We start from the raw sequence: 136,183 nt of genomic DNA on the forward strand, positions 1-136,183 counted from the left end.
ATTTTAAGGACAATCAACTTGGATGTTTAATTCATTTCAACTTAAATGACATTAAACTGACTTTAACAAATGAGTTGAATCTTGTAGAACAAATATTTTTTTGAAAATTGCTTAACTTATTTTGGTGAGTTAAAGCAATGTAAAAACATGTCACAACTTATTGATCATTATCATTTTTTTAGTGTAGATTTTGGTGGCAAAGCGAGTTTAATATATTGCAGTAACTGTTATTGAAATAGTTGTTGTTTCTGCGACAGTAATGCCTCCATCCAATCAACAACTGATATATCGATAGAACAAAAGTCCCTGCCCAACAATTTATTTTTCGATAATCCGTTTCACTCGGATGTATGTCACAATATGGGGGAAAAAAAGTCAGTTTCATCTCAACTTTAACCTTACATTTATCTATTCAATATTGTTTTTCCTAGATGAATGCATTTGAAATAACGAGGGTTAGGGTTTGTCAAATGTGATTGACCTGTAAACTCACATGTGCTAGTATTTGTATCACTGGGTTGGCATAGGAAACGGTAAAAAGCTCATTTCATCGCCATGCATGTCAAGTATTCTAGTGCTTGATGAGAACTTGTTTATTCGCCAGTTCATTAAGATGTGGTGCTCAATATTGATCATGATGGCTTGATTGCGAGGCATGGCACACGGCTCGGGAAACCACCTGGTGGCTTCATTAAAATGTATTTATTCCGTTTTAGGTTCACTTCGGTGTAGGGGAGTCTGAAATGCCGTGGGAGATAGACAGATGGCTGGTGGTCTATTTTGACATGGTATGTTTTGCTACAACAAGCTACAATTGGTGGTTGGTCATATCAGAATTAAGACCACTGAATAGATCTGTGTATTACTTGATAATCCAAACCGATTAGGCTAAATGTGTAAAATTATTTTTTCCCATTGCTATTGTTTTTGTAGTCACACCACCCAGACTCAGGGCTCTGGGCTTCCTTCAGGGCTTACCATCTACATGCAGGTACTCTATGTTGAACATACACTCACCTAAAGGATTATTAGGAACACCATACTAATACTGTGTTTGACCCCCTTTCGCCTTCAGAACTGCCTTAATTCTACGTGGCATTGATTCAACAAGGTGCTGAAAGCATTCTTTAGAAATGTTGGCCCATATTGATAGGATAGCATCTTGCAGTTGATGGAGATTTGTGGGATGCACATCCAGGGCACGAAGCTCCCGTTCCACCACATCCCAAAGATGCTCTATTGGGTTGAGATCTGGTGACTGTGGGGGCCATTTTAGTACAGTGAACTCATTGTCATGTTCAAGAAACCAATTTTAAATGATTTGAGCTTTGTGACATGGTGCATTATCCTGCTGGAAGTAGCCATCAGAGGATGGGTACATGGTGGCCATAAAGGGATGGACATGGTCAGAAACAATGCGCTGGTAGGCCGTGGCATTTAAACAATGCTCAATTGGCACTAAGGGGCCTAAAGTGTGTCAAGAAAACATCCCCCACACCATTACACCACCACCACCACCACCACCAGCCTGCACAGTGGTAACAAGGCATGATGGATCCATGTTCTCATTCTGCTTATGCCAAATTCTGACTCTACCATCTGAATGTCTCAACAGAAATCGAGACTCATCAGACCAGGCTCAAAATTGCTTAATCACCTTTCTTTCCCATTCTGACATTCAGTTTGGAGTTCAGGAGATTGTCTTGACCAGGACCACGCCCCTAAATGCATTGAAGCAACTGCCATGTGATTGGTTGATTAGATAATTGTATTAATGAGAAATTGAACAGGTGTTCCTAATAATCCTTTAGGTGAGTGTACATTTGCTATTTTTATACATAACTTAAAATGATGGAAGTGCACCCTCCAATTGGTTTAACAGCATCATTTTTAAAAGTATTTAGAGGAATGATCCATGTCCTGTAGATACCTTGACAAATTTACTGATTTTGATCTGTCATCTACTAAATGCGTCAAAATAGGATTTCAGATTAAGAGAATAAAAAAAAATAAAAAATTACAAGAATTTTCTACTTGGAATGAATGAGCTAGATTCCTCATTAGCATATTTAGTTGCCATGACAACTGCATGTAGAGAGCACAACCATGAGGACGAGAGTCTGTCCGGAGACACTGACCACACTTTCATCACGTATGGGTCTATAAATGTACAAATTCATCAACAAAACAGAATACATTTGCTCTAGAACAGATTTATAAAACATTTAATTTACATTTTTTAAATTATTATTTTCCAGAGAGAATGAAATAGGAGCTGAGGGTGTGAAGTTGTGCATCAAACTTGGGATCTCTTCACAGAACCAACCACATTCAGGGATATCAATGCTCTTTCTCGCACCGACATCTCCAAAGTCTTCAGAGGTATTTGATAAGAGGCTGGGTTCCATACTTGAACAGAGTAAGTGAAATGGTTACTGTGAACACGCCATGTCCTTCCCACGCATAATGCCACTTTGTAAATTCTGTAAAAGTCTCTTTCAAGACACTGGAGGTTTGGAGCATAGTGACCTGAACCTGACACACTTGAGTCCTAGAAGAAGGCAGACTCGAAAAAAAAGACTAAGTTTGTATACAAGTAAGGCATTGTGGGTTCATTCTCAAGGGGAGAGTGAGGAATTGCTCAGATCTTACAGACAAAACTTCAGTCTAGACTAAACAATCATTTTAAAGAGACTGAACAATAACAACAAATATCAACAAAACTAAAGTCGTTTATATATTTACAAAAGCCTTCCTCAATCTTACAGATTACCTTGAATATATAGAAAGAAAAAGTACAAAGACAACAAAACCAGTTAAATTCGAACACTTAATCAATGGGAAAATAACAGAAGGGGGTTTGTGCGCAGGCTAAATCTTTTACATACAGTCATTGGTGACAAGACAATTTACGCAAAGGTGAAATACCTATATTAAAGAAATAGTTCTCTCAAAAAAGAAAATTCTGAAATCTGTATTTTTTCCTCTACCCTATGGAACACATAAGCAGTCATCTAGCTAAATGTGCAAGCTGCTCTTTTTCATACAATGAAAGTGAAAGGCATGGTTTTCAGTGTAAAACATCTTAAGTTTTAGGCATTCCCACCCAATGCGATCATATGGCTTGAGAAGACTTGCAATATAGTGTACAAGTTGTATGGTGTTGTAAATGTATGGTGCTTTTTTTTTTTTGTCCTTTGGTCCCCATCCACGTACATTGTATTGAAAGAGAACAGCTGAGATATTCTGCTAAACTTCTGCTTTGGTGTCCCACAAAAAGTGTTACAACACAACATGAGGGCGAGTAAATGTTGACAGATTTATCATTGGTAGGTCAACTATCCATTTAAAAATCAAGCATCATGTACAAATATATCTAAGAATATTATTATGTGGCATTAGATCATGGGTAACAGAACATCTGAAAAGATTGGCTGTAGTTCTGTCATTTCATGTAGCTGATGATGTTGAATCTGTGTTGATTACAAACCAGTTCTCTCCTCTGGATAAGTTAACAGAAGACCACAAATTAACAGACTTATCCTCATCTACATCTTGCAACATTGAAGACAGATATAGTGTAAAAAACAACAACAAAAAAAACAGAGGTTAGATTCTTGCCTTACAAACATGGTGGCTCTGTAGTTATTTTTGCAAGTGAATTTTATTTCCACCATGCACACTGCATCTCCACCATGGATATTGTTTTATCAAGCCATTATACAACTATGAAATTCAGAGGATTACCATTTACATTGCCATGGTTCCACTCGATATACCGAGAGGAAAACCAAAGTAGTCAGTGCAGTTTTTGTACACATAGGTTTTCTGAGGCAAATGTTACACATTCATGCCTAGAATCTTCCCAATGTAGCATTTGATTCTGTGAAGCTAGATTCACTTGTCAAGTTCCTGTGGATTTTGGGCCGGACATCCCAGACAATAAATGTGGTCATCCACACCTGAACTTTGCCGGGGGGGTAATCAGAAGGTTCCGAAGATTGAGGTGTTTGTATCCTTGGGGTGTACAAGGGAAAATCTCAATTGCACTTCAACTGACTGCACAATCCCCTCTTTATCTCGAGAAGAACTCCTGCCATCCATCTACCATACTAACCTACAAGTGAATCTGGAAAGTCTGCGTTGTTTTTGCAGGTGACTCTTGGACAGAAATATACACAAATGTATATATCTCCCAACCGTTGCCTTCAGAATCCGCAGTCTGTTAGGGAAGCAGAGGTTGTCGATTGTTTGGATCAATGGAAAAAGCCTAACGCTGCCACCTCAGCACATGGAGATGGTCACGTTAATACCCAGATTGCCGTTGTCTGCAAACAGGTGAGCAATAGAGGTATCAAATACAAGACAGTCACTGTTCATGATGGCTGCCGCTACACCGTCGTGGATTGAGCGCGGCGTGGCCTCCCACGTGAGCCGCCTACGGTTGCCGTTTAACTCGAGGCGGTAGGCAAAGTTCTCCGCTTGCTTTCGCGTGCCAATGAGCAGCACGATTGCAAAGAACTGCTGGTGTCCCTCGTATTTCTCCTGCTTCTCTAGAACCAGCATGAAGTGGTGGCCGAAACACGACTGCATCATGACCCAGTCCACAGCCCCGGGTAGGTTGATATCCGTGGCCAGAAAGACAATGTCCTCGCCCTGTAAGGTGGTAATGGATTTGTGGGCATGCATGAGATGTGGCATGACGGCCTCCAGTGAGCCCTGCCATTTACAGGAGGCCCCCGGGCATGGGCAGGTGTACGGGCGAAACTCACACACTTCTTCATGTTCTGGCTTCTCGCTGTGGTGAAGGGACAGCAGACATCCAGCCGAGGCATACTGTTGGGAAAAAACGAAGAAGAAAAGAGACATTAATAAAAGGCTTCTGGTACAAAACTGAAAGTGAAGAGTGTTTGGATTAGGAGTCCTCGGGTAAGTAATGGGAAAACACTGACAGAGTAGCAGGAAAGGTGAGTGGGAGGCTGAGAAATGGTGAGAGAACAAGAAAAAATTGAGAAAAAGTAGGATAAGGGGATTTCAGGAGGGCAGGTGAAGGACACAGGAGATTATATATAGGTAGGGCAAAGAAGGAACTAGGCCATGTGTCGAGATATTTGAAACGCATCCATAAATTACATAGAGTGATCCGTCTGTTCATGTGTGTACTTGCCATAAAAGCGACGTTGCTACTAATCATGTGTCAAGCTGTGACAACCCTCTCATTCTTTTAATGCACGTGTCCATGCAGTTTGGGGAAATGAGTGGGACGGATTGCGTTGCTTGAAGATGAATAGCACAGCAAGGCTCTCTCTTTGATTATCTCAGGAAGGGAATATCAATGAAGGTCAAATATGAATGTTCCCCCAATCTGCTCACTTTACTAGAAATGTGCACACTGCATAAAACCAACATTTATCTCCCTGAATGGCCTACTGGATTGGACTTGCATCAACAAAAGGTGAAATCCCATGATAACCTGATAAATGCCCCTTTCAGGGAATTTCATCAGCTTAGCAGAGCTGCAGTAAAGACAAGGTATTCAACTCAAATTGTGGGTAAAGGTTTAGATGAGACCATAGACAAAGCAACAAAGAAAGAAAATCCTAGCATGAATGGGCAGGAAAAATGAGCAAACATACTGGTTTTCTGACAAAAAAGCAAGCTCAATTATGTCTAGACAGTGAAGACCTAAGACCAAGTCGAAATCACTAAAAGCACACAAACTAAAATAATTTTTCCCCCCACTAAAAACCATTTTTAAAGCATTATCGGATTCTTTCTTCTGAAAATCCATGTAAACTTTATTAATTACTTTTAAATCCTTGCACCACAGTACAATCGGTTTCTATCAAGTTAGTGCAAGGCTGGAGGTGTGGGCGTTCAGCCCACTCAACGCCCCCCAAGGGTGTGCTTCAATATCTGCCAAATTAATTATTAATCTGAGTGGTAAGTCACTGGCTGCCTAGCAAAAATCAATGAGTGACAGCCGTTATCCAGTGGTCCAGAAGACCCCAGAGGCTGTAACTGCCTTAAAACACTGACATTTATTGTCAAAAGCCGTTAAGAAGCAGCTAGGAGAAAGAATCATTATATCTCCTTCACGTTACACTGGGTTTTCCAAACTGTCTTTCGTTAGGACATGGCCTGTGTCCAAATACCCTCAAATTCATTTAGCTAATCCTTCCTCATTACCCAGCCTTTCTTTTACGAATCAAACAATCTGACTTCTAGGGGTGTTGAAGGTTTATGTGTCCCATCTCTTCCCTCCAAATCAGACAGTTATCCTCTTATCCACCTTTTTAATGAGAGAATGACAGGATTTTGAGCGGTAATCCTAGGGCCGTACGGTGGAGATAAAGCCTTTTTCTGGAGCTTGTTGGAGCTGAGGGTATTGGCGTATCTGGTAAGAAGGAACCATATCAAGTGTTTGTTTAGGGTACACTGTTGAGTGTGTGAGGTTTTATGAGCATGTGTGTATTCAGAACCCTCAGTCATCACTATACCTGAATTCAGCTGTGAACTTCTCAAAACAACCCAGTATATCAGTAACCTCGCATTGATTAGCCTCTAGAAATGAACATTTCAACAACATATTTTAACATCCAAACACCAATATGCCCACAATTCCAAAAATCAATTCCGAAAAAAGGAGGACCAACATATTTGCCACTGGTTTCCTACTCTCATTCACTTTAATTAAAACTTTGAATCTATCACCAGCGTACATTGCTCTAGAGACCTGATAAAATAATAAATGAAGTGCTCTCTTTCTGGTACACCCTTGACGCTGTGCCAATTTAGCCCTGTGGAGACGCACAGACCCTGGGCTAGGAGCTTGGCTACTGAATTATTTACACAATTCCACATTTAAGTTGCAAATTATATCTTGCCACTTTAGCTAAAAGCGGGAAGTCACTGGATATGCTAATTTTGATAGATGACAAGGAATTTTGACAATCTATCGTTTTATAGTGTGTTGATATGAAAGTGTATTTTAAATCAACAAATCAGAACACAAAATGGGCATGTAAAAGTCACTCTTCATATGTTTTTTGTTGGGTTTTAATTTTACCCTAGGATAAAATGCTCAGTTTTCAAAACAATTTTAAGCACATTGTGCTTCAAGTACGGTTAAGCTTCAAGGGTACCTTTCCTTGTACCAAATGACTGATGCCTTTGCCTACAATGTTGACAGTTGGGAAGCACTGGGTAGCCTCATTTCAAGAAACTATTGATGTCTCCCATTCACCTATTCAGAGCAAATGAATGAGAGGCAGGCTTATCTCTCCTCCATTAACAAGCAGGAGGACCTTCAGTTGCCATCACCGAAGTGTCAGTTGAAAGCGAAGGCGTCTCCGCATTCAGATCCCTAGAGACTAAACCCAGGACAGACAAGATGGCATCATCATTACCGTCTCTTTTCCCTTCTCTCTCAAGGACAGGGTGAACGCATGAGACATGGCAAGAGAAAGCGCTCTTTGACCAAGAAAGGCCACCATCATCTTGGTCTCCTCTTATAAGGCACCATGTCATTGTCTCTGCACATGACCTCATCACTCCTGGGGAGCAGCAAGACCCAGCTCATAATTACAATCATCTCTGTGGGGGCCTTCAAATAACCCAATGGAAAGGCACAGAGAAATCGGATTTCTCCTGATCAGTGGCAAGCCGTCGCACCCACTTCAACCACAGCAATGGAAGCCTAGACACTCGGAATCAATAGCAATTCAGTTAAAAGTTTCAAAGCTGAAATCGGCCCAGTGAAAGCCAGAGTAATTAGGTTAAAGGGGGGAGGGGAGTTCTTGCTTCCAGTCTTCTCGCTCGGTTCTTCAATTACATTTAATGTTTTTACGGAGCAATTAGTGTAATGTGTCTATGTGAACATAGTATAATTGGCATTGAGCTGGAAAGAGATGGAAACTGAGCCTTCTGTAATGTAGGACGACATTTAAGTGCGAGACTAAAACAAAAAAATCTACAATTTCGAGAATCAAGTCGTAATGTTTTGAGAATGATTTTATAAAAGGCGTTTTACAAAAAAACCATTGTGATGGTTTTAAGCCTTTTAGCGTTTTTGTGTGTCTTTGAGGCTATTTTTTGTGAATGTCATAAAATTATGAATTTTTATTTCATGTTTTATGACTTTTTTCTTAAAACTTAGCCTAGAGAAAGTATTGTATTACCATTATACTATTATGAGAGTATTTTTAAAGCAATATTTTATTTCTGTAAACGGTGCAACTTTATCCACATAGGCATAGGCGGCTTCATTCCCTATTCCCGTAACATTAATATTTTCCTAAAATTGTCCTTTGGTTTCCTCTACAAGTAAATGCATGGGCTTAATGCCAGCTGTGACAAATGAAAACAGGTAACATAAGTGAGGGGGAAAAACCTATAAAATATTCCTGCAGCAAACAGTAAATGAACAAGTACCATAATACATAATATCTAACAAAAAATATTAATATATTAAACTCTTCACATGCAATACTCACCTTGCTCCCTGGAAGTGGCTTGGTATGACAAACTGGTCGATTTGTGCCCGTGACACAAACACCTCGTTGTCGTGGCCAACCGAGCAGGCACCGCAACTGGGACAAATCCCTCAGGAGAGGGAAACAGGAGGCCGGGCACAACATCACCCCAATACAGCAATACTCCAGTCAAAATGTTTGGAGACCGTTTGCCGTGTCAGACAAAATTACGCTAGCCTAATTCTATCTTCAGTATTCACAAATCAACCTGAAGAAAAGCTGCTCAACATAAACAAGAAAACTGTTTGGGGTCTTCCCATTCACAGGTAGATCAAATCTAAATCTTAAGAATCTTACTATTAATGCAAAAATAAAATGATTTTGAAATTGACTGGAATGAACCTACTGACCCTACTAAGAGTCAGAGGCAAACTGAACACGCTGTACTCACTCACTCAAGCGAAAACAACGTTCCCATGAGTGCATCTGTACAAGTCCAAGTGTGTACGGCAGCACAGAGTAATTATATTCAATGTCTCTCCGTTTACCTCAGATTCTGTTTGTGTTTCCTGAAGGACACTGCCAAAGCACAAGTCTTACGGACCGGTTAGAGCGACGCAGTCCCCTCGTCTGCTGGCTAACACATGCACATAACAACAGTAAAACCAAACAAACAATCTATTGATTCAAAACATACACCATGGACTGCTTTGTCCCCTCACAGGACCAGAAAGAGACCCACGCTGTGATTCAGTAGCCGTACAGAAACTGTCAGTGTCAAAACACCTCAATCCCAATTTAAATTCTGTTCTCATTCCATGCAGACGCAAAAAAACCCCCCCAAAAAAACCACGCTTTTCTCTCAGTTCCCAATTCTGGATTTTCAGGTCAAATCAGTTCTTTGAAAAAGCTCTCAGGATAAGCCACAAAAACATCTACGAACCGCAGCATCCTGTTCAAATCGATCAGCCTCAATGAAAGGCTTTTAAACGCAGTCAGGTGAGATGTTGTACCCGCAGGAAAGCGTCATCCTCTTCTCATATTGTGCAAGATCCTACAGATATAGCTGGCTAAATGACTGCGATCTCTGCAAAACAATCTTTCCTCCTTCCTTCCTTTCTTGTCTCCTCTGTTGTTGCTGCGCTCCGGAGGGTGACAACTCAGCAGAGCTGCGGACGCGGAAAAACATTGTGGACTGCAGCACTGGCAGCACGCTTGCACACGACGGGAGGGGGTGGGGGAGGAGGAGGAGGAGGAGGTGTGTGTGTGTGTGTGTGTGTGTGTGTGGGGGGGGGGGGGGGGTTCTCACCTCCCCATTCCTCCGCTTGTGTTTTTTTCCCTCTCTCATGCCTGTAGCACAGCCATTTGGGGACTTCAAGCAGAACGTAATCTACAGGTCTTTCATGTTAGATTTGGGCTCGTTTATTCCCCTGCGGCACTTTGAAGGGCAGATATAGAAACATGCGTATACACGAGTGAGCAAGCCATAAGGGAAAAAGATGATTATATTTGTGAATATCAACATAAAGATATCTATATTTTTGTTTTTTTATGGTATGAAAGAAGTCTCTAATGCATGCCAAGGCTGAATTTATTTGATCAAAAATACAGTAAATAAATGTAACAAAAATATTACAAAATAAAACTACTTTTTAAAAAAATATATATTTTAAACTAATTTATTCCCGAGATGGCAAAGCTGAATTTTCAGCATCATTACTCCAGTCTTCAGTCTCACATGATCCTTCAGTGGATAACAAAACTCACGGTTCGGATCATATTACGGTTTCGAGTCGCAGATCGGATAATTTTTTCGGATCTGCAAGAAAAAATAAAATGGAGAGGGGGACGACAAGGTCAGTAAAAAATACACTAATAATAAGCATAGATAAATACAACATAACAAAGTTACAAATAAAGTAAGGTCTAAGAGTAGTACCCGGGTACAGAAATGTAATTAGGCCTAAATGTAAAATATCACCATAGTGTTCACTGTATAAATCAAATATGGATTCATTTGCTGTTTTGTTATTTGATTAACATTAATGACAGACAGCAGCAGGTATTTGTAGCCTGCTGTCACTTTAAGACCTAATGCACGGATCCAATACAATGATACACATCCGATTTCTTTCTCAACCGTTTACATTCACTTAAAGGAAGTGTTCACTAAAAAATGAAAATTCTGTCATAATTTACTCAAGTTGTTTCAAACCTGAATGAATTTCTTCTGTTGAAGTCAAGTAAATTATGATAGTTTTTTTTTTTTTTAACGAACTATTCCTTTAAGACATAACCAACTGGGTTTATGAGAATACTTGCCTAGACGGGTATTTTGACATAATTCTGTGTGTATGTATCCATTCAAGTGCAAGGAGACGCGAAAGATGAATAAATTCAGTGTTCACGGCTATACGTACAGATAACAGCGCACGAGAACTGAATCGAGTTCTCTTCTTGCGCTGGAATGGTTTAAAATTGCTTGAATGTGTAAACTGGCCAGACAAAACATGTGCAAATGATGAACTTTCACTCTATGATGGCTAAACTTTGCAATTAATCCGCGAATCCCATGCGTGCCGAACCGTGGGGCCTGATCCGTACGGATCGACTACAATCGGTTTAACCCCCATTCACAAATCATTGTAATATGCTGATTTGCTGCTCAAGATATATTTCTTATTATTATCAAGGTGAAAACAGTTTTTGCTGGGTTTTGTGGAATCTGCTGTGGTGCATTTTTTCCCCCACAATTCTTTGATGGAAAGTATAAAAGTACAGCATTTATTAAGTAACTTTTATAGGAAATTTGGTCCTTTTTAATGCGTCTGGCAGAATAAAAGTATTCAGGTTTGAATCTATATGTTTAGAAGTAGCAAAAAAACAAACAAACACGAATTCAAATTATAAATGGTATTTTTATACATTTTCCAGTCACTAAACGAGTATAAGATTTACATTTAATAATTAAATAGTTTTTTTTTATTAATTTGTTATAATCCTGTAATCATTCCTAATAAAAATCCTGTTATATTTATGAAAAAAAAAAAAAAGTATAAATGCAAATTACGGATCTTATTGTCAATGATTCATTCATGTAAACATTTTTTTAATCACTCTGGTAATGGACATATGTACATAAAATCCACAACCGACCGATAGATCCGGGTCTCATCCTACAATTTTTTTTCTTTTTCGAAAACCGTTAATAATCACAATAATTGTTAATATCAAACTGTCAAAAAAAATTTTTTATGAAATATACTGCAAATAAATTGCCTATCCCTAATCCTGTATGTTCTACATGCGTGTGTGTTTGCCTATAATAAATCAGACCATGCATTGGATTTTCTTTACTCAAGCACAGCTGGCTTGCTGACTATGACTTATTCTCACAGCTACAGCATTTCATATTTTTTCCCCCCATTGTCCATTTCCCTTTTCATCATTCTCTCTCCTTCACGGCCCTCCTTAGGGTTGAGATGCATCAGATGAACCTGGATGCATTCACACATCTGTGCGCCTGGACGTCTGTGGATCTAGCCGTCACTACCGCAGGGTTTATTTACATTCATGCACAAGGAGAGAGACAATCTGTCTCACTGCATTCTACTCATCTTTAGCCTTTTTCACTTTCTGGGTGAGTGCCTTCACACATACACACACACACACACTCACTCACACAAGACTCATACCTCTCGGTTTCCCCGCTTTGGAAAAGGCCGCCTATTTTTAGCCTGACGATGACTGGCAGGACAATCAGGTTGTTACAATTATAGGGCTACACGGGACGGAGGCTGACACTCGCATTCTTATTTCATTACAATGACATGCATGAGCATTTTAGGGTGGGTGGGTGGTAAGAACATCCCAGTATGAGTCATTTCATTTCACAGCAAAAGTATATATCATGATTTGTCTAAATAAATTACAATAAAACACTAAAATCATTTTAAATGCTACAACATGTCACGATTCGATACATATCACTATACCGAACTCACGATACGATATTATTGCGATACTCCAAGACACATGATAAAAGGTTAACACAAAATGTACTGTTGATTAAAATGCTAAATTTGATATTACATTGTGGGTGTAAATGAATAGGCTTGGACTTGGTGCTGGAAACTTAACGCACAGGACAATAGTGACATCAGAATAAAAATATTCATGATTCTGAAGCTGAAAATACATCATTATTTTAAATAAATATGCTTGCACTCTGTCAGATTAGATACAGTGCTGGTCAGAATTATTTTCCCTCTGGGTAAATATGATCAAATATGGCTGTCAAAAAAATAAATCTGCTTTGTTAATCCTTTTGATATTTTATTTTAAAAAATTAGCACAAATCTAACCTTTCATTGAAGTTAAAGAATTGAAAGTGAAAAAATAAAATAAAAAAATAAATCACATTATGAAATAAATGTTTTTCTCCAAAACGCGTTGGGAACAATTATTTGCCCCCTTTTATTAAATACTTAGATAATAACAACTCTGAGTCTTCTCCTATAATGCCTGATTAGTTTGGAGAACACCTGACATGAGACCAGAGAACATTCCTCCTTACAGAATCTCTCCAGATCCAGATCTCAAGATAAGATGGGTTTGGGTCATACAGGGATACAAGTACCCCATGTGTAAAATGAAATACTCTGCTGTATCTTTAATGCTGTGGGCCTAATTTTCTGCCAGAGGTCCTGAATATCTTGTTCAGATACATGGCATCATGGATTCGATCAAATACCAACAGATAAAAAAAAAATCAAAACCTAACAACCTCTGCTAGAAATCTTATGATGGGCCATGTTTGGATCTTCCAACAGGACAGTGATCCAAAAACAAAAATGGGTCACTGAGCACAAAACCAAGCATCTGCAATGGCCATCCCAGTCCCTGACCTGAACCCTATAGAAAATGAGTGGAGAATTACAGGAGAAGACTCAGAGCGGTTACCTTGGAAAAAGGAGGTTGCAAAAAGTATTTAATAACATATAATTCTGCGTCTGTAACAAATAATTGTTCCCAATGTGTTTTGGAGAAAAACATTTATTTCATACTGTGATTTCCCCTCCCCCCCCCCACTTTCAATTGTCTTACTTCAATAAAAGGTAAGTTTTTTTGCTTTAAAAAATATATATATATCAAAAGGATAAACAACGCAGATTTATTTTTTACAGCAATCTTTGATCATATTTCCCAAGGGGGCAAATAATTCTGACCAGCACTGTATATTTAAAATAATGTCGGCCACTTTTTACTGGTAACATCAGACATTTGGCATTATCAGGACCCACAAATATTCCCCCATTGCATTATTATACATAATATTCAACATTAGATATAGCAGTTTAATGTAGTACTGACACTAAAACTTACACAGTAATTTTCATTTTGGGTGAACCATCCACGATACATATTGTCAGTATCCACGATATATATATTGTTGCATTTTTGTATTGCGATATATTGTGACACGATATATTGTTACACCCCTACTACAAGTCAATTCAGGCATCACACCATTATAAATGTACAGTGTGAAAAATGAATATTCATTTTAAGATTTGCTAGTGTGTTTTAAACTATTAACTGTATGTGCGCTGCATAACACAAAGGTAAAAAATTGGGAAATGAGTTTTCACAATTCAACACCCTGGAAGATAAGGTATAAATATATTGTGTTTATCATTTTGAGAAATAGAATACAAATGTTTGCTTAGTGGTGTCAGATTTTTCTGACATTTTTCATCCTATGGAGTGAGGATATAACGTAGCAGACAGCAGGATCAGATTTTTGTTGACATTTAATGCTGACACACGTTATACGCTGTCACACCATACAGTCGTAATGAGCGCGCGCTCACACACACACAGGAGGATGAGTTGGACAAGGTGTACATCTCCAGCTAAAAAAAACTAGTGTTTTCATTTGGACCCCATGATGAGAGATAAAGGATACAGAAAGCACTAAACTTGCCTTGGGTTCTCAAAACCAGGCAATTCAATTAAGCGATGCTGCTCATGGATTTATGGGGCATGACAGATTGACCCGTGATTGCAGTTTAAATTTAATGTTCGCTGAGCTGGGACAGAGACAGATCGTATTGATACTGGTTCAGTACAATAACATAAGTCTTTTTATTTCGCAGGAGCCAGTAATGCGTTTTCACAGTAAGGCAACGTCATGTGTAACTCCAGGAACTGTTCAGCTAATCTATTCAAAGTAGCTTAAATAACCAGCTCTCTCTTAAAGTCCCCCTGTAGTCAATAATTGTATCCCTTAAAACTCATCTTTGATCACCAAAATGACATATTTAAACGTTTTTTCCTTGAAAAAACAAATTCTTCATGCCATAAAATAGCTTGAATATAACTTGCCTCATTTAGTATACACGGTTCTATGAATATGCAAATTAGCCCTGCCTCCACTCACTCACAGCAGCTCAGAGATCCACTTGTTGTCGTGATTGAAGGGAGTTTGTGACGTCAGAAACACCAGCGATTTCAAACCGCGTTTTTGACACCGTCTTTGGTTCACTGCAGTTTAAAAGAGAAAATACTCCGCAATGGTGTTGACTTATGAATTTGTACATGGTTTGTCTTAAAGGGGTGGTTGATTATGATTTCACTTTTCTAACTGTAGTTAGTGTGTAATGTTGCTGTTTGAGCATAAACAACATCTGCAAAGTTACAATGCTCAAAATTCAAAGCAAAGATATTTGCTTTTAAAGAAATTACTGTAAGGACTACAACAAATGGCTGGTAGGGACTACACGACATTCCTCCCGGGTTAGTGACATCACAAACTCTAAAATTTGAATAAACCCCGCCCCCAGAACACGATTTAAAGATTATCATGACAGAAAATGCTAATCAATGACTAGAAGATAACTACACAAAAGCTACATAAATTCATCAACTAACCATTCAGAAATGTCCTGTTGCATTCTACATTTGTCACTTCTTCTTGAGTCTCTCCATCTTTGTCTGACTCCGGTTTGAACATAAAGGCTAAAAGTTTTTGAAATATTCAGTGCATGTCTGTGGGGCTGTTTACACCTGGCCACTTCATGCGTTTTCTCAGATCGGATAGCTATCTGATTTATCAAAACGATTCCATTTACACCTGGTCACATAAATGTGTTTTTGCAAAACGGATATAAATCCGATCTTCAATTCCCGCGCTATAAGCAGATTTAATGGAGTGCACGTCACCGAAAGCAACAGATAAGCGCTGCATTTTATTGATCATCAGCTAATTTCAAAATCAAAGACCGCAATAAGAGAGAGCGGCAACAGCCCTGGTAAGATCATTTCGTTTCTTTACTTTTAATGAAGGTGATTAGTGTGTTAAGTGTCTGCGACTTACTTTCACTTTGATTTGCGATAGTTTGCACGTTGGCTTGATGAAGAGATCGATGCTCAGCTGCTCCTCTGCGGTAATGCGTGTTGCAGTAGCGACGTCATATCTGACTATAACATGACATATAGCCTATAACACGCTCTCACACGTTTATTTTTTAGGATTTTTGGGAGGAGTAAAATTTACATATGTGGTTTCAACAACCAGATGCATTTACACTTGTCCAGTTTCATCTGGAATGCGGCCCAGACCACCTCCTGAAGTGGTTTGAGCGATCGGATTTAAATCCGTCTCGAATGCGTTTCAGAGGGCATTTACACCTGGTCTTTTCACGATCGGATAGCTATCCGATCACAGAAAACGCATGAAGTGGCCAGGTGTAAACAGCCCCTCTGTGAGGTAAAAGGACACAAGCTGTTGAAGCTCTTCGAGCAGCAGCTCATTTGCATTTAAAGCGACAGACACAAAAACGGTGCGTTTTTGCCTATTTTTTTACAGTCTATGGTTTTTGCTCATCCTCAAAAAGTGACAACTTTAACATGCTATATAAAAATATCTGTGTGGTATTTTGAGCTAAAACTTCACATACACACTCTGGAGACATCAGAGACTTATTTTACATCTTGTGAAAAGGGCATTATACCACCCCGTTAAAGCACATTAAAAACACCACAGACATGTAAACGTTAAAAGCTGATTTTCACCACAGTGGGACTTTAAACACCTTCTGAACCACACTAGTGAAATTAAATTAGTGTCGTGCTTTCTACAAGAAAAGATGCATTTATTATCAAGTTAAGTGACATTTCAGACACATCATGGTCTGGCACTTTGTTTATTTTTTCTTCTGCCAATAAAAAAAGATTGTTTGGTAAGAATGCTGCAGACCATTAGAGACCAAACCACAAAAAAGAAATAAAACAAAACCAAAGTACAAAATGAAGCATAAAACAAAACATCAATATATTGTGATTAATGCTCTGTAATTTAAATCTTAACTGATAAACATTATGGGTGTGAATGTTTCAGTTCATTCAGTTCATTTTAAACACTGCACATGCAAAACTTCTCTCTGTGAGGACAAAACCCAGAGTCCCCCCCCCCCCCCCCCCCCCCCCCCCCCCCCCCTAGGTTGGGACAATATTATTTATATCGATATACTATGATGTTGTGAACACATCTGAAAAAATAACACAAGAGTGAGCTTCTGCCGGATAAGTGCATGATCTAAGGGTGTGTGTTCACACTTGGTTTGGTGTGATTGCTCTGTTAGTGTGGCTCATTTGAATAAGTGTGAACGCTGCCATCCGAACCCTGGTGTGCACCAAACAAACAAACTCTGGTGTGGTTCGACTGAAATATGGACGCAACACAGACCATAACGAACATCTAAACAAACCAAAAACACCCTAAACATTTTTTTATTTTTTTTTCTCATCATCATAGTCGTGATCAGTGACCATCACAGTTCGGTACAGGCATCAGAAGCGCCGTCTTCTTGCAGCAGATCTTATGTGTGTGTGTGTGTGTGTGTCTGTGACGAAGGGATTCCTGCCGCTGCTTGACTCCTTTACACATTTTATAAACTCTTTACGAGTTCTCAGCAGGTCAAAATGCCATCATATGTACGCATATACCATGAGCGCATTTATCCCAAAACACAGCATTGGTCTGGACGCTAGTTCCGTCACAAAATAAGGTTGTTGTTTTTTTGTATCTTTAAGTTCGGTCTTAAAAATGACAGTGTGAACGCTAAGTGAACCAGGACTAAATGTATTATTTTCTCCTTTTGCTCCGGACCAAAAGAACCAAGAGAACCGAAACTACAAGTGTGAACACACCCTAAAGCCCAATTTATACGTCTGCGTCGAACTCGCGCCATAGCTACGTCGTTGGCTGCGTGTAGTACGCATAGCCTACGATGTAGCCTGACGCGCACCTCTCCAAAAATTTAACAACGTGTCAATTCTACACAAACCACAAGCGCTGTGATTGGTCTGCTAAAACCCCTCCCTCTCTGGGTAACTGCACGTAAACACAGATAACGACGCAGGTATAAATGCAAGTATAAATTGGGCTTAAGTTATCTTAAACATGAGATGGTCTTTATATTAAGGACTTCAAACAAATCATAAACCTGCATGGCTTTCACCACCGTCAGATGTGCGTGTTGTTTAATGCGTTTGAGATGCGTTTTCTTCAGCGCACATCTTACGGTTGTAAACGTAAGGGAAATATGACTTGAATGCACTCCGCGGAGGCAACAACCCTCCGCTTAGCGACGGGCGGTTCTTTGCCTTTACATTAAAATCATTTAATGCACAGCTAGCCGTAGATTTTCCCGTTTATACTAGGGGTGTGCACGAATATTCGGCTGTAAATGCACTGAATCCATGATAAATCACAAGCACTAACTCGCAGTTAGAACTAAATGCACTGGGTGGCGCTGTGAAGCGTTTTAATAAGTTGTTTGTATTTGATCACAATGTTGTCGTCTGCCTCGCAAAGTTTGGAATTACTTGAAAATGATCTTACAAAACGGAATTACTTTTGATCAAATGAATTAATGAATCCGAGTTATTATATCATCAGCACAATGAGAAATCATTAAAAAAAAACGTCTTTTTAGTTAAACGTCATTTAATTAAATGAATATTCAAATACTCGATTTTTATGAGCACGAATATTTGAATGCAATATTTTTGAAAAATGCTTATCCCTAGTTTATACCATGATCATTTGCTAGCATTAACAAGTTAAGGCTGTTATTGACGTTTGCAATGGAAAATTTAAAGCTGCTGTCCGTAACTTTTTTAAGTTAAAAATAATCCAAAATAATTATATTAAAAAAACCATTCTGCCAGTGGTCAAAACTATCTGCTTGCCATAGCTAGATTCAAAACGGTTAGCTTGTAATAATGATTTTAATTCCAGTGGTACTGGTGGGTTTCCGCGGGAAATTCGAGCATGTCTTTGCGTCATTACGTCATACCCGTACACATAAAGAAGGAGTTTCGGCTAGCCGGCTATACTGCGCGTGACGAGATGTTTAGATGTATAGGCTTTTCTCGCAGCACTTTACATAATTAAACTTATGGCATCCAGAAAGATCCAAACAACAATCATCAGTGTCAACTGGAGATTCAGCAGTTATAAAACCCAAAAGACTTCGTACTTCGGATTTAAGGTGGCTAGAGAAAGAGAAAGAAACCGTCTCATGCGAACACAAGGATTTAAACATCGGCGGGGCTTTTGAAAAGTGCGTGAACTCCGTGTTTTGAAGGGGTTCGAAACGGAAGAAGAGACGGCTTTTTTCTGCTGAACAAGTAAGACATTTCAATAGTTCAATCGTGTAACAGTACGTTTTCTTAATTCACGCAGTTATGGAGTTTCCTTTGTTGTGCCTTTCTCGTTTTGCTATTATGGAGAATATGAATTCTGAACTACACAGGTAACCATAAAACACATTAAATTTAACATTAGTCACGCAATGCTGATGTGATGTTGTTAACATGAACAATTTGAGAACAAAGTAGGCTATAATTTGCACGGTTGCTGTAAATCTCGTTGATTAAATCTAACGAAGCTTATGTCGAATGCTTTTCCCCCCTTAGTTGGTCAGAACAAAAATGGATTTTACTTACTTGTTCAGAAGACATTTTCTTATGAAAATTCTTATGTTGGTCAAACTTTCAAAAAGTGAATCTGTGATTCTGTATGACAGTATCCACACAGCGCGGTGACTGACAGCAGCACTCGCCTCAAAGCACTGTGTTCATCCGCGCTGTTTCATGCCGATTTACAACCCACGTAAAGATGATAATTCCACGAATCACTGCAGTTACAGATTTCGAACAGAGAGATGGCGACAAAGAGGAAAAGCTACGGACTGCAGCTTTAAATGGAAGGGTTAAAATTACAGGTATTTTAGTCAGCTACCACTCGTAAGATCATTATGCAGATTTTTGTTGTGGAAAAAGTCTAAAATAACTCGAGTCACAGAGTTCCAGATGCCAAAACTCAGATTTTACTGGAGACAAAAAAGCCAAGATGCCTTAAGAATATCTGACGTTCAACCTATTAGTACTCGAAATCAAAACAAATGACAAAAGACTAGGGATGCACGATGATATCGGGACAACATCGGTATCGGCCGATAAAAGCTTAAAATGACCATCATCGGCATCGGCCGATATGAATATTTCTGCCGATGAGCCTTGCCGATAGGGTGGCGTGTTTCCTATGCGCACGTGACGCGAACGAAGCATGAGCGCCAGCAACTTAAACTTCCAACTAGGGGTGTGCGTCTCACGGTTTTTGATCGTGGACGATTAAAATGTCTCCACGATCTGCTTTTGAAGAAAAATCATAGTATCGTGCATTCTATCAGTTCAATTCTGGCGCCTTTATCTCAACATACTGTACAACGCGACGTACATTCACATCACATCACATGTAAACGCAGAGGTAGAGTTACACTCACGGTCACGGGACACCGCAATTCACAAAAGTTCATTATTTGCATGTGCGTCAAAGTCTTGCTAGGTAAACATATCATTCACGTGCTGATGCGCTGTTCTAACATCCGCTTTTCTGAGCGCGTTACACCCGACGCTCACAGGAACTAAAAGCCTGATCACAGAGTCTGCATACTGGACTAATCTTTCGAGTCTTATTGGCTGATACTGTCAAATACACACAAGGTTTACATAAACAAAGTTGGTTATGTCTAAAGTGAAAGCAAACAGAGAAAATCTGCTTGTCAGATGCGTGTATATTAGACGCGTCGCGTGCAGTTCTTAAAGAGACAGTATAATATGCTGCCGCTTGTCCTTAAAGAGATACTGCACCCAGAAATAAAAATTCTGTCATTATTTACTCACTCTAATGTTGTTCCAAACCTGTATTCATTTCTTTCTTGTGCTTAAATATACTATGGAAGTCACTGAAGTACAGCAACTGTTTGGTTAGCCACATTCTTCCAAATAACTTTTATAATTTCAACAGAAGAAAGAAACTTGAGAGAGTAAATGATGACAATTTAAATTTTGGGGAGAACGATCTCGTTAATGTTAATAAAACAACAAAACACAAAGAGGAAATCACTCACTGATCTTGACTGAGAACTTTAATAGAAGCTTTAATAAGCTTTTTTTGCACTTAAAAAAAACACACAAATATATCGGTATCGGGCAAAATTAGTCTGAAAATATCGGCATATCGAATATCGGCCAAAATCCTATATCGTGCATCCCTACAAAAGACGATTTTCCACCGCCGGGCCGAATGGTTATATTATAGAAACAATGACATTTTTATATTAGACTATCATTTCAATATATATTAGTACTTCATCCCAATTAGTAGACCAGAACTAACTGCTATAATATACATTTAAGCACATGTATAATATTACAAACATACCCAAACTGAGGGAGAGGCTAGACTGCAGTAGTAATCACTCGCCTTACAACAGGCACCAATTTCTGTCAAAGCTGTACCCCGAAGAGCTCAACAGAGAGGACCACCTGTCAATCAATCAACTGCAGCCCCCCAACACCAAATGCTCAAAAAGCCAAGCGAGACAGTGACGGGATGAGATTGGCAGCCTGCCAGTGTGCGCACACTCCAAAACCATTCCAATTTACATTTCCTGCACACGCACACACAAACGCTAGAGAGAATACCAGCTCTTATTAACGCAGACATGAGCAGAATGTAAAGAGCTGAGGAACGTGGAAATTTTAGGGTCGACAGAGTGTGAAATGTAAATGATGGAGAGACTATGAAGGGAAGGGAGAGAGAGAGAGATAATGAATTAGGAGAAATGGCTTCCCCTCCCTGATTGGAAGCAGCAGTAAATGACTTGGATACTTCCATGTCTGGCATTATACAAATTTATATTCTGCCACAAATCATTTAGTGTCAACACTTTTCACTACGCCGCCTGGCATGGCATATATGCCTGGCTATATTATAAACCACTGATGTGATATCTCAGCGCAATAAAACATTCATCCACAGCAGAACTAAAGGCCATGTAAAACTGCCTACATGTACACATGGGCTGTGTTCGAAATCATACATTATTCCAATAATATAGTCCACGTGAGGGAGTGAAAGAAGGGAGCCAGAAGGGCTGAAGCTTTTGTATAGTTTGTTCTTGCTGTTTAATAATTATTTGAAACTTAGCAAACTGGCAGCTCCAGTAGTAAGATGAAAATATTTATCTTGAGCTCGGTCATGGAAACTAGCATGTATAACCCTTAATTAAACAATTGAATCAATTAAAAAATAATTTATACTTTATATTTACTGTAGGATTTACACTGTAGCCACATTGGACCATTGGTTTGGAAAATGGATGATTCAGTCACAGGGTTGTGTACAGTGATGTTCTGATGAGACACTGGAATTAATTTGCCGCAACTCACAGACAGTGCATTATGGGTATTCTCGAGCCGTTGAGGGTACATCGGTTGTACACTCAATATTGCGGTGCATTGTGGGATTGAATGAGTGAACTCGATAACGTCCACTAAGGTTTCGGACACCACTACAAATAGCTGTTCCCTCAAATAGTGCCCTATTTAAGGCTATAGGGGGTGATTTTTGACACAGCCATGGTGTAACAACAACATTTTACTAAACACAAATCACAGCCATCATCAAAATATCATCAAATGTAATTGATGTTGTAATTAGCCAAAAGATTATGATCAAATGCCTAATATGCAAGACAGCGCCGACCTCCCGAGGCATGGACTCTATAAGACCCTTGAAGGTGTCCTGTGGTCTCTGGCACCAATACGTTAGAAGCAGATCCTTCAAGTCCTTTAGGTTTCGAGGTGGAGCCGCCGTTGATCAAACTTGTTTGTCCAAGCACATCCTACAGATGCTCAATTGGATTGAGATCTGGTGAATTTGGAGAGGGGCAACAGCTTGAACTCTTCATCATACGAGTCATGTGAATCAACCATTCCTGAACAATGTGTGCAGTGTGACAGGTGCTTTATCCTGCTGAAAGAGGCCACTTCCACCAGTGAAAACCATTGTCCTGAAGGGGTGTACCTGGTCTGCAACAATGTTTAGGTAGGTAACACGTCAAATTTACATCCACATGAATGGTAGGACTCACGGTTTCCCAGCAAAATATTGACCAGTGCATCACACTCCCTCAGCCGGCTTGTCGTAGCCCCACAGTACATTCGGGTGCCATCCCTTCCACAGGTAAACGGCGCACACGTAAACGGTCGTCCGTGTGGTGTAAAAGAAAACAGGACTCATCGGACAAGGCGACTCATTTTCCACTGCCTCAAGGTCCAGTTCCAATGCTCACGTGCCCTTTCAATGGTGGACAGGGGTCATCAAATGCATTTTGATTGGTCTGTGGCTACGAAGCCCCATATGCAGCAGAGTGCAATGAACTGTGTGTTGTGACACATTCTTCCCATAACCATCATTAAAATTGTGCCACAGTAGATCTTCTATTGACTGGATAGCCTTCGTTGCCCTCATGCATCGATGAGCCTTGGGCGCCCGACACCCTGTCGTCAGTTTGTGGTTTGTCCCTCCTCAGACCACTATTGGTAAAGTCTCACCACTGCTGACCGGGAGCGACCCACAAGCCTTGACGTTTCAGAGAGATTCTGACCCAGTCGACTTGCCATAACAATTAGGCTCTAGTCAAAGTTCCTTAAGATCTTTATTCCTGCTCATTTCTCAACACGTTGATTACGAGAACTGATTGTTTACTTACCATCTAATCTATCTAGACATTAATAACGACACGCCTGTGACTGGCCATAATGTTTTGTCATCACCATGCGTATATAGGGCTTGACATTGGCGCATTTTTTGAAGGGGCAAGTGAAAGAGCCTGTCACATGATCCTTCAGAAATCATTTTAAATTGATTGATTTGGTCCTTATTAATAATATTTTCTAGCATTGATTAGAATTAATTTCTTTAAAAAAAAACTTAATAAATCGTACAACATTCCACCTCAGCCTGACCACATATTACATGCCATGACAGGAAACCTACAAATCACTGGTTTGAAAATCGGTCTAGTGGCATGTCCAACCATCAATATCTTCTATTCCTCAAATCCTAATTGGGTAGAACAAGGTTAAATTGCACTTTCATTAAATTTGAGCCCCATTGTATGACAAACCGCGGTGTCCCCTCCAGTTTAGCCTCCAGGGAATCATTCAGTTCAGGCACAATAGTCCAAGCTGCCAGTCTCTCATAGAGCTCTCGCTGCTCCAAATGGCCCCTGATTAAAAGGCTCCGTTAAGTGAATGGCCAAGTTACTAAGGAAGCAGCTGGATGGGGACAGAGACGGGCTGTAGAAGAAGGGCTACAAAGAGAAGATGATTGAAACAGAGACAATTGAGCCATCCCATTAATCTCGCCTGACTTCCTTTAACCATATTCACAGAGGAACTGATCTGGGGAGGGAAGATATTAAGCTATATATTTACAAAGAGGATTGGTGGGCCCTCACTTAGCTTATTTAACTCACCCATGGATTTAAGGTAAGTGCTTTAATGGGATGAGGAAAGGTCACCCAGTAAGGGATTGATTATGGCTGGCTTAAGAGCACATTGACTGCGCTATAATGGACATTAAACAAAGCTTAAGCGATGAGGTACGAAGGTTAAACTCAAAATTCAGCAAACCGTCCAAATGCATATTTAACTCTACAGTTTAGAAGCTTTTTTTCAAATTATAAACCATTGTTGAAACCATTTCCAAATGGCAAAAAATCCAATCACAATGTTTGACTTAAAGGGTTCACCCAAAAATAAAAATTCTGCTATTTTTTACGCACCCTCATATTGTTTCAAAACCATATGACTGACTGAATTCTGCTATTATGAAAAAATGTTTCATTCATTTTTCCCACAGAGTGAAAGTCAATTAAGTCCCAAATAACAAAGGTTCCCGACCTCCCTGTTGACTTTTCATTGGATGGAGGGGGGGTTTGGAACAACATGAGATGACATTATTAATTAATTACATTATTAATGTTGTTTTAATAACCTTTTGTCATAATTTAAAGTACACTTATTTTGATGTGACTATCATACTAAAGCACATTAAGAACTAGATTATTATTTTAACTGTAGTGTGTTATTTAGCACTACATTTAAAGTCAATATATTCTTAATTAACAAAATTGCAACTGTCATTACAAATGTGTAAATACAAATTTATGACATAAAAGTTTCAATAGAAATTACACAAGTATATTTTTGTTTACCATAAATACTTTTACATTCGGCAGTACACTTTAACCGTATTTCAACAGACAATAGAAGTAATTATGAAATGACATATACAAAAAATTTACTAAACCACACTCGAGTAAAAAAAAAAAACCACACACTTAAGTTCAACTTGTATTTATCATAAATTTAAACAATGCAATTTCATTTATTTGTAAATGACATGCAATTAGGTGTCCGAAAACTTAAGTATATTCTTATTTCCGTAATAAGTATTCTTTTTAAAACCATGCTTCTTTTTTCACAAAGGTTTCCTTTAAAAGTTGTCACAAAGAGCTCAATTAACCTAGTAACTTTTAAATGATTCATTGCTTTTTGTGTGGATCGTTGTATTCCATTACCCTGTCTGGATTCCACGATGGGAAATTTTCCTTGTGGCCAGTGAGCCATGATCGCTAGAGAGCCACTGGAAGGTTGCGCGCTTCGGGGCAGAATCGTACGCGAGCCAGATGTCGCATCATTAAACAGGCCGAGCAGAATGTGGTCAAGGATCGCTGCGTCCATCATTAATGTGCAGAAGAAGTGAGGAGTGACGCATCAGTGTGCCCACGGGGCAGATACAAAATGCTGCTGACATGGCACCAAAGGTCAATACTGTTTTCCATATGGGCGTCCACACATTGTACAGAGAGAGAGCGGGAGGAAGAAGGAGCGTGGGTGCACTGCATTCCACTGCATCAGATAATCCAATTTGAAGATGGAGCCGAGGATAATATTGCTCAGCGCGTGATGAAAAGCAATTCCGTTCATATAATAAAGAGCTGCACAGAAATGTAACTACTGTGCTAACGGGAATGTGCTATTACTTTGTTCTTCCTAATAAAGTGGAGGAGGTAAATGCCAGAAACAGCAACCACATAACAAAAAACGCTACTAGAACATACGCTAGCTACTGTATAAGGTCTCACAAGACTAACATGGCTGGTTTGGGAAGACCGAAACCAAAAAAAGGGATGATTTTAGCCTATAATTCAGTCATATTTTGTTCCATAGAAATATTTGACAGTAAAGCTTAGAAATTGAGTGTGGGCTGCAGATGAAAATATACTGATATTAACAGCAATAACATTGAAAAGGTGTTTTTATAAAAACTTTCTAAACTATCTTTACTTTGTTACTGTACGACTTAAAGGAGAACTCCGGCGCAAAATGAACCTTTGGTCTAATAAAACATTGGTACCTAGTCAACCGTTCTCTGAGATTTGTTTTCATGATAATCGAATGTAAAGACTTTTATCTCTAAAAACTGTTTAGCGTATAACGCTAGTAATGGGGGCATATAATAAGTAAAAAGAAATCGCTAGTTAATACCACTAACAAGATTCAAAATAGCCCCACACGAACACAGTGACATAATGAGGGTCCCTACATGCAAAACGAAGCATTGAGAACTTTGTAAGTGTACAGACCGTTTAATAAGAAGATATTTTATGAAGACAGTCCACTTCGTGTATACAGACAGGAGCCATCTTTGGAAAACAGTCTCGACTAGTCAAACCACGAACGACGTGCTAAGTGAGCTGAACTGTATGAATGGCGTTCGTGGTTTGATTAGTCGAGACTGTTTTCCAAAGATGGCTCCTGTCTGTATACACGAAGTGGACTGTCTTTATCTTTATCTTCTTATTAAACGGTCTGTACACTTACAAAGTTCTCAACGCTTCGTTTTGCATGTAGGGACCCTCATTATGTCACTGTGTTCGTGTGGGGCTATTTTGAGCCTTGTTAGTGGTATTAACTAGCGATTTCTTTTTACTTATTATATGCCCCCATTACTAGCGTTATACGCTAAACAGTTTTTAGAGATAAAACTCTTTACATTCGATTATCATGAAAACAAATCTCAGAGAACGGTTGACTATGTAACAATGTTTTATTAGACCAAAGGTTCATTTTGCGCCGGAGTTTCTTAATTAGGCCTATCCCTTTCTCCTTTAAAGGGATAGGCCTAATTCACCCAAAAATGAAAATTCTGTCATTAATTACCAAATCCGCAAGACTTTCATTCATCTTCGGCACACAAATTAAGATATTTTGAATGAACTCCGAGAGCTTTCTGTCCCTCCATTGACAGCAACTTTCAAGCCCTAGAAAAGTAAGTAAAGACATCATAAATGTAATACGCGTGAGTGACTCCAGTCGTTTAACTTCAGTTTTATGAAGCGACGAGAGTGCTTTATTTGCGCAAAAAACATAATTTACCACTTTATTTACAAAATATTAATCTCCAACGCCTGTTCATGCAACAATGTCTGCTGTCGCGTTAACACCACACACATGCGTCATGGGGCTGATAATCGAATCATTTTTGTGGTAATAAAAATAGACTTAAGTTAACAACAATAGCCTTTAAAATTACTTAAAATACATAGGCTATATAATAACAATGAGACAATAATAATTAGTTAAAATAGTAGCAAAAGCAAGTAATTGTATAGTTTGAACAACACGGTTAAAAATACAAAATGTAACATACATAATATAAACAATCAACTCCTATACATTATGTATTATAACAAATGTCAACGGCCTGGTGTTGTTTCACTTTACAGCAGATCAAATCCTTGTTTAATATTGGCCAAACACTTAATTCAAATGTCCACTTAATCTTTAATATTTGGCCACTCGTTTACGATAGAAATGCTACAGCCACTGCAATTTCTTGGACAAGAACACGTGGATATCAATACATGCAAACTCGAGCGAGGGGTTAAACTTCAAAATCGTGACGAACTACAGTTCGCATGTTTAGAAACTTTGTTTGTTTTCTCCTGTGTTCAAGGCTTAGGTTTATAAATGATTTATGTTAAAAATCTGGTGAAATGACGCACGCGTTGCGTTCCCAGATGAATGTTATAAGCAATCCAAACTCAGGATATGCAGAGAGAGACTGCACCTGCAATTGCATACTTCCCTACTGTATAGTAGGGCAAAAAACAGTATGTGACAAAAAAAAGCATGTCCGAATTTACAATACTGATAAAAGAGTAAGCAAAAAGTAGACACTTTACTATCCCATGAGGCCACAGGAGAGGATTTATGAATGCCAGTGAAGCGACGCCACTGACATTGGTAGGTCACATCACATGATGTAAGTGTAGGTCAACGACAACATTGCGAAAGTAGAACGTAATACTACACACACATTCAACAAAGCTGCTGAGACACGCTCCATGCATATAAATGATAACAGCGCAACACTTCACTGTGAAACACAAAGCGCGTCAGATTTTGTGCATTTCCAAAGGCACATTATTGGAAACCTAAACAAAAAGCACATGCGGAGACTGAGTTCTTGTGGAGCAGCATTTACTGTGAACGGAGCTGCTTTGAGACGGAAGAAACTCGTAACCTGCACTCATGTAAATAGTGTTGTGCTTGCTTCACTCTAAAACCTGTGGTGCAAATAACGCAAGCACTGTGAAAGGTTTTGCTGCAAACTCTACAGTCATGCTGATATCTCAAGACAGCTTTTCACCTCAAATATCGTCACGTTTTAATATCACACACCCCCTACTAATCACTAGTATGACAAGTGCTGGCCAGTATATATTTATACACAAGTACATTAAATATCAAGTGCTTTTTGTCTTTTATTCATGTAAAATGGAAAAGTAGTACTTAATACTTTTAATTGAGTAATATTTGATTAGGGTATCTGTAGTTTTACTCAAGTATTTGATTTGTGTACTTGAGTAAAATAACAAAACTGTTTAACACTTAGGCCTGGTTTCACAGACGGGGCTTAGATTGAGCCAGCATTAGGCCTTAGTTTAATTAGGACGTTTAAGTAGCTTTTTATAAACGTGCACTAGAAAAAAAACATTACTGGTGTGCATCTCGAGAAAAATATATTTCTGAAATATTTCAGTGCAAGTTGCGTTCATTTACAATAGCTCAAACATGCATTTTAGCCTGGAACTAGACTTGAGCCTTTTCTTGCGAAACTAGGGGGTTAATGTCATCCTTTCACACAAACTGAAGAGCTGCAGGGTCCAAAGTAATTTCACATGCTCATAGCTTAATGTGACCGCAACCAAAGAAACCACTGAATAATCCATACTCATTTTTATGATTTTTTATGATTTCAGTTGTGGCTATGTAATATGACTAATGGATATAATGGTCCAGACAATGTGTGCACTTCAGTGGTGCTGAGAGGTGTTTATATATATCTGCATGCGATATGACAAGTGACAGTGCGGAGAAAATATCCACTGAATCAGCAAGAAGCAGCAGTGAGAATTAGTATTAGTTTGCTCATTACCATGCATTCTTTAAATAGAGCTAAAACGGCTAACTGTGCATTCTTTCTGCTCTTTCCAGAAAATATCGCTGTGCTGTATAATTGTGTAATATTATTCTGTTATTTATGCATATATTATATCATGGCACTTCCAAAAAATGAATAAATGCATATACCCCCACCCTCAAAAAACAGCAATTCCAAATAATAAAATAAAAATAAATTGCAAATCAGTGCAATTCCACTATAGTACGGAGTTGCCAAATGGTCATTGTTCAGTAAAAATATTGCAAGTTAGCTAGAGATCAGTGTTATCCAGATTGGTCTTTTTCTTTTTCTTTTTAACAACTGCAGTTTTAAGGGACTTTGGAAAAGTCCCAGAGAGAAGCGAGGCGTTTACCACTTCTAGGAGATCTGCTTCTAAACAGTTAAACACACTTTTGAAAAAAAGATGTGGGAAGTGTGTCAAGGGCGCAGGTTGATGTTTTAAGGTGCTGTACTGTTTCTTCCAAAATTGTGCCATCAATTGCTTCGAAATCAGACATAGTAATTAGTAACTACTTCCTGAGGTTGCGGTCTGATCTGTCAGACCTCAGCGCAACTCAAGGATGTGCTGATCGCCTTTATGATATTATTGATTTTCTTAGAGGAGGAGGAGGAAGCAAACTCACTGCATTTGCTGTCTCAGAGCATTTCACTGGGAATGTGACTTGAGGTGGGGGGTTTGTTAGTCTCTCTACAGTGGCAAAAAGACATTTAAAAAAAAAAAAGTGCTCACTATTAGAATCTCTGCTAGTGTGAACTTCCTGTGCAGAAACAGGAGGGATTATGGTGCGGGAAATGTCGATAAACAACAATTGTACTTTATCGACCACACGTATTCTTGAAGTATAAAGAGCCATTAAAAGCACTCTGCGTTAACCTTAACGCTTCACTTCGGTCATCCTTTCTGCGTTCGGCCTCCAGACTTTCATTTCTGTCGTTCTTTGCCCTCTGAAGTTCACATGTCGATATGCTGACCGTGTCCCTTCTCAACATCCCTGCAAACACACACATGCAGCTGCAGAGGGGCGAGCGACTTACCCCGTGAGCAACTCATCTGTGAAATTAATTACGGGCTGCTCACATTCATTCCTCCAGTGATATGATGAAGGGGCCGCAGCTCTTACAGTAGGGGGAGGAAACGCGGTGCGCTAAAACGGTCTTTTGATCCACCTCTCACCACAGCTCATGTGTGAAATCTGCACATTTCTCATTAATCCTTCCATTTCTTTACGTAATTGACACTGAGTGCCTGGAGATCTCTGTGCGTGTGTGTGCGTGTGTTTGCATTTTGTATAATAATGCATGTGAAATATTTGTCTATATGTTTTATGATCAGTGGCATGCTTGGGTTTGTGTGCCTATATTTGAGAGAAAAGAAGAAAGAGTTATGCATCCAAAACATGTGCCACAAAAACGATATATGTTTTTTTTTTTTTTTACTATAGTACTAAAACAAATATCACAAAATATCTATATCTGTGTGTAAATAATATAGATAGAGATCAGTATTATCCAGATTGCTCTTTTTCAGGAAGGGGATAACAATATTAAAATTGAATGTGTGTGTGTGTGTACTAATATATATGGTTCAACTTTTGTAAAGGTTTTATAAACATGCTAAACAGTATTTTATATAAAGACATAATTTGCTACTATGTCTTTAATTTTATTTAAATAAAAAAAAAAGTTTATTTAAATTTAAAAGCAAAAACAAAATTAGTTTATATATATTATATGTGATATATATATATATATATATATAAAGACTTTCTCAAGAAATATTTGACAATATTTTAATATTTACTACATTTACATTTTTGGAAGTTTTATATGAATAATTCCCAGTTATTTATAGATTTTATTTACATTTAAAACCAAGAAAACAGACATTTCAATGGACTGACAACCATACATACACACACACACAGATGCCTCATTATAGGGGCCGTTTCAATGGGCCACTAAGCGCAAGCTGTCCGCCATATTGGAGCGGTCCGTAAACGTTCGAGAGCCAGTTGACTGAACGTCTGCAACCGTAGGTAGACGCATGTATGAATAGCGATATATGAAATAAACTAACACAATACAACAAGACATTAAAACGTTAACACAGTAAAAGTAACACAGTAAAAACAGAATTTGAGTTACAAAAACACAAACCAACACATTCTCACCTATGAAAGGTTATCCCATTTCTTCCGGAATTTAAATCCCGACGGTTTCACATCCAGAAGCTGCATGTTGTGGCGACATTGATTTTTACTGTGAGCGACGATACGCTGACCGCTGCGAGATGACAGGAGCGCAGACGTGTCTGAGGCGATGTAGTGTGGCTCCTACGTATGCATATCTATGCCGACAACAGCCAATTGATTTTTACTCGAAGTGGACACTTATAGAACAATACCAAACATATCAAAATGACTAAACGTCAGACTGCCTGATGTTGTCTACATTCTCTAGGGTAAACTATATGGTAATGATGAAGATTTTTGCTAAGAATTATGTGAGAATAAATCTTGTAAAGAAGAATATAAGAAATCAAAACCATGCACCAACTGATTTTCAAGGGCAGCAGAGCCTTTTGTGTCGTGTACATACACAGATGCTTGGACGAGTATTTCACTCAGTGCTGCAATCATTGAGACGCATGCGCAGTGGCCCGGTGTCACCAGTGTTCGCCACACTGTGGTGCTCTCCTATTTAAACAGGGTTTGATGAGGATCAGCACAAACCTCTAATTTGCTTTGCACCCGCCACTATTCATAGTGACATCAGCTTGTTGTGTCTTAACAAACCCGCAGAACAGGCTGAAAATAGATTCACATGGCAAAATAAATGCCCAAGCCTGAGGGGACTAAGTGTATCCATGTCTAATCTGGCTGCGTACATGCCAGCCGGACACAGAGCCTGGCGTGTGAGGAAAGCATCTCATCTCAGTGACATCTCTGAGGAACTGCTCTCTTCCTGCCAGACTCTCTGGGCCGAGCTCCAAACGGACATCCTACATGAGGTGTGCTGCTACTAGGACATCTGACGAGACAGACACTACGACTGAGATCCAAGCCTTCCGTTTCCTTTTCCACTTCTCCCAAAGCGTATGTTTCTTATAAACCGGATAAATCATTTTTAGGAATGTGGAAAAGGGTATCTGCAGGGTTTTTGAAATCAAATTTAAGGCGTTTAAGACCTTTTTTAAGACCTGCACATATACAATGAAAGGGGTAGTTATTAATTACTCACCCTCATGTTGTTCCAAACCTGTAAGACTTTCATTCATCTTCGGAACACAAATTAAGATATTTTAAATGAAATCTGAGAGATTTCAGTCACGCCATCGACAGCAACGCAACTACCAGTTTGTCGCTTCAAGTCTATAAAGAATCTAAACCGAACCTGCTTGACTCGCTCTTGCTGAAGCTCAAACGTGATGCGTAACACGAGAATAAACCTCATTGGTTCCTGCTGAAGCTCAAACGTGATGCGTAACACGAGAATGAACCTCATTGGTTCTTGCAGAAGCTCAAACGTGATGCGTAACGAGAATGAACCTCATTGGTTCTTGCAGAAGCTCAAACGTGATGCGTAACGAGAATGAACCTCATCGGTTCTTGCAGAAGCTCAAACGTGATGCGTAACAAGAATGAACCTCATTGGTTCTTGCAGAAGCTCAAACGTGATGCGTAACAAGAATGAACCTCATCGGTTCTTGCGGAAGCACAAACGTGATGCGGAACACGAGAATGAACCTCATTGGTTCTTGCGGAAGCTCAACGTGATGCGTAACACGAGAATGAACCTCATTGGTTCTTGCGGAAGCTCAAACGTGATGCGTAACACGAGAATGAACCTCATTGGTTCTTGCAGAAGCTCAAACGTGATGCGTAACACGAGAATGAACCTCATTGGTTCTTGCGGAAGCTCAAACGTGATGCGTAACACGAGAATGAACCTCATTGGTTCTTGCGGAAGCTCAAACGTGATGCGTAACAAGAATGAACCTCATTGGTTCTTACAGAAGCTCAAACGTGATGCGTAACAAGAATGAACCTCATTGGTTCTTACAGAAGCTCAAACGTGATGCGTAACAAGAATGAACCTCATTGGTTCTTACAGAAGCTCAAACGTGATGCGTAACACGAGAATGAACCTCATTGGTTCTTGCGAAGCTCAAACGTGATGCGTAACACGAGAATGAACCTCATCGGTTCTTGCGGAAGCTCAAACGTGATGCGGAACACGAGAATGAACCTCATTGGTTCTTGCGGAAGCTCAAACGTGATGCGTAACACGAGAATGAACCTCATTGGTTCTTGCGGAAGCACAAACGTGATGCGTAACGAGAATGAACCTCATTGGTTCTTGCGGAAGCTCAAACGTGATGCGTAACGAGAATGAACCTCATTGGTTCTTGCGGAAGCTCAAACGTGATGCGTAACGAGAATGAACCTCATTGGTTCTTGCGGAAGCTCAAACGTGATGCGTAACGAGAATGAACCTCATTGGTTCTTGCGGAAGCTCAAACGTGATGCGGAACACGAGAATGAACCTCATTGGTTCTTGCGGAAGCTCAAACGTGATGCGTAACACGAGAATGAACCTCATTGGTTCTTGCGGAAGCTCAAACGTGATGCGTAACGAGAATGAACCTCATTGGTTCTTGCGGAAGCTCAAACGTGATGCGTAACACGAGAATGAACCTCATTGGTTCTTGCAGAAGCTCAAACGTGATGCGTAACACGAGAATGAACCTCATTGGTTCTTGCAGAAGCTCAAACGTGATGCGTAACACGAGAATGAACCTCATTGGTTCTTGCAGAAGCTCAAACGTGATGCGTAACACGAGAATGAACCTCATTGGTTCTTGCGGAAGCTCAAACGAAGCAAGTTAAGGTATTAGTTGTGTTAAAGCTTATAGTACTGTTGAACTTGACACAATTTTGTCTCTCCTACTTATTTCTTAGTAAGTGTCAAAGAAGCCAGAGTCTCAAGTGTTGTATGCAATGGTGAGATTCATTGGCTAAAAAAAAGAAAGCAAAGCAAAACACAAAATAAAATAAACAGCGGCCGTATTGACTGCACATTCTACATTTATTTATTTGTCAATTATGCTCAGGATGTTACACGCGCCAAATCCTCCACCATGGCGCCATCGTCCTCTCCTTAGTCTCATCACATGATAAGTGAAATCTGACTCATGCTGCACTGTGCTATGGACCCCAGCAGACACTTTCAGTTTATAAATGTAGCATCTGTTGTCCAATTGAACATAACTATAGAATCAATTCTTAATGCTCATGTGAACGCCATCAGCGTTTATCACAGGTTCGCGTTTAAAGTCTGTTTAGAGAGAGCGGTGTCGTCTTAGCGGCCCCTAAGTTAATAACAAATGATCATTTCGACGGAAGTGAATCAATCAAAACTAACTTTAGCTGGAAAATAACATTATTCAAGAACTGCTATAAAACCAAACTAATCTCTGTTACCTTAAATGATATTTTTATCTCTGTAAAGCTGCTTTGAAACAATCTACATTGTTAAAAGCGCTATATAAATGAGGATGACTTGACTTGAACTACATGGTTTTTATTTCTATAAAAAAAAGCTATATGACAGTGGGGGCAGTGCCGTGGTGGCCAAGTAATGTCATCATCAGTGTATGGCCGAACACCTTGTAAAAACAGTAACACCAACTAGTCTAGTCAATATTTGCTTTGGGCTGAATTAAAAAGAAATTGAATTGCCATATGTGGCGCTTATGGAACAGCAGAAATATAATGGTTACCCCGGCGGTAACCCCTGTATACAAAGCAGCCCCGCTTATTAAAATGACCAATTTTTATTTGTTTTCATTTAGAATAGCATGCATTAATATATAAAACAGTACCTTATTAATTAGCTTGTAGTACCTTATTTTGACTTTACAGTTTTTGAATCGTATTAGTTATACCCAAAAATCGAATATTCTGTCATCATTTACTCACCCTCATGCCGTTCTAAACCTGTATGATTTTTATAAGCCTATGTAGAACACAAAGGAAGCTTCTTTGAGAAATTCTTTAGTGTTTTTTGTTCATAAAAATCAAGCGTTTGGTAACCAAACTCCTCAAAATATCTTCGTTTGTCTTCCGCAGAAGCCAGCCATATAGTTAGTCATACCTCCAAAAGCATCTTAAAGAGGCAAATTCATGAGAAACATTTTTTCTTGACCACTTGAAATAAAAAAAAAGTACTATGGAAAATAATATACTACATAACTTTCAGGTCTCAATGACCTCCACAGTCCAAATATACAATTTATTGACCACAAACTGCGATAAGAATATTTATTATTTATTCCAAGGGCCAAAGAGAGAAATCGATAATAAAATGAATAATTTGCAATAAAAATGCCAGAACGAGTGTTTTCACAACATCCCTCCACAAAAAAAAGAGGTTTGAACAACTGACAAAGCCCTTTGCTGAAACAACAGTGGAGCAAGCTTTACTTTCACCACAAATGTTGAGGCTTACTTTCCTTTACTGATGGCTTGTATCACAGACTCTAAAGACTGCACTACATCAAGTACCAGTCGCCATGTCCTGATTATAGCCACTGTAAGGAGGAAACATTACCCCAGGGAACAAGAGTAGTGATCAACTTTCAACCAGTGATAACATAGAGACTACAACTTTAATGTACTGATGATGTAATCAAGGAGTTTCAGGCCAGTCAACAGAAAACTTTAAGCTCAAACTGCCCAAAAAGCTACAACACACTGCTGCAATGCTGCAATGCTGCAGTGGTACGGGGAAAAAAATGTGATGTGAACTGATCTTGGAGTTTAATATGCTGTATCAAGAGCTAGAAATAATTCAGTGTGAATTCAGATCTTTCTGGTGCAGTTTGATCATCAAATAACAAGCAAAACCACGTCAAGCAAGGTTTTAATAAGACTTCTTATGTGTAAACAAAGCACTTACTCCGGTAATTACCCCAGTGAAATATGACTGATCCTTGTCTGATAATGTAAATTCTAATTCTCCCTTAAAATGTAATCATAAATAATTATTTATTAATAATATAAATAATCACGTACTGTGATTGTGTGCTTTCCATCAGCGGTTTAGAATCAGAACTAGATACGGAATCGCAAATAAATCACCCGTTTGATCCGATTCAGGTGCTCCAGTTTTTCAAAAATCAACAAAATGTTGCTTTTTTTGCGATTCTCCTTAATTTGCCATAATCTTATGAAAGATTAAATGATTGTTATTTTTCTGGGCTGTATGACTACTGTACATCGAAATATAGTAAATGTGATGGAATCTGAATTATAAAAACGAAAATTTTCCACTGAATTCTGGAAATTACACCACAAAATCAGTTATTAGTCAGTCATTTGATGACAAAATCTGCAAAAAGAAAAAGAAAGGAAATTCAGGAAATCTTGGTGGGACTGCTAGGTTTGCAAAAAAGTTTGAAAATGTTTTTGATTCATTTTGGTTAATTTGGACACTTCAGTCAAGCACTGAATTGTATGCAGCGCTTTCTCACCCCGAAATAATAACAGTAAACTTTATAAGACGAAAAAAAAGCACTGGATGAGGCGGAAAACCTGAAAATGTTTTTAATCGTATGCGGTGAGGCATGCAGCTCTTTATTGCGCAAACAGCTTGTAAACGACTCTTTATCGTTATAGACATTAAGTGTCTTTACTTGCAGTACAGACGAGTATGATGGGGGGCCTGTGAAACCATAGTGGACATTGAGTGCACTCATTCAATCCCACAATGCACCACAATAACGAGTGTGCAACTGATATACACTCAACGACTAGAGAATAATGCACTGTCTGTGAGAGTCGTGCGCCAAATAGATTTCCAAGTCAGACCAGAAGATGACGCTTCGAGAATCATCCATCCATCCTTCCATTTTCCAAACCGCTGGTTCAATGTGGCCCCAGCGTAATATCGTACAAGTATAAGTTTATTTTTAACTGATTATTAAATTGTTTAACTAAGGTTCACACAGTTTCCATGACTGAGTTCAAGATAAATCTTTTCATTACAACTGGAGCTGCCAGTTTGCAAAGTTTCAAATGATTATTAAACAGCAAGCAATGCAAAAGTGGCAGCCTTTCTGGCACACTCAGTGTCCGAATTCACTCACTAGTTTTCATTCACTCTCTCAAATGAACTATATTAGTGGACTAATGTATAGGGAATAGTGAATGAGGGCACAGCCTATATGTCCCCCATCTTAAATTTTAAAGCTTAAGTGTAATTTCTGCGCCCCTAGCGTCACCAAACGAAAACACAAAAAAATAACAATGAATGTTCTCACACAGGTTTCCGAAACACTCCCCGCCTCCCTGCTTGTCATTAGTTTAACAAAAAGATAACCCCGCCCCCAAACACACGCCACTGGTTGAGACCATATGTGGTTGAGACAATGTTGATACGTCGGGTTTGGTAGGGATGCTCAAAATATAATTTAGAATTTTAGTGATACGATATCCATTATAGGAACAACTGAATATTAAGCTATAATAAAGAATAGATAAAGTATTTTAACAGACAAAATACACACTTCAGGCGACTGAAAATATGAATGAAGGAGATGCGCTGCATGTTCTTGGCTTGGTGTAATACACCTGTGGCATCTGAGCTTTAGTTACAGGATATGAGCACACTTCCTAAACTCATGGCTGCCCGTGTACCATCATCATACAGTACTGAATGAAACAACCTGGCAGGTAACTGGATAGGTTTTTAAGAAAGTTGTGAATGCATTTCACCAGTGCGTGGGGGTTGTTCTTACCTTACACGGAAACGGTAGGTTAGATGCAACTTTTTCCATTGCCAAGTTCCTTATGCTCGGCGTAAGAGGGCCGCGACAGGTTGGACAACAGCTGAGCTTTTGCCGACACTGGTTACACACCAGATGCCCAGCCTGGCACTGCAATATCGGAGGCAGCACATAGTCGAAACACACCGGGCATTCAAACAACGCTGTCAGTTCGGCTGACTGTCCCGGTAGGGCAACGGCTGGAAGGGTTACAGCGACCGCGGGCACAGTACCAGAGCCCGGGACAGAGCCAGAGACCCCTGCAGCGGCTGTGGCTGCGGCTGTTCCTCCAGAACCTCCATGCTTACTTCCTCCTGCTTTACTAGCTCCGAGTCCCCCAGCCGCACCACCCGTCGAGGACGGACGGCTCATGGCGAGGAGTGTAGATCTCTGATGGTGTAAAACCCAGACGAGTTCAAGCCCGAGAGCCTCACCATGTACTCCTAACTGACGAGAGACTCGGTTCCGAGCAGCCTCCAATCCTCCGCGGATACAACATGGCCGCCATAGTTTGAGAGCGAGTAACGAGACTATTGGATGAAGGAGGTTTGATTGACACTCTTCTAAGCCAATCACAGAGCTGCTCTTGACGTTTACGTAAGAGTCTACGTGACTGGCTAGTGAAGTAAACAGCAAACAGTTGCGCTACGTCTACGGCACTACCGAAGGATGTTTCATCGTTTTATGCAATCAGAAGACTGACGCATTTTAAAAGATTAAAGCTAAATCATTATAACTAAACAGAATGAAAAATCAAATTGAGATATACAGTCTTCCTAAAAAGTTCTTACTGGACTATAAAATAGAAGGAACATATTTTATTAGCTCTATTAAAACCCCCTCCTATCTGGTTCAACAATAACGAAAACAAAATGAACTTCAGTTAACATGCTTGGGATACACATATGCAATATTTGCAATGAGAATATAACAAAAAATACCTTAAAATGAACTCCGCATTATCTGTTTATTTTCAATCGTTCTCAATCTAGAAAAAACACTTCGAAATACATATTTAATAATAGCTATTTTAATGTGCACATACGATTTTGTTTCTATGTAAAAATGTGGTTCCGTTCTCGTTTGCTACCTCTAAATTACATCAGTATAATATACCATAAGCATCATCATCCTGGAGTAACAGCCCTTGTTTAACTAGCTCCCTCTGCTGGCATTTCATTGGTTTCATAAGAACGTTACGTTTTATTTACACCTAATATTGAGTTTAAATTATATAAATAATTAAACTGCCCTTGATTTTTTAAACTGGCTCAGGGTGATCAAGATTTTTTTGCACCATAGTAACTCAATCACTAAATGAAGTCTGTGAAACATAAAACAACTAAACAATTTATCATTTTAATTTGATTTATTTTTTACTTACAAAAATTAACAATAAAAGGTAATATGCAATGGTAATATTCTAAACAAGACAATACTACTGAAAGGCAAATTCAGAGTTATCAAATGCTTATTTACATAATCACTTTTGCTTCAATACTAGTAAGAAACCACAGCAGGTCATAAAGCATCATAGTCATCCTCATCTTCATGCTTCCTCTTAAGAGACGTAGAGTCACTAGATGAATTCTGCGACACCATATTGGTAGTAATGAGGATGTTCTTGGAGCCGATGAGAGAGGGGTTGATGAGGACATTCTGAACCGTGGGAGTAGTAGGAGTAGCTGTGAATGAAAACAAATTAAATTCATAATTCACTACATGTTCTTAAAGCCTGTCAGGTTTTTATTTCTCTCACAGTACCTGTCAAGTCTTTTCTTTTTTTTTTTTAAATGTTTTTGAAAGAAGTCTCTCAGTAATATTGTGAAATATTACAAATTAAAAGAACAGATTTCTACTTGAATATATTTTAAAATGTAATTTATTCCAGGGATGGCAAAGTTGAATTTTCAGAGTCATTACTCCAGTCTTCAGTGTCACACAATTCTTCAGAAACCATTCTAATATGCTGATTTGCTGCTCAAGAAACATTTATTGTTATTATTACTATCAATGCTGAAAACAGTTGTACTGCTGAAAATGTGGAAATGGTCATACTTTTTTCAGGATTCTTTAAAGGGATAGTTCACTTCACTTTGAAATTAATTTTTGGTATGTTTTAGCTTACCTCAAGGGCATCCAAGATGTAGGTGTCTTTGTTTCCGCAGTAGTTTCAATTTTGATATTTTTAGGTCAAACCGTTCTTGTCTGTCAGTCATATAATGCAGGTCTATGGTCACTTCCTCAAAGAGCATGCACAGAGAAGTCCAAATTAAACATGATTTAATGACTCGTAAATGTAAGTACACATTGATGGCCTAATGCCGAGTTCAGACTACACGATTTTCAAAATAATCGGGTCACTGTTGTTTTCACACTGCATGACTATCTGGGGTAACATTCAGTTGCTGCTGTGTTCACACTGCACGATGGATCGGCGACAGGAGGTTTCACACTGCATGACTTTACAAAAGAAAGAATCGCCGACAACTTCTGCCTGGTCCGCAAACTACGTTTCACAACCAAACAAACGCGAGAAGTGATAGGAAATAACGGAAGATCACGCGTGCGTGAGACCGGAGTTCTCGCGCGACACTGAATTTGTTATTAAAAATGATAGCCTACAAATTGTCTGTGCACTGATTTGTAGCGAAAATGAAAAAACAAAACAAAAAAAAAACAGTTTATGCAGGAAATGGTTGGGAAAACGAGGGGAGCAAGACTGTGTTTTGCGAAGAGAGTTGGGAGTAAATAAATAATTTTGCAAATGTCCTGCTGTTGCTGCTGGTCATGCAAATGTTTGTGCTTTGTTTCTGTTTGATATAATTGTAAATATAGTCCTATCTATTAAAATACTGATATTCTGGTCTATAACTCCTCCTCCTCCTCCCTGTATCTTCCTCTCTCATTGGTTGTCGGTCATCGCCGATGTAGTTTTCAGTTAGAACACATTCACACAGCAGGATTGTGAATCGCCTACAGGTCCAGATATTTAGCATGTCAAATATCTCACGGGCGTCGGCGACTCGTCGGCGATTCTCTCAGATCCCGTCTTTGCTCATTCACACTACGTGATTGTCACTCGCGTGAACGAGCACCGATTTGCCTGTGATTTCGGGCATTTGTCGGCGATTTCTCAAAACCTGTCGGCGAGCCAAAATCGGGTCTAAAATCGTGCAGTCTGAACTCGGCATAAGACACGAAACGAGCGGTTTGTGTGAGAAAACGAACAGTATTTATATCGTTTTTAGCTCTTGTAAACAAAGCCACGTCCAAGTGATCTGAGGGCGCCAGCGCTTCGGTCTTTTCCGGAAAGCGCCGGAAGTGATCTCTCGCGCGTGTACGTCACTCATTGTTTACACAGAACAGAGATTGTAGGTAAGACGGCTAATTAAAATGGTACTAATTTGCGCTTATCCGGGATGTTTAAACCGTCGTAAAAAAAAAAAATAAAAAATAATTGTATGAGTGACGTACACGCGCGAGAGATCACTTCCGGCGCTTTCCGGAAAAGACCGAAGCGCTGGCGCCCTCAGATCACTTGGACGTGGCTGTGGTTACAAGAGGTAAAAACGATATAAATACTGTTCGTTTTCTCACACAAACCGCTCGTTTCGTGTCTTAGGCCATCAATGTGTACTTACATTTACGAGTCATTAAATCATGTTTAATTTGGACTTCTCTGTGCATGCTCTTTGAGGAAGTGACCATAGACCTGCATTATATGACTGACAGACAAGAACGGTTTGACCTAAAAATATCAAAATTGAAACTACTGCGGAAACAAAGACACCTTCATCTTGGATGCCCTTGAAGTAAGCTAAAACATACCAAAAATTAATTCCAAAGTAAACTATCCCTTTAATGAATAGAAAGTTCAATGAGCAGCATGTATTTGACATTTCAGTTCTTCATCATCATGAAAGTTTATTATCTGCATGTGTTTTAAAGCCATATCAGTCTATATGGTTTTCTGAGCGCACACATCCGAAGCTCGCGCACAGAAAGCTGGATGTCAGACGGCGTCCTGTGAGAATTAAACTAAGTTCTCTTTCACGTCTTATTGCGCTTAAACTGTTAAATACACACAAGGTTATGTCAAAAACACACAAAGTTCGATTATGTCTGTGAATGTAAACGGCAAGTAAAGAAATCACATGTGTATATTAGATCTGTGTATTAAAGTGACAGCAGCGTAATATACAGTACCTACTACTGTATGCTGTTAATATGAATCATATAACAAAAAGAAAAACTAAATTTCACTCACTGCTCTTGATTAAATAACTACAGTAGCTTTAATAAGGATACATTTCTTACTCTAATATGCTGCTGTTAAATGCTCTGGCGAGGAGATAAACATGGCGGACTGTGTAGTTCACTGAGGGGAGGAGCTAAGCTAACAGGGCAGACTCTGTCACCAGTCATGGGCGGGGCCTAAGCATGTGTGATGTCACAATGGAGCACATTTCTGAACGGCTCGTTTTGAGACACCGTTTCAGATTTATGGGGAAAATAACAAAAAGTGGATGAAATTTTACCACAATAGGGTGATTGTGTACCCACACTACGGACACATTATTCTGTTCAAAAACTTTGAATTTTGTATAATAGGTCCCCTTCATTGATGAATAAAAGTACTTATTTCTCTCTCTTCTTTTTTGTTTTAAATCGTACCACAAATGTTTGAATGGTATCATTGTTTCCACACAAATGTTAATCTGCAAAAACTGTTTTCAAAATGTATAATGATATTAATAATAATGAGAAATCTTTCTTGAGCAGCAAATCAGCATATTAGAATGATTTCTGAAGGATCATGTGACACTGAAGACAGGCGTAATGACGCTGAAAATACAGCTTTGCATCACAGGAATAAATTACATTTTTAATTGTAATAATATTTCACAATATTACTTTTTTTTAACTGTATTGTTTATGAAATGCAGCATTGTGAGCATAAGAGACAAAAAAAAGTAATGTTTCCAAACTTTTGACAGGTACTGTAGCTCAATTAATAGCTTAACTTTTGACCTGCTCACTGATTTGGCACAAAATCATCCACATGGTCCTTAATATACAAGAAGATCATACAAAGAGAACTGCTTGGTCTAAGGTGGAACCTGGTACCTGATTTGACAGAGGCAGCCTGTGAGTTGGGAATCTGAACGGTGAAGCGCTGGCCGGTCAGTGACACAGGTGTTCCCACTTTGGTCCCCACTGTCTGCACTGATGGAGTACCTAAAAAACACAACGGGGATCCTGAAAATTGAGTTTTAGATTTTGCTCGTTCACCAATGAGAACAAAGGAAACCTACTAATAGCTCTTGTGTATTATTGTGCATCTACGAATAACTCAATGAATGTATGCTGGAAATCGTGAGCATGCAAAGTGTCCTGAAAACTCAGTGCCTTTAGATGCTAGAGGTGTTTTAGTTTATACAGAAAGTATTTCGAATAACTGACCAAGAGTTGGCGTGCTTGGCCTACTGGACACTGCTCCCACGCTCAACCGTGGCACTGTTATCCTGCCCGTGGACGAAGACACCTAAACATGCAAATCAGAACCATATCAGACTGTTCATTTCCATTCACTTCTGTTTGTTTCATGTAAAGAACCAGGATTTCACACAGTCTAGAAAAACCTGGATATGAAGAAACCCTAATTTTAAAAGTTACTATTAGGTTTATTATAGTCTAACTAAAAACTAAAACCACAAACAAATATTTTCATGACTTGAAAAAAGAAAAACAACCGAAACTTTACCATATTTTATATATATATATATATATATATATATATATATAGTGCATAAGTGAACACACCCATGCTTAAGTTGACTAAAAAGAGGAATAAAAAAATCATCTTTCGGAAATTGATCTTAATGCCTTAATTTTTTTTTTAGGAAAAATCCAACCTTTAAGGACACCAAGTTTCTTTGTGAATGAATAATGTATCGTAAATAAATAAATGTTCTTCCTTAAAATACAGTGGGCATAAATCAGGAGGACACCCCTATGTTAAATTCCCATAGAGGCAGGCAGATTTTTATTTTTAAAGGCCACTTATTTCATGGATCCAGGATACTATGCCTTTGGAATTAAAATAGCCCATCATCACATACCCTTCACCATACCTAGAGATTGGCATGGTTTTATTTCAGTTAGCCTAATAGCTGATTTGATTTGCATTGAGAGATGATCTTATGGAAACTACCCCATGCCAATCTCTATTCATTTACGATACATTATTCATTCACAAAGAAAGAAAGTGTCCTTAAAGGTTGGATTTTCCCTAATTTTTTTAATTAAGATCAATTTCCGAAAGATGATTTTTTATTCCTCTTTTCAGTCAACTTTAGCATGGGTGTGTTCACTTATTATGTATATGTATATGTATATATATATATATATATATATATATATATATATATATATAAGGGCTGGGCAACGATTAATTGCATCCAAAAAAAAAGTTTGTGTTTACATAATATATGTGTGTGTAGTGTGTATAATTATTTTGTATATATAAATACACACACATGCATGTATATATTTAAGAAATATTTGCATGTATATACTTTATATATATATATTTATACTAGGGGTGTAACGATACACAAACCTGACGGTTCGGTTCGTCCCACGGTTTTGAGGTCTCGGTTCGGTTCGGTTCATTTCGGTGGGGTGGGGGGGTTTAGAAAGCTAAAATTGCTTTTATTTTTTATTAAACAGTGCTTTAATGAACAAATTGTGTCCTTGTCTTTAAATTAATTCAATTACAAGTAAACGTTTCTCAAGGATAACAAAATTATCTGCTAATGCTGTAAACTACAGCCCTTACTTGCACATTACTATAACATTAAAGCTTAACAACAGAGCCTACTTTTAGCCTAATTGATATAATAATAATCAACACTCAAATAACAAATTGTATGAAAACATGTAAACTGCACATAAGGCAATTTTTGCATTAACATGTTTTACTCTAATTTGTTATTGTTATATAATAATTTACACAGTTGCTGTTATTTTCATGACAACTATTTTAAACATACATTAAATAATCAAGATATCATAAACAGGTTAAGTAAAATATAATATATAGGCTAATATATAGCATTTATTTAGTGAAAGAGTTAGCAAACCAGCAAGCTGTGGACACTGAATGACTTGCCTGAGGTTATAAAGCTATGTGAAAAACTAAGCGTTTTATTGACGTATTTCCGCTGTTGAAACACTGATTGAGTGTTTACACGAGTTATGATGCCTTTCAGTAAGTATACTGTATCTTTAAACATACCTTCGGGTGTCCATTCATGTTTATTCTGTAACTGAGGAAGAGATGATCGCGCTCCGCGCTGCCGCATGCATACAGTGATATCTGTCACGCCACATCTAAGAGCGCCAAAACGGCATTTATTGTTTGCATTTCGTGATCAAATAGACATAATTTGAAAGATTACACCTTGCTTATTATCAAAAGTAACAAAACACTGAGCTTATTGCGATTATATGTGGTTAATGGTGGTTAGGCAACAGCCCTGTATTCGTTGTGTACACATAACGCATGAGGTGCAATGAGCCGGGGCTGGGCGGGGCAGCAGGGGGCGGGGCGTGTTCGGTTCGCCATGAGAGTATCGCGATACGTATCGTGGGTGGTGTATCGCGGTTTTTCGGTTCGGTTCAAATATCGTTACACCCCTAATTTATACATAATATTATATATAAACATTTGATATATTAATAACACATTTTTCTTAAATATATACATGCATGTGTGTGTATTTATATATACAAAATAATTATACACACTACACACACATATATTATGTAAACACAAACTTTTATTTTGGATGCGATTAATCACGATTAATCGTTGCCCAGCCCTAATAAATATATATATTAGGGGTGGCACGGTACATGAAAAAACACCCGAACCGTTCGGTTCGCTTGTCTCGGTTCGGAGCGTGTGTGCGTCTTACGGTTCGTGTAGCCTCGTGCCCGTATGTGACCTCAGACGTGTGTTTCCTTTTCACGCGAAATAAGACGTGTGGACATACATATGAGGCTTGTTCAACTTGAACCGGCGCTGCACAGAGCGATCGGTGAATAACATCAAAGTACCGCGAGAGCGACGGCTCCGTGGCTTTTCAACAACTCTCGCGGTACTCTGATGTCATAAACCGATCGCTCTGTGTAGCGCCGGTTCAAGTCGAACACGCCAGTAAAAGTGGAGTATGGAGTGTCGTGTCACGTCACGCGGAGAAATGGCAAGTGGGAGAGATAAGGAAGGCTAATGTGGATGCGCCAGCGTCATATAAGTCCGGTGTGTGGGAACATTTTGGATTTAAAAAAATGTATCCTCACTCTCAGGGAATAGAAGCATTGTTGATACTGTTTTTGTGTTGAGGTTGAACTTATGTTTCACTTTATGATTATGGCCTTTGCTATTGCTATAGCCTAATTATAGTAAATTATGTTTCATGTATTTTGACTTATTTAAAAGACAGAGTTTTAAGAGTTCCTCTCTACACTTAAGTTGGCAGTTTGATAAATGCAAGTTAATTTCAATATTTGTGTGCTAAAAATGCAAAAATGCAAAAATTCCTGTAGAGATAGTGATACACATTCTCCTTTTTTTTGCCAAATAAACGAAAAGCATGTCATCAATATCTTCTCTCTTGCTGTATCAAAATCTTACCTAGCTTTCCTCGGAGATGGTCCCAATAATGTGCTTATAGTCAAGTAAAATTCAGTTTGTGCATGATATAAAAATTTTTTTAATACTGTATCCTAAATTGTGGATAATTAAGCTATATATCATATGCTGAAGTCCATTTCTGGAGTGTTAAATAACAACAAGAACCGTAGAGAACCGAAAACCGTGATACAAACCGAACCGTGGGTTTTGTGAACCGTGCCACCCCTAATATATATATATATATATATATATATATATATATATGTATGAACAAATTCAAAATATGAATAAATAGTATTTCAAAGATTCTAAACTAACGCTGGTTACTTGGAAAGGCCATGTAAATTAATAAAATACCATATGCATTTAAAGAATTAAATCTATATAGTAAGTAAATATATATATACTGTATATATATATATATATATATATCACATTTACCATTTTTCTGTGAATTCCACGTGGAGGTAAAAAAAAAAAAAATCCCCACAGATTTGGCAATGGGTTTTGCAATCATGTGAATTTTTTCGTGTTGGCCAACAAAGTTGCTTGATTTGAAAAGTGACTTCTTTGTAAGCAGTGCTTTCTACACACAGGACCTTTTCCCCGCAAACTTTCACTGAAAATTGTGACTACACTTTTTTAAATTACTTTGGTGAAAAGAGTTGAGATCCCACATTCAGCAATTAGCGTCTAAAAAATTTTGGAAACCTTAAATCATAACAATAATATTTTTTTTTCTTTTTTTTAAATCAACAGAAAATAGATAATCCCATAAATTAAAATACGTTTTGAAAAACAAAACTATGGATTTGAATATTGTCGTGGATAAAAGGTGGGCCTCTGAGCCAAAAAAGTTAGGTACAATTACAGCAGTAATAAATCTCAAATATCCATAGATCACCAAATCCAAAACTTTGACCAGACGGACTAAAACTGTATATTATCACATATCATCTAAAGTAATACCTTTTTCTGCAGGGACTTCAGTCTGTAGTTTGGTGCGGTGAGACAGTAGCGGTCTGGTGGAAGACGTGGACCGGTGTACGGTTTGATCAGGGGCAAAGGGGTTTGGTTCTTCTGCCTTGCAATGTCCAACAGAAACTGAAACCATGGACCAAACAGCACCGTTAATTAATTACCAGAAGTCACATATGAGTTATGAATTAGTCATCAAGAGAGACTTACATCTCGTGGCGGAGGAGACGTGAACGACTGATCCACTCGACACTGGATTGCTAACCTTATGTCATCTGCATCCACACTGGACTTCTTGGCATGGGTGGAATATATTTTTGCATCCTCAATAATAGTGGTTACGTATCCTGTATAAAAACATTAAAATGTTATTGGACGATTTACTAGTACAGAAAGGTTATTGCTGGAGTGCTTTAACATTTTATCTTAATGCATTTAACAATATACTTAAAAGATGGCATGAAGCAGATAGTCTTTTCTTCCGTACATCTGAGTGAAGTGGCTTCTTGAACAAGAAAAAACGTAGGGCGGGACGGGACTAGATTGGATTGTTGTGGTTTGCCATTGCTGTGATGTGATGTCATGTGAGCGACAGGTTGTCCCGCCCTCGCGCCACTAAACACGTCATCAGAGAAGTGATGTCGTTGCGAGTTATTTTGATTAAATATTAAGAGAGCACATGAATTAAAAAAAAGAATGACTTGTTGCATAGATAAATCATTCATAATAAATGTTGCAATGTTCAATGAACAAATAAGCATTGTCAATTTTGATTTCATTAAAGGCATCCTGACTTACTGTATGTAAACTCCAGCATTTGATTGATCACTCTAGGCTCGTACTCCGTGACCCCCATGTCTTTAAGAATCTGCATCATAACCTTTAAAGATAATAATAATAAAATAAGAAAGCAAAAAATGCGAAAGGGAAATATTATGCATGCTTTATTAGCATCAATTCGACGGTTATTTGCAGTCCGTGCACATCTTACTTCACATTTGTAAATAAATCATACATGGAAAACCTTCATATTCCCAAAAAATATGGCAAATAATAACACAACGTGATAGAACCGCGCCAAATTGAAACTCAAACCACTGCATTACAGTCAGTGGACCAGTTAGCGTGCTAACGCATGTATGTCCACAAAGAAGAACAAGTAAGATGAATAAAATGCACTCTTTAATCATGCTGCTTTAATCGCTATTGTTAAATTACAAAGAATGGTGCACAGCACAGTGATAAAACCGTTTCTGATTCATTATTTACCTGTGCATCTTTAGGCACTGTTTTCGGAGACGCCATTTTCACATGAACTCAGCTTCTCCTCCCCTGAAAACTCGGTTCGGTTGTGTTTCAAAACGTACAGAGTCGACTACCTAGACCGCATTTTGGCCACCGGGGCGGTGCCGAAGCAGCGCAGCCACTCGGGATGAAGAAAGGATGAGTGGTGGAGACAAGCAACCAATCACAGAGAGATTCACCCAACTGTGACGCGACAAGTGACTCGAGCAACCAATCAGCAGCGGTTTAGACTGCAAACTGCAACACGTGCCTATATAGTAATAGGACGTCTGAATCATTTCTGCGAATCGGTTCTTTCGAACAGTTCGTTTTAAGCAACTGATTTTAAAAAGATAACGTGGTCTCTGACCTACCGGCGTGACATATTGCAAGCGTTAAACGTTACAATAAAGCTATATTATGTTTTTTTTCGATTAGGTGTTGTTAACGAGAATTTGTACAAATTTAATTTGTCCAAGTTCAATTCGTACATTGCGATTTAACTTATTAAAAGATATTTTGGACCTAATTACAATACGCATTTACATGAAACAATGCTAGCATTTTCCGTGCCAAATATTTTTGCACGTTTTGCACTATAATTAGTTGTAATTCATAAACGTAAACATATTTCCAGTACGTTTCATTCCAGACAAAACCCCCCAGAAACGCTGGAACCGATTCACTCTGACCCGTCAACGAACAGTTCCGACTCTTAAGAACAATTGTTTCCCGATTCATACATCGCCATTTGAGACACAACCACTGACCCTAGTGAAGTCACATCCTCCTCTATATAAACAAAAACACACACACACTAGTTTATTCCAGGCTAGCTAGACACACTAACTTACAGTTCCTCTTCCACCGAATACATCTAACATCTGTCAGACCATTTACTGTAGTTTTCCCTTGTTAACGGGAAAAACATGGCTCGGAAATGATCTAGCTCTGCTGTATTTAGTTAGTGATGTTGAAATCTAAGCTGTTTGTTTTTCTTTCGTTTTACGGTGAACACTGAATATTTTATTTTTGCCCGTGTCCTTGGTTCGAGGTGTCTTGTGATTCGCTGCTTCTTATGTATTTATTCATCAAGTAGTCTTTAACTGTAACGTTAGTATTATTAGGAGTTTTCACTGGCACGTCAGTGTGGATTGCTAACTGAACCATTAGCCACCCAGTTACAGTATTCATCTGTCAGTAAAGTCGCCCTGAAGTCCCGTCAACTAATACACAGGTGAGTGAAAATAATGAGAAGGTCAACAAACCTCTAGTGTGTTTCATATAGACAATATTTTTCTTGATAAACTGAAACTGCGCATTAGCCAAAGCTAGCTTTGATTTCTTCCATTACAACACTTTAAGCATACTGTAACGTTACATTAAAAAGCATTCTATTTATGTCGAAAGTAATATATTTAAATGCTAACTGAACGTAATGTTCTCGGACACATGTTGTATAATAAAAATTTATATGAAATACTCTTTCAATTTAACCAACTGTGCTTTTTGGCATATTTAAGAAGTTTATCTTTATATGTAATTTCGTAATTACTTATATTGTCTTTCAAATGTGATTAAAGTGTACTGCGTGATGTAACGTTACTGACAAGACTTGTTTTGTAAAAACCTTTGTCATTTGTTTAAATTCCTTTATAATTACACATTTGTAATGATGTTGAAATTTACTATATTTAAAATGAACTTTAAATGTAAACTCGAATAATAATCGGATAACATCAAGTACTTTACATGTCAAATGTCCTTTACCATCTTAGTCAACACATCAAAATAAGTACTACATAAACACAGCGAAACATTTAAAATGTACTTCAAAGAAAAATGTTTAATTTGACATTATTGCAAAGTGTACTTTTTAAAGGTGTACTTAGGCGTAATAAGAAACAGTCATGTAAGTTTACTCTCTTTAAGGACACTTAAGTGGCTTTTTATTCATTAATATTATATTACTGCAAGTATTTTTTATTAAATATACCTTCAATATTTGAAGTACACTACAAGTGCACTTTCAAAACAATTAAGCACACTTCATTTTCACAATGGATGTCATGTACATATTTACAGTGTGTGTATATATTTGTCTACACAATGGACCTATGTTTTTTTTCTAGTGTCTTTTTCTACAAACCAAAATAATCATGACTGCCATGCGAGTGGACGCTAAGGTGGTCATGCTGGGCAAGGAGAGTGTAGGTAAAACCAGCCTGGTGGAAAGATACGTACATCGCCGCTTTCTTGTTGGACCTTATCAAAATGTAAGCATGCGTTTGCATAGAAACCTGAAGAAGTAATTCGTTATGGTCATTTGGCCATAGCTAATAAATCTTCGGAGATTGTTTGTTCTCAGTAAAGACATTTTTGTGTAAGATGTACATTTGCCTGAGTATCAGCTCTAATCATGTGTCACATAAACCAGCTGCACAGGTAAAGCCACCTTCCTTCCACTGATGTCAATGATCTGATATGATGTTGCTAGCCTTGACGTGTTCATTTGTTTTCGTCTCATTAAGACTATAGGGGCTGCGTTTGTTGCAAAAGCCCTCAATGTCGGTGACAAAGTGGTTACGCTGGGAATATGGGTAAGTGTTGTTGCTAGGGTCTTCATATACGCTTGTCAACCACTTATTAGTGACTTCATGTGTTTTCTTTCACCTCAGGACACCGCTGGGTCTGAACGTTACGAGGCCATGAGCAGAATCTATTACAGAGGAGCCCGTGCTGCCATCGTCTGCTATGGTATATCCCTCTCTCACAGTTTGACATGGAAAGTTTGCAGGATGTACCAGCTAGTCTAGCAGTCAGGTGACGATGAGCAAGAAAACGGCTCATACTTGCTCACTCTGTGTCTGTTTTACAGTAGTTCCCAGTCCTTCAAGGCAGTTCATGTGTTTGGTTCAAATAAGTTCTAAGTTAATCAGGGCTACTTAAAAGTTTGGGAGAGAAAAAAAAGGCTTAGGGCTGTTAAAATATGTTAATATAACGAAATATGTTCAATTAAATTTTTTTATTATTTTTTTGTTACTATTTTGTTCTTTTTTTGACTGATCTAAAATGTTTTTATACTATTTTATAATCATGTGTGTGAATGTGTGTACTGTGTATATATATATATATATATATATATATACACTCACCGGCCACTTTATTAGGTACACCTGTCCAACTGCTCGTTAACACTTAATTTCTAAGCAGCCAATCACATGGCGGCAACTCAGTGCATTTAGGCATGTAGACATGGTCAAGACAATCTCCTGCAGTTCAAACCGAGCATCAGTATGGGGAAGAAAGTTGATTTGAGTGACTTTGAACGTGGCATGATTGTTGGTGCCAGAAGGGCTGGTCTGAGTATTTCAGAAACTGCTAATCTACTGGGATTTTCACGCACAACCATCTCTAGGGTTTACAGAGAATGGTCCGAAAAAGAAAAAACATCCAGTGAGCGGCAGTTCTGTGGGCGGAAATGCCTTGTTGATGCCAGAGGTCAGAGGAGAATGGCCAGACTGGTTCGAGCTGATAGAAGGGCAACAGTGACTGAAATAACCACTCGTTACAACCGAGGTATGCAGCAAAGCATTTGTGAAGCCACAACACGCACAACCTTGAGGCGGATGGGCTACAACAGCAGAAGACTCCACCGGGTACCACTCATCTCCACTACAAATAGGAAAAAGAGGCTACAAGAGCTCACCAAAATTGAACAGTTGAAGACTGGAAAAATGTTGCCTGGTCTGATGAGTCTCGATTTCTGTTGAGACATTCAGATGTTAGAGTCAGAATTTGGCGTAAACAGAATGAGAACATGGAACCATCATGCCTTGTTACCACTGTGCAGGCTGGTGGTGGTGGTGTAATGGTGTGGGGGATGTATTCCTGGCACACTTTAGGCCCCTTAGTGCCAATTGGGCATCGTTTAAATGCCATGGCCTACCTGAGCATTGTTTCTGACCATGTCCATCCCTTTATGGCCACCATGTACCCATCCTCTGATGGCTACTTCCACCATGTCACAAAGCTCTAATCATTTCAAATTGGTTTCTTGAACATGACAATGAGTTCACTGTACTAAAATGGCCTCCACAGTCACCAGATCTCAACCCAATAGAGCATCTTTGGGATGTGGTGGAACGGGAGATTCGCATCATGGATGTGCAGCCGACAAATCTGCGGCAACTGTGTGATGCCATCATGTCAATATGGACCAAACTCCCTGAGGAATGCTTCCAGCACCTTGTTGAATCTATGCCACGAAGAATTGAGGCAGTTCTGAAGGCAAAAGGGGGTCCAACCCGTTACTAGCATGGGGTACCTAATAAAGTGGCCGGTGAGTGTATAGTACCAATCAAAAGTTTGGAAATATTACTATATTTAATGTTTTTGAAAAAAATCTCTTATGCTTTTCATTAGCCTTTGATCTTTCGGAAATCATTGTAACTTGCTGATTTATTATCAACGTTGGGTACAGTTGTGTGGCTTATTATTTTTAGGAACCTGTGATACTTTTTTCAGGATTCATTTATTAATAAAAGGTTGAAAAGAACAGCATTTATTCAAAATAGAATAACAATATAAATCTTTACTATCACTTTTTTTAATCAATTTAACACATCCTTGCTGAATAAAAGTATTAATTTATTTCAACAAAAAAAAAAGAAAGAGAAAAAATGACTGACCCCAAAGTTTTGAACGGTAGTGTATATTGTTACAAAAGATTTCTATTTTAATTAAATGCTGTTCTTTTTTCACTTTTTATTCACCAAAGTATCCTGAAAAAAAGTATCACAGGTTATAAAAAAATATTAAGCAGCACAACTGTTTCCAACATTGATAATAAATCCGCATATTAGAATGATTTCTGTAAGATCATGTGACACTGAAGACTGGAGTAATGATGCTGATAGAAAACCATTATTTAAAATTGTAATAATATTTCACAACATTTCTGTATGTTTGATCAAATAAACGCAGGCTTGATGAGCGTTTCTCATACATTATACATGAGTTTGTATTTAAAAAGTTTGGGATCTGAGTTTTTTTTATGTTTTTTAAAGAAGCTCAACAAGCCTGCATTTATTTAATAAAAAATACAGTAAAAAAAAAACTAACATTGTGAAATATTATTATGATTTAAAATAACAGATATTTTAAAATGATATTCATTATGTTACAAATGTCAATTTGATGCGTCCTTGTTGAATGAAAAAAAAAATTCCAACTCCAAACTTTCGGTGGTAGTGTACATGGAAATAATCATAGGAAAATGAGTCCCTTGCAAGAGAAAAGTTGGAAAACATTACATTTTTATCTTAAATATGTGGTTGTCTGACTTTTGCACTTAGATCTGACTGACAGCAGCAGTTTTAAAAGGGCCAGGTTCTGGGTGAAGGAGTTACAGAACTGTGAAGAGGTAAAACATACCCACGTCTCACAACAACAGGAACGTCTTAAGATCATTCAGCACTTCATTGACGACGCATTATTTTATTTTCAGCACTGCAAGATATATTTGTGTGGTACCAAGAGTGACCTCATTGAAGCCGACCGAAGTGTGCGGCAAGTAGACTTCCATGATGTTCAAGACTTTGCAGATGGTAAGCATGAATTTAGTTGTTGTTGTTTTTTTCATGCAAAACAATTCGAAAAAAACTAACTTTTCTTTGCAGAAATTGGTGCTCAACATTTCGAGACCTCCAGCAAAACAGGAAAAAATGTTGGTAAGTGATACTTCAGTGTGTCTGCTCTGTCGAGCACTACTTATGTGTAACGTGCTATTACATACCGAGAAGTTTCACTTCTTGATTTCTTTATTCCCGTACAGATGAGGTGTTTCAGAAGGTGGCTGATGATTTCAGTAGCTGTGCTTTAGAGTTCATGCAAGGTGGGAATTTTTTTCCGCAAAATAAATCTTGGAAAAACACATTTATTTTTTTTACACTATACACCTGGTCCTGTGTGCTTCAGGTACACCAGCTTTCATGCTAACAACTGTAGCACTCTGTCAGTTACTTGATGCTTAGCATAGGCATGAAAAAGCACAGAAACTTCACTACAATGACCTTGGTAAACTGCTTGTCTTTGTGGGGAAACAAAGATGCAGCCCACATTCATGATATCTTAATGTGTGTGCAAAGATGTGCAGGCTTTGAAATACCTGCCTTTGAAAAGACTCGTTCACACCAAGAGCGATAACTACATTAGCGTTCACACCAACGAACAATATGTTGAGAATAAACAACTGTTTATTCTAAGCGCGCGCTGCAGGTTTGCCGTAAGCCACTATAAATGCTTGAGCTCTTTAAAGTGAAATGGATTCTGATTGGCTACGTTTACATATGCAACCAAAAATCCGTTAATAATCGGATTGACGGCTCAATCGGACTGAAAATCCTTCATGTAAACGCCTTAGTCGATCGCATTGAGCTCGATCCGAATGAAATTGATTCCTTTTCTAAAAGGTTTATTCCTTTTCTAATCCGATCGAGAGGACATGTAAACACTTGATCGGATTGAAAACCGAAACTGTTGTGCAATGACGTTGAAACAGCGTAATGACGTATGACGCACAGAACTCCTGATGAATAAAGTGTCGTACAGTATAAACGAGTGTCCCGTCATTCTAAAATTCTCCTTTCACTCAGCGTCTGTGAAGTGGAGCAGGACAACGTCCCACCAGTCCTTGTTTCGGACTTGTTTTTGGGCGCAGGGAGAGGCATTTTGGTAACACCTTACTTGAAGGGGTGTGCATAAGACTAACATGACACCTTCATAATCATGACATGACACATGTTATGAATATGAATGAATTTGTATGCATGTTTGTGACAACTGTCATTAAGTGTCATTCGCTCAATTATGAAATGTTTAATGCAAATATGACTTTGTTTGAGATGTCTTTGTTATGACACCTCCTTGACATAAACCAATACATCATAACCTGTCAGTGTCTTTGTCATGACAACTTGACATTACTAAGACAACACAACCTGTCATAAACATGACATAGCAGATTAATTATCAAACTTAAGAAACCACTTAGCTTTATTGGTTAACATTACATTAAACTGTCAGATGGTTGGTTTTGACATTGGCTGTCATGAGGCATTATAACTGTTTAATGACAAATTCAATTTGTACCACTGTAGTTGAGGTCACGAAAAATATTCATGACACAGTTATAATGGCCTTATGACAGCCAATGTCAAAACCAACCACAGGACAGTTTAACTTAATGTCAAGTTGTCATGACAAAGACACTGACAGGTTATGATGTTATGGTTTATGTCAAGGTGTCATAACAAAGACATCTTAAACAATGTCATATTTGCATTCAAATGTCATTATTGAGCGAAAGACACTTAATGACAGTTGTCATAAACATGCATAAACCCTACTTCATATTCATGACATATGTCATGTCATGGTTATGAAGGTGTCATGTCAGTCTTATGTACACCCCTTCAAGTAAAGTGTTACCGGCATTTTTACTGCGTGATAAATATAAGCAACACGGCAAAACGGTTCATATGTTCATTTTCTTCAAATTATGACCAGAAATGGATAAATATTAAGTCTGCTGTTTAAAACAAATAAAGAACCAATGTAGGAGAATGGTTATATGCGCAAACAGAGGGAAACTAAATTTGTGCAGTGTGCACGTCAAAAAATATATATTCCGATTAGTAGCTTGTGACATATAAACGCGCAGATCAATCCGATCACATGTTTAGCGCTCATGTAAAGATTCAGATTCATCAATCGGAATCAATTCAGTCCCGATTGAAACAAAAGTTGTGCATGTAAACATAGTGTTTTCATAGTTAATTAGCTGGAAAAAAATTGATTCCAACGATATCCTCTAATAGTTATTGTCCCTGGTGTGAACGGGCCTTAATAGTTATTTTATAACAGATTCTTATGTACACCAATGTTCAATTTTCTACATTATCGATTAAACGCATTTTGCTTTGAGTGATACTGCAATTTCCAAAGCTTTTGATGCATCAAATTCTGAATGCATTTAGTAATATTTTATTTACGAATTCCATTAAAGCAAGTAAATAATAATAGGAATAGAATTGCTCAAATAATGTGATATTGTCTATTTTTTATTTTATTTATTGATTTGGTATTGTGTCCTCACAGAAGAGAAGGGGGTGAATCTCGAGCAAAAGAAGGACTCTTATTTTGACAACTGCTGCCATAACTGACCTATCACAGGAAAAACTGCTGTATCATATGATCTATTCTGGGATGACTGGAGGCTCTCTGTCTTTTACACTCCTCAAAGCATCCGCTGGAGTGTTTTGCTTTTTCTTTTCTTTTTGTTGCTGTGCAGTATGTTGAGATTGGGCTTTTGAAAACGAAGACGGTGAAGGATTCTTCCTTTTCTTGTGTTCAAGCAATGAACAATTTTTTTCTTTGTCAGGAACACTTTGTGGACCTGAGAATATTGACTGAAGCAAATATCAACAGTGCATGGCAATCCATTTTACCAAAAAAGAAAAAGACACCAAGCAAGCTTTAGGGACAGATGCCATCGCATGGAGATGATCGTTGCCAATTTTCACAAACTATGCCTTGAGTGATTCATCACTTTTTATCATTTAAAGTGTCTCCATTTTATAGATCTTTCGAGGATCGTAATGTTTACACCCTTCATTTGTCACGCTGTACCGATGTATGAACAGTTTTGTTGAAGCTATTTGCAAGTTGCAGTTTTCACAGATCTGAAACCAGTTCAAACATTTTCTCACGATAAAGGTTTGGATGTTCATTGGGTGGGAAATCACAGAGTAAAAGGCAGTTTCCCATTATTATGTTCTTGGATCATAATGATGCTGTCAAAATAGTAAAGGCTAATAACTATAACTATGGTCACTTGGACATTATAATATCACGGTGAATTTGATATCTGGAAATATTACTGTTTGAAGATCAAGCCCAAAGTTTCCTGCATCATGTTGGCCATTATTTGCAGTCGACTGATTGACTTAATAGATCTATCCTTTGCGTTCTAAAAGTGAGTTGATGTGCAGCATTTGATGAATGTGATGTTAATGTTTACAGTTATTTCTATGATTATTTAATTTGACTTCAATGCAGTTTGGGTAAGATATTGTAAACTGGGACACTACCTGTTGTAGACATGTTTGTGCGAACTTTACAGCCTTAGTTCGCTCTCGGTTCATATTGTGAATGTATTAAATACTGTTCAGAGGCCAAAAAAAAACATGGTTTTTGTGATAAATTGGAGAGATCCTGATATTGTGCCATTTTCACTGGGCATCCTACAGGAAAGAAGGACCCAATATTAATTTACTATGTTACATTTTACTGTGAGATTACGTGAAGATTTGTCACTTAAAAAAAACTAAAGCATGTGATCTTAAACACCTCATGCATATACGGACCATTTTTACCAATATGTATCAAAATAGTACAAGCTGTGCAGCCCAAGTCATTACAAACGATCTGATATTGTAATAATAAAATATCAAGTGTGCGGTCAGCATGTTCGTGTCAATACTGTAAATGAATCTTTTAACTTTGAGCGGTAATCACCTAAATTCAACATGGAAAATATTTTTTTTATCAAGATATCATATTCATCCTTTGCTGCCTGTTCATGCTTGCACTCACATATGCAAGTTATTTATTTTTATTTAAGATATACTCTCACCAAAATAATATGCTATTCATTGAATATTCTGTATGTGTGTATATATATATATATATACACACATACATGTATATTAAACATTAAAAAACAGCTTCACCCCAGTTTTAATAAGAATTAAAGTGAAGATTGAAATGAAATTAGCTGTAAGAGTTTTGCGTTGTGACATTATTGTCATGACAATTGTCCTGCTAAAATTCTCATTACTGTAATACAGAAATTAAATCATCCTGTCTGGACAATTTGTAAAAAAAAAAAAAAAAAATTAAAAAAAGTATTATTATAATCAGTATATAATAAAGTACAGTATAACAAATGTTACCATTATGTATACTTGGTTTACAATGTAAATAGAATAGTTTTGTGTTACAGTAATGAGAATATTATTTTTCCCCCGCATTATTGTTGGCTAATAATTGCATGTGGAAATGTGCTTAATTGTCATGAAATAAATGTTGCAGTGCGAAACACGTCAATGATCCTAAAACTTGTTTCATTTTCTGTATGTAAAATAGAATTTATTTGTATTTGGGGGGTGAAATATGACCCAAGCATTTCTTGACTTTTTTTTTTTTGTGAGATTGAATTGAATAGTTTGAATTGAATAGTTGAGGTTGAATTGAATAGAGGAATTGAACCCATTTAATTACTGACAATTAATGATTGGCAAATGCAATAAATAAATTAAATACAATTTAGATCAAACTATATACAGGGAGGTAATAAAAACAGCAGCAAGGATGCAACAAGTGTGTACTGTTGTTTATTCTGTACAAAGCACTACAGCACAATTAAAATCTCTGACAAGGCAACACATTTTTTCCCCCTTTTGCTTGATAATTTGTCTGAAATATACTGAAGTGGAATGACTCTAGGAGCGGCATGAAAACTATTAAGTTAACAATTCTATACAGTAATACAGTAAAAAAAAAGTTTAAATGCTGTTGAACATGAAGAAAACTCAGTTAGACGGGGGTCAGGAACATCAGAAGAGGGAATTCAGGAGTGTAGACAAACAAGTAACAGGCCAAAATCATTTGTCCTATACATTAGCTTCACAAATGACGATAAAGGACTAGAAATATGAGCAGTCTCAGTTCAAATTGTATGTTGATTTAACATGAAGTCCCCAAATGCCAAAGACTTGACTGGGAGTGTTTACTTATCCGGATTGCAAAGTCTGTTACATTCTTTCATATAGCTTAAATGTATAAAAACATATACAACATGATAAAACAGCTCATCTATTTGCTAACTAGACCTCATAGTCGCGCTTTTATACGATTGCCCTGGTTGAGCTCAACCACTGGTGTGAGTTGGGAAAGGACTTCCTGTTTGTTTGAACGTTTTGTAACTGTTGGATGCCGCAAGCGTTTCAAAAATCACACAGTTCACCTTTAAATTCGCAGCACAATTTACACCAGAGGATTATGGGAATATCTGTCTCTTCGGTTGATCTGATCAATTAAAACAGAGGAACACTACCTTTGTAAATTGCATCAAGCTCTCATGGATTTTGTGTAATTTGGCTAAGATTAATTCAAAGACATTTTTCTGGGGAAATTTCCTAAATGATCTCAAATGAATTACAAGCATTCTTGTAATGTTCTTTGTTTTAGCACGTGTCAGCATGCAAATTTTGGATTATTATACAAAAGTGCTTTAACAAAATGAAATTTAAACGGCTGGCTATAATACAATGTGAAAATTACAGGATCTTTTAGTTGTATTAAAGTGCCCCTATTGTGCTATTTTAAAGGTTCCTAATTTTGTTTTGGAAGTCTCCTACAACATGCATCAAAGGTAAAAAAAAACACTTTCATAATATACATTGCACATCACCACATTTTTCATTGATTCTCAAACGACTCGTCCGATGATTCAGTCTCTCTAAAAAATCCCTCCTTTCCGTAAGCTACTCTGCTCTGATTGGCCAAGTGACCCACTCTGTTGTGATTGGTCTATCGCTAACAGCGTGTGTCGGAAATTATACACTCTGTAAATACAGTAACGGTAGCGTTGATTTTACCATATCAATCCGAGCACGAGTCCTAAGATGAAATATTGGAAGAACTAGTTATTCAACCCGAACTTCCATCGCGAGGACGATTTGAGCAGGACGTTTCTCAGTGATACGCTACTTAGTCTGTCATACATTATGAGATGTTGCAACTGTAATTCCTGACCGTCAGCATTAACAACTGTATGTTCATCAACAAAACGATGCGTATATTTCTAATTTATTGCAGTGCACATGCAGGAACTGTATCTATAACTCATAACGGTGCATACGTTAGCCGAGCGTAAATGACTGATGTGACATTAAAGTTTGTTAAAACAATTTCGCTCCATCCTTTATCATTACTCAAAGTAGTAAGAACAATAGACAATCTGCATTAATGTACACAATTTTAGGTAGTAGTGGCCCACAGTTGATTAGCAGAAGTAATCATTTCTAATGGTAATAACGGTAATGACGCAATGCATTACCTTAATAAGGCAGTAATAACGTGAGTTAGCCAGAACTACGTATTTTCAACACCTGGTAGAAAATACACTGTATACATCAATAATTAATCATACTTACAGGTTGTGATTCAGAGGTGCAAGTTGGTCCAAATAAAGTGGGTACTGTCCCATCTTTAATGGACAAGCGATTTGTAAATCCCATTTAGTCCTCGCTGAGATTTGAGAAGCAATCGTCAAAAGGTTATAATGCTGTTCTGTGTATCGCTGTGGTCATTTTAACCACTGACTATCCTCATCCTTTGGAAGAGTTTACAAAGAGAATTTGCTTTTGCAGGGCAGAAAACAGCGTCTTCTTAACATGTACACAACACGAACCAGCTACAGCGTTTGAGGGCGGATCACGTTGTTCACGGGCAGCCAATGAAGACCATAGGTGGGCATTATGCAAATTTGTCACGTTGCTACTAAGTTACAGAAGTAAGACTGGGATAACTGACGACTCGTTTCGGCAGGTCAGAATCAATCTTCTTTCTTTTTTTTTGAAAAGAGAGAGAAAATAACTTTATCGTGCACTTTGATCTTTAAAAATTCGCTGACCTTTTACATTCACAAGCAGCTATATTACACACTGCATGAAAGGTAATATCTGAAAAAGCATAGTAGGGGCACTTTAATTACCGTCAACAAAGTATATTTCGGTTTTGATGCAAATGCTTAGTATATGTGTACAGCCAAACATATAGCTTTTTAAAGTATAATCAATTTCATAGCATATGCCAACATAGGCGGTTGACACATGTGCACTAGAAATGTTCACCTTTGTCTAGTGCACGTGCTATTTTTCCCTAGACCTTAACCTCTCCACACAATTGCTCATCAATGTGCATTTCTATTGCTAATGTGGGTTTCAGAAGTTTGTTGTCTCTTACGTTTACTTTTTTTTAAAACAGTTCGTCCCAGAGTTCCCACCTTGTCTACCAGATTATTAGCGTAAATAAAGTACACGCGGTTACAAAAGTCGGACTGCATGTGTACAGTACTTGTACTATACTGAAGACGATATTGACATCACACGCACTTGTATGCATATAGCATTCGCGTAAAAACCGAAGTATACTTTGGGCTTGAATACATCAACCCCTTTTTCAATAGTAAAATTTAACCTTAGCTTATGTTCTGTACTATTTGCTCACAGAGCAAATATACAGAACAAATGAGTTTTGGTAACAGTACGTATTATTTATAGTCATTATTATTTGACTCGATGAAGAAGGCAATGGCATTTCCATGGAAAAATATATTCCCTTCCCTCAATACTGTATCTTCATTCTCTTCATTGTTGCTTTTTTGTGATGCTCAACATCTTTCATAGTGCCAGATGTAGCAAGAAATAATAAGATGGCCGGAATCTCATGACGTCCCATGATGTTGTAACTGTTGATGGCGTTGTATGAAGTGGATACTGTTCAATCATTGTTTGAATCTTTTTTTCGTAAGCATTGTCATCTTCCTCAGTGCAGTTCGAATCAACCTCATAAAATCAGCAAGAGATTACAGAAGGAGATGCAAACCGTTTTGAGTACCATCTTCAAGGATGTTGTAGTGATTGGAACTCAAAGCACACCAGATACCCTCAGTGAAAGTTAGTGTGAGAAAACAAGAACATGGCTGAAAAGAGGTCTGTTTGGGAGATTTAAACCCCGGGTCAGTTTGCTTCGATAGTCAATAGATTAAACCTTCATACTTCGGTTTTCTTCTTTAACCTCAGCCGTTCCGAATTATCTTGAGATACGCTCTTCTCACCATCCATTTCTAAGTTCATCAAACTCTCTTCCTCTTCTTCGTTTTCTTCTCCATAGGGAGAGATGGGTGAATATGCACAGTTTAAAGAGATGTTAAGTGGTGGAGGGCTACTGGGGGGGCTAAAGGAGACCTGAGGGGCTATATCAGGGGGAGAGGGAGCCTGCGGGACATCCATAGTGTTTCGGGTTGTGGTTTTGGTTTTGGCATCTCTGATGACGTTTATAGGGTACGGTGTGGAAGGTTCCCCGGGGCATTCCCGGATCTCGCCAGGCTCCAGGGGTTCGGGGCCGCAGGGGTCGTGCTCGCTGCATGACAATCGCCCATCCAGTTTGGATATGAAAAGCATGCCTTCCCGATGTTCGACACAATAGGAACTAGGGCACATCTCACAGAAGGAAGCTGCTTCCTGTCCACACAGGTCACACTGATGCCAGGGACACTCCCAACGGCCTGAAACGCAAAACAAGTTTCTCACTGAATCTCTGAAAATGTCTTGGTAGCTTACGTAAGTCTCGTTCCCTGAAGGAGGGAACGGAGACGACTGATAGGGAACGTCTCGGTTATGTATGTAACCCTCGTTCCCTGAAGGAGGGAACGGAGACGGGGATCCCAAGACGTCGGTGACGTCGACGTAACGTCGAACGTGACCGACTGAAAGGGAACTCTGCAACATTGACATTATTGAACTCCACTGAATCAACATTGAACTGACTAGAGCTGAATAACAACACTATTGCCTTTTATAGAGTTGCTTACAGCTGAATTAAGCTTGTTTCATAATTTGACGAACTTTGCACTATTATTGAACTAAACTGAATCAACACTGAGCTGAATAATGACTTTGTGGTCAGTGAGTGGCCTGTTTGAGAAAACTTCAAGAAAGACTGACCTGCAGGTCTCTTGGTGAGATTGAGGCAGTCGGCATGGTAAACCTTAGGACAGCCTGGCCTCTTGCAGGACACAATCTGTCCTCCATCTCCACAGCTAAAGCACTCATCCTCCCGTTCCTTGATTACTTGCTGGGATTTGCGCTTCATCTGGGACCTCTTCTTCAGTTTACGGCCTTTATCATCTGATGGGGGGTTGTTCTGATAGACACAGAGTTGATGTCTAACTACAATCACTTATCAAAGCAGAAAGGATCACTGAATTTGCAAGAATGCTTTGGATACTAAAAACTTTATTGTGAAAATCGGACGGATTTACATTAGAAATAAATTGGCACCTCTGAGTCCAGACCTTAAATTCATTGAAAGTCTTTGGGATGTGCTGGAGAAGACTTTACAGAGTGCTTGACTCTTGCATTGTCAATACACGATCTTACACGATCACGACCAAAAATTGATGCACCTCTTCATGGAAATACTTGTTGTGATGCCATTTCCATCAAGAGTTGCATCGGTTGGTCAAGATCTTGCACTGACAATGCAAGAGTCAAGCACTCTGTAAAGTCTTCTCCAGCACATCCCAAAGACTTTCAATGAATTTAAGGTCTGGACTCAGAGGTGCCGATTCATGTGTGAGAATGATTCTTCATGCTCCCTGCCAACCATTCTTTCACAATTTGATGAATCTTGACATTGTCATTCTGGAATATGGCCTTGAAGCGTTTTCCTACTTGGTTGTTTAGGAAATGAAAAGCTACACACTCCATCAATAAGGGTTAGAAGAACTGCTGCCAAACATATAACATGATAGAAACATAATAATCACTGCACTAATGATCCAGTCATAGACTCTTAAGCGTTTGCCTATCCAAACAGCAACTTTTTGTTTTGGCCCGGCAGTGTATATTATTATATCATCAGACAAATCAATGATGAATCTATAACATTACGTTATACTATATAAAAGATCATCTGCTTACTTTTGGCCTCACTCCCAGGAATCCACTGCAATTCGATGCACCACACTTGCACACTGTCTTCCCATTGCCCAGACACTCAAGGTTATAGTTGAATGTTAACTCTGTGCCTTTAAAGAAAACGCACATCAATGTTTTAGCAAAAAACGGTGTGAATGTGAGGCTGTACCAAGGAGTCTTCTATATAAAAAGAATTTGACTTACCAGCAGGGATATCTGTGAGCGCAAAAAGCCCAACACGTGTGTCTCCGTTGACTGTCCATTTTTGGGTCTCGCAGTTTGGCTGGCAACTGTGGTTCATAAAACGGGCTTCATTTCCCTTGGGCCCGGCATCAATAATTCGATCCTTCCAGAAACCACAAAGCAATATATTCAGCTTCTATAACAGAAATCTTAGGAGACAGGAGACACTAGTGTTGTAGTTTTAGAACCTCACTTTGTCCAACGTAAGCATGTAGAAGTTGCCGATATTGTTCTCCTGAGCGTGTTTAATCCGGGCACGGCATTCTTCCTCGTCAATCACCTCTCCAACATATTCGTTAACAAATCCTCCCTTGGGTCAAGCGTTAAAAACAAAGACTTATTTAGAAAGCAGACTGGACAAGCTAAAGCTAATTATATCCACATCGGCTCTCTGTAGAGACATTATAAGGGGGAGGACTGAGATGGACTAATTGTTAAATATCTTTGGAAAAATTCAAATGCTCAATATTTAAAAAAGTCAGTCGCTTTTCGAAAGTTTGCTTACTCTAAAACCAAACACCGTTTTTGGTGTGATTACAGAAAGAGAAGCAAAATTATGATATTGTTGATTTGGAGCAATCAGCTTAGCAACATGCTAAGCGTTATACAACTGTGAGGTATATTATGTTTTCCGCATTCAACTCCATCTTGCGCACAGTTGAGCATGCAAATCCCTTCAGAGTATACTTCATTTATTGTGCGTGTGAATGGATACACTACGTAGTGGATCTTTGTTTTTGAGCAATTGCATCCGGCGGACAGTTCTGGAACACGAACTTTCAGGCTTTTGATTTTGTGGTCTGCATGAATGCTGTTTGAGACACTGCCCATGAAGAACATTCGAAATCAGCTCACCTTTTTGATGTCGTGCACACAGCGCAGTCCCCAGCCTCGAGACAGTGTCCTGAAGATCTCCACCTGGCAGTACTGCCGTTTGGTGAAGCACTGGTTCTGGCAGTGCTCGCCTGCGGGACAAACCTCTGGGTGACATTCGTACAGCAGCATGCGGTTGATGCACTCTGAATCCATACCGCAGGGGTTCTCGTCTGTCGCTTTGCAGTTGCAACGGGGAATCTCCGAAAGGTCAGCTGAGATGATCAGCACTTTGCCAATTGGTTTGTTCACCTATTGGATTTAACCAAGATAAGATTACAACATACCATCGTAACATAAAGCTAGCAATCAATCTCATAGTGTGCCTTGTATGGTCATGTACCTTAATATGTTTGTATGGTGGAGGTTTCTTGTAAATTTGTCGGTCCTCCTGGAGCTGCCGTAGTTCTTTCTCCGCCTGCAGTTCTTTGAACCTTAGAGCAGCTTCTTCCAAAGCTAAACCACATTGAAAATTTTGATTTCAAACATTTTCATTTGATCTCTGATTTCAGCTACACCAAGAGTCATGGAAGACAACTAGGTTTTTACATAAGTTGTGTGTGCAAATGTCGCCTTCACGATGCTAGGGTGTTGTGGATGGTTGCTAAGGCATTGCTACGAAGTCGTTAAGGAGTTACACGTGTTTTAGCCTATCAGCCAATGTTAAAGATGTTTGTTCCACAGAAAAGTCAAACAGGTTTGGAATGACATTAGGCAGATTTCATTCGGATAATGACAGAACTTTCATTTTGGGACAACTATTCCTTTAAAGTTAAGGTCCCGTCCGGCTTGTTGGACTCTCTGGATCTGATCAGTTCCCTGACCCCTAAAAGGTTTGTCTTTTTCATTGTTATAGCAGCTCACAGCCCGACTCCCTGCTGTTGTCTGACTTAAACTGGTCCCTCAAGAGTCACTCTAAAACCTATCTGTCTATAAAGCCTTCAGAAATATAGGTCTATAAACAGTCTTCATGTATTTCACAACACTTCATTCAGCTTGTGATGCTTATTAAGTGTGCCGTGGGTTATATTTCAGGATTCTTTACCATAGCAAAGTCTCTGAGATCCTGACACCTTGTACTTACTTGCAATACTAATGCAATACATGAAGACTGTTTATAGGCAACCTATCTGTCTAAAGGCTTTATAGACAATAGGTTGAGATTGACTCTTGAGGGACCAGCACCAGTTCAAGTCAGACAACAGCTGCGGTGGCGAAGAAGTCGTGCTGTGGGCTTCTACTAACAATGGGCAAGACGGACCTTTCAGGGTAGGAGATGCACTTAAAATCAACTTCCAAAACTTACTGCCAGATTCTGGAAGATACATTCTTCAAACAGTGGTACGAGATATGGAAATGGAGAGAGGATGTCGTGCTGGTCCCTCAAGAGTCACTCCCAACCTATCTGTCTATCTGTCTTCATGTACTTCACAACACTTCAGCTTGTGATTCGTATTAAGTGCGGGTCATGTTTCAAGATTCTTTACCATAGCAAAGTCTCTGAGATCCTGACACCTTGTACTTCTGGAGACTCCATGTAGGTTGCAGTTTTGGAAAATGGTGGCACTGGAGTCTAAAGGGTTCCTGATGGTTTCACACCTAATTATTCACCTTAACTCCAATTTCTTTTGCAGTTAACGTGTCTTTTTCTTGGCCTGTTTTTGCATGGCCCTGCTGAACCAATGAGCGTTTTGCTGTCCATTGGTCATAAATTTCTATTACTGCATTAGCATTGCATCCTTCTCATGAGCATTTAATATTTTTTTTACTTTTCAGTGTGAGTTAAACCTCTTTTTTGGCCTATTTTAACTGTAAAAGAAAACCTGCTTAATAATTAAGGCGTTTTTCAATTCCAGCCTTCCTTAACAATTATATATCACTTATAAATGATTAAATACGAAATGAATAGAAGTTAGTCAGATTATTGTGGTTTTGGAATTGGTCAAATGTGCTTGGAAATATAATTATGCACGCACTGTAATTCACTTCAGCATTTGATTTTGTAGCAAAATCATTTTTTTGTGTTTTATTTCACATTTAATATAGACGTTAACACCCGTTTTATCATTCACTGAGCTTAAAATGTTAATCTGATTGCTAAGAAAACGATAGGGCATTAGAAATACCAGTACCAAAAGCAAGCAACAATTATTAGTTGCAGAAGATATACCTTTCTTATAGGTAGAGTCAACTCCCTTTCCCATTTTCTCTTTACTGTTGGCATCACCCTCCATGTAAGGGAAAACACGGGCTTGGTAAGTCCACAGGTAGTCATTAGAGCCGAAGAAAAGCACTGGGAACTCTCCGACATCATGTCTCATGCGTAGGATATTCTCAGGAATGGTTTGGGGATTGCTAACTTCTGCCGGCCACCATCTAACACAGAGTAGAGCAGAAACTGTTGTGTACGCTGACTGTACAAAACAGGAACGATGAGGGTTGGTTGTGTGCATGCTGACCTGTAGCGGCCCACTTTTACCCACACTACCTCCTTGTAGTGCGGTTTCTTTCCAGCACGACAGTCGTTGCAGTACCAGCTGCCTTCTGGCATGTCGATGTTGAGACACTCTCGGTGAAATGCCGCGGGACATGACTCACAGCACAGCAGACTACCTCCTGTAGAGGGAAGTGATACAGATTCAGAGAAGAAGTGTTTCTGATAGGTTTCTGAAGGTTTAATAAAGTGAGCTTCTTAGGGAAGTTCTTTTAAGCTGAATTGGACGAATCATCAAGGAATTACTAAAGCCCTTAATATAATGTCAATGATTTGGTGCACACATTAAAATCAGAGGTGCAAATTGTGATTCAGCAAACAGCCGAATGAACCTTCTGAGCAGACGAAGCACCAGCTGACGTTGACATGCTCGTGGTTGCGGCAGCCTTTTCTTGGTGTGAAGTGGTTGGGACACACTATGTTGCTGTGGGTGAGTGTGGCACTCCCAGCAGGAACGCAGTTATCGTTGGCGTGATATGCCACAGGGCATCTGATACAGCGGGTTAGCTGGCCTAGACACAAAATACAGAGGATTTCATAATAAAAGCCCCCACATTTGAAATATGTGTTTTAGATGGTGAACACTAAAGGCCCCGATATCCTCACAGCGAAGTTTTTTCCCGTTCTTCGCTTAGGGGTAAAAGGAAGTTTGAAATACGTGACCAGCGATATACTGTTAGCGAACATCTGATGCCGCCCACACTGCTAAGAACGTGTAAATATGTGCAGCTCGCTTTCCTCTCAATTACAAAATAAACACAACAAAATTTAAAAAACAGCAAGCATTTTTTTAATAAAGCATAAGAAAAGCATCTGATCATAGCAACGTGGATATGTTTGTATTCGGCTTTAGTAAAGTCACGTCAAGTTTATTTATAGCATTTTATACAATAGATTGCCTAAAATCAAGCAGCTTTACCGTATTAAACATGAAAAACAGTGTCAGTGTCTCGTTTCATCGGAAGTACGACTTCATTTTCTACTATAAAGCAGCTCTCCAGTGTGTTCAGATTTTCACTCACGGACGTCTGACCTCTACGGACTGAACAGAAGAAATTAACCAGAAAATATTTTGACGTGGAAGAAGGTGGAGACTCCGCGCACACCTACCTATAGAGTGGTGCAGGTATGACGTCACTTTGTAGGCCAATCGGTAGTTAGCATCACGCTGGTTCCCTCGACAAAAACCCAATAGCATTTTCCCATAGGCTTTTGGATTATCGCTATTAAAAATAAGCTCTGTGACCAACAAAAGTTTATGATACTTGCATGTTTTGTCCATCAAGATTATTATCACAGATGAACACAACTTGATTTTTGAAGCCTAAATGCAGTCGCCAGAAATAAAAAGCTAAAGGTAGGCTATAAACGAACTACACCACGGTCCCACGAATTCAACGTCATCATCATTAAGCTTCCGACAACTCTTTCAGTTTTTATCTAAAACCATTTTCCCAGAACGTTTGAGTTAGAATAGATTTTAGGAGCACAATTATTTGCATAATGAGGCTGTAAAAGCGGACTGAGTTTACCTGTTCGGCGATGATGTTTAATCTCCTCGACAGCCTCTGTAGTCACATTTAGCCAGAGCCGGACAGTAACGGAGTACATTTACTTGAGGACAGTACTTGAGTACAATTTTGAGGGATCTGTACTTTCCTCGAGTATCATTTTTGGGGATTACTCATGACTTTCCTCAAGTACATTTGAGAGGCAAATATTGTACTATTTACTCCACTACATTTCTATCCATAACCGTGAGTACCCGTTACTTCTAAAAAAAAAGACTAAAAAAAAATCTCGGAAACCTTCAATTTGTTGTTTCCCTCTCAAACGTGATTGGATTGTGCAGGCGCCACTGATTGGGACAGCCTATCAGCAAATCACCTTCACCTTCAGCTCTGAAGTGACGCCAAAGTAAACTCCATGGTCAGATTTATGTGGGTTCAAATGTGGGTGCAAAAAATCTATTAAAACTCTAGCAGAGGTTTGTCAATGCGTTGCCATTGTGCATTGCCTTGTGGGCAAGTGAGCAATGTTAAATAAAGCAACATGGTAAAAAGATGAAAATGACTTGAATTAACTTTCAATTTCCTTTTAGATTATCAAAGGTATTAACATTAACATTTTTCATAACTCCATCTAGGACGTTTCTGTACATAAATGTAAGCACGGTTCGAGTACCTACCCCGAAGTGATAAAATAATTTAAATTCTGTATCAAATTTATAGGCAAAGACAAGTAGTTTGTTTAGGCATGGTTTGTAGGGAATTACAAACCTGCACACATATATTCGAACACACATAAATATAGAATCAATTCTTAATGCGCATGTGACCGCCATCAGCGTTTATCACAGGTTCGCGTTTAAAGTCTGTTTAGAGAGAACGGTGTCATCTTAGCGGCCCCTAATTTAATAACAAATGATCATTTCGACGGAAGTGAATCAATCAAAACTAACTTTACCTGGAAAATAACATTATTCAAGAACCGCTATAAAACCAAACCAATCTCTGTTACCTTAAATTATATGTATATCTCTGAAAAGCCGCTTTGAAACAATCTACATTGTTAAAAGCGCTATATAAATGAAGATGACTTGACTTGACACTGTGGCAGTAGTAATGCAATATTTAGAAAATTTACTCTTGTACTCTTGATACTCAAGTACTTTTAAAAACAAGTACTTCAGTACTTTTACTTAAGTAGACATCTGACTGTAGTACTTTTACTTGTACTTGAGTAAAATTTAGCAAGGGGTATCTGTACTTTTACTCAAGTAACGAAGCTGTGTACTCTGTCCGCCTCTGCATTTAGCCACTTGTTAGCAACCGCCATTTTCAAGAAACGTAACAGCTTCAAAAAACCACAACTGGGTTTTCAATATTGAAGTATTTTATGTCGTAGAATAAAACGTTACAGTGTCTTGAGCTTGTGTTCTCCACAGACCTTATTTCAGCTATTTAACCAAAAATCCATTCAAAAAACCCATTGACTTCGGGACGATGGAACCGGAAGTGCTAAAATGCTAACTCGCTTCTGTGTTTTGGCCTACAAAGTGATGTCATACCTGCACCACTCTATTACGTAATCGCCACGGACCAATGATAGTACAAAGGTGTTCTGGAAAGTTCGCTTTGGCAAGCTGTTTCGAACTCCCTAAACGAACTTCGTTTTGGCCTGAATTTGTTCGAAATGACGTCACAGCAGTTCGTTCTTAGGTTTCGCTTGAAGTACATCGGAGCATGGTGTAAGGTTTTTTGGGGGTGTTTTTTTTTTGCATCAGGTGAAATTGGACATTTAAATGTACATGCTAATTTCCTTTAGTTTTTAAATTTAGATTACCACTCACTTGAAGTTAATATTTAAAAATACTGTAAAATGTAATACTTAGCAAATCTCAAATGCACAAATTCACCAAATTCAAATGATTGATTTTATTTTATAAGTATTTAATTTTACAATGATTTGGACAAAATAGCATAGAATTTTCATATCAGCCACAACATGTAATAATCATGGGCTTATCTGTATTGTTAATATTCTGGTCAATACAGCCCATGATTATTTCATGTTATAATAATATCGGTACACCTAGTTTGCAAGATAACATCCTAATGCTAATTCGCACTGGTCCAACAAACACAGCATCCAAAAATTGTTGCCATGATGATGAGATAACTCACCTAATTAAAAATAACAACTTTATTGGACCAACACTTTATGGACTGAATCTTACATATGTAAAGGTATTGCGGTTCCCAGGTGGAATTGGTTCTCTCATCAATTCAGAGGTCATCACCTGATCTAGCACCTAACTGCTATAAGCACAACAAACCTTTAGATATGGACGGGTTGGTAGGGTTTGTGATGAAACACGACAGGCAGACGTGGAGAGGGCAACGAAAGGCCCGGTTCAGAGGTACAGTGGGCGCATGGCTGGCAGCGCACTCCCCATGGTAGAACTTCCCACATCCAGGAAGCATACAGCGCCTGACGTCCTCACCCAGGCTCTTACAAGCGAAGCATGAGTGTATACCTATTCAAATATTCACAAAACCAGCTGTCAAAAGCTGTAAAATTACTTCAAGTCAAATTGTTGGTTTGTGAATTATGAAGCAGGCACTCACCAGACGTGCACTCCTGACATAAAAATGTTCCTGTGGGAGGCTCGTTCAGACCAGTGCATTGTGGGTGGAATGCCCCACAGCATTGGCCTTCGCACAGAAGGAGATCTCCCTGCTTCTCACATGCCTTCAGAAACAGCAGATGAGGAGGTCATTGAGGGATTGTCTAATATACCATAGCTATCGACAACTGAATTTAGTGAATTCATATTTTAAATGATAAATCAATTTGCTAAAACACCCTAAGATCAAGATCACTTCTTTGAAACATCTTAAGGGATAATTCACCCAAAAATTAAAATTAGCCCATGATTTACTCACCCTAGGAGTACTGTATATGACATTCTTCTTTCAGACGAATACAATCAGAGTTATATTAAAAAATGTCCTGGCTCTTCCAAGCTTTATAATGGCAGTGAATGGCTGTTTCTGTTTTGAAGTCCATAAAAGTGCATCTGTCCATCATAAAAGTGCTCCACACGGCTCCGAGGGGGTTAATAAAGGCCTTCTGAAGTGAAGCGATGCGTTTGTGTAAGAAATGTTTTAAAATGTAACAGGTTACAAAGAAAAATTCTAGTTTCCAGCCAAACGAACAAGCGCAACTTACGACGTCAGAAGTAGCGTAAATATCAGCAGTACGTCACATAAGTTGCACTTTATGCTGCGTTCCAGGCAGGTTTTTGAGCACGTAAATCACGACTTCAAACCACGACTCAACACTTTGTAGCGTTCCAGGCCAGTCACGCCAAACTACAAACTTCAGGTTTACGTCACCTTAAAGGTGCTCTATGTAACTTTTCTACTAAAATGAATCCTTTTTTTATTGCCTGTGTGTGAAGGGGTTGTAATCACACATTAAAATGATCCACTTGTCGAGTTTTGCTATTACCTCTGAAGGCCAGTATTCTTATTTCTATGTGAAGTCTCCGGGTCGGATTTACCGCGAAATCCAATGGGTGTGACGTGCATGTGCGCTCCCGAGCCTCTCTCCTTATATACAGTCTAGACGGTCAGGGAGTTACGTCCGGTTAAAGGCGCACGTTTTTCGGTTTATATCTCAGTCAATCTTTGATCAATATTCCCAAGACTCTAATCGTTCGTAGTGCTGGACGGGGCCTTTCGAACGAGCCCACCCCCGAGGTCCAACTCGCCCGGCTCCCCGAGTTATAGCCGTTCGAAATCGGGGGTCCCAGCGAACGGCGATCCGGTAGGGGGCATCCCCGAGGCCCGCCACTCTAGCGTTCGGGCAAGGGTTCCCCTGGGACCTCCTCCCCCGAATGTGAGCTCTCTGGGTCTTTGCGTTCCAGAGATACGAGCGATTTTCTTCTGAGATCGTGACGTCACCGGCGTCCGCAATTTTGCAGCGCGCCCGATGGTTTTCTGCGAATATCTCCGCGAAAACACCACCAAAAACTATGGAACTTATATGGTTCTGTTCAGCTCGACTAGATGGTCCCAACGAGCTCGGTGCTCGCCGAATCCGTCAAGTATTCGCCGAGATATTTGCGTATTAAACGGTATTGTCTATGAGTTCGAGCACGAGCGCTCTTGTAAAATTTGGGTGCAATCTGAAACATCACCACTAGAGGCCGCTAAAAGTTACGTAGAGCACCTTTAACATTTTCATGCGGCAATACACTTTCACGACATACTTGTTGTTTCAGACACATAACATTGTAATACATAATCGGGTGTGTATTATTATCATTATTATTATATTATTATTAATTTGACTGCAACGTTAAATTGTCCTAAAGTGTATTCTCACCGTGTACCGCCTGCAGAAACACTGCATCCGTAGGGGCTGCCATTGTTGTTTTGTATGGATTCGCGGGCTATGTGACGTCAGAGCTCCTAAATGGGAGTACATCGATCTAGTACGAGTTCACGGGTGGGAAGTCACGGGTTTGACTGCCGTTCCAGTGCACTTTCACGGGTATAAGGTTGGAAAAACACGGGTTACAGGTTGCCTGGAACGCGGCATTAGACTTAAGTGGAATCTGTACGTTCGTTTGGCCAGAAGCTAGTTATTTGACTTTATAAAGGTTTAAATATGGATATTTTTCTTCAGAAGGCCTTTATTAACCCCCCCAGAGCCGTGTGGATCAATTTTATCATGGATGGATGCACTTTTATGGATTGCAAAACAGAAACGGCAATTCACTGCCATTATAAAGCTTGGAAGAGCCAGGACATTTTTTAATATAACTCTGATTGTATTCGTCTGAATGAAGAATGTCATACACCTAGGATGACCTGAGGGTGAGTAAATCATAGGCTAATTTTAATTTTTGGGTGAACTATCCCTTTAGTCTAAAATATAGTTATATATTTTATCCAATTGATAATGTAATTTCATTTGACACTGCCATTTGTTTATGATTAAAGCAACACCATGTGATTTTTCCTCAGCGGTCGCCCTACAGTTTGGAAGCAGAATTGTCCATTACTGCTGTCGTAAATAATTTAGCCTTCCTCAGCCGACTGTCGCACGCGCACGCTCGCTGTTTATCCAGCACCGGCTTTGGAATCAACAATGGCAGACATCCCAACCTGCAAGAAGTCATTTCAGGGAGGTATATCTTGGTGACTGGATTGTTGACGGGGGGGGCGGCTGGTGGCGGGTTGACTAGCTTTCGTGAGGCACACTCGCAAGGTCTCTCGCTCTCTCTCTCTCAGCCGTGCTCGCGCTATGTATGTTATGCGCGCAGTATGTTCTGTCTCGCATGCGCGCTCTAGATTCCGGCAGATCTGAACTAATTTGCGGGCATCAGGGAGACGCAGGAGACTCCCGGGAGACTTGGGATGTCTGCAATGGCCACAGACAATTTGAGGAAGTGGTGGGGGAAGTGACGTATGCCGTAAAGCAGTCGAATTTTGTAGTTCTTTTTGTGCACGGGTTCCTACCCGAAACCCGAAGTTACATAGTGCCAGTAAAAGCGATACAGACCACGTCAGGCTATGGCAGACGTGTCATTTAACTTATTTTAAGTCGATGTACCATCACAAGGGTCTTGGAAATATATTATGAAGGTTGAAAAACTACATAGTGTTACTTTAAAGTCCCTATTACATTTTCCCTATTTCATTTTTTTTTTATCCATGCATTTTGATCTTTTTTTTTCTTTCTTATGGGCTGAGTCCCAAAACTTAGGCCGCTGACTTGTTGCCTTATCAGGCAAGGACTTTATAGGCACGTTTGCGCACGAAGGTACCTCACGAAACTTGCGTAACATTTGCTGGACTTCACCAATCAATTAGCCCTCTTAAACCCCGCCCCTTTAATAGGGAAAAGGAGCAATATCACTGGATCACTTTCAGAGCGATTTGTTGAACAATTAATGATAAAAAAAAACCTTGCCAGCCATTCAGAATTCACCTGATTTTAAAGAGCTTGAGTATTTAAAGCAACACCAAGCAACTTTTCCTCTGCGGTCGCCCTACAGGTTGGAAGCGGAATTGTCCATTACCGCTGTCGTAAATAATTTAGCCTACCGCAGCCTACTGTCGCACACGCACGCACATGCTCTCTGTTTATCCAGCACCGGCTTTGGAATCAACAATGGCCACAGACAAGGTAGAGTATGATGCATGATTTTATGAAAGTGTAGTTGTAGTCTACTGTCGAGTACGCTCCACCTATCGGCAATTGTAACGCTTGCCGTAAAGCAAGTCAAATTTGTAGTTTTCTTAGGTCTCATTCGTACTACAGAAACGCGACCCAATCTGGCAATCTTACATAGCATGGATATATCACATAAAGGACCACAAAGCGGTGGCATACGTGCATTTCACCATGTCACGACTTGATGAACCACTGAAACGATTTTGAAAACATTATTTTAAGGTAAAAATTCTTACTTAGTGTTGCTTTAACTCAGCAGACGACATAACTTTTATTGTCCGTTGGAGTGGACACCATAATATAGTTATTGTTCTTGGTGTAAACGGGCCTCAACACACCTACCTGACACACGTTTTCCTTGAGTAAGATGCTGCCACCGTTCTCCTCTGAGAGTCTTTTATTATCCGAGAGTCCTTCATCAGATTGTGGATTTTCTTCTCTTTCGGAACACAAGCCATAACTAGATTCAAACATCTGAACGAAATGCCAGATATTACGGTTAATTAATTTAGTGAGCATTTAGAAAGATTGATTTAATCATTTTCATTGAATCCTCTGGCTGATTAGAAGAAGTTGTATAGGTGTACCCAATAAAGTAAACATTAAGAAATAATAAAAGACTGTTTTCAAGAGTTCTTTTTACTGACCTCTGAACTTGAGCATCTGAGAGCATCTGAGTCGTCCTCTGCTGATTCTGGGTCAACTGGATGAGGCATTGCAGGGGCAACTTTTATCTCCATCTCTGTGCTTTTTAGTATTGGGTCAGTTGGTTTGTCGATGGACTCAGAAGACAGCTTGTTCTTACTTTTTGATGATTGTTGTCCCATTCCTTCATTTACAATACAATTACAGATTGTAAAACAAAAGACAACTAAGGCACCAAATAAACTTGCCAATAATATATGCCAGATCTTCTAGAGCTTAAAACATCATTTTCAACTAGATTAGATTATTGTTGAAAATGTAACTGATGGACATACATATTTTAGTACATAATTAAATGACCTGGGGTGCGTTTCCCAAAAGCATCGTTAGCCATCTCATAGTCGCAAGTTCCGTCGTTATCAGCATAGCTCAACGAGTCGGTGTTTCCCGAAACCATAGTTCCAACGAACATTGGCACACGGCATCAAAAAGTTGTGTGTTTAAAACGACAGCTCTGACCTCTTGTTTGCATGTCATATCATATGGACTCAATAAATCCTTATGTGGACCAAAATAAGCAAGATGACATTCAGTACAATCTATATGTTTTATTTTGAATACATACAAATGTCATTTACATCTTTTAGTTTGTCAAAAGATTTAAATCACCGTTTCTGCTCTAGAACATAAGAACGAGCCTATGATTGAATCTGGAAATAAAGCAAAATAACTGAGAAAAATGAGAATTAGTCCTCAGATGCCATGACCGTAATTTATAGCAAAATATCTAGCATGAATTCGATTTCAAACGGATTCATTTAAATAAGTTATCGCTCCACCACCTGCGTGACATCATTAACCAATGCGGTTGAACGGCAAATTTGCGTCAATACGGTTTCGGAAAACTTAACTAGCTAGTTTTTCTTCAGCAATGCATCGTACTATGGTAGTTAAGCATCGAGTTACGTCATTGTACGGGAAACGCACCCCAGGGCGGCCCTTTGAATTGTCTCTGATTGTTGGCTATGTCCCTAAAATAATGAAGTTGTCCAATATATTAATATTATGATTTTAATAAAATAACAGAGTTTCGAAAGCAGTCAAACCTGATCTTGTAGATTGTCCAGATGAGCACATCTTCTGTGACTTCACCTGTGAATGATAATGCTATTAGCCCAATATTCCTTTGTCCTTATATCATTAGACTAACTTTTTAAATAGTACCTTTCTTTTAGGAATGAGAATTGGTTCGGCTTCAATGGAGCTTTCTAGAATCTTTTTGGTGGGTTTCCGTTGTCTCTTAGTGCTTAGACACACACCATCACCTATTCAAAATTATGAACAATCATTTCTTTTTGACTGGTTTTTTTTTTTGTTCTGATAAAAAGTAATGAATATAGTCAGCCCTAAAACAATAAATAAACTAAAACATTGGGGGGGAAAGTGGTTCTGGCTTGCACTAGGGTCTACATATGACCATTGCATATGGTAAAACAATGTGATGGATAAAATGTGTGCATTTCTTCATAATTATGTAAACCTTCAGAAAAAAGCTACTCACCAATGGCCAAAGCATTTTGTCTTTGAAGCTGCTCCCCATGGCAGAGTTCAGCACATGGTGATGGGATTGTTTCTGGAGGTGGAGTTAGCGTGTCAACAGACAACACTTGACTCTCTTGACATGGCGTGGTATTTATTGAGGGAGTGCTCCGAGACAAGTCTTCTGGAGGAGGAGTCTGTAATTCTGGCAGGGGTCTCGACACACCTCGTTCTGTTACCTGAGGATTCTGTATACTTTCGCCAGATATCTTCTCCACTGGACCACTGCAATTGTGGTTTTCGACCTATTCATAAGTTTAAAAAAAATTGTCAGAATGTTAAAGCGAATTACACAATACAAGATAACTTACACATCCAACTTGAACTTGATTAGCTAGCATAAACTTAGCTAACCTTAGTAAACGACTCAGGTTTCTTTTTTGCTTTCTTCTTAGTAGAAAACAATTGATCGTATTCCTCGGTCCATTCTATGAGTCTTTTGCTAGGTTTTCGAATACGTTTACATTCTGTAAAAGCACAAACATTTTTGAGCCCACTTAAAAATTGACAGAATCTTTAGATGATATTAGCATTGTGTACCTTACCTGTAGGGGTGTCATTTGTTTGACAGTTGGCTTGAGTATTTTCTAATGCATTGATGGAAGCTGGCTTCTCGGGGACACAAGAAAAAGACTTATCTATGCCACCCACCAAAACTTCACAATTTTCTGAGGGTAATGGTTTTGTCTCTTGAACACAACCTCCTTCGTCTGCATGCAACGCTTTGTTATTGACTTGGTCAAACTTTTGCCAACGCTTTTTGGGCACATTAGCTGAGAACTTAGCTGAGGTCTCTGGTTCCTCTGAGGGCAGGTGAAGCTCAGATATCAGTTTGTCATATGAATATTTGGAGTGGATGTTTGATGTGACCACAGTGGTTTTCTTTTTCGAACTCATTTTTTTACTGTGTCTTTGAGCGTTTTTTGAAACTATAGGGTTTAGATGATTTTCCGGGATACTATTTGTCCCAGACTTCAGCTTCATCTTCTTCTGTTTGGATGTGATTTTGCCTAATTGACATTTTTTTGTAACTACTGTGTTCACTGTGGTCAGCTCATCCTTCACATTCGGAATCAGTGATGGCTCCTCTTTAATAAGTTCATTTTGGGGTAACGGTTCTATTACCAATGCTGTTCCATCGTTTTTCCGGGTATCGTGCATATCCTTGAGCATCATTAGGAATGTGCTAAACTTATAGTTTGCATCAGGATGAAACGACAGAGGCTGGCCACTCTGTTCATTTGCTAGTGATTTGAAGGTTAATTCTTTCATGTTCTCCATATCTTCCATATTTAGGCACAAAGATGGAGTGGAACTAGAAGATAAATCAGAAATGTGACTCTCTTGTTTGAATTTGGATGAATGAACGGCAACAGGTGCTTGAGATATCAAAGAAGTTTCATCTTCAGATTTGACTGAATGTTCATTGTCTTTACAACTTTGAAGATCAGATGATAGCTGGGTGCGTGTGCTGAAGTTTGAGTCTTCTTTCTGATCACAGCTTGCGGTAGTTGGAATCTTCTGTGAAGAGCCATTGTCGTCTACATCTGTTGTTTCATGTAATGTAAAGTCAGAAGAAGACACACAATTCCCCATTTCAACATTTGAGATTGACTCTTGGTTTACCAGTTGTTTCTTTATCCACTCTTCCTCCTCCATTGCCTTCAGTGCTCGCGTCATCAGGCGACTACTTGCCGGAAGGCACTTGACTCTCCTACCAAGAGCTTTCCTGGCTTCGTTTGATAGATGTTCAAGTCCGGTGATTTGATTGTCCTTGGATTTCATGCTTGCTGAATCTGGCATCTTAATTTTACAAGATACCCTCCCAAAAGAACAATTCACAGATTTAATTCCAGCACGACCGAGTCCCCCATTGACTTGACCTTTCCCTGTTTTGCTGAACCAAAGGCCACCCTGGTTCTCCACATTCTTTTTTATTTCTTTGTCATTTGTAATGGGAAGCTGACTTGGGGTTGAGTTTGATTGTTTGATATTTGATATTCGCTCAGAGCTTTTGGGACATCTGCGGATCTGTGGTACCGAATCAATGTCAGAGTAGGGACTGTCCAACCCTTCCATAATCGTATCCTTCTCATAATGAAATTCCTCAGATTGTTTCAAATGTGTTGACGACTTTCTTTGTTTCTTTTTGTTTTTAGACCCCTGATTATGGGGTAAGGTGTTCATGTGGTCTTTCTGTGTAACTGTCCGATTGCTCAGAAGACTAATGTTGGGTAATTCCACCGGCACAGACACTTTGTTTTCTGTGTTATTTGTGGTTCCTTCAGAGATTGTTTTGAAGAAGTCTGAGCATGGAGTGGTGACCCTTGGTTTCTCCAGGAGAAGTGCTTCTGCTTCAACCACACTAGCTCTCCAAGAGTTCAGAAAACGCTTGGGTATCTGCAAAGTAACCCAAGAGTAACAATTTCACAAGGGTTTTAAAAAGGTCACAATATCCATTTTACTGAAAGGATGTTTCAGAAATTACAGAGTGTCTGGCGTTTTCATCTTGTTGGCGTCCACTTCCTTTCACAAAAGGGAGATTGTTAAACTGATATCCACCCACAAATATATGAGTAGATCGCTCAGGAACCCATGCTTGTTCTTCAGGTTCCCCAAACGTCTTGAGGAAATACTGACGATTGGTCCGATCTGGTGGCTCTGAAACACAATCGCACAAAGCAATTCAAGGAAGGACAATACACATTTTTGTGGGTGGATTGTGTGGAAAAAAGCGACTGAAAAGTTATGAATCTGGTTCATGAAATTAGGAAGGGGCATCTACAGTATGGCTTCTGTGGTTGTGTACTTACCTTTAATTCTGTGGTAAACTCCCTCAACTGGGTGAACAGTCACCTGACAGGGCCACCATGGTCTACGGTTGAATTTAGCCCATATAACTTCACCCTCCAAATATTTTACTGGTGGTAGAGCCTTTCTTTTCATTTTTTTTGTCTGCTGGTAGACATCATATATAAATTAGGTACATTGTGTTAAAAGAATATGTAAGAACATAAAATAATATAGGCCTACAAGAAAACATTTTTTATCCATCCCATACCACAGTATTTTAAATCCATTCATGATCGTTTCTTTTTTTTGTTATTGGTCATGTTTTTATATTCATTGTTAGCCTATGTGTTTGTTTGAATTTTTCCCTTTTCATGCATCTCTGTACCTAATTAACATTATATTATTTATTTTAATATTTAAAGTGCCTTATGTTTTTTTAAATCCCATATATACCCGACAATTAATGCATATAAATATTAACGCATATAAATATTAATGCTGCATTGTCTGTCATTTTTAATTCAAAATAAAATGTTTATTAATAATATCCATTTCTGATTCGTTTACAGGTTCGTTACACATTAAACTCGTGGCCACAAGAAATAGATGTCGTTTCTTCAACATAAGAAGTCGTGGTCACAAGAAAAATATGTTGTTCCCTCATCATAGGATCTCGAGACCACCATACAAAAATATTTACATTTAAAAATATATATTTAATAGGATTCATTCAATGTTTTAGCATATAAATTTTATGAGCATATTTTTATAAATGATCAACTATATTATTTTATTGATTATTAAACGTATTAATAACTAAAATTATGTATATTGACATGTTCCTAATTTTAAAAGTTTGCAGAACAGCTGATCTCTTCATATGAAGAGATATCTAATTATATTGGTGGTGGTTTGATGGTGAACTTGCCATTACAATCCCGGCAGGCCTGCTCACAAGAGAAGAAAGCCCACAATCACTTTTAGACTTGTCTTCAAAGACGACTTCTTTCCCCGAGGAGGAGCGAGCCTTTGAAATTTTGCTTCTCGGCTTGACATCCAATTTTGTCTTTAAATTTGTATTTGTTGTATGTTCTCTTGTTGAGCCACACGAGGCTCTTTCCAGCCGAGACACTGTCTCTGGATCCATAACTTCATCCTCGTCCTCGTCTTCAAACAGAATAGACTCAAAGTGCAGGCCATTTGCAAACGGACTGGATGAGTCCAGACTAAAATCAGGGCTGGGTGGGGACGTGCAGCTGTCAGTCACAGCTGCATCCATTTTGAGACAGATGTGTTAATAACTCAGTCTGGCTACAACACACCAATCTGAGTTAATTATGCACACATAGTTCCATAAGCCTCCAAGGCTTTTCTAGCGACAAATATGAGTAAACTATGGCTCTTAAGTTTTTAACCCATGGACAGGTGAGACAGGAAGGGCCAGGGTCAAAGCAAAGTGTCTGTCTGCCAATGGGTGACGTTTTCCATATACTGTCAAGCAGATCCAGCACCTGTGAACAAGTACACCAATGTGTTGAATTACTGAGAGTAAGCATATGTGACCGAATCATACCGGCACTGCAGCATTATCTGAAAAACAAATAGTAAAGAATGGTAGTAATAGTAAAGCAAAGCTGGCAACAAGTGCCCAGCACTGTTGTTTACAAGTTTATGAACCTTTAAGAAATGTTGCAAAAATGTTGGCCTAAATTTGCGTCACATCTTCATCTAAACCTTTTAACTACATAAAAGGAGTTATGTATTATATATATATATTTATATATAATTACATCTTTTCACTTGTTTATTAAGCCAAATCCAGTGTTTGGTTTTCTCCAACTGTAATAGTTCATTAACACCAAAAGGCTCTTTTTTTTTTGGCTCATCTGTCCACAAAACATTCTTCCATTAGTCTCATCCACATGGACTTTGTCAAATTTTAGACTAAAATGTGTCTTGCTGCCCTGTCTCTCTAGCCTAGCTGATGGTGGACTCACAAACAAGATCTGTAGATGTTACTCCGAGGTTTCTCCTTGAATATTGTATATCCTGCTTTTGGAGGTTTTTTTTTGCAGATGATCATTTTTTCTTAGTAGAGTATGAAAGAGTCCATTTGTATTAAACTCGCACTTGATTTTTATTCAATTATTTAAAACACCTTCTCTAATTACCCCTATTATTATATGAACTATTGAATTATTATAATATAATTCTAGATGTTCCTTTATCCAAAAAAAGGATGTTTTCACCTGCATCGTTTTGCTCAATAAACAAGTGAAATATACTAAATAAGTGAGTATAAATATTTATGAATAATAATTGTCTTCTCCTTGTTGAGATATGGGACTTACACAATATAGTGGAATTTTATGATTAAATGAAGAAAATTCTTAAGCGTTTACAAAGTTTCTAGCGCGACTGTACGTTCGGAACGGATTAATTAGGTACTGCTTAGTGCTTACTATTCCGAGTAGGGGAAGTATGGTGTTCCATTTCGAACATTCTCCATAACACAGGAACGCAGGAATGATAGCGGGCGCACATATAACAGAGCGAAGAGTGAACTCTGACACATGATTCACATAAAGAAGTATTATATGAAGAGATACAATAGTGACATGCATGTAAAAACTGCCAGCGCTGTGCTCATTGTCACGCGTGCTAATCTCATTAATATTTATAAGCTATTATTTTAATAATATCTCTCTCTCGAACAAACATCAGAACGAGTTCACAGAGTTACACCGGATATTTCGTTATTTTAAAACATATAAAACGTGATGCCTAAGGAAACACCGATGGAATCTTACCATTTAAATGTTGGCCAGTGTTATTCATATTAACAACTCTTCGTTTGCGCGCGTGAAATGACCTTTTTCCCCAAATTGTGAAAGTGGATCAAGAAAATCCCAGCCGCAGCTGCAGTAGTAGGCCAGAGAACCTGAGAACACATTCATGCTATCATCATCACTCTACCCCTTCAATATAAAAACACATGCATTATTATAACACTCACACCGAGAGGAACCTTCCCAGTGCGCGATGTCTGAGTCACAACGTACCTCTGCGTTACGATGCGGACGTTGTACTTTTCATTTTTCAATGATTATGGTTTCCTTGCTGTCGACCTGCCCCTGGTTCTGTTTCAAGCCCGTGACTGTATGTGTCTATGAACAGCAGCCAATCGGCACGGCAACCCAACCCCTTGCGAGAGGAGCTCTTCTCAACTCCTGCGCTTCACTTTATCCCAAAACACAATTAAACATTTCAAAACGCTCAAATGCACGCTTAATCGAACATTTGGCGTCCTTTTAATATTTGTAATATGTTAAGATACTTTGCTTTTGTAACGGGCATTTCTACCCTTAAGTGGTAGGTTCCTTTAAGTGACATAAAATCCTATTCTGAAATAAACACAAATTAACACAAACACTCTGAAGCGTATGAAAATACGCGATTATGTTTAAGTTTCAGCGCTCTTGGTCATTCAAGATGGAGTCTGTTGTGTGCTGGCACAGGCCACAAAGTGTTAAATTTCGATTTGAAGTAAGGCTTTTATACATTCAAGAAGTTGCGACTAGTCTTTTAACGACGTTCTTTTTAACATTAGAGTTGATAAAATGACTGAGCGCGTGAAGACGCACGTGCGTTCAGCAATGCTGCGCTATAAAAATGGCATATGTACATATATATAGTAGGCTACTAAGATTTTGTGTTATAAACAAGACATAAATATCGCTGGCAACGCATCACAACGCACTTCTCTAACATATGGAAACGACATCGAAACGCGTGTTGATCCCTATGTTTGGACGTGTGTGAATATAAACAGCGCATTGTTTTTCCTCTGCCGTGTATTTATTTATTTAATTTCGTCTGAGGAGAGAGAAAATGGAGGAGTCCGACATCATCTCAACGACTGTGGCCGAGTTTAATGTCGTGTGAATGTGACAGAGCGCTTTAATACGACGAGCATTGAGCTTCAGACCACATTTCAATAAACGTACATATACTGCTTAGCAACACGTCTATTCTAAATCCTGCATAACTCAAAACCTACTGTAATAGTCCCGTGAGGTTATTTTAAGGGCAGGGCGTGTTTGGGGCTTGGGAACCCTTATCATGTCGATTGGTGACGTCTTTAAAGATGTTTTTCGCTGGCACCTCAAAAGTACATTTGCGAAAGATGTCAAAATTGGTGTTGAGCTGAGAGTTCGTGTTTCAGCAGCGCTGTCTGTGGGCCTGCTGACTGCTCTGCTCTCGCCTGAACAGCGCCTCGACTGGCAGAAAATACAGCAGTAAAGTTTACCATAACCGATTCATACTCTTAATAAGTCTGTCTATTCTGTTTCTCAGTCAAATATGGCCGGCTGTCCATTCAGCCTACATTTGTAGGCCTACTTGCTAATTCAACACACAATGGCATCATTGAGATGACCATTTCCATTGAGGAAAAGTGTCCCAATCAACCTGAATTCATCCCTAATAATTGAAAGGGGAGGGAGGGAGAGGCGGGGGTGAAATTAAATAGCCTATTGATTAAAAAAATGTGTTAATGAGTATTATCCTCCACACTTGGCAACTTGGCACCAATAGGCCTATACCTACACATGTTAAGTCTAGTTAAGTCTTGGTTTTTGTTGTCATGTAAGAAGAAGAACATTCAAAAGGGCCTTTTACATCAGGGCCTTTAGCCCCATTGTTCCCTATTGTAGAACACTATGTGTGAGGGGCTAAATCTTCAAGAAAAATGTCGGAAAATGTCAAAAAATCTATTTCTGGTCAAATTTAGTTTACAACAACAACAACAAAACTAGCCTATTTAAAGCTGCATAACATGCACAAAAGGCCAACGAAGAGATGCCCTGTAAAGGCCGCACTTTTTGTAAAGGTAATTTTATAAAAACTTAAATAGTTTTATTTTAAATATATAAACATTAAATTGAAATTTAAAAAATAATCTGAAACTGTAATAAAACTATAAATTGCATATGTATAATAGTACAATATTTTATGCTTTTACATTAACATTATATTACTATTTTGCTTATAATGTCATTTTTGCTTCTAGTTAATCGTCTTGTTGTTTATATTGTTCTTTTTGGATGAATAATGCCTGTTTAATATTTCTCAAGCCTTCTTTCTTACGCCCCCTGGTGGTCAGTCATTTCTGTCTTGACCTATTACCCTTCAACAATCGTTCAGCAGAGCATTTGTCTTTTGTGTGTGTGTGTGATTTAGATTGCGGGACTTTGTTGATCAGTTAGACTCAGTGAACAACAGTCACTGGATATTGCAGTTTGATGCATGTAAATGAAGTGCAATAGTTTTCCTCTAACAAGAAAAGGTTAATCTGAGAACCGATTTTAATATCAGTATATCATTCATTTTTAAGGAAGCAATATTATATATTATACTTTAATTGAAGGCCTAAACGTGTACTTGACGAGTCCCCCTGTGGTGACATTCAAGCTTTTAATGTTGTTTATATGTCTATGTGGTGTTTTTAATATGCTTTAAGACAAACCATGTGCAAATCCATAAGTCAACACCATTGCTTGAGTATTTTCTCCTTAAAACGGCAGTGAACCAAATACCCAAAGACAGTCTCAAAAACGCAGTTTGAAATCGCTGGGTGTTTCTGACGTCACAAACTACCTTGCAACCAATCAGGTCAACGTGTGATCGTCAACGAGTGGATCTCTGAGTTGCTGTGAGTGAGTGGAGGCGGGGCTATTTTGCATATTCATAAAACCGCGTATACAAAATGAGGCAAGAGTAGAGTTACATTCAAGCTATTTTAAGGCATGACGAAGGAATAATTCTTATTTTTAATTTTTAACAAACAATTTTTTTTCTATGTCATTTTGGGGATCAAAGACGAGTTTTAAGGGATACAATTATTGACTATAGGGGGAGTTTAACAAACCATCAAATGTATTAACAAATATTACTGGCAGAGGGCAGCACAACTCAACGAAAGAATTTAAGAAGCTTCCTTCCCTGGGCCCTGTTCCAAATGATACACTTGATGTGGATTTGCATTTGCTCATGCATGTCTATGCGGGTCTACAGCCCGTAATGATACATTTATCATTTTATGATTCTTTTTCTCTTTTTGCGAAGTCTGGACTGAAGCATCGGACTACTTCCCAGCAGTCTATGTGGCATTTCCACCACAAATATGGAGTGGCATTTAGGACAGGGCCATCAGTTGTCCTCATGTTGATATAGAGGCCATCCTGTGCGTTAAGCTATACCATACACCAGCTGATCTGCTGAAGGTGTCTGGTTGTACCCATCCATCTCTCAAAGAGAGTTCCGGAGGCCCGTGTGTCTGAGTCTGTGTGTCTTTTCCTGATGTTTGAGATTCCACTGTCCACCCCCGTTGTTTTCCTCCTTAACCTCTGAGCCCTGCCATGCATCCCAGCTGACAGCTGTCTTCATTTGTGACAGCTCTCTCCTGCTTTCTATCTGTCTCACTGCTTTCCTTCTTTTCCACATCCTCCCTTACTCAACTTTTTAAACAGCCCAGTGTATTGAATGATAGCACGAATGGCAAATAAAACCATGAGTGGTTGAGAAACATAAATGAGTCACTCGAAGTTTTATTGTGCATCCTGTGTAAACAAAGACTGTAGATTTACAGCACAAAGACTTACACAAACTAAATGCACTGCAAACTCCTCACTTCTTGTCCGAGGAACGTAAATGATACAATAATACAGTTAACAATTCAAGTTTGGACTTGTAATTTGACTTCATGTGAATGAGGAAATTATATTTTGCATGCTACACTTGATCCAACTGACTGTAACAAATGTCGTCTTAAGCTCTTGAGTAGGGTTACGTCCTGTCTTGTGTTGGGTTATGATTTCGAGTGAGTTTCAAATGGACTCACATTCAGGCAGTCATTCTCTCCACTAGATGGAGTCAATCGCTCTTTCATAGACGAAATACCTGCAGGCCGCACTACAACGATTCTGGAGTGAAAACTGTTACTTATAAGAATTTACACGGTCAGCATATATTGATGTTTATTCATAGAATTTGTTTAATTTTCTTGCGATCTCCTTACAGGGAGTTCCCACTTCTTCGCTAAGATCTACTTTTATCTTATCAGTTTATGTTAAACCATATTGTTCATACTGTTTAAACATACTCATTCAACACTTTAGCATTGAGCTGATATGATTGTAAGCCACAGAGAAATAAAAACATAACTGTTCTTGACTGCGTCCCGGCTCGCACTAAAGTACACTCTTGTTCTCCTCACCGAAGCACTCGCCCGTCAATAAAACAGCCTGTAGCTGAATGCCAAGCAAGGCACAAAACCTAAGAACTGTCTTGATGAAGCAACTCCCGCTTCCTATCACGGGAGACCGTAAAAAAAAAAGAAGTAATTTCAATTACCCCTATTCTGTGCTATCCAGAGCCCGGGCCTTTCATTACGGACACTGACTTGCGCACATGCACACACATAAAAAATGTGGTGAAAAGAAGAGGAAGTCTTGAGGACTTTCAAAGCACCATTGGCGGGGAAAGCCTCTTGTGCCTGGAGAATGGGAGCGAGATGAATAACACACACAGGGAAACAGCCGCCCGACACAAAGTGGACTGGAGTAGTCCATTCTAGTCGGGCGAGAGGGTCGACTTCTTGAGGGAGCGGGGGGTGCGGAGGGGAACCCGGGGGTCCTCAGGAGCCCAGGACCTGCTCTTAATGAGAAATTCCTGGGGATTTGGAGGGGCGCAGAGGTCTTCATTTTCTCACTGCGCCCACAGGCTCCTGGAAATGGGAGGTGTGGGTTCCTTTTGAGTATCTGAGGGGTGAAGGAGGGGAGCGCTATTGAAATGAGGATGGGTGGAGGGGGGGTGGAGGTATGTGGCGAGATTATGTATATGAGCTTGGGGCTCACATGCGGACCGCCACCTCTCTGAGCATGCAGGGTTTTTTGAGAAGGTGGAGGTGTCCCTCTGAGAGCTACTTCTCAGATTGTCTAATTAAAAGAATGAGCACGAAAGATGAGGAATCTTATGCGCAGCTGGGCCGTCAGGAGCTCCACGAAGAGGCCCCCGGGGCTCCTTACTTACCATACGACGCTGAGGGCATCTTGGCCCGAGCCCCGAATCGGCGGGGCCGGACATTGTGTAAGGAGAAATGCGGAGCTCCTGCTCGGAGCGAGTACAAACAAACCCCACTGGGCAGATGACGGCTGTTGGAGGCTAGAGATGGAGTCCCCCTCTGGGACGCTGGCCCTGAAGGACCTCTGCATGTGGGATGGAGCCAAGCAGTTAGAGCCAGGACACAAAGCCCAACATGGGGCACGCCACAAAAATTAGCTGGAGACTAGCGGCTCTGGTGATTCACATCTTTACAGAAATCTCTTCATAGAGCGCAATGGCAGATTTTGTAGATTTTGCAGATCACGCTGTAGGTGGTGAACAATGCAGGGCTAATGACTATTTGTTGGATTTTAAGATGCAAAGCCACTTTTAAAAACTCTGTATTCTATATGTCCAGTCTGGACTGTTGACGTTCACATCTTAGTCCCTGTACTTTAGCAAAACCGCTAACTCTGAGAAAAGGTCCTGGAAAACCAGAGATTAGATGTTCTCAGTCTTGGTCCTCTTTTAGCTTTGTACGCAGATGAAGGGTATCCGAAGCATTCCCTTTCCATGTTTAACTATCCGTCTCTGAGTCTTTGTGCACATCATGGAAAGGCGTATAATTTAGAACCCCTCATTTAAAGGGTTTGTTCGTCCAAAAGTGAAAATTCTCTCATCATTTACTCACCCTCATGTCATACCAAACTCATAACTGCAGAATACAAAAGAAAATATTTTGAAGAATTTTTCAGCTTATGTCCATATTAATAAAGTCAATAGGATCCAAAACTTTCAAGCTAAAAAAGGACATAAATGTAGCAGGAACTAGCTGGAGTATTGTCTTCTGAATTGATACGAGTTGTGCGAGAACCAATGAGGTTTCCTGGTTGAGTTTTGGTGCACGCATACACAGACACATTTGATGTTTATCACTGTTCAGAATTGATATGAGCTTTAAAGCTTGACATTTTTGGACCCATTAATTGGTCCAATAATTTCACTGGATATGGGCAAAACAACTGAACGGTTTGTCAAAGTATCTAGTGAAAAATATCTTGTCCAAATGAGTTTGGGATGACAAGAGGGCAGCTAAATGATGGCAAAGTTTTCACTTCTGGATGCCTTAAAACAGATTGGATTTGGGTTGTAGAACTTTACACACCTGCATCAATCATAATATATTTTCCGAGATTCTGTGTGGATGAAGTGAACCGACAATACTCAACACGGCCCGAACAAGGCTGACAAGAAAGCTGACCAGAGCAAGTCAATGGTGTGAGTCAATGCAAATGCCTATTGATATCTCTAATCACTCTTTTTTGGACATGCACTTTGCTCTCTCTCAGATCTTAGCTGACCTGGTTTGCCTGAGCTCGGCCCATCTCCAATGTCTGGTCTCCAGGCCAGAGCAAAGGGCAGGCCTGCAGGGCAAGACACGGCGAAAGTGTCTCGGCAACGGTCTGCCTGGCTGGATGGGTCTGTTCAACCCCTCTTATGTAGACAAAAGCCAGAGGTCTCAGTTTGGCCTCTGTACAAAGACACTGAGATACTCTTGGCAGAACTATAAACATCCTTTCCTTTATGTGGGACACTTGCCGTTGGTTAAGGAAGCACTGGAATAAACAACGCCAAGATGTTCTTCCTCTCCTAAATCTCATATGTCCAATTAATTAGTTTATTAAGGTGGGGAAAAAGTGTGCGCCTCCTCTCGATTGTTTCCAGACAGGTTTAATGTGCATTTAAGGCCGGACAATGGGCCGCTCATTCATATGCAAAAATGAGGTATATGGAGCAAGCCAGTTTTTGTGGGCAATGACTCAGACACCGATTGAGGGGCAGTGGGGCATGACGAGAGGCCCTCCCTGTATCTGCCCGTCGTAGCTCTCTCTCTCTCTCTCTCTCTCTCTCTCTCTCTCTCTCTCTCTCTCTCTCTCTCTCTCTCTCTCTCTCCGAAAAAGAAAGGGCTGGTCTCTACCCGGTGGGGTGGAGTGGGGGGTAGAGGACAAAGAGCACAGCCGTGAAATGGCGCTTGTAAAAGACTGGCACCGGCCCCCTCATTGAGATGTCAATCCGAATCGTGGTTCTGTGGGATGAGGCCTGTCATATAGCTGTTGATGAGAGGGTTTAGGGCTCCTTGCTGGTGTGGCTGGACCGGGGCGGGTCACGATCTGATGCTGTTGAGAGCCTCTTCCTTCCCACCCATTAATCCAAATATATACTTTTATATTTCATTTTGTTTGGTAAGTCGTCCTTTTCAGTAATAAAAGCAGTGCTCAAGCTGCATGAACTTGAGTTTGTGTAAAGGCCCGTTCACACCAAGGACGATAACTATAAAGATAACGATAAAGATATAGTTATAAAAATCGGTCTCAATATTAAACAATAGCAGAGTTCACACCACAGCTTTAACGATAATGGCACAGAGAAATGATAACACTGGAAATTTGAAATCACTTTCAGAACGATTTTATCCACCTGATGAACCATAAAAACATTGACAGCCAATCAGAATCCATCCTGCTTTAACAAACTCGAGCATTTAAAGTGATAGACAAGCACCCGCTTAGAATAAACAGAACGATATCATCCGCTGGTGTGAACGCTAATATAATTATCTTTATATAACCTGATGGTCATGTTATCTAGCATGATTTGAGAATAATGCTTCAAGAATGTATGACTGTCTGTAGACTTCACATGATTAATGGCACAATTTGATTTTATTATAAATTTATTATAAATTTAATATATATATATATATATATAATATTATAAATGTACTATAAATAATATATATATATATATAATATTATTCTACAATTACAGATTATTTCAATTGGCTAAACTAATTATTATATGAGTAAATTTACATGATTTGATTTGGAATCCTACATTTTCAATATAGTCTCTCAGACTTTTGGAACTCAACTGTTTGTTTAATATATATATATATATATATATATATATATATATCCTTTAAAATATTTCTCACATTTCATCATGTTATTTTTGTACCTATTGTTCTCCGAAACTGTGCTAAAATGTGAAAAAGGTTAAAAAGCTAGAAAACTGTGCAACGTTTAGGAAACTATAACTGTTTTTTAGACTCCTGGTTTATGATTCTTAATTAATGTGATTCATTTCTGCTTGATTTTCCATTACACTAATTTAGTCACGAAGCCCAAATAGGAAAAGTGATTAATATGTGAGCTTTAAGACAGTTTTATTGCAGCTGGTTCCCTGAAATCACTAGAGTGTGACAGACGTGCGTGCGTGTGTGTGTGTGTGTGTGTGTGTGTGTGTGTGTGTGTGTGTGTGTGTGTGTGTGTGTGTGTTTGAGAGAGACATAGATGTCAGTACCACTTGCTTCAGAATTGAACCTGATGGACAGAGAGACAAAGAGACTGTGTGCTTGATTGAGACGGAGAGACAATATAGATGTTCCTCAAGGCTATAGGAGCGGAAGCTGGCCGACAGGAGGTGGTAAGAATGTTAGACAGAAACAAAAGGAAAAGAGACCTCAGAAAACCTGAAGAAACAAAGCAAGATTTCATTAGCCTAGCTTTATGTAAATGACTTTATTTGTTTAACTTAAAATGCTCCCATTTGCATGCAAATATGCGCTTTGTGCAGACCGAGAAGGACAGAGATAAAATGACATGTATAATAACTCATAATGAATGAAAAAGGAAGATGAAAGTGAAAAAGTTCCATCATCATTGTCAAACATCTTTTATGCCAAATATAAACATAAATGAATATGACAGTGACAGTTTTGCTTATTGTTAGTTTGTTTAATTTCTTCTAATAAAGTGGAGTGAGTAATTTCTGCATCACCAAACTAAACAAAAAATATTATTCTAAACGTATTTGTTTTCAAACAAGTTTTTTCGAATATTCCCCCGTCTGCCATTGGTCATTGGTCATTAGTCCCGCCCCAAAATCACACAATCGGTTGTTGTGTCAGGCTGCTCAGGACGCTTAAACAAACAGTGTCAGCACTGCAATATTAGTGGTTTCAGAAAAATCAGCATTAGTAAGCAAAAAATCACACAAATTTTGTAACTTTGGCTTTTAATATCTCCTCCAATTCATAAGTGGGCAGCAGTATGTTTAAGGACAGCACTGTGGGGGAAAGTTACTTTTATTTAATTACAATATTGCAAAAAGTACTTAGTTACTTTTTCTAGAAAGTAATGCGTTATGTTACCTTTGCATTAATTTTTCTCATCTGGGCTTAAATGTAAAGGCCCTTTCACATCAAAAGTGAAATAAATAATCCTCAGGCTGGAGGAAATGCAAATTCTCGCCTGTACAAAAGAGACAACTCAAACAAACCTTTCAGCTGTGCAGCCATTTTGAATCGCAGAAGAAGAAAGTGCAACACTCTTGGTTCAACAAGAAAACAAACTAATTTGCATTACTTATTTGAAAAAGTTACATACATTGTTATAAATATATAAGTAATGTGTTACTTTACTAGTTACTTGAAAAAGTAATCTGATTACATACCTCGCGTTACTTGTAATGTGTTACCCCCAAGACTGGACATAGTATGTTTTTTTTGCGAAATTAATGTCAGTAGCCGCGTTTCCATTACCCTTCAAATTGAGCAAATTGAAATTGCGCATTGCAAATACGCCCAATGGAAACACGTCATTAAGTTTTTACGTTTGCATGAGGTGGCTTTTCAGGTAATTCGAAAAAGGAATATTTTGCTAAAGCAATGGAAACGTTTTTGTTTTTTTCACATTTACAGGTCACCTGGCATACGTAGCAGTCGATCATTCCTTAAAGATGCCGCGGTATGTTTGGACAGAAGACGAGACAAAAAGTTCTTTATTAAACTTGTAAAACACAAAGGAATTACGGGATTCTAAACAACAAAGAAATGCCACAATTTATCAAGATCTTGAAGCAGATATTAGGGAGAAACACCCAGAAACACCTCATACGCGCCCACTCCCAGTATAAGGGGCTTTCCTTATAACACACCTACGTCTCCTTCTATTGAAAATAATGGCTAGTGCGGTGGCTGCGAAATACTTAAAAAAAAAATTTTATTATAAAAATATAAAATTTGCTGCGATATACTTAAACCTACCAACATTCGTTGCCATGATTTTTGGAATGACTTATCGCTAGAGAAAAGAAAAACGTTTTTGTCGCATAACATCGGTCAATGGAAACGCCGTCATTTTAGAATTTAGAAAATATCGCAAAAGTTTTGCGCAAATCTGTAATGGAAAAGCGGCTAATGTCAGTGACGCTCAGCTGAGCTATTTGTTTTTCGTCAATAAAATTTGAAATCCTTATAAAAACATTCTTGGTGAACTTGGTGATTACTGAATCCCTTAAAAGCAATTCATTTACTCAAATTATGGGTTTCCCTTTGCCTGCTGATCTGAAAACAGTTTTGCAGCTGGTCCTCTGATGGTCAAAGTTTTTATGATGGGAAGATCATGTTCTAGGCCTGCACAAAAGGGCAATGTCAATCTCACCATTCTCACAACCTTACCCTTGGAGAATGACACTATTGGTCATGATGACACTATTCATCATGTCACGCATAAGGTTTGTTTCAGGTCATTGTCTCCACTAAAAACAGGGACGGTTCATTGGCTTCCCCCCTCTTGTCTCTCCTTTCAGGGTCTGCAGTCAGCAATCAGAGGGTATTTAACCATAGTCATTGCTCCTTTGTGCATAACTGCCTCAGGGTTTGGTTTAATGATATCACTAAGAAATATGCCCAATATTGTATTTTCCCAAGTATAATATAATATAATATAAAATAAAAAAAACAGAATGAAAATCTTACAAAAGTCACATGGGCAATTATACCCTCACTTTAATTGTATGAAAGTTGTTTTTGCCTTAGTATCTATTTTTCTTCTGAAATCTCTTTGAAACATGATTGTAATACATCTTGCTTCTCTTGTGTTGCCTCTTTTGTTTGCGAGTTAAACTGAAGTCATTGCGGTTGCCTGTTTTAGCACTCACTCTATAAGAAATGAGTTTGTTTTTCAAAGTTGCGAATAGATTCATTTTTTCCAGATGGCCTATAAAACCATTTCAGTTTCTCCTTTTAAATGAAATTTGCCACACCATCTTGGCATAATAACCCAAGTGGGAGGAAATGTTGAGAATTTTTGAGAGAGAGAGAGAGAGAGAGAAAAAAATAATCTAATAAACACTTTTTAATGTTCATTGATTTTCAGTGGCCGGCCACATCAACTTTACACAGCGAGTCTTTCTCTTCATTTCAGCATCATCCGAGGTGAACATCTCCATACGAAATGTGGCAAGTGACAAGAGTTTAGAAACAGGGACATGTGGAACAACTTTGGTTGTGGGCACGGAAACAAAGAATATGTGTTCCTGCTTTTAAAAATGGAAGGCCTATATTTTAGGGTAGGGTTTGGGCCTTCGAGAGCAGCTTGTTTGTTTAGACTGGAGGTCGTAATGTGGTAGAGGGAAACCAGGGAGACATGCGAGGAATGCAGCCAAAGCCTGACTTGGCCCCATCAAAGCCGAGGCCTGCTGCCCAGGACACTGCTGCCCTTCTCAGAGCTGTCCTTTACCAATGCACCCCTCCATCCACAGAGAAAGAGCCTCTCTGACGGCCCTCTGTGGAGCCTAATGGCCTCTCAGAGCCTGAACAATGAGGGACAGTGTGGCTGGATTGAGACCGTTTGCCTCCCGCTATCTGTTCATGTTTCGCTTCAGGCTGAGGAGGGTCTCTGAAAATTATGAAGCTGTGTGTGTTTCTAGTTTATAAGGTGCACACAAATTATATATATACACACATTATTTTTTGTGGTATTTATTTATCTGGCACAAAATAATTCTATCCCTTAAAACTCATCTTTGATCAGCAAAATTACATATGTAAATGTTTTTTCCTAGAAAATAAATTTCTTCATGCCTTAAAATAGCTTGAATGTGACTCTACACCCTTGCCTCATTTAGTATACGTGGTTCCACAAATATGCCAATTGGCCCCACCAATCTTTATGAACCAAGCCATATCAAACCAACTGAATGATCTGATTCAGTAAACCAGTGAAAAGAGAAAGTACATTCATGGAGAGTAGTGGGCGTAGGGAAACAAATATTTTTGCACCAATTATTTTTGAACCGTCTAAAATGAACCCAGTCACTAAAATGAATACAGAGAGAAAATAAATTCTAGGTGAGTTGTGAACATAAGGACTCAAATCTTTTTGAGCCAATTCATTTTGATTGTCTGAACAAAACGAGTCACTAAAATGAATGTATTGGAAAGGACCCAGGAGAGTAGTGGACACAGGGACTCATCTTTACTTTCTAATTTATTCTAAACCAACTAAAAGAACCAACTGACTAAAAATGAAGGAAAATACTTGACAAATAGCAATGTAGCCTTTTCACACCAGTTAAGGGTGTAATACACTACAACCACTTTTGTCTCTAATTTGCAGTCTGGAGGAGTCGATAGTTGCTGAAAGTAATAGACTGTCTGCAGATTTTGGACATCAGAGTCGACTCATTTTAGAGAAACTCGTGTAGTGTATGACGGATGATTCAGGTTAGCATTCACGTTATTAAACGTAGCATACAAGTTAACAAACGTACATGGTAGCCATGTTCTTAGCATTCATGTTAATAAATGTGCTTGTTCTTAGGAAACTGTTATCACATGTTCATAACAAATGTTAGCAAACATACGTGTTCTTAGCATTCGTGCTTGTTATTAGCAAACTGTTAGCACATGTCCATAACAAACGTTAGCAAACATGTTCTTAGCATTCATGTTAGTAGTAAACTGTTAGCAAATATACATACTTTTTGCGAACATACATGTTCTTAACATCCATATTAGCAAATGTGCATCTTCTGTAGGTTATCACTGTGGAAACAGTGAAAATGGACAAAGACTTCTTTTTTTTTTAGCTTGTGATAGCAAATGCTTGTGTTCTAATCTAGTGCTGAAGAAGCTGACGCAATCTGTTAGCATCTCCAGCTAGCCTATAGACAAAATTGGCCCAGACAGTTGACAGTGCCAGCCACGCTGTCACCCTGCCAACCGTCCAGCTGAACCTAGGTGGTGAACAGGTTGAGCGCATCTCTGGAAGATTTCAACCTTCCCCCTTTAACAAAAGCCATGGCTTTCCTGCAGAGTGTGAGAAAATAAGATTAATGTTGAACCAAAGGCTGAGCAAACACATCTTAAGGTGAAGACGCGGTTTCTGTCTGAGCATTTAAGCAAACATACTGTGTGCTGTCTCATGTGAATCTGACAGTCTAGCATGTCCTCACGATCGCTAGCCCAACTGTCACCTCTCGTTGTAGCGCCGGCAACCAACAACATGCTCGAGAGCACCACACACACTTGACGGCGTTTGTTTGGCTCAGGCTAAAAAAGCATTGGCAGTTTGTTTTAATTACCCCCATGCTGGCTCTCCACACTGGGCTCCGTATGTGAAAGCTGGCCCTCACCCATCACCCTGCCAAACGGGGGTCAGCATCATATGAGTGAACTTTCTGCACCTGAGGAAAAAGAAATCAGCAGATGAACCATGAACCGTGCCTTTTCAGTTCATGCTAATGCCATTAGCACTTATAGGAAAACCATTTGTAATGCAGGTATATTACATTAAGGACTTCCTCTATACCTTGACGCTAGGGGTCTAACAACTAAAAATCAAGTCAGGAATCTTGGTGTGTCTCTAGAGTCAGACCTTAGTTTCAGTAGTCATGTCAAAGCAATAACTAAATCAGCATACTATAATTTGAAAAATATTGCAAGAATTAGAATAGATGCTTTGTTTCCAGTCAAGACTCAGAGAAACTTGTGCATGCTTTTATCAGCAGCAGGGTGGATTATTGTAATGGACTCCTCACTGGCCTTCCTAAAAAGACAGTTGCAGCTCATACAGAACGCTGCTGCCAGGATTCTGAGCAGAACCAGAAAATTTGAACATATCACACCAGTCCTCAGGTCTTTACACTGGCTCCCAGTTACATTTAGGATTGATTTTAAAGTATTATTACTGGTATATAAATCATTCAATGGGCTAGGACCTCAATATATTGCAGATATGCTCACTGAATATAAACCCAACAGATCACTCAGATCATTAGGATCACATCAGCTAGAAATACCAAGGGTTCGCTCTAAGCATGGAGAGTCTGCTTTTAGCTATTATGCCAGCCGCAGCTGGAACCAGCTTCCAGAGGAGATCAGATGTGCTCCTACAGTAGTCACATTCAAATCCAGACTCAAAACACATCTGTTTAGCTATGCATTTACTGAATGAGCACTGTGCCAATGTTCGTCCGACTGTTTTTACTGTACTTTATTTTATTTTTTATTCTAAACTGTTTTAATTATTTCCTCCTATGTAAAGCACTTTGAATTACCATTGTGTATGAAATGTGCTATATAAATAAACTTGCCTTGCCTTGCCTTGCCTTGCCTTGCCTCTCAATTCCGCAGGTCACATGTTGTTTATTATGGACAATATAACCTTTATACGTCCGCACTGTAGACCTATTCACATTCGTATCCTGTAATTAATAACTTCTACGACACAGAGATAGTTAGAAAGCCTTAACCTGAGAATAAAAACAGTGTCTCATGGGTGTAGATGAAAATGCATGTAAGTCTTGCCTTCTGGCTCCAAATTGCAGGGGTGGGCAGAAGCTTTGATATTTGTGGTGATGTTTGAGGATCAAACAAAACCTTGTGTGCACCTCATTCGACAAGCTTATCTGACCTCTTTGAAACTCGAGGCCCCTCTCATATGCCACGCTAAACTGGCAGCGCCTGGCTTTACCGCTCAACGGTTGCCTTTATGTATACTGTAACAATAAATAGTACAGACAGAAATCCAGAATGCACATACTAAAATGAGCAGTGATGGCTTACTTTCTTCAAATTTCAGTGTAATAATTACTTTGCAAAGTTTTAAAGAAGCTGACACAATACAAGTTAGCATTATGTTATTAAACGTGCCTGTTCTTGCATTACACACGTACACGGTAGCCAACATACACGTTCTCAGCAAACTGTTAGCACATGTTCTTTAAACGATAGCAAACATACATGTTCTTAGCATTCATGTTAGTAAACGTGCATGTTATTAGCAAACTGTGGGCAAATATACATATCTATTGCAAACTTACATGTTCTTAGCATTCATGTTAGCAAATGTGCATGTCCTGTAGGTTATCTCTGTGTGGAAACGGCATTCATTGACCCAGAAATTTCGAGACTGTATTGCAGAGTGGGGTTGGAGGCTCAATGCCCCCCAGATTCTACTTGTGCTAATATAATCTAATTGCAAGTACTTCATTTTTGGAATCTGATTACGTAATCCAGAACCCATATAATCAGTTACCAAGCCCTGCCAACAATTGCAATATAATGCTGCCCTTCCAAGTTTTTCCGTAATGCCCCCCCAGTCACACTATCCTGGAACCGTTCCTGCTGTATTGTTTACATCCGCACAGTTGAAGTGTTTACTACCCAGAAGTCATGCTTTCCATAATACTACACAGAAGCCTGAGGGACCCCGGGGGGCCATTGGAGAATCATTGATAGGTTATAATTGAGACACAGTTCAAAGCGCAGGCTTAGATTTTATTAAAACCCTCACAGGCACTAAAGCCCTTATCATATCCTGTCATTTGACCTCCTTTAAATCCATTTTAACGCTCACGACGCAGGCCAGGGCCGGGCACTGCGGTTACACCAGCAGGAAAACACAAAACCCCGGGTAAAAGCAGCTTCCTGTCCGGTAATTACACGCTGGTCTCCGAGACCGCATTTTGGAAATTCAAGTTGTCCGTCAACTTCCCCAGAACAGCCCGTTGCAGTTGGGAAAACAGGAACGTTTCCTGTCCTGGGCCAGACGCGTGCGAGTCCTAAAGCACATGTCCGGTTTACTGTAACGCCACTCATTAAGACTGCAGGTACGCAAAGGAAACAGGACATGGGCTCGTCTCTCTGCATTATATTTGTTTAGCACAATCTGCAGCACTTCAGCCACTCAAAGAGAGAGAGAGTGAATGTGTGTGTGTTGAGGAAAGAAAAAACTGTTTCCTGGTTTTAAGCGAATGTGACTATTACTGAGGTATTAATGCCTGCAGATTGCATGCTTGTTCCTGCCCCCGCATCCGCCCGCACTTCTCTATCCACAGCCGTGAAATTGGGACCATGTGTTCTGTGTGCGCCGCTCCAGTCCGGCAACAAGACACAGGGCTGTTTTTCTTTCTCGATCCTTCTGCCGGAACTGAGGGCTCGGGGAAAAAGCTGTGCTAAACACACACACATACCTCACGCTTCCAATACATAACACACGTTCGGTGTCGTCATGTTATCCGCGGGGAGATCTCAGTGGACGGATTTTTTCCTGTAATTCGTGTCAAAAAGTGCCCTTATTTATGTTTGGGTGTTATTACGTTAGTTATTATGGAGGGACGTTCATCATTATCTTACCTCGTCCTCCCTAATTGTAAAACCGTGGTCGTGTCTTGAACTCCACACTCGTGCTAAATATATCAACTGCTTGGAAGGGGTTGGAACAACACGTGTATCAATAGATCTGGGACTGTTTGGCACTTAAATGCCGAATCTTTGCGATGATATCACGTTTAAGATCTTTCTCAGTTCTGATAGTATCAACTTCAAAGAGGGGTTACGGGATTGTTCATAGAAATTCTCAATGTTAGCCATGTTTTCTTATATTAAGAGCTCTCAACGGTGGGGTGTAGGTGCATTTTTGGGTGCTGTTGTTGTTGAGCATGCAAGGTTGAAACTTGACCTAAGAGAAGATTAGAATAATGCATATCACAGACTGAGATTTCAAAGTTGCTTAGAGTGGAGATATTTGTCCTTTAACCAGCTGTGGACACATCGGGTCTTGTGCTGAGAGCTCAGATTGATGAGTTAATAATCTGGAATGGGAGTGTTGGTGTATTTGTCTTCGGTCACAGTCTGTAGACTTTGATAGTGCTGACTTGTCTTGTCCAGCGTTGGTTTTCTTGGGGGAGTGTGGGAAGACCTCGGTTTCCCAGCATGCCAGGCAGTGATGCACACATGGACTTGCATACGCTGGATTGATGAATTTTGTAAGTGCACCATCACCCCCAACCTCTCACCTCTCTCAGGTCACCCTCTCTCTCTCTTTCTCTCTCTCTCTCTCTCTCCCTGCTTCCATTTCTCTCTCACTCTCCATGTCTTCTTCTGGTTCAGGCATCAAGTGCAGTGATTACAATAGAAACAGATTGGAGCTGAAATCAGTCTCCTCCCACCATGATAATGCTTGGAGAATGTGCAAGGATTTAGTAGTTAATAATGCTGTTGCATTCCGCTAAAACACCCAGAAACTGCAACAATATTATGTTATTTCAAAAAAGTGACATCATTACTGAATATTTTTTCAAATGGAATATTTGAAATTTACACAAAAATGTTTGTTTAGTCAATTTACCTGAAGCTTTATGATAACAGCTGACTATGTTCACTGGAAAAAAAGAATCACTGTAATAATCTGGTATAATGTTTCAGGCATTACAAACTATTAATTAAACAACATTTATGTAACATAAATGTAACATAAAAACCCTGTACTATAAACAAAACACTGTAAAAAAATGATATGATCAATAAGTTATTACAACATGTTTTTACTTTTTACAGTGCTTCAACTCAGCAAAATAAGCAATTTTAAACTTTTTTTTTAATAAGTTAGACGATATTTCAAGTCAGTTTAATGATATTTAAGTTGAAATAACTTAAACATCCAAGTCGATTGTACTTCAAACTTTTAAGGCAGCAACTTTTTTTTATTATTTTATTTTTTACTTAGTTTATTTCAATGAAATATTACCAAATGTCATGTGTCACTCAGACTACTGGGAATGTACTTTTACTGTTTTTTTTTTTTTTATGTAAATTATAGTTACTCACTTTTAACTGAAACATATTTTAACAATTTTAAATGTAAAAGTACCTATACTCTCTTTTTAAATATATATTTCTTTGCCTAATTTTTCTTTTTTTTCTTTTTTCTTTTTTACAGTAAAATTACATTTACTTGTGCAATCTAATATGTTTCTTCATGGTACAGTGGTACAAGGTATAATTAACACATTCTGACATAGGCATTTTTACATTACATTTTTTCAATTCAAGTTACAAACACAGAAATATCACTATAGAAAGTATAGCTCCTTGAGTTCATATAAATATTTGGTTACACTTTGTTTGGGTACAATTTATTTTACAGTGTCCTTGTTACATATGTAACATGTTCTTGCCATAGTAATAACAATAAATTATGCATAATTACATGCAACTAATAATTACACTGTAACAATGACACCTTAAAATAAAGTGTGACCTTTATTTTTAAGTTGGCGTAGTTACATTGTACTTACTATGGAGTTACGGTTACGGTTTGGTTTAGTTACTTGTAATTATGCATAATTTACTGTTATTGCTATAGTAAGGACATGTTGTAACGTGTAATTGTGTCACCTTAAAATAAAGTGTTACAAAATATTTTAATTTACAGTTACATGTGTAAATTGTAAGTCTCAAGAACATTAGCTTAAAACGCTCTTAAATTTAGATGATCAGCACAGTCGAGGACGGAGACTTTGATATCTTCAAGCAAATGGCCTCTCTGATACGACCCTTTTACTAGATAAGAGCGAGGTCACGAGAGAGCATCTCTCGGGAATCATCCGCCTAGGAGGGAGATAGATAGACAGAAAGATAGATGAATGAGAAAGTGAGAGATTGAACGGGCATCCACTCCCTGAAGCCCAGCAGAGATCTGACCCCTCCACCTGGGTAAACATTCAGCGCTGATCAGGGGGATGAAGAATGCAGTAACCGAGAGACGGCGTATTCGGGGGGTCACTTCTCCACAGGAACTGCTAGCTATCTGAAGGGTCAAGTTTATTTTTCCTGTTTGGTCGGGTGAGGGGTAACGGGATTTTAAGAGGGGCGACGGGGGCAAAAGGTTGGTCAAGGGTTGAGAGAGAGGATTGGAATATGCGGGCCGGCGAGGACAGGAGATCAGACATAAAAGTGGAACAGCTTAGGATCATCTGGTCCGAGACAGGATGTAGCCAAACAGGAAATACAACAAGTGCTTCGTACTTAACACATGTCCTGGCTCTTGAACTTATCTCGCCGACTGACGCAAAGCTCATCTTGAACAATGATGAAAGAGACTGAGTTACTGTGGTGGAAGTGTTTATAATGCTCTGAAAAAGTGAAATGCTATTAATTTTTTTTTAAATATATGAACCCTATAGATCATGCAAGAACAAGACTTGGTCTATATCAAACTGTAGTATTTTGTAACACACTGGAAGTTTAAATAATGGTAACACATGCTTCTTTAACTGTAAAAAGATTTCTTAAATGCTTCTTTTGGACTATGGACATCATTAAAAATTTACAGCACTTTCCTGACTGTACGAGAGCAATACTACTAAAACAATAAACACATTTACCATAATCCATGTCCAACAACAGGAAGGTTTCTAATGATGATTGGCAAACTGAATTCTTTGAATGATTTACTTAAAGGGATATTCTGTCATCATTTACTCATCCTCATGTCTTTCCTAACCAGTATGGCTTTATTTCTTCTGTGGGACATAAAGAAGACATTTTGATGGTAAGAGTTTTGGTTCCCTTTGGTTACCAGTGGGAACGGAAACTGTTTAGTTGCCATCATTCTTTAAAATATCATCCTTTATGCTCCGCAGAAGATAGAAAATCATACAGGTTTGGAATGACTTTCGTATGAGTAAATGATGACAGAATTGTCATTTTTGGGTGAAGTAACCATTTAACAAAGAGGTCTATAGCAACTTCCAATCACCAACCTTCCACCAGTCAATGGAGTTGAATGGATTCAATTTGTATTTATATTTTATTGTGCCGTCTTCACCCGAGGGAAATAGAAATCACAGATGAGATCTCTTTATTAGCTCTATTGTGTCTTCAAGACACCAGAAAGACTTCTGCTTCTCAGGTTTTTCTCCTCAAAAGAGATCTCACTAATGTCTCAAACTGTGCTCAGATGTTTCAAAATTAGCTCAAACATTTCTCATCTAATTCTTCCAAGGGCATTTTATAGAAACTTCAGAGACAAAGTTGATACCTTAAAGAAAGATAATTGGGAATCCCATTAAAGGGATAGTTCACCCAAAAATGAAAATTCGGTCATCATTTACTCGCCCTCAAGTTGTTCCAAACCTGTATGATTTTTTTCTTCTTCTGTTGAACACAAAAATATATATTTTAACCCTCAAGGGTCCTTCGGGAAAATGTGGGCAAAATGTTTGTTTTTTTGTTGAAAAAAGGTTTAAAAAAAAAAAACACCTTAATTGGTCCTTTGTGGGCAAAATTGGGCACCCATAGGAAATTAATTGGAAATACTATAATTTAGCATTTTTTTAATTTGTCCAATAAAAATACTTACACATAAATAAAGAGGTGAGCCTACAACATTCTCAAGGACACTTGAGGGTTTTCAAATAATGTTTAAAACCAGACAGTTGACGGCAGTCATTGACTTCCATAGTATTTTTTTTTTTCTATTGAAGTCAATGGATGCCGTCTGGTTTAAACATTATTCAAAATATCTTCTTTTGTGTTCAACAGAAGAAAGAAACTCATACAGGTGTGGAACAACTTGAGGGTGCGCAAATAATGACAACATTTTCATTTTTGGGTGAACTATCTGAATTTTCGACATTGTAAACAAGAAAATAATATTTCAGTCTTTACCTAAAAATCTTGTGTTTAATTCAATGAGTTGCTTGCAATTCCTTCTAGCCTCAATGAACAAACTGAGACCTAGGATTTAGATATACAGTTCAGGTCATGGGAACGTAGGACTCTTATCTTTAGGAGTCTGGCTGATTGACAACGGCAAAACCCAGTGAAGGATATAAGGGCTCCTTTTGTAAGACTCTCATTAAACCACACCGCCTCCCCAGTGTTGTTTTATCCTCCTCATCTCCTGTTTATCTAACATCCTATCCCACTGCTATGGATAACACTGTCCCAAAAGCCTTAATCCGATTCTCCTTTGCCATAGTAATGACATTGGCAGATAAAAGCAGAGGCCTATCTCCGCTGGGTACCGTGTAGGGCCAGGTCATAGATAGCTCATTCTAGGACAGTGTGAAGGTTGTCTTCCAGGCCTTGAGATAGCGCTTTCTGCACTGTGACAGGGCGGTTGTGGTGTACTTTGCATCATCGACAGGGCTTTGACTGTGTCTTTGTTCGGCGGCGGTTCATATCACAGTTGTGTTTCTAATTAAACTGGAGAGATGGAGACAGACAGGCTGCCGGTTGCCTCCGACACTCTGGTGTGGCGCTGCTGTAAAAAATGCTCTCCCCACACCTCCTAGCCTACACACAGTCTGTGACCCTAATCTTTCATTCCTGTGCTGGAATTCGGCTTGAGCTCTTAGCGCTGTGGGTTGTTGTTAGTTGTCATACTTAATAGCTGGGTTTCAGTCACGTGATTGTGATGACGCGCGGAATTCAGATGGAGGGCAGGGAGTGAAGAGCGCAATGGACGAGATGGAGGAACGTCCGTACTGTACTACTTTACACACTATTACAAGAGAAAGATATAAACAAAAAAATCAAACATATGTTGGACGTGATCCTTACGTTATGAAGAGGAGCGATTTTTCAACTGAATTGAAAGATTTTCCTGCCATCGAGGCGGTAGATATCAGCAACTACCTCGTCTTATAGACACACTGTAAAAAAAATCCCGTTGTGTTTACGGAAAAAAACTGCCAGCTGTGGTTACCAGAACTTTACCGTCAAAAATACAGTGTCAACGTTTTTGGTTTTACAGACTTAACGTAAAATTCACAGTATTAAACCGTAATTCATTTTCTTATATAATGATAATTTACCAACCTATTGAAGTTTTAATATCTGTTTTGTACCATTGTAATACACTGACAACCATCAACCATCACAGCAGTGATGAGAGTCACATGATAAATCAAAGCTCATCACAAGCAATCTTCATCAAGAAAGTTAATACTATTATATTGAAGCTGCACAGTGTTATTTGCACAAACATTAAACACCATCATGGTAACACACATGAAATTTAAAAAATACACTAAACATTAATTTCACAACATTAAATGTAACATAAAACCCTAATGTACATAACTGATTAGAAAAGAACTAAGAAAACTAAGAAGAAACATAGTTATTTCAACAAAAATAAATTAAATGTGAAGTGTCACGCAGGGAATTGTGGAAATGTCAATTTACGTTTTTTTCACTGTAAATTATACAATGAGTTGTTCTTTTCACTTTCAAAAACTGTAAATTTAATGGTATTTTACAGTAAAATTACATTAAATGTACCGTTAGATCTATCACAGTTATTTACCGTATATAATAAGGAAACTTTCTGTTAACCAATTAACAGTTTTGCACTGTAGCATTTTTACAGTCTTTTACCGTTAAAATCACGATCATTTTTTACAGTGCATACTTTGACTTTACAAAGTTCGGAAACGTTACATGTTACACAAACATAGCCACTTAAGTTGTATTAACTCACCTTTGATGAAGTGATCACTGCACACACGGGCATTTTCCCATTCGGCTCCTCCCGACCGCAGACGTAGGTTTGCAAGCCGTTTTTCCGGAGTTTTTCGGTCAATTTCTTGCATTTTCCCCCCTTATGAACAACAACTTTTTGTACACAATAAAAACTCCTTGTGGTTTGATCGATTTAAGTAACCATAAACGACGCTAAACATAGGCACTTTGAGTTTGTTATAGTGCTTTCTAAATACAGCAAATCACTTCCTGCCCTCCATTTGCATTTCACGCCATGGCAACGCAGTGGCGTGACGTCATATGAAAACAAGCTATTGTGGGACATACTTAAGGATGGCAATGCATGTGGACTTATATAGTAAAATGTATATATTTTTTATACGCTAGTAACAATACTGTGCAATATATATATATATATATATATATATATATATATAAATAATATATGTAAATATAGTTATGTGCATGTGTGTGTGTGTAATTAACATAATTGTAAATATCTTGTAATACTAAGTTATTAAATCAAACAATTTCATTATATACACATAAATATAGTTAATTTATTCATACTATATATATATATATGTGTGTAAATATAGTTATATATAGATTATGTTTGAGTACATAATCAATATAATTGGAAATATCTTTTAAATATTGTGAAATATTTAAAAGTAAATATTATTCAATTTACATTTATATGTATTCATACTATATATATAATTTACAATATATATAATAAGTTATAATAAATATATGTAAATATAGTTATATATACTTTATATATATTTTAAATATTGTAAATTATTTCAAATTAAATATTATTAAATACAATAATTGAATTGTATATACACATACATTGTTAATATTTTAATATTTATGTAGTAAAGTATAAATTTTTTGTATTTTCTTTGTAAAGTATTAAATAAAAGTAATTCATTATATATATATACTATATATACTATATATATATATATATATATATAAGCAACCAATTGTTTTGAGATCATATTAGGTTGAATGAGTTCATACTTAATATGACTAATAAAACTAATCTGAATCCAAAATGCCACCAAGGCTGTGGTTCCAGGGCATTCAAAAGTTAGCAGATTAGGTCACATGATGCTCTCATTAGAAAAGGTAATTAGGAACAGTTCATCTGTGAAATCAAAGTTACCTGAATTATGCTAATCATCTGGCTGTATATAGTCTAGAGAGAACTTTACAATGACATTTACTCTGACACCGAAAGGCTATTCCACAAACTTAATTAAAAGATTAGAGGTCTTCTTTTTCTCATCCTGTCTTTCTGCCCTCCTACAATGTCCTCTCCCCCTTTCATGCATCAAAGAGCCCCTTATCTGCCCCCCTGAGGTGGTGCCACAGGGAGGACGGTGAGTGGACACACTGGAGTTTATCTTGTAGAGAAAGCCACAAGGCTTAGCTTCCCCACCCATCTGGCCAGTTTCAGGCTGACCCCTTATTCTCCCACTGCTCAGTCTGTGTCACCCATTCAAAGAAGAATTACGATTATATCAGACCGCAAAGTATGCAATCAGATTTCCCTCTCAGCCACCTCAAAAAAAAAAAAAAAAAAAAAAAAAAAAAAGAATAAATAGTTTTTAAAATGACTTATGTTCTAAGACTTTCTTAGAATATGAAAATGTATCCTAACTTAATATTTATTATTATTATTTTTATTGGTCATTTCCACCACAGCAAACAATTTTGACACGAATACGATTGTTTTCAATTATTGTACTTGTGTCATTTCCAATGAATTTTTGTCAGATTTAGCAAAAAAATTGAAAATATTATTTAATGTTGTATATAGCATACATACATTTCTAGCTATGATACCAGCCGTAGCAAGAGAAAAGAGTGTTTTTCCATTTTCTTTACTTTCTTCAAACCCTGAGCTGCTTTTGCAGTTTACTTAAATAGTCCTGTAGTGTGAACATTTGAATTGTAGTTATACAGTAAAACATTTTGAAAAAAAGTTTTGAAAACGACATGACTAATAATAAAAACTATGCAAATAAATGTTTTTGATGACATATTGCATGTCACATTGCAGGATACTGAAGTCAACTGCCCATTCTGTTATAATCCAGTCTCGGTATCGTTATATTTCCGTAGCTTTCTTTCTACATTACAGTACGCACTCCCAATCTAGGAAACGACACCCAATGCTCACCGATAATCTATTTCAGTGCTGGTTTCCCATAAGAGAGGTGTCTTTGTCCCACACACAGTCTAAAATCTTCTCCTCTGCAGGACTATCTCTGTTGATATAGCTCCATGAGATCAGGCCTAGCACTTGGAGCCAAGCAGTCCCACACCGACTGATAAAACAGAGCGCGGGACAGCAGTGATAATGCCCCGAGGGGAGAGATCACAGGAACACATGCCCCCTTTGATAAAACATGCTGTACTACTGGAGAGCATCACTTACCAGGTTCACTATCATACAGTCCTGGCCGCTGAAAATGACCGGTGACATAATGGCTGCACTGAACTATTAGCGTCCTGCTGAGGAATGTACAGTAGATTTGATTTTTCGTGAGTTTTACTGCTATTAAACCAGTGGATATACAGTATGTCTTACTGAAAGTTGGATATAAGGGCTTTAAACTTAGCTGAAGCCAATTTCCTATTAATCTTAGCCTTTAAAACAATTAGATGATGACATTTATGCACAGAAACAGTTATTAGGCTATGGGGAGTATTTATGCTCTTAGATTGGGATCTTTTGTGAATTTTGGAACTAATACACGTCATTTTCCAAATGAATTTCTTGTATTGTGCAGATTTGTTTTATAATAAAAAACTGTGTTTTCGAATCTTGCCAAAGGTGATGTGATGCAGATTAGTGGCGTTCTAGGATTGCGAAAAATCCCAGTTATTTAGGATAAAAACGCAATGCAAATTTGTGACTACATGACATATCTTCAGTTTGTTTTTGTGGGCGAAAACAGATGTGACATCAAATACCCTGAGCTGCAGATTTTGGTTCACTCAAAGACCAAAATAGCTCATTTATTGTGAGTAGGGTTTAAAACTGTTAAAGCCCCACCCATGTTTTTATAGAGTCAAAAGGGTGCTGTATTTTATTTGAGAGCTAACAATAACAGAACATGAATTCTGCCTTAACATGCTACCAGTAAACTCAGACACTGGTGCTATATGGGCACAAGATAGCTTTTTGGGCACCTCTCCTCCACACCAAACCACACAGCCGGGACTCTTAGATGGCAATTTCTGTGCTGTACTAGAGCTGTGTTCAGGATCTCTGAACATATCCCCGGTCTTAGACCTTCACTAATAAGTGTCTTTTCAGTAGTGGGTCCACGTTAAATCCCTTTGCCCATACAAACTGACATTAAAGTGACAGTTTGTCACTTTAGGAGAGAGAAATGCCTGGTGTGAGTAGATGCAATATATCATTGTATATCGCCCTGTTCCTGCCTCGTCCAACCTACCGTTTACTCTAAACATAAAGCTCCCTCTTGTTGTGTGTAAAAGCTACAAAACACTCGTTGTGCAGCACCCTCTCTTTCACCGTCCCACATCACGATCTTCCCCAAACGTCTGTACCAAAAATAACCCTGAAGAGATTCCTGTGTTTTTTAGCCATTCTTTTTTAGCGATACAGTTGAGTCCAACTGTTGGTCCTCAGTCCAACAACTGAATCGGTGTTAAAGCTACTCACAATTTGAAGTAGTTCTTCTGCACTGACAACAACAGTCATCATTTACTTTCATGATATTACAAATGACTGACTGATTATTTGGACTAAAAAACAATGCACATACAGTACATAGAGCACATTCAATATGGAAAATGGAAGCTCAAACATGCTTGACTGACATGTGAGGTCTAAGCACATTTGTGTTTCTGTTTACAATATGATTTGCTCTATGTGTGTGTGTAGATCAATGTTTATATGTGAATAAAAGCCTAAATTAAATCTGTTCATCATATAAAGTGATTGTGTCTCTTTTGTGAGACACATCTTTATTTGTGTTTGTGATGAACAAAAGTCTCATGTAGTTGCAATGATTTTAGGGTGAGTGGATGATGACAGAATTTTCATTTTTGGGGGTACTATCCCTTTAATGTCAAGTAACTTATGTTTCAGAAGAATATTAGCCAGTTAATTTGTTTATTCCAAAATTACACAATTCACTCTGCTTTTAGTCTGGACATACTCTCACATACTCTGCAGAATGCCATGAAAACAAATGGGTGGAGTGATACAAACAGTCATATTAAATATCAGTATATGTCTTGCTGCTTGGCCAATCAGATTAGAGGACTGGGTCTAGCTGCTGAATAATATAATTTATAATGTGATCAGAGGCATATTTTCATAATTATGAAGAGTATTTAATTAAATATTATAGACTCAATTTGGTGAATCGTTTTTTAGAATTATGAGTTGCTATATTTAGAGAGTAGTATATGAACACCTGAATTAACCAATTCAATAAAATAAATCAAACTATCCAATGCCACCTATGAGAGACAGAATAGTTTAAGCGACCGTTTACATGACAGTTTTTAACTAAAAATCTGTTCATTTACACGACAATTGCATTTTGGGGGCCTGAAAATTAAAACTTTTGAAAACGGGTTTCAAAGTGCAAGTTTTTGAAAACGATACCGTTATCGTCTCCATGTAAACTACAAAAATGCACATTTGTGAAACCGGTGACGCCTTGCGCATGCGTATTACGTGTTTAGTCTATAGGCGTGTAGTGTTTCCTTACGTGACATCGCCAGCTGACCTGGCAGCAGAATACAGCATTTTAAAATGTTTTCACGGGGGGAATTTTTGACACCGTTGTTGTCTGTACGTGAAAAACGAAAAGGAAAAACGTTTCTGTTTTTAGTACACCGTTGTCTTGTAAATGTACCCTAAGAAAGCGCTTTTGAATTTATCCACATTTATCCCCATTCACACCAGTCAAAAGTGGAGCATCTGCAGTATGCAACAGTGCTTTTCTGTTGAAGGTGAAATAGTGTGCTTATTCAGGATTCAGGCGAGGGAGTATGGAATATTATGATTTATTACGCCAAATAAATGTCCGGATGCAGTTAATGTCTGCTTGTGTAGTTTTACTCTTTTTACTAAGGCTACTGGAATATTGTCCAGCTAATGAATGAAAAGACGACGTTCACTGAATATAGGGGGGGGGTTTCCAAAGATCCCGCCAAAAAAAACCCAGCATGCAGTGTATTCCATCTCCGCTGCTAACTCAAGTTCACCCTAGTGGTCAGTTAGGAGATTTGTCAACCCCTGACAAAGCCTGATTGTTTGAATGAAGTGTTAATGACATTCACAAAGGTCACAATAATCTGTCAAAGCAAATGATTGACTCTCTTTCTCATATCCATCTTTCACCCGCTCTCTTTCTCTCGGTTTCTTGTGCACAAAGACGCCTTTGAGCCTGGAGGGTTCTGTCTGTACTGCCCCCTTAAACTTGGGGAGAGGTTCAGGAACTATGAGGACTTTGTGGAGAAGCTAGGGTGGGTGAGAGGAAAGGAAGCGGGGAGGGAGAAGGAGGAAGCCCTCTGACTGTAATTTACAGCCCCAATAAATCCCCTCTCTTTAGCCTCTAACCCCCATATCTGCCCGCCAGCTCCCTAAAAACTTAATCACTCCCTTGTTGCCCCATCGGTAGTCCTTGACGAGGTCTACGCCGTCCTTGTGCCCCGCTGCATGGGGCCCACATCGGCCCTACTGTAAAAGCAGACAGCCTCCTCATTATCACCTGTCTGTGCCGCCACACTAGCCAAGAACTACGGCCCACCCCTGAGTGATTCAACCAGATGTGGATGCTACCACCATTGGGGGTTTAGTTATAGTCAGAGTTTGAAATTAACACCCGTCAACCCACCAAATGCGGGTAAAAATCAAATGTGGCGGGTAACGCTGTCAAATCACTAGCCAATTTGACGTGTTACTTATTATGTTTACTCACTTTGCTGGGGAAGTTCGTGTAAGCCAAATCTGGAGATTTAGCGCAAATACTCAACTCGTGAGTCATCATGAAATATTAAATGCAGCGTGGAAGAAAGGGGTCACTTGCGCTTCAGCCTAGTTCGTGCTCACGGAGCAGGACACCCAAATCTAAGAAGAAAGACCCAAGGTCTAGCTAGGACCAAGGAACAGGACCGGAGCACTGAACGTTTTAAATGATCTTTATTACAAAATGACTGACGTTTCAACGCCCATGCGGACTCTGAAGAAGACACATGGGGGTCGAAACATTAGTCATTTTGTAATAAAGATAATTTAAAACGTTCTGTGCTCCGGTCCTGTTCCTTGGTCCTAGCTAGACCTTGGGTCTTTCTTCTTAGATTAAATGCAGCGTATTGTGCAGAATCTGCGCATTTCTGTCAGGATTGGCAGTATGGTTAATTCTGGGCAAGAACTCCCTGCACATCCATGCAGCCTAGCATGGATAAGAGCAGAGAGCCGCAATAACTTAGGCTAAACAGAACAGAACCAACATGAATGTATTGCAGATATCATTAATTCAAGATTTTAAAGTACAACATAATTCGAGAATTTATTCCGATTCAGGGGGAATCAGAATGCCAATTCCTGACTGGACGGGAAGAGGAGCTGGGGAGGGAGGAGGGTAATTAGCTCCTGAGAGACGCGATAGCTGCTGATAATACTGAAGGAGCTTATATATGTATACAGTGATATGTGTCGTATTCATATAGGTAGACATGGATCAGCTGAGAGTCACTGATGCGAGCTTGACTAACGTGACCTGCCAGAACTGCACGCTAAGCTTGATATCTGGCTTACTTGAACATGCACGTCACTACGCAACAAACGGTGGCATTGAAGCAATAGTGAAGATTAAAAACCATTTGGTTACATTTCCTACATTTCTTTCATGTTCTTTGTACTGTATTGATCTATCCACCTAAAACACATTTTTGGTGAAAAGGATGTGGATGAAAGAGGAAGGGAGGAAATGGGTGGATGACAGGATTTTGTTTGAATAAGAAATGAATGTATGATAAATATATATTTGGCTAGTAGAAGTCCTGAATGGCCTGTAACTTAACAATTTAGTAGCCAAATTAGCCGGTGAGTGAACAAGTTAATTTCAAACCCTGGTTATAGTTATAGTGATAGTTAACAATCAGTTTGATCCATTTGAATATTGTCACAGCTTTTCCCTTAATGGCAAAGCTCAAACGACAGACACGATCCCTGTTCCACAAAGTGAAGGAGTAAATCTGAGAGGGCGAGATAGGGAGTTTGGCACTGTGTCTATCCTTCTCGAGTTCCGCCTTTTTATCTATGAGCTGTTAAACGGAGAGGGAAGGTTTTCATTAGCGTCTGGCCGGGTTTGGGAGTTCTACTGGGAAGCAATGATGACCCAGCCTCAGCCTCAGCCTCAGCCTCAATTCTCCCGTCGCCAGGCCGGAGAAAAACCAAAACACCGCAAATAACATTTACCCCTCATCCTGATTACGGAAACGATTACAGAAATACAAAATACAATGTGTTTTTTTTTTTGCATTAGAAATTCATTGACATGCTCTGCAAATGTCCTGTGGTAACAAGTTTATTGGCAGAACTTTCTCGACTCTGTGATTGGAGGGAAAAGTTTCATAAATGATTCACCAAGCTGAGAGTGTTCATTATTGTGTCTGTACATAGGCAGAAAGACGAGACAAAACAAAAAGGTTTGTGGGTACGCTGTAGTAATAAAAAAACAAAAAACAAAACAAAAGAATAGTCGAACAAAGCCAGTTTACTTTGTGGTTACTGGGAGACACTTAACTGTGTGGAAACTCAGCTGCCGGGACAAAGAAAAAGTGGAACATAAATCACCTTAAGTGTCGCATTCACACTGCATTTCACAGCCCTGCGAACTATCGAAGACAAACCGCAGTTTATAAAATGCGCCAAAGTCTAATTTAAAGTGCGGTTTAAGGGGTGATTACTTATTTCTTGACATCAGAATTTCATCTAACATGTACATTTAAAATTCTCTGTGGGATCTGAGGTCTGTAATTGTTTGACAGCGGATCATGGAGAAATTATTCAGTTGCATGCAATTTTGCTCATACTACGTCAATGGCACTTATATTCAGATATACAAACCCAGAATTTTCCTTCGTTCTTTTTCTTAACGAGGGTCTCGTGGGCATTTTACACACAGACTAAGGTCTCCTTTAATTAGGTGAAATACAGGGTTCAGAAATTTCCGTGTAAACTATCTGCAGTACTATCTCAGCGCTGCAGTTTGAGTCTCTGAAGACATAAAGCCGGTCCAGTCACATCAATCAAGATTGTAGAATCAGAATCATCCAGATGTACAGAGTACTCACTCACATGCTGACTCACTGGACTCAATGGATTCTACCTGTTCTGAACGCCAGATATGACACTGTACTGAACTATTCTGGTGTACGTTCAAGTAACGTAAGATGCACAGTCCATAGTTTATAGCACATCCCAGAACTTTTAATTCATACTTGAGGGTACAAATTGATCATGGACTTGGCCAATCGGCCAAAAGGCCAGCAACGGGGTCTGATTTATGCCGACAGAGCTGACGCAGATGGCCGACCATCGGCTTGGTGTGTCTCAGTGTTTTAACAGTTCTGACACATTGACTGCATATTCTAAATAGACGCATCTTACCCGCATGCCCCCGGTGCCAAACCAAGACAGCACGAGACGCATATTTGAGAACCAGATGCGAAAACATGCTTCAAATCACTTAAAGGAGAAACAAACACTTTAGTGACCCTTGATGAGCAAGGTCAAAGTATTTTGTGCTGTGCACAATAAGCAATCATCACCCTCACTATACTCATAATAATGAATAGTGATTTAAATAAACCCCTAACCCTAAGTATTAAACTTTGATGCCAAACTTGGGTAACACTTTATTTTAAGGTGATGTAGTTACACATTACTACATGTACTTACTTTAGTAATGGATGTAAATTATGCATAATTACAAGTATCTAACCCTAAACCAAACCCTAACCATAACTCTTTTGGAAGTACATTAATCAATATTTCTCAGTAGGCTACTTATTTGAGTAAGTACAATGTAACTACGTCACCTTAAAATAAAGTGTTTGTTACAGTGTAATTATATATTTAAGTACTGAGTAATATTAAGCAACTACATGTACTTACAATAGGGTTAGGGTAGGATTTGCTTGAGGGTTAGTTGCATGTAATTATGCATAATTTACATCCATTACTATGGTACATGTAACATATGTAACAAGGACACTGTAAAATAAAGTGTTACCAAATAAACTGTAACCCAAACTTGTCCCACACTGGTTGTGCTACAAACATGAATGAAACCTTAAGTTGTGCTACTAATGAATAGTGAGTTGTTACTTTGTAAGTGAACAAACTTAAGATTTTTGTCAAGTCAAGTCACCTTTATTTATATAGCACTTTATACAATGCAGATTGTTTCAAAGCAGCTTTACAGTGATAACAGGAAAATGATTCAGTGATGCACCAGAGTTCATTCTGTAAAGCAGCTCTAAAAGAAAATAGTGTCATTGTTCAGCTAAGTCAGTTCAGTGTTGATTCAGCTCCGTTGTAAAGATAATCTATTTAATTAGTTCATTTAACCTATAAAGCAGACAGTTCTGCAGTCATGTAGTCATCCAGCTCAGTTACAGTCAGACTTTGGGAGAAACCAGGCTTAGTCGGGAAGCCAGTTCTCCTCTGGTCAACGAACGAACACGGTGTCATTGCATCCCAAGTATGAAATCAGATTGTGGATTGGTAGCATTCAAATATTCATCCAGTTCCTTTTCTTGAAGATTGGATTCATCACGCCAGTATGGAGACAAAGCTGGTCATAGGTCTGACCTATAGAAGTCCATCAAATGTCAAAAAAAATCACATAGACTATGGGTCTTGAGCTATATCTAGAGACCAGAATATCACAGAGTTTCGAGAATTAACACCACTTTTCACCCCATTAACTAGCAGTGGCCCAGACCCTGGCAACAACCAAAACCACCCTAGAAAACACATACTGTAACGCACACCCTAGCATCATGATAGTCAGTTGGTATACAGACCACGTTTTCTTGGAAAAATGTAAGAAGCGATTCGGTGGAAATGTAGCCTATAGAATGCAACTGTGTCTGTCTACGTTTTCAGCGATATTGGCTCCAGAAGTATTTCTCCCCATTCATTTGTCACAAAGGGATTTAAAAAATTAAATTTAATGCAAATTTACAGTTGAAAATCGGACAAAAAGACTTTTTGACAGCTATTGAGGGAAAGAACTACAATCCCATGAAGCGTTGCAAATGACATATTCAGTAAAAACAATGGAGAAATAAAATATTGATTTAATTATGTTGATTATGTATATAGAAACAGTATATTTAAGTTTACTACAAAATAAGAATATATGTACGAAATTTAAGTAATTTAGGAGCACAGGGAAACTAACTCTATTAAATCATTCGCAGCGTTCATGTGAGTGGACAATGTTCTTTGGTACAATGTTCCAAAATCATTAGTAATGTAGTTTTTCCACTAGGAATCACTGAACTAACTACTGTAACAAACTATATCTTTCCATTGTCTCAATGGATTATTTCTGATTGAACACATGTTAACAGACTGTTGCTACAATTGATCAAATGAACTGAAAATTTTCGAGTTGGAGAGGTCTGAAATTTTTTACAGTAAATGATTTACAAGTTATCGCTCGAATCCAATTCCCCTCTGGAGAAAATGAATGGGATTTTTACTCCCAGAGCCTGACTATTGCACTGTATAGAATACAAAAAGAGGAGTGAAATTAAACCAAGAGTCATTTTTATTCAGCCAATGCTTGGCGGTTATTCTCAACTGATTCTCAACAGGAGGAATTGGAGCTGTAAGGGCCACATGTGTAGGGTCGCCGTCAGTCTGTCTCCCTCGCAGAACGAAGTAACCACAAGCCCCCACCGAACACGACATGAGGCACGGAGACCACAAACACACTGACTGAACATGTACATTCTTCTCTCTTGTCTCTCTCTCTTCGTCCCATTCTTATGCTTTGTTCTCTTGAGGGAAAGATCTTGTTATCCTTTTTAACCTTTCAGTGCCCTGTGGTTCTGTAACTTTGTAGATGTTTGTGGATATTCAAAACAAGAGTCTATGAAATCAAAATATATTCCTGACGACCTTTTTTTTCTTTCCCGCTCTCCCTTCCCAAATTTTACTGGAAGGAAGGGCAGAGAAATAAAATGATATTTTACCCTTGGTTAGATGGAAGAGGAGGACAGGAAGTTATGGAACCTGAGCCAGTGGAGGCTATTCAGGGCCGGATCTCGGTGTTCTGTGGGTTTGTGTGTGTGTGTGTATATATATATATATATATATATATATATATATATATATATATATGTAAGGGAGTCAGGATCCTCCTGTAGCCGGTTAATTCCTCCCTTCATTCTCCACAAAGATTCCACAAACAGCTGGCACTGCTCTTAAATGTCACCAGCATTTATTGGAGAACGTATCTGCTTATTAGTGTCAAACGGGAGCGATTCAATGTGGTCTGCTTCACTTCCCTGGGCTCGCCGTCTCTCTCCTCCAAGTCTGTTAGGCGAGATAAATAAGGGCCCTTTTGGTTGAACTGGAAATCATGCAGAAACCACATCATGTAGTCTATTATGTTTCATTCATTTTCCAACTGTATGCATTTTGAACTGTATTTAATAAATAGATCTAGGTCATGAGTGGTGGTTGCCCACAAAACGTGGAGACACTGCTAAGATGTTGGCTAAGGTGTTCTGAGGTCCAGGGTCATGCAGGTGTGTTTTGGATGGTTGCCTGGGTCAACATCTTTGTTGATCCTGGAACAACATTCCAATCAACCAATCAGATTTGAGGGACAAGTTTACAGTTTATTTCAAGTTTAGGCTTACAACCAGGGTTAGGTGCTTCTACATCAGTGTTATTCACCTGATTTCCCTCAGATTTTAGGGATAGCTTATGGGTAGAGTTAGGTTTAGGGTATATGGTTAGGACTACTTTTTCGCACTGGAATGTTGTTCCAGGATCAACAAAATACGCTGACCCGGGAACGCGTCTAACATGGCAAAATCAGGACGTTCGGATATTTTGGACTCTGTATATGGTTTAGGTCCTTCGTTCGATGTAATTCTAAGGGATTTTTCACCTGTTTTATGTGACAAACTGTGCAAGATGATTGCATGTCAAAGGGGTTAGGGGTTTGTTTAACTATAGTTTATTGTGGGGTTTTTTCCAGTTTTATTAATTGAAATCTGTGTTTTAGTTATAGTTTTTATTACAGTTATCATGTTTTATGTGAGTTTCTATAATTGTATATCTTACCATTACATTTCGATATTGCTTAGCCCCTTGATAGGCAGGGATCACTGGTGATCCCGGATTAGTGTTGTTCAAAATTCATTACTTGTCAAAACATCTCACTCTTACTTGATCTGGACGAACTCAGCATCGTAAGAAAGGTTGAAGTCTACAGCTTCGATGTTTGACCACTGTTTATGATTTAACTGGTTTGCAGTGATATTAATTTCTTAATTTATGCCAGGAGTGCAAAATAATTCATCTGTAATGTTCGTTATTTTGAATAGAAATCATCACTCATAAAACATTAATTCTCGTGTTCTCCGGTTTATTTGTGTTCAAATACATACAATATACAGCATCCGCCAGGGCTATTAGTCCAATGGTGCGCATATTTGGAGAAATGATTAATAATTATCACATGCTAGTAAAATATTTCTTCATAAAGAATAACATTTCTATTCATTTACCACTGAAATGTGCGATCTAAAGAGCTCAGACAGCGAACGGAGCGAGATGTGTGTCTTCTCTTCCTGAATCGCGTCACATTTGACCTCAAAGCTATATCATTCGCTGTACAGCTGTCAATCATCTCACGTGGTCCAGCGTGACCTCTTCTGCATGACGCGTCATTTGTACACTTCCTCATACTGGACATCCGTGATAACAAAGCGAAACTGACATCTCTTCACCCGAAACAAGGAACTAATAAATGCACGATTGAAATATTATGTGTTTTGTGTTTGATTTTCGTGCGATTTGGGGTTTTCATATCAATACAGAATGTTTACAGAATGCATATGCTAGGAAATGCTAGCCCATAGCTTCATCTGAAATGCTAAATATAACATATTTCAAAATCTTTTCATGACTTGAAACCATTTTAATCCGCGACCGGCATATGATACAAATACTAGATGTTGTTTTAAAGTGAACTTTGAATAAAAGTGTAATATTAATACATTAAATTGTGTCATGTAGCTCGAGGCTACTTGTGCTAATGCACCTGCTTGCAGAAGCTATTCCATTTCATACAATCATTTAAAAAAAAAAAAATTCGCATTTAAAGTTCCAAGAATTGTTTGTTTTCTAACAAGACTTAATATAATAGATGGATTGATCATGTAGGGTGGGATCACAGAGGTTTAGATGGCCAATATAGGCTATAATGGCTGAATTCAAACAAAAGAATAAGGATAAAAGAATAATGAAGATTAAGTCTCATACCGGCATAGGTGTGAAAGGTTGGTCGATTAAATGAAAAGAACATGAATGGGCCAGTTCTCCTCGCCAGACATTAGTCAGAGACTGTAAATGGGTGTTTACAGGGCAATAAAATATTTGATGAGAATCTTATATTAGCATCCTATAAAACTTCTCTAAACTCTCTCCTGACATGGTTTCACAAATAGGCTTAATAAAATGCATAATTTTAGAAATATCATCCTCAGATTTTAAATGAAGCATGACCACAATTGTGGCTACACTTTAGTTGTGGTTTCAAGTTGCTATCCTAAATTCACATAATATTTTTATACATTTAATAAATATGTTCTTAATATTTGTTGTTTTTGTTTTTATGTTTGAGCTTATATATCTCAATATTAATAACAGTCTGATTAATTTTGAGTCTTGAAATGTAAACTCTCAAGGGTTGGCTTTCTAAATATATGTTGGTTATGTGTCTATTCAGAATGACTTAAGAGCAGCAACCTTTTTATTTTGGGTATGTCATGAATGCTTCACTTGCCAAAATTGGGGCCGACTAGTAAGGGTAACCCCTGAACTGTGCTAATGGCAATGCATCTTTCTGATGTGGTTTAATTTGAGAATATCTTTAAAACTCATTTTCTTTCAAATCCATAAATTACCAGTGTGGATGTGTGGGCCACTCTGGCTGGTTCCAGCAAAGCTTTGTTCTGTTCAAAGAGCAGCCAATGAGGCTTTTATTATGTCGCCTGCAGAAAAATGCGAGGCTGTTTTCATTGCCTCTTTTTAACAAGACGAATACAAGCGTCGAAAGAATACAAGCATTAAATATGTGAGGGCGCCGCTGAACACATGCAAAGATCGGTTTGATCTCTTCTTACCATTTTTCCATGTGCAATTAAGAAAATTCCGGAAAAAGAAGAGAACAGTTTGTTTACAATTCTCACTTTCCCTTCCGATTCCGTGTTTGTTTTCTTAGCCAGCACGAAAATGAGGTTTGCTTTCTCGGAAGCACTCTTTCACACACTTTTAATCCACAGCCTAGTTCCGTTGTGAAATATCCTGGATGAAAGAGCCACAAAGAGTGACTCATTCAGTCAGTATGACTACTGGATGACCACTGACTGGCCGTATGTCATGATGATGCGGAAACATCTGTCTCATTCAATACACATTGTGTACAAGCCGTGTCAGTCCGCATGTCTTCCTCTGTTAAATATGTCAGGAGTTTGGCATGATTAGTGTTATAGCTTTTGACCATTTAAAAAGAATAGTTCACCCAAAAATGTAATTTATGTCACCATTTATTCATATTTCAAACCCATATGCTGTTTTTTTCCTCCTTGCAAGACAAAAATACATTTTTGAATGGTTACCCAGTTTAAACAAAAGAAGAAAAAACATAAAAGTGGTCAAAAACTCTATTAAAAAAGTTCATACCACTAATAAAAAAAAATATTGTGTGCTATATTACAAGTCTTCTGAAGCCATACAGTAACTTTTTTTGATGAACAGCCAAAAATCCTTTCATTTTGATTTTAAAAGATCTGATAATCTTGCTTTAAGATAATGAATGTCCCATTTGTGACTATAATTTAAAGAAAATAAATAATTTGCCCGCAATTACGTCAGCATTTTTGGCGGATGTTTCAAGTCGTTAACAAGTCGTTCATAGGAAACATGAGGTGTATGGACTAAAAAAAAATCTAAGCACATGAGATTGGACTTGAAGAGGGCTGAGCCTATTGTCAGGGTATGTTAGTTTAATTTGTGTTTTGGTTCCTGTTTGCCTGTGTTATTATAGCGCAGCGCTTCTGGGTTGTACGTCAGAACATAGGCTCACTATTGGCCGAAGCTAGTCATGTGTGTGATGCTGGCCAATAGTGAGCCTACGTTCTGGCATACAACCCAGAAGCGCTGCGCTGTTACACTACGTGAACTCACTCAGAGCAGAGGCCCACACAGAAGAAAATGAATAGTTTAATAAAATCGTTATTTTTGTTTGTTTTTGCGCACAAAAAGTATTCTTGTCGCTTGATAAACTTATGGTTGAGACACTGTAGTCACTTGGACTATTTTAAACATTGTCTTTACTAACTTTCTGGGCTGGCAAGTTTCAATTACATAGAAGTCTATGGAGGAGGGATCCAGCTCTCAGATTTAATCAAAAATATCTTAATTTGTGTTCCGAAGATGAACGAAAGTCTTACGGGGTTGGAACAACATGAGGGTGAGTAATTACTGACAGAATTTTCATTTTTGGGTGAACTAACCCTTTAAAAGGCCCACTGAAGTGCCTTGGAATGCGCAGCTTTGTATGATGCGTTGACGTAATTTCCACTGAAACAGGAAGCTAAAGCGGGACATATTGAATGGCTCCTCCCCCTTTTCAAATAGCCAATAGCATTTCGTTTATCTCACAGACTGCAAGTCGTACTTGACAGCACCATGGAAGCGAATCCTAGCACTGATGATACGTTGGATTCAATAGTAGAGGTGTGAATAAATTCTAGCCATTTCATTCTTAACCAGCGTACAGTTGGAAAACAGAATAAAACTCGAGCGTTTGAGCAACCGAACACAAATCTCCAACCCATATTGCTCTGGGATGTGTCGACGGTCGCTTTGGCCAGGTGGTATTCAGAGCATAGGGGCGGAGCTGTAGATTCTAGAGAGCATTTGATTGGACAGAAGATGTGATGAGAAGCTGAAGTCCACGGTGATGTCATAAAAATCCATGATCCATTTTAGCGGAAGTGAGACACTGTAAGTTTTGAATGCTTATATCTCCTAAATGCGAATTATGTCATTGTTTTTGGAAGACACCCGCTTATTCATAAACTTAAGGCAAACGTATTCATACGAAAAGCTAAAAAAACGTCCATTTTGATTTCAGGGGGCCTTTAAGCCCCTTAGTTCATTGTTCTTTGTTCGGTGTTGTCTATGTTTTACATGATTGTTTGCTATGCTTATTATCCCTGTGATCTCCTGTTAGTTCCCAGTTGGATTTATGATTAAAGACGATGTGTTTACTACAGCCACTTTGTGACAGATATAGGGGTGAATAAATATTGTAAATAATAATAAAATAGGTTTTGGGATAAACCATTCCTTTAACAACACTTTTATCATCCAATACTTTGAAAAAGTGCATTCAAATTCGAGCCTGCTCAACCGTTCTCAGTCATTACTAGTCAGAACTTCATCTTAAGTCTTTAGGTTGATTGCGCAAGACTAAGATATGCAGGTTAGCAGTCTGGGTTGTGCTTATCAGGGCTTCAGATCAGCCTGTAAATGCTCAACAAGTGAGATTAGTCTCCACGTTTGCCAATTACTTTATCACCAGCCTCTCTAGTATGTCAGGCAGCACTTAGCATGGGGTCATTTCCTCAAAAGTGGATGGCGGCATGGCGCTGCAGTCGGCTTGTCTGTCCGTCGGCCCCTGTGTAATCCCCGGGGGCCGCTCTCTGCCTGGATGAACAGCACCAACCCTGGCCTTCATATCCAGACACTCCCTCCGAATCCCGGGGTGGAGGGGTCGGTGACAGGAGTCCATTGTAACGGACCAGCCGGATCCGAAAGCTGACGTCGCCCCAGCCCACGTCCGTCTTGTTATTAGACAGGACTTTCACTACACGGGTGTTGAGAGAGGGGCCTCAGACAACCGGCAGCTCAACACTGAGTTTGTGGTTTTAAGGGAGTCCAATAAATTTAAGTGGATACTTATGGTGCCTCCGAGTCTATGTAGCAGGGACCAAGGGGTCTAGACCGAAATGTTAATAGATACATGTCTATGCAACAGGATGCAGGGTGCACTTTTCGGGTCGGCCTACTACAGACTTGCATTGAGTCGTCGTAAACATGGTTTATGCTTGATTTCGAAGGAAAGCGTAAATAGAGGGTATTGATCTAGAGAAAAATAACTGTGGCCTTATGAGATCATCTACCATGTTCTTCGTTATAAATGTTGTGGAATCTACAGCACTCCAGAGGTTTTATTTCAGGAATGCTAGGAAAATATTTGGAAATTATTGAAGATCAGCACGTCGACCATTTATGTATATTCTGAATGTTTCGAACAATAAAATGCATAATGAATGTTCAGAATCATAAGCTTTTTCACTGATCTGTTTCTGTACAGGAGCTCTAAGAGGTCATGCGTTATCTTCTTTTGTCATGATCCCAACTTTATATTCTTGTGATCAAAAAAATAAAATACATTGTTTCTCAAAATCTCAGTTAGCAGTTCTCGTGATTTGGATACAACACAGAAATTGCTTTCTCAAAACCTTGACAGGATTTTCCTAGGACTTTGACAAAACAGAAGTTGCTTTCTTGAGATCAAGGCTTGATTTTCCTTTGATTTCAACACATCAAAAGTTGTTGTCTTGAGCTCTTGACTTTAATTTTAGTGATCAAAGATGAGTTTTAAGGGATACAATTATTGACTCGAGGGTGACTTTAAAACCAGGTGGAAGCAGGCTTCTGGAATTTGTGGGATTTGCGGCCGTCAGGGAGCCGCTATCAATAATGCGGGAGACTCCCGGACCTTCCAGGAGAGGTGGGATGTCTGTCATGGACAAGAATGTTGGTTTTTACTCTGATCAGACTCTCAGACTGAAATAACTCCATGTCTGTCAGTGACGGACCACTTTTAAACTAGTGTCTGACATTCGAGACGGAGACTATTGTCAAAGACATGGTGAGTGGACGAATGGTTTCTCAAAATACATTAAGTTGAAAATCACAAGACAGCAACATCTGTTATATTGAGATCATGGGAAAATTACGTCACGATGGTGAGAAAATAATACAGCCTCTATTGGTTCTCGTATGTGTAATTTTGGTGGAATCTTTTTGAATATCTTTAGAATGACAGTGATACGGTTTTTGAAGTAAGCAGTGTGTATTCTGTCCGCTGTAGTTTGTAAACTGTATGTATGCATGGAGTGATCGAATGACCTGCTACTTCCAAAATGTGCACATGGAATAATGTATCCCACAATGCAATGCACAGGACCTTCTTTCACCAGCATGATGAATGAACAGAGAGTGATATCAACCACAGTTTGACATCTTCTCAACCCATTATTTGATCGGACCCCCAAAATACATTTCTACATCAAATTAAATCATTGAAAAGTCATGTGACTGCATACTGCATCCTGTTTCACATACTTTTTATTTTAGTATGCAGCTCACACTGCATGGAAGTGTTGAACATTGTTCTGTTTCATTTAAACTGAAGTGTCTACCATAACTATAAAACCTAAGTGAGTTCCTCTGTCCTTCTTCTCTGAGCGTATGTGTGTGTGTGTGTGTGTGTGTGTGTGTGTGTGTGTATGTGTGTAAAAGTGTGTGTGTGTGTGTGTGTGTGTGTAAAAGTGTGTAAAGGGGGAACAAAAAGCACATTGAGTGTGGAAAGAGTAGCGGAGCAGAATGAAGTGCCGTGCAGGATACACTCCTGCTGTCCACACCGCTGAGAGGGAAACACAGAGAGGAAGTGGGAATTCAATCAGCCGCCTTCAAGGTCCGTTTGAGCTGAAAGGGCCCCCACCTGGCCCTCAATCACTACCGGAGGATTCGGACGCTGGCTTACTCGTTGGATTGCTCTGTCGTTCTCTTTGACGCTCAGTGCTGAGCTGAGAACACTAACTGAGGATTTGCACAATTAGTGGCTTCTATCTAAAATGACTTGCGCTTATTAAAGGCATCAACTTGGGGCCCCGGAAATTTTGGCCCCGAAAAGTACACTTTTGTGACACTTTCTGGTTGTCAAATGTTAGCAGAACAAAAAATCACCTTAACAATAATTTAAAGAAAGTTTTGGAACAACATGAAGGACTTATTACAGGGATCAACTTGGGGCCCCGAAAACTTTGGCCCCGGAAAGTACACTTTTGTGACATTTTCTGGTTGTCAAATGTTAGTAGAACAAGAAATCGCCTCGACTCTAATTTAAAGAAAGTTTTGGAACAACATGAAGGACTTATTACAGGGATCAACTTGGGGCTCCGGAAACTTTGGCCCCCGAAAAGTACACTTTTGTGACACTTTCTGGTCGTCAAATGTTAGCAGAACAAAAAATCACCGTAACAATAATTTAAAGAAAGTTTTGGAACGACATGATTAGATTTTTAGGGTAAACTATTGCTTTAAGTGTCCAAATCCGCTATTTTGGGGAGCAATGTATCCTTGAGACTTCAGAATTAGTCTGTTTTTACAGACGCAATCATTTGTTATGAGTCTAAGATCTCACAGCGTCTACGGGCATAAAAAAATGAACGATTTAATGCTTATTTGACGACTCAACCATTTTCCTATTTCCCTTTTCAGCCATCTTTTTTGTTTATGTCCTGTCATCACATGGGAGCATTAATACTTCATCCAGCCAATGGCATAGGAAGCTGAGATTTGCCATATTAAACACAGCAGCTGCCATCACTTACACTGCACGACCTATGCGTTTCCCCAACAGTGTATTTGACCAGGGAAACCATTCTGGGACCTTCTAAATAAAACGTCCTGAACTTAACAAACCGGTGCCATTTGTGCATTTGAGGCTATTTCACAGATAATTAATAGACATAATTAGATATAATGAATGTAATTAGAGGGTGAATTGAAGGCTTCTCGTGCACTGTACCCTGACTTACATTTCGTAATCTGCGTCACAGTGCATCGCAAACGCCTGGAATCACTTACAGCCCTATGTAAAACAACAGGGGAAAGAACACGTGGCGCACGGAAACGATATGGTTTTCTGCTCAGCTGAAATCACAGACCGCTACAGCGCAATCAGTCAGGCCATCACAAGCCACAAGTGCACGGGCTGCTATTTTTAGACTGGCATGGGGCGGAAGACTCGACGGGGCATGAAAAAACATCAAGATGGTTTTATTTCTACATCTCTGCAACCAAAAAGTATTCATTGTAAAGAAAAGAACAACTGAAGGGGATAGATTACACAAAAATAAGCATTTTGTCATCATTTACTCACCCTCATGTTGTCCCAAATCTGTAACTTGTGAAAAAGAAGTGTGCCTAATTGTATTGTATGTGCACTTGTAGTGTACCTCGAATCTTTCATCTTTAAAAAAAAAAAAACTACTTGCAGATTATATAATGTTAAATTTGTCATAACATCGTCATTCATTACCATGCCAAAAACTCACTAAAGTTAATGTGAGTCCAGAGTGAACAAAATAGTTGGAACAGTTTTCAAAATGTGTGTGTGTGTGTGTGTGCGTGTGTGTGTTTGTGTGTCAAAAATGTCCCCACAAAGGTGTCAATATCCGAAATCCTTGTCCTTGTGGGGACATTTTTTGGTGTCGGCTTAAAAACGGCTTATAAATTATACTAAGTGTGTGTGTGTGTGTGTGTGTGTGTGTGTGTGTGTACTAAACTAATGCTGCTCATCTCAGTCTCATAGAAGAGATAAATATCATCCTCTATGGCGAATTTGGCTCACATTTGTCTTCCGCAAAACACACATTTTTCCACAGGGGCCAGGGGACTGTCAGGGGGGTCATCACTTTTCAGCATGATGGAGAGGGTCTACATCCGACTGCAAACACCTTTCGGGAGACCCTGAGGTCGGCCCGCAGCTGTGGCCCTGTCGGATCTGTCGACAAACACATCACGTACACTCTCACCTTCTGTCATTCTGGGGCCCAGGCCCTGTGGCTTTCCACCGGTTCTGAAAATGTAGAGGAAAAACGCTGGATAAATATAAGTGTATAAAAACAGGTTTATTTATTTACCATATGGTATATTGGTAACACTTTACAATAAGATCCATTTGTTAATATTAGTTAACCACTTTAGTTCACATGACCTACCAATGAAAAATGTTACACTATACATTTTTTTTTTAAAAGACGCTGCCTTGAATTTTTTAAGTACAATCAACTTGGATGTTTAAGTAATTTTAACTTAAATTGCATTAAACAGTTTTTTTCCAAGAAACTTATAAAATAGTTGACTTTTTTTTTTTTTTTGATGAGTTAAAGCAATGTTAAAACATCTGTTATATGTTATTGATCAAATAATTTTTACAGTGTAAAGCATTCATTAATCTTAGTTAATTAAATTTCAGCATTTACTAATACATTATTAAAATCAAATGTTGGATTTGTTCATTTTATTTAATGACCTGAGCTAACATGAACAGTTTTTTAACTAACATCAACAAAGATTAATAAATTTACAATAAGGTTCATTAGTTAACATTAGTTAACATACTTCTTCCGCATTCGTTAATCTTAGATAACGTTAATTTCAACATTTACTGACACGTTATTAAAATCAAGGTTGTATTTGTTAAAATTAGACAATGCTGTGAACTAACATGAACAAACAATGAACAGCTGCATTTTTTATTAACTAACATTAACAAAGATGAATAAATACTGTAACAAATGTATTGCTCATTGTTAGTTCATGTTAATTAACAAATTAACTAATGTTAACTATGAACCTTATTGTAAAGTGTAACCAATAAACCAATAAAGTAACACTTTTTAACGGTAACACAATTTTGAAGTCATTCTACTAAATATAAGTAACTTTGCACCTGCATGTCATTACCAGTCATCAGAGTATTAGACTATCTGCTTAATATCTCCTAACTTTATTTTGACTGACAATTAATAATAGTTTACTTATGGTTAAAGTCTTAAGTGGACTATGGAAATAAAGTGAAACCACGTTAACTAATGGGACCTATTGTAAACTTTTACTGTTATGTTTGTTTAATACATACATTGTCTTATAGTCTCAATGAGACAAAAATTATCCATGTCAGGGTAAATAACTGAGACCACCTTCAAGAAAAGTTCCAACATTAAAGATTTCATTAAACAGATTATCTACGAATAATCCCTTTGCCCCGTTGCCATCTGCCCCGATTGATCCCATTTGAGACCGGTGTCACTCTCTCAGGGGTCTGGCCCTTTAACCTGTTCTCCATAACGTCCAGAAAGACATCCTAATGAGAAGCTCCATCCTTCCAGCCGCAGGGCACTGATATGTCTCATTACCCATGCTCAGTCTGTAACGGTACACTAAGCTGCTTAGCTGCATATACCTGTAATTTCCTCTCTTTTGGGCTCAGGGGTGTCTCTGCGTCCCGCTATCAGAGAGGCTGGGAGGAGTGACTGAATGGAGCCATATTGTGCGAGCTAAAGCCAGAGTAGAGCCATAAACCGGGCGACAATATAGCCAGCGCCTAATTGTTCAGTTTAACGCCTGCCGATTACTGAAGCCCGTAAAGTCAGGCGTTTCTCCCCCTCTATTTCAGACCACACAGTGCGTGTTCGGCAAATCAGCAAAAGCGCCTTTGCTGTTTCTCATTTGGCTAGCAGGAGAGGAGAAGGAGACTCCGGGGAGGCCCCCCGATTCATTTAGGCAGGGTAATAAACACTAGCAACTGAGGACATTAATTGACCATTCATGTGGGATCGGTCCTGAATCATCGTTTTGTTGTTGGAGAACATTAGCACCTTGTTCTGACATCAGGCCGCGTTTCTAACAGCCATTCGGCACTCGGCACCTGCGCTTGATTTTTACTGACCTTATGCCATGTTCAGTTCAATTCAGGGTTTTTTTGTACATCACTTTACAATATTGTTTCAAAGCAGCTTCACGGAATATGCATATTCAGAGTTATCAGCCAGTGATGAGTATGAAAGTAATGGCAGGATAAGATACTACAAGTTTTGTGGTTACCAAGACAGCAACATTGTGTCGGATTCGACACGTACCAGATGTGGGCCGGATCTGGGCCGACACTGTTGTTGTCTGGGTTGTGTATTCAGTTAAGCAGACATAATGAACATGTTAGACGATGATGATTACAGCTTGTGATAGTGATTATGATATACGGATAATATATGACCGGTTTCGATCCGATTTTGGCAACATCGTGTGTTTCATTAGTTCGGGAATAGAAAAGATAGATTCATTCATATATCCGATTCTACATACATGCTCGCTCATACTTTACTGTAAAAAAATATTTCCATGATTTGTTATCACAACTTTTTATCTTTTGTCAAATCAACTGTGCATGTCAAAATGTCTATGGTAAAAGAGGTCTGCAGGAATGATGTAGAAACGAATTAGCATTTTAGCACTACCGATTCCATCGTCCTGAAGTCAATGTGTTTCTGGTCATGCCTGAAATAAGGTCCATGGTTAATAGAAGCGCAATATACTTTCATGTTTTATTCTATTACCAACGCTTTCTCACGACCAATTCGTACGAATTCGTGCGAGTGATTAAAAGGTGGCTAATTCGTACTAATTCATACGACCTCACTCGTACGAATTTGTACAATTTGTCTAAACCCCAGTGATGGGTAGGTTTAGGGGCGGGGTCAGGGGTAGGTCATTCGTACGAATTCATACGAATTTGGTAACTCGTAAAATATGTACGAATTAGCAAAAATCGTACGAATTTGTACGAGTGAGGTCGTATGAATTAGTAAGAATTAGCCACCTCGTAAAATTCGTACGAATTCCCGTGAGATCGGGCTGTCTACAGTACAATAAATCAGTAAAACCCCCTTGTGATTTGTTTAAAGCTTTTACTTGTTTTAAAAAAAGGTAGTTGCTGAAAAGTGGCAAAATGGGACCACATATTTCAGTCAGGGACATTAAACTTTATCACACATGAGCAGGAAAACGCATCTACTCACTAGTCCGCTACACTTCTTGTGTTTATAATCTCGCTCTTGCAAACTGAAAGTCAAACTTTAAGGGAAAATGTTTTTAAATAAAGACTGAAAGAGTTTCTTTATGGTGCACTCTAAAAAAATGTGGCTACCTTGAATTTTTAAGGGCACTCAACTTGAACGTTTAAGTCATTTCAACTTAAATTACATTAAACTGACTTAAAAATGAGTTTAATTTTGTATAACTTATAGAAAATTAAGTTAACTCATTTTGACGAGTTAAAGCATTGTAAAAACAAATGTTGTCATAACGTATTGATCATAAAAGATTTTTTTCAGTGTGGATACGCTGAAGCCATGCTGCTGTGGTGTAGTTTGTTTATAGGCTACGTTCATCTTTTTGCTTCTGGCGATTATATAGGCTTCACAATTCATAAACGTTGTGTTAATTTGTGAATATTATTGTGATGAAGAAGAATCAGAAACCTTTGTTGATCACAGAGCTTATTTTCTGCAATAATCTAAAAGCCAATGGTATCGTATTTGGTTTTGTCGAGGGAACCAGTGTGATGCTGACTTCCGAGTTGCCCCACAAAATACGTCATCACTGCAGCGCTCTGTTATGGCCCCGGCTCAAAACCAATAACCTATTGAAAACTGATCAATCAGATACTAAAAGTGAGGTTTCCTTCAAAAGTTTCATTCCACAATTCCTCACATTTCATGCAAAGACAAACAGACGAAGTGAAGGAGCGCTCTGTTTGCGCAGCTCAAATGTCATCCATGTTTGCTCTTCTTTAAGCAGCTGAATCCATACCGAACACAATGGTGCTCACATCACCAATGGACCTATGGTTTTCTTCGTTCCTATTTCCCCAACGTCTTTCCCAGGAAATAAAAGAGGACTGTGGGAGTAAGTAGTATTATGATTTGGAGAGAAATTTTCTTAGGGTTAAGGTTTATGGAAGAGGTTTTCAAATGTAATTTTGGTTTGGTAAACTGTAGAACAGGAGCTGCCATTGATGTGAATGCGTCTTCTCCAGAAGCCTGTGGTAATTTGCAGGGTGTATTGTGCTGAGGTCCTCGGCCCTGGCTTGGAGGAGCTCTCATTAATGCAAGAGGCGCTGGGCTTCCTTTGTTGTGCTAATCAGGCACAGATGTGGACACCCAAAACTGCGGGAAATCTCCAGGGAGAGTGAACTAACAATCAAGAAAATATATTTATTTAACATGGAAATAAGCTTAAAAGTTTCATTTAAACTAAAAAAAAAAATTATTAACATCATAATTCTAATTAATGCTCAAAATAAAGCCAGTCAAACGTAAAAACCAAAGTTTTAAAAATACATTTATTTTAAATAGAAATAAACTCAATGTTATTCAATTTAAAATGTAATTGAATTTAAAGTGTAAAATATAAATACAATAAAATAAATAAAATTCAAAACTACAAAAAAACACAAAACAAAGCCAATGATAAAAAAAAACAAAGTATTAAAAAAACATATTTAGGTTACACTTTATTTTAAGGTGACGTAGTTACATTGTATTCTAAGTACTGAGTAATATTAATTATCATGTATGAGTTACTGTTAGGTATAGGGTTTGGTTTAGAGTCAGACTTGTAATTATGCATAATTTACTGTTATTACTATAGTAATTCACTGTGACAACATTGCTTTAACTCATCAAAATAAGTAAATCAACTATCAACTTTTTTTATAGGTTATACAAGATTCAACTCATTTTTTAAGTCAGTTTAATGTAATTTAAGTTGAAATAGCTTAAACATCCTAGTTGATTGTACTTAAATTAAAGGCAGCAACTTTTTTTTACAGTGAAATGTGTAACTATGTCACGTTAAATTAAAGATTTTTTTGCCCACATCAGATTTCAGATGCCAGAATAGTTGCATCTCGGCCAAATATTGTCCTAACAAACCATACATCAATGGAAAGCTTATTTATTCAGCTTTCATATGATGTATAAATGTGACCATGTGACTGGTTTTGTGGTCCAGGGTCACATATGCTTAATAAAGTGTCAATTCAATCATCATTTGAATACCAAACTGAGTGTGTATTTATTTGAAATGTAAATACGAATTTAAATAAAAATAAATGAAACACTAATAAACGATATAAAATCTAATAATACAAAATAATTCACAAGCCTTTTTCAAACATCTTAAAAGCATCGGTAATGTCTTTGCTGGCCCAGTTTCACGCTGGCGCTGTCGAGCAAGACCCTGATGCTGCACTCCAGGTGGCACCTGGTCCCTCCTGTCTCTGTTTGGAGTGTAGGTCCTTTTGTCTCTCAAACCGTGACTAAAATCTTAAAATCCAAACATACCAAAAACCTTCACCCCCCGGGAACCATCCCCCTTTTGTCTCAGGAGAATGTGAAGGCGGTTTGCCTCTCTCTTCTGGAGACGAGTTCAAGAGCGACGCGCCACCGAGCGTTACGGTCATGAGAGCGAGATATGGGATCTCCAGTGGGTTTTAAGAGGGTCTTCTTCTCGGCACCCACCCGTGGCTTCCTGGGGCCAGGTGTAGATCAGGGGTGGGAGGGCTATTATAAGCAAGATCATTGTGTTGTTCTGATCCATACATGCACACCGCAGGCACACCGCAGGCACACCTGTTGCCTGCTGGTCAAAACACTGGAGGGTGGCTTATTGAGATTAACTGTTTCAAGTGTTCAGAGCACATCAATCATCATTACTACCTCCCCTATAAACCAGCACAGATATGAACTTCATCAATTTAGTAAGCAGCAAACTGATATATCTGGCTAATGTCAGTTTGAAGGTTTCAACAGTTTTTTTGTTTGAGCCTAAACCTAACCATCAATGCAGTGTAAGCAGATTGAATGAAAACATATGAATGCAATTATACAAATTTAAATTAATTAGCAACCAATTCGCCAAAACGCGAAATAGTTACGAATCGCCATGAAAACGTGTTTCGTTAGAAACACTTGAATCTGGGTAAGTTTCATAAAAAAAGCAACATTTTGAGCAAAAAGCTGAGAAAATCCAACCCCATCTCATGGCAATTCGTACGTATTTTACGAGGTGGCTAATTCGTACGAATTCGTACAAATTACCTACCCCTGACCCCGCCCCTAAACCTATACCCGTCACTGGGTTTTGGACGAATTCGTACGAGTGAGGCACCTCGTAAAATACATTCGAATTTGTCGAGAGATAGCGTTGGAAAATCACATTTTTATCAAAGACTACAGATGATGAACTATGATCTACAGAACTATGATCAAAACATAGATGGAGTAGATCGAGTCCATCAACATCCCCAAAGCTTCACAGTCCTATAGCTTGTTCTGGGTCGACCTTTCATTCGGTAACATTAGGAAATTTTGATTTATATGCTGTTTAATGTTGATGATCACGTTATTTTACATATGTTTCTGCTTCTTTTTCGCCTGTGTTTTGATCCGGAGATTCAGTACTCTTTCTGAAGATGTGTTACAGCGCCCCCTACCGTATAACAGTGAAAACACAGAAAGCCATAGATTTCCGTCAATGGCGGGGAAGCGTTGTCTCATAAATGACGCAAATTTCCGTCAATTGCGGGGAAAGAGCTAATAATAAGTGGGGCGTAACAAGCATATTGCGCAAAAACATATAACGAGATGGTACAATTATACGAATTAGCCGCTAATTTGCAGAAACGTGTCGCATTAGCAGCAATGCAGAAAAATGTTGTGGCCAGTTTATCGGTCTTTATACAAAATCACCGTACCTCAGATCAGAATGCCATTATTGATCTATCAAAATCAAGCACTCCAAACAAGTTACAACTGGGTAAAAACATATTCAATCATGACGGCAACTACTGTCAATGGCGGCCACCTGTGTCACTCTACTTGCAGTAGCAAAATCTTCATTCAAAGGGTAAAACTGAAGAAGTAAAGTCCAATCTCAGCACATCCTATTGTTAACACATGAGCCACCGTTAAAAGAAACTCTTCACTTTATCCCGCAACAATGTGTCACATGAGAGAAAAGCTGAGAGGCAAACTCAGGGCTCCCCAGATTCCAAACGACGAGAAGCTCTTAATCAGGCCAAACAATGCGACCTCCAGCTCCTGCTTTCTTCCGCGGCCTGATCTAATAAGCCTCGGAGAACTTTGAGCCGATCCCCCTGGATTACCTCTGAAGATAGGCCACAGCAGGAAGCCCTGGAGAAGAACCCTGGATACTCCTTAATTCAAACCGGGGTTGGCGACCCTTTGAACCCCACAAGGCCGGTCCACAAAGGGGGTGGTGGAGCCAACAAAGAATAGTGTGACGTTGTCAAACAGGCTTAATGTCTTCATAAGACACCTTCTTAATGAAAAGAAATCTCAGGAATCTGTCACAAGCAGTTTGGAATGAAGTGATCTGAAGCACATCATCGAGCTAATATTCACTGGCTTGCGTTGATTCATTAAAATAGTCAGTTTTGATCTGGCTCGAGCTTCAGCGTCTCTTTGATTCCAGCTCAAAAAACATTCAGTCACGAATGTTGGACGTCTCCAAAGCCTTGGAAGCGGAGAACATCGGGATTTCAAAAAACGCAGCAAGCATGCCTCGCATCCCATATAGCCCGAAAAAGGGCAGTTTCTCTGAGATCTGGATGATCTGGGAAGATCCAGTTACATATAATTCCAACTATGTTATTTCTCCTTGCGCATGTCTTGATCCCTTTAGCGCAAGCTTTATGAACATAAACATGGACTCCGGGGTTACTGT

General features: G+C 38.8%; 4 protein-coding genes and 1 long non-coding RNA gene across 5 annotated transcripts; 1 reads left to right on the forward strand and 4 right to left on the reverse strand.

Annotated features, from left to right (window-relative positions):
* Positions 1–4,142: 4,142 nt before the first annotated feature.
* On the reverse strand, positions 4,143–38,814 carry siah2l (seven in absentia homolog 2 (Drosophila)-like). Its single transcript, XM_056262285.1, has 2 exons — positions 38,234–38,814; positions 4,143–4,836 (listed from the first exon to the last, which is right to left on the reverse strand). Exons 1-2 carry the CDS (start codon positions 38,630–38,632, stop codon positions 4,285–4,287), a joined length of 951 nt encoding a protein of 316 aa, XP_056118260.1. The 5' UTR covers positions 38,633–38,814; the 3' UTR covers positions 4,143–4,284.
* Positions 38,815–39,606: 792 nt separating this feature from the next.
* On the reverse strand, positions 39,607–49,333 carry taf9 (TAF9 RNA polymerase II, TATA box binding protein (TBP)-associated factor). Its single transcript, XM_056262286.1, has 7 exons — positions 49,212–49,333; positions 48,741–48,822; positions 48,153–48,289; positions 47,934–48,068; positions 43,727–43,808; positions 43,391–43,501; positions 39,607–39,945 (listed from the first exon to the last, which is right to left on the reverse strand). The coding sequence occupies exons 1-7, from the start codon at positions 49,245–49,247 to the stop codon at positions 39,782–39,784; spliced, it is 747 nt and encodes a 248-aa protein (XP_056118261.1). The 5' UTR covers positions 49,248–49,333; the 3' UTR covers positions 39,607–39,781.
* A 711-nt stretch (positions 49,334–50,044) lies between these two features.
* On the forward strand, positions 50,045–57,665 carry rab24 (RAB24, member RAS oncogene family). Its single transcript, XM_056262287.1, has 9 exons — positions 50,045–50,463; positions 51,359–51,502; positions 51,758–51,826; positions 51,905–51,983; positions 54,584–54,651; positions 54,736–54,835; positions 54,908–54,958; positions 55,063–55,122; positions 57,387–57,665. The coding sequence occupies exons 2-9, from the start codon at positions 51,386–51,388 to the stop codon at positions 57,449–57,451; spliced, it is 609 nt and encodes a 202-aa protein (XP_056118262.1). The 5' UTR covers positions 50,045–50,463; positions 51,359–51,385; the 3' UTR covers positions 57,452–57,665.
* A 5,148-nt stretch (positions 57,666–62,813) lies between these two features.
* On the reverse strand, positions 62,814–82,828 carry nsd1b (nuclear receptor binding SET domain protein 1b). The gene is made up of 22 exons (XM_056262288.1): positions 82,384–82,828; positions 81,476–81,620; positions 81,151–81,323; positions 79,208–81,062; positions 79,017–79,129; positions 78,625–78,907; positions 78,288–78,388; positions 78,170–78,215; positions 77,066–77,247; positions 76,761–76,892; positions 72,797–72,920; positions 72,505–72,705; positions 68,999–69,178; positions 68,632–68,788; positions 68,343–68,548; positions 66,516–66,628; positions 66,155–66,424; positions 65,493–65,609; positions 65,261–65,402; positions 65,060–65,166; positions 64,082–64,280; positions 62,814–63,642 (listed from the first exon to the last, which is right to left on the reverse strand). The coding sequence occupies exons 1-22, from the start codon at positions 82,732–82,734 to the stop codon at positions 63,128–63,130; spliced, it is 5,712 nt and encodes a 1,903-aa protein (XP_056118263.1). The 5' UTR covers positions 82,735–82,828; the 3' UTR covers positions 62,814–63,127.
* Positions 82,829–89,610: 6,782 nt separating this feature from the next.
* LOC130095607 (uncharacterized) lies at positions 89,611–98,084 on the reverse strand. Its single transcript, XR_008808134.1, has 3 exons — positions 97,989–98,084; positions 92,925–93,090; positions 89,611–89,697 (listed from the first exon to the last, which is right to left on the reverse strand). It is a non-coding gene; the product is annotated as an uncharacterized LOC130095607 (long non-coding RNA).
* Between the last annotated feature and the right edge of the window lie 38,099 nt (positions 98,085–136,183).

This window comes from Rhinichthys klamathensis, unplaced genomic scaffold, assembly GCF_029890125.1.
Source record: "Rhinichthys klamathensis goyatoka isolate OS25496 unplaced genomic scaffold, OSU_Roscu_1.1 h1tg000191l_1, whole genome shotgun sequence".
NCBI lineage: Eukaryota > Metazoa > Chordata > Actinopteri > Cypriniformes > Leuciscidae > Rhinichthys > Rhinichthys klamathensis.

What these genes read in the sequence shown, in the direction of transcription:
- siah2l (XM_056262285.1), bottom strand. Translation starts at nt 38,632, where the DNA reads ATGAGCCGTCCGTCCTCGACGGGTGGTGCGGCTGGGGGACTCGGAGCT. An exon ending in ACCTACCGTTTCCGTGTAAG is followed by an intron (nt 4,837 to 38,233) that starts GTAAGAACAACC and finishes TTTTCCCAACAG; the next exon opens with TATGCCTCGGCTGGATGTCT.
- taf9 (XM_056262286.1), bottom strand. Translation starts at nt 49,247, where the DNA reads ATGGCGTCTCCGAAAACAGTGCCTAAAGATGCACAG. An exon ending in CAGTGCCTAAAGATGCACAG is followed by an intron (nt 48,823 to 49,211) that starts GTAAATAATGAA and finishes TTATCTTTAAAG; the next exon opens with GTTATGATGCAGATTCTTAA. An exon ending in AATGCTGGAGTTTACATACA is followed by an intron (nt 48,290 to 48,740) that starts GTAAGTCAGGAT and finishes GTTTTTATACAG; the next exon opens with GATACGTAACCACTATTATT.
- rab24 (XM_056262287.1), top strand. Translation starts at nt 51,386, where the DNA reads ATGACTGCCATGCGAGTGGACGCTAAGGTGGTCATGCTGGGCAAGGAG. An exon ending in TTGTTGGACCTTATCAAAAT is followed by an intron (nt 51,503 to 51,757) that starts GTAAGCATGCGT and finishes CGTCTCATTAAG; the next exon opens with ACTATAGGGGCTGCGTTTGT. An exon ending in TGGTTACGCTGGGAATATGG is followed by an intron (nt 51,827 to 51,904) that starts GTAAGTGTTGTT and finishes CTTTCACCTCAG; the next exon opens with GACACCGCTGGGTCTGAACG.
- nsd1b (XM_056262288.1), bottom strand. Translation starts at nt 82,734, where the DNA reads ATGGATGCAGCTGTGACTGACAGCTGCACGTCCCCACCCAGCCCTGAT. An exon ending in ACAAAATGCTTTGGCCATTG is followed by an intron (nt 78,389 to 78,624) that starts GTGAGTAGCTTT and finishes AATTTTGAATAG; the next exon opens with GTGATGGTGTGTGTCTAAGC. An exon ending in GCTCACAGATATCCCTGCTG is followed by an intron (nt 65,167 to 65,260) that starts GTAAGTCAAATT and finishes TTTTCTTTAAAG; the next exon opens with GCACAGAGTTAACATTCAAC.